The 137,810-nt window shown below is 41.4% G+C and overlaps 3 protein-coding genes across 3 annotated transcripts in view; all 3 read right to left on the bottom strand.

The window, feature by feature from the left end:
• Positions 1-16,535: 16,535 nt before the first annotated feature.
• Positions 16,536-50,196, bottom strand: LOC139154095 (vomeronasal type-2 receptor 26-like). Its single transcript, XM_070728525.1, has 8 exons — positions 50,033-50,196; positions 46,179-46,925; positions 41,532-41,675; positions 40,357-40,645; positions 38,134-38,982; positions 35,393-35,620; positions 20,138-20,264; positions 16,536-17,440 (listed from the first exon to the last, which is right to left on the bottom strand). Exons 1-8 carry the CDS (start codon positions 50,194-50,196, stop codon positions 16,536-16,538), a joined length of 3,453 nt encoding a protein of 1,150 aa, XP_070584626.1.
• Positions 50,197-59,895: 9,699 nt separating this feature from the next.
• LOC139154094 (vomeronasal type-2 receptor 26-like) lies at positions 59,896-64,934 on the bottom strand. Its single transcript, XM_070728523.1, has 4 exons — positions 64,893-64,934; positions 63,878-64,090; positions 63,165-63,303; positions 59,896-61,311 (listed from the first exon to the last, which is right to left on the bottom strand). The coding sequence occupies exons 1-4, from the start codon at positions 64,932-64,934 to the stop codon at positions 60,401-60,403; spliced, it is 1,305 nt and encodes a 434-aa protein (XP_070584624.1). The 3' UTR covers positions 59,896-60,400.
• A 68,754-nt stretch (positions 64,935-133,688) lies between these two features.
• The window catches only part of LOC139154093 (vomeronasal type-2 receptor 26-like), a 9,049-nt gene continuing 4,927 nt past the window's right edge, over positions 133,689-137,810 (bottom strand). The window contains exons 4-5 of the mRNA XM_070728522.1: positions 136,948-137,810; positions 133,689-133,936 (exon numbers count right to left, since the gene is read on the bottom strand). The exon at positions 136,948-137,810 is cut by the window's right edge and continues 34 nt beyond it. Coding sequence (XP_070584623.1) covers positions 133,689-133,936; positions 136,948-137,810 — 1,111 coding nt within the window. The remainder of the gene's footprint in view (positions 133,937-136,947) is intronic.

Raw genomic sequence — 137,810 nt, 5'->3', positions numbered from 1 at the left:
ACCTAAATCCTTCTCTTCTGAAGTTTTTGCTAACACAGAACTGCATTATTTTACATTTGGAAACATTAAACTGCAAGTTTCCATTGCTTTGACCATTTATCTAGTAAAGCTAAGTCATTTACCATATTACAGATGCCTCCAGGAATATCAACCCTATTGCACACTTTAGAGTCATTGGCAAATAGGCAAACCTTCCCTACCAAATCTTCCCCTATGTCACTCACAAACATATTAAAAATAATAGGATCCAAAACAGACCTTTGTGGCACACTGCTTGTAACTACTCTGCTCAGAATACTTACCATTAACAACAACCCTCTGATATCTATGCTTCAGCCAGCTGCAAATGCACTGAACTATCTTTATCTTTATCTTTATTTAGATTTGTATGCCGCCCCTCTCCGCAGACTCGGGGCGGCTCACAACAAAGTGGAAAAAACAGTTTATAACAAATCTAAATTTCTACTAAAAACATTTAAAAAACCCCATTTTCTAAACATTTTCTATCCAGGGATTAAGTCCACTCTTCAGTAATTTATCTATCAGTTCTTTTTGTGGAACTGTATCAAAAGCTTTGCAGAAGTCCAGATAGGAAATATCCACGGCACCACCTTCACCCAACACCTTTGTGACATAGTCAAAGAAATCAATGAGATTAGTCTGATATGATTTGCCCTCAGTAAAGCCATGCTGGTTTGGGTCCAATAAGTTACTGGTTTTTAGATGCTGATTTACCCTCTTTTTGAGTAGAGTCTCCATCATTTTAACTACAACTGATGTCAAGCTAACTGGTCTGTAGTTACCAGCTTCTTCCCTACTACCCTTCTTGTGGATAGGCACAACATTGGCCATTCTCCAATCATCAGGAATGTCTCCTGTTAAAAGAGATTGGTTAATATCTTAGACCATTGCTACACAACAGTAAAAAAAAATGCTTATTGTTCCTTATCAAGAGCAGCTGTGGGCCACTGTGATCATTGCATGATTCACCCTTTACCTGCTTACAATTAAACCAGTGAGGACCAGGACGGAAGAAGCAAAGTTAAAGCTACAGGCTTGCTTTGACTTCACAGACTGGAATATTTTTAAAGACACCTTTGCAGACCTAGATGAAGACCTATGTGTAACAACCAGGAATATCTCAGAGACCGTGTTCTGCCGCACGAATCCCAGTGACCGATTAGGTCCCACAGAGTGGGCCTTCTCCGGGTCCCGTCAACTAAACAATGTCATTTGGCGGGCCCCAGGGGAAGAGCCTTCTCTGTGGTGGCCCCGACTCTCTGGAACCAGCTCCCCCCAGAGATTAGAACTGTCCCTACCGTCCTTGCCTTTCGTAAACTCCTTAAAACTCACCTTTGTCATCAGGCATGGGGGAACTGAGATATCTCCCCCGGGCCTATTCAATTCAATTTATGTATGGTATGCTTGTATGTATGTTTGCTTAATAATGGGGTTTTTTAATATTTTAAATTGTAAATTATTAGATTTGTCATGAACTGTTTTATTGTGTTGTGAGCCGCCCCGAGTCTACGGAAAGGGGCGGCATACAAATCTAATAAATAATAATAATAATAATTTGCAAATATACAGTAATAATAAATCTTGGTTCAGAGCCAAACTTATGCAGTTACATCATTCCAAAGAGGAAACCTACAGAAATGGTGATAGAATGCTGTACAATGAGACCAGAAATATATGAACAAGGGAGATCACAGCAGCAAAAAGAAACTACTCTGAAAAGCTAAAGAATCAATTCTCAACAGATGAATCAGAAAACTTGTGGAAAACTCTCAAAAACATCACCGGTTACAGCAAATCACCTTCCCAAGCTCAAGGAAATCAGCAACTGGCTGATGACCTGAATGTGTTCTACTGCAGGTTTGAAAAGAAACCACAACCACCTATCTGCACAACCTCCATCCCAGACACACCAACAACAACCAAATCTTCCACAACTGAACCCATCCCATTGGGTTTACAACCCCAAGTGATCACAAAAAAGGAAGTGCAAGATCTATTTCAAAGACAGAAGCCTTTAAAAGCACCAGGCCCAGGCAAGATGACTTCTTCTTGCTTAAAAGTCTGTGCTGACCAATTGCCCCCCATCTTCACCCAAATCTTCAACAAATCACAAGAGTTGTGCTATGTTCCTTCCTGCTTCAAACGCTCTGCTATCACCTCAATGTCGAAGAACCCCTTCATCAAGGAACTGAATGACTACAGACCAGTTGCTCTAACATCTGTAGTTATGAAAACCTTTAAAAGGCTAGTGATGATCGACTTGAAAACCATCACAGATCCACTGTTAGACCCCCTGCAATTTGCATACTGAGCAAATATATCGCCAGATGATGCTGTTAATATAGCTCTATGCTGCACCCTACAAATCTTGAATGTCCAATGACATACGCCATGGTCCTCTTTGTAGACTTCAGTTCAGCATTCAGCACCATCATATCAGACATTCTCTTAACCAAAGTAAATCAGCTAGCAGTACCTAAAAATATTTGTAAGTAGATCACAAGTTTCCTAACAGACAGGAAGCTGCAGGTGAAGTTAGGAAAAATCACATCTGATACAGGTACAATTAGCATACCCCCCCCCAGGCTGTGTACTCTCACCACTTCTCTTCTCTCTATACACTAATGTCTGCATCTCAAATGATCCATCTGTTAAACTACTGAAGTTTGCAGATGATACAAGAGTGATTGAACTCATTTGAGACAATGATGAATCCGCATACAGATAGGAGGTTTAACAACTAACCTTGTGGTGTGACCGGAACAATCTAGAACTGAACACACTCAAAACTGTAGAAATGGTGGTAGACTTTAGGAGAAATCCTCCCATCCTTCCACCTCTCACAATACTAGACAACACAATATCAACAGTAGAGACCTTCAAATTTCTAGGTTCTATCATATTTTAAGACCTAAAATGGTCACCTAATATCAAAAACATCATCAAAAAAGCACAACAAAGAATGTTCTTTCTGTGCCAACTCAGGAAACTTAATCTGCCCAAGGAGCTGCTGATACAGTTCTACAGAGGAATCATTGAGACTGTCATCTGCACCTCTATAATTGTCTGGTTTGATTCTGCAACCCAATAAGACCGACACAGACTTCAGAGGATAATCAGAACTGCAGAAAAATCAATTTTTGCCAACCTGCCTTCCATTGAGGACTTGTATACTGCACGAGTCAAAAGGAGGGTGGTGAAAATATTTACTTACCCCTCATGTCCTGGACACAAACTGTTGCAACTCCTACCCTCAAAACGTTGCTACAGAGCACTGTACCCCAAGACAACTAGACACAAGAACAGTTTCTTCCCAAACACCATCACTTTACTAAACAAATAATTCCCTCAACAACTTTTTACTAAGTCTATACTTCTATTTCTACTAGTTTTTTTCTCATCATTCCTATCATCATTTTCCTCCCACTTAGGACTGTATGACTTTAACCTGTTGCTTGTATCCTAAGATTTTTATTAATATTGATTATTTCTTCATTGCTTATTTAACCCCTATGGCAATCATTAAGTGTTGTACCACATGATTCTTGACAAATGTATCTTTTTCTTTTATGTACCTTGAGAGCATATGCACCAAGACAAATTCCTTGTATGTACTTGGCCAATAAAGAATTATATTCTATTCTATAGGGTTCATACTATGTTATAGAACCACAGAGGGTTTGTAAGCTCTTTGTTTTACAAATAAGAGAAAATTCTTAGGCTTCTTCCCCATCTGGGTGTCAGACTCTGGTAAGCAATGCATATCATCTCTGGCATATTGAATCCTACTCCTATGCATTAGATACTAGTATTGTCCCATATTAGAAGACAACAAATTCTGATTCAGCTTTGATCAAGCATGTTGAACAAAGCCCATACTCACCAGGAAAATGCACAGCTCATCACAAGATTGAAATCCCATAGGCCAGCTTGGAAAGCAGCTCTTCACTTAACATTTACCCAGTTTTATCCCAAGAATGCCTGGAGATAAGAATGGTCCAAGATGCAATGGTCCATCTTCTGAACTGATCATTAGTAAATGTTATACCAAACCATATGGTTTGATGTGCCTCATTTTGTCTGGTTGAAACTCAACAGAATCAAATGTGATACTGGAGGAGGTGCCTCTGCTTTAATCAGTGGAGATGGAAAGATTCTCCTTGTTGTGACTGTGGCACTGTGGCAGATATGCAAACTATTAAACTTATTTATTTATTTATTTATTTGTTTGTTTGATTGATTGATTTATAGCCCGCCCTTCTTCTCACGTCTTACAAGAGTAAAAGTGGCTTATAAGAGTAAAAGTCAATCTTACAATAAAAGTAATTAATTAGGAATAATTAGAAAAGTTAAAAAGACAAGAACCCTGTATAACACAATCTATCATCCATCATTCACACTACTGCGCAGAGTGAGAGCTATTGCTCCCAGCCCCAGGCCTGCCAGCATAGATGGGTTTTCAATACCATTTAAAAGGCAGGGAGAGTGGGGGCAGTAGGAATCTCTGGGGGAGTTAGTTCCAGAGGATTGAGGCCACCACAGAGAAGGCCCGTCCCCGCGATCCTGTCAGTTGACATTGTTTGGCCGATGGGCCACTGATTGTATATATGTTTACTTCTTTTCTCATCATACATTAATGATTATTTTAACTGTTTTAATATTGGATTTTTATATGCTGTTTTTATTACTGTTGCTAGCTACCCTGAGTCTACGGAGAGGGGCGGCATACAAATCCAATAAATAAATAAATAAAAATAAATAAATAAATAAATAAATAAATAAATAAATAAAAATATAATATAATATAATATAATATAATATAATATAATATAATATAATATAATATAATATAATATAATATAATATAATATAATATAATATAATATAATATAATATAATATAATATAATATAATATAATATAATATAATATAATAATAATCTCAAATATGTCACAAATCTTTTTCTAGCTCCTGTATATTAATATTGATCAAATTTGCCTCTAAATACAAAAAATTCAGTTTCCAAGAAACATTGTTTTAGAATATATGTGGCTTAAATTCATTTTGGGAATGGATGCTACCCTCACCCCAAATCTCCCTTATTTCCTTATATAGTCTGCTTCAAAATCTGCTATGATAAGCTTTGCTTCAAAGAAATGCACTGATTAAGGGATAGATGAGGAATGGGAGAAATCAGGTTCAAGTCTATCATAACCAAAAGAGCTCAGTGTATAAAACTTTGGATCCATCATACACTCTCCCAGCCTAACCAGTCACAATCGGTAGTAGCAGAAAAAAATATAGGAGGAGAGAGCACTTCCCTGAGCATGAGAATTGAAGGTAGCAACTAAATCAAACAAAATATACCAAATACAATTCTGAAATCTTATATAATTTGTATTCATCACAATAGCTACTTTGTTGGGAAGAAATCCAAATATCCTGTAAAAAGGAAAAATATTTAATGCTTATCAATTGTTAATTGTTTGAAACTGACAATCATATCAAATTCTGAAATTTGATACACATTTCTTTACACCTTGACAATTATATTCTTCATCTACATCATAAAGAAATGTTTATGAAATTAAATATATCTTAATATCTTGCAATCCCTTCTATCTGAAAATACAAAGCAAAGTAAGGGCAACATATCATGACTGCATCTTACCTGTGGAATCCTATAAACACCTAAAATGTCTGCCATATCACTAGAAATTTGAGGATCAAGAGTCCCAATAACTGATTTAAGTTTGTTCAGGATGCCACACTTGTAGTTGGGAATAAATTGGTTCTGACTGGAGAAAAGTTCCATTGTGGCATGGTATGTGTACTCTCCACCATAACTTTCATATATTCTAAAGCCCAAAGTAACATTAGGTAAGAGCTGGAGGTCTTCATTGATCTTCTTCACAGCAAATATCATGGTCAAAATATGCTGATAATACTTGATTAGAATTCTGCAATGGAAATTAGATGCTGAATCAAATGAAATTATGCATCTAAAAAGAGCACCAAACTAAACTTTACAAGAATAATGATAACTGATAATTTGATTATCATTCACTTTTTGGTGAAATCAGAATTTGTTTTTCATGAGTGTGTTATATGATTATGGGCAAAGCATTTGCTCTGCATGTAAAATACACATTAAATTTAATTAGCACCATTAAACTGTGGAATTTGATCCCTTTATACTTTGGTAGAAAAGATTTTTATTGTAATTTAAAAGACTTCAAAGAAATAACATGAATTTTGATTATGGATTTCCTTTACATTTTCTTAAAGGTGTATCTAGGTTCTTTTCCAGAATTGACAAAATATTTTCTTAACTGCACCATCATGAAATTATATCTCTAATAAGATATAATATATCATGGCCATATTTATTTATTTATAGGTGTTTTATTTATTCATATAAAATATACTGCCTCTTTGACTTAATACTATTATTCCAATAGTTAAATACAATTTTCCCTTTTTTAATCATTTAATTTTAGAAGCTGATGTTATAATTTCCAGAAATATGTAATAATGAAGGACTGAATAATTTTTTTTAATTTTCTCCCTTTCTTTAAGCAACACAGCATCTTACTATTACTTTTCTTTAGAAATCATAATGAAAGCATAAATTGAAAGCATTTTTATTTTTTATTTTAAAATGTATATGTGCAATATTGGAATTAATTATAATTAATAGATTTGATGTATAAAAGAATTTTATTGATTAAATAATAGAAAACCTAATTATGATGGTGATGATGATGATGTCTGGATAGTGGATGTGGCAGTGCTTGGAGACAGCAGAATAAAAGAGAAAGAACTGGAGAAAATAACAAAGTACAAAGACTTACAAATAGAGATAGAGTAACTATGGCAAAGCAATGATAGTACCTATAGTAATAGGCACTGGGAGAAATCCCAAAACAGCTTGAACACTATAGGAATTGACAAATTTGCCATCAATCAATTGCAGAAGACAGCTTTATTTGGAACAGCTCCCATCTGGTGACAGTATCTGTAAATACTGTCAAACATCCAGATTTGCCCGTCCCAGATCCTGGTAAGGACTCAATAGGCAGACCAAAATTACACACCTGATCTGAATATCAGGCTGATTGTAGTAGAGGTAGTAGTAGTAGCAGCAGCAGCAGCAGCAGTAGTAATATTTTGATACCTAGGATACTGGCAGCAACCTGTATCAAACATTAGCACCACTCAGTGATATTTGTGATACTTTTTAAAATGCTCAGTTGATTAAGTTTCATGTTTAATGGATGATGATAATAATAATAATAATAATAATAATAATAATAATAATAATAAATGTCTTACAGTGGTTCACCGCCAGCAGAATTCTTGGGAACTTCTTTAAAGCATTCTACAACTCTACTTATAAACACTAATGAAGTAATGCCACCAATAATGAAGTCACCTGCTTGAAAATATTTATGAACAATCGGGATAGTGTCTTGGATTCTACACATTATTGGTTGAGCCTTGCAAGATATATGGGGCAATAACAGGATAGCAACCAATATCATCTTTACTAGCTTGTTATCATTTCTATGTAATGTTGACAAGTCTCCAATAATAGATAACCTTGAAATAAATCTCTCTATTCTTCACATAACTCCACTTGCATTTTGAGCTTCAGAATAAAAATAATTCTGCTACATCATTCCAGTAATGATTTTATCTGCCCCCAAACTCTAAATATATGTTTTTCTAAAATATGAAGGATTTAAACTGTCCATCATCCCTTATGGCTCATTCTTCCAAATAAACATAAATTGTCTACCAGGAGTTTGAGAACCAACAAGGTTAAAAATGATATTTTTTTATAATTATAGTGATGGGTGAAAAAAAGTGTGACTTTAAATTGCCATTACTCTATAGATTTAAGAATATGGTTCTCAATTTTGAACCCATTATTAGTATTCAGAATTTCACAGAGCTCTAGCTTCACATCATCCCATGGGAAAAGACAGCTCATTCAACTTTATGGAAGGTAACAGACCTGCCTCAGCTTAGAATCCTAGCTAAAATGATCCTTGGCTCCATTTGTTGCAAAAGGTATAGTTTTACCAGAGGTCAAGTGGATTGCAGTAAAGCAAATCCAGAACTAAAATCAATGCACCAAATCCTCAAACTCTTAGGCACTTTCTGTAGGGCAATTGCTGGCCTCCACATCATGCAATCACTTTCCAAAATGTTTTGGAAATGGTTTTTTGGGGTGTGTGCAAGAATGGCTTGCAGCTGAATTCTTCTCACAGCAGAGCAACTTGAAACAGACATACTTAATTCCATTATTTTCATTTCCTTCCCAAATGGTCCCTGGCCAGGGCTGAAATTCAGCAGGTTTTGACAGGTTCAGGAGAACCAGTAGTGGAAATCTTGAATAGTTTAGAGAACCAGCAAAATAACACCTCTGGCTGGCCCGAGAGTGGGGTGGGAATGGAAATTTTGCAATATCTTCCCCCGTGTGCTCAACAAGCCATGGCCACAGAAACAGTAGGGAAAATTTTTGAATTTCTTTTTTGAATTATGTTTTATTAAATGCACATAAAACACAAATACATACAAAGAAACAAGCCAGTAGGGGTACAGTTTCCCCATATTTACAATAATCTTGCATCGGCTAATATCCACAGTTATATTATCCTATATATATATGGGTAAGAGTACGGTAAGGTAAAGGTATGGCTAGCTGATGAGTGTAATAAGCTAAAAATACATCTATGCTAATCTCCCTTCCTTTTCATTATCAGCAAAAATAAATTACAATATAGATTATAGTTTGTCGGCTATTAAACTATATAATAATAGTTTAACTGCCTTGGACATGGCCCCCAGAAAGGTCAAGAGGCAAAAAGGTAGCTGCATTCTCCTTCCATATTTGGGTATATCAGGGTGATTAGATAGAAAACAAAACACACACACACACACATTTTACTTGGACTACAGTAAAACCTTTGACAAAGTAGATCATAATTTGCTACTAAATAAAGTAGAAAAATGTGGGATGGACAGCAACACCACTAGATGGATTCAAAACTGGCTAACCAACTGCACTCAACATGTAGTGCTCAATGGGACTATATCTACATGGAGGGATGTATGCAGTGGAGTCAGTAGTGGGCTGCTACCCGGATGTTGGGGGGGATGCAATGGGGTAGCAAAAATGGAGCTTCACCCTAGAGCACCCAATTTGCACTAAAAGATGCTGAAAGAAAATAATAATAATAATAATAATAATAATAATAATAATAATAATAATAATAATAATAATTTATTAGATTTGTATGCTGCCCCTCTCGGAGGACTCGGAGCAGCTCACAACAACAATAGCAATACAATACAAATCTAATGTTAAAAAACAAAGTTAAGAAACCCACTATCATTAAAAAAACAGGCAAGCTACATAATTGCACCACACTCAAGTCCTACTAGTCAGAAAGGGGGCATCAATCCTGCACGATCTGATTTCAATTTTCCTTTTTTTAGCCTGCCAGTTGCAACCTTTTTAAAAATTTTTGCATTGATTTAGTACTTTGAACATTCCTGAACACAATGATATTAAAATTGAACTGAAAAAAATTGATGCTTATTGGTTTATTATTATTTTTTATATCCCCTGCCCCGGCCATATGTAATCATTTTTAATTTACATTTTTTTAGCTTGCCAGTTGCAACTTTTTTGAAAACTGTTTGCATTGAATATACAGTTTGAACATTTATGAACATAATGATATGAAAATTGAACTGAAAAAATTGATGCTTATTGGTTTATTTTGATCAAAATCCCCCCCCCCCACATTTTTTGACCATTTCATGTCAATTTCTTTTTTCTGGCTACAAATCGCCAAGGAATCTTCCCCCAAAAGGTTTGATATACAAAATAGAACATTCCTGATCATAAGAAAAATATAAATGTACTGAAAAAAATGATGCTTATTTGTTTATTTTGATCAAAAAAGCCCCCCCCCCCCAGCCTGAGCAATTTTCTTCACTTTTTATATAGATTTGGCTAAAAATATTTGGAATATCCTTTTGAAAAGTGAGTACATGATACCTAGACACCTAATTTTATGAAAAAAATCCATTTTACTAAAAACAAGTATGTAATTTTGAAATTAACATCATAATTTGTATATAAATTGAAATAATTGAACACATTGGGGGGGACTTTTATGTGCAAAATAAACAAATAAGCATCAATGTTTTCAGTTCAATTTTCTTTTCATTATGTTCAGAAATGTTCAACCTGGTAATTCAATGCCAAAGTTATTGAAAATATTTGGAATTAGGGGCCTAGAAAAATTTATAAAGTAACATGCTTGAAAAACCAGAGGGTGGCGGCCTGTTTATGAGCAAAATAAATCAATAAGCATCAATTTGTTCAGTTCAATGTTCATATCATTATGTTCAGAAATATTCAAACTACCACTACCACACCGACCTAAATAAAATGGAATGCATTTTGCAGGCAGAACTAGATAGTTGAAAACAATTTCACAAAAAAGGGGTGTTGGGCTTTTATGAGCAAAATAAAAATATAAACATTAATTCTTTCATTTCAATTTTCATTTCATTGTGTGCAGAAATGTTCAAACCAGCTTCCAAGTGAAAACAGTTTTCAAAAAGACCAAATACAAGTACCTAAAATGAACAATTTTCGGTTCAGGTCAAATAGACCCGAGAACAGTACAAGTGTATAGTGTTATCGAACAGGGTACCAGGGTTACATCAGAATCCAAGTCAAGGTATTCCTCAATGTTCCAATTTATTTCCTGAGCCATCCTGGCACCTACACTGGGGAACCCAAATCTGAGCTTCCCACCCAGTTGAAACATTCCTTGTATTAGTATTGTGTGTATAACTAGTTGGGTTTTCCAATATATAACTTAAACCAGCAATGTATGGTTAAAGGAGTCACCATACTACTGCTTTAAGAGCTAGTGTTGCAATCAACTATAAAAGGGTGTCAGTAGCATCTCTCTTTCTTGAAGCCTAGAGCTTTGGGACTCTCCCTGATATATGTCTATGCTGGTTTGTCTGTATGACTATTCTACTGTAAGTACTACTATATGTAGTAAGAACTATGTGTTCTAATGTTAGTCTATACAGTATATGTATTGATTGAGGCTTGAATTGTATATGTATTGAGAATATTGATTGCTGTATTTGTGAATGACTAGGGCTGTTACTGACTATGATATTTGCCTAATGTAAATAATATCGATACATTTAATGTATGTGGTCTGATTATATGGAGTACTACTCATATCTCTAGACTATTAGCTGGATATCCCTCACCTCCATATTTTTCCATTGCGCAGAGGTAATACAGTTTTCTCCTCAACCTCCAACACCTTGCCCCCTCCCAAACAGGTCATTTTGCCCACTCAGGTTGTGCCAGCATGGCAACTTCTCCTATCGTTTCTACCCAGGGGGTAGACATATGATGACCTTGAACTTCTCAAAAGAATGCATTGTGGCTGCATCTGCTGCCTCATGAAATCACCCCTCCCAAGTTCCCATAAGTACCAGGTCTTCTACAGATAGTGTGGCAAACTGTTGATTTATCACAGGCTTGACGGGCAGCCTCCCCTAAAGAAAAAAGCATATCCTGCAGTGGAGAGAAAGAGATCACAAGGGGTTAACCAGTTCAATCACTCCTCCCTCCCTTAGGGGGACCCTTGGGCTTATCTATGTATTTGTTATGGGATTGTTTAACTAATCTGTCTGCTTTCACTTTCCAACTTTTTACCCATATGGATTCAGACAAAGGGTGCCCTTCCAATGAATGAGATATTGTAAATGGCCTCTAAATAATTGGGAGTCTAAGTTTTTTTTCTCGTCATAATGTGTCTCTCCCTCTATTGCAGGGAGAGGAGAGGTGGTGGCAGGGTTTGTGGCCTTAATTCAGATCTTGTTGTCAGTGCAAGCAGCATGGTGGCCAGGTTTATTATTTTAATATAGGGAAGAGCCCTAAGAATTTGACCCTATCTTTTGCTGGGCAATCTTAATTGGATATATTTTGTGGATAGGAAAACTTGGATAGTGTTGTGTATACTCCTGGTCAGTTGGAGGATGGCGAAGAGTTTGATGACTCTGATACAAATAGTGTTTATGAATTAGTGGCAGGTCCTGGGTTACAGGTGTCAGAACAGGTGGCAGGCCAGCCACAGGACGTTGCTATGAGTCCAGACTCCAGTGAAGAAGAGACAGATAATCGATGGTTAAATCCGCATTTCAGAAGGGTCCAAAGGCACAGGAAACAAATGTTAGGGAAGAGATATTAAGAGGATGAACAGGTTAATTACTGAAGTGATTTATTCATCACATCCGGGTGCCAGCGGGGAAGAAGGGCGGAGTTATCAATGTTGCAAATCCATCATGGACATGTGCTGGTATGGCTACAAAGTAAGTTATTTATTCTCTGCTATTTAACAGCTGTTCTTAGTGCTTTGAACTATGCTGCATAGACATAAATCTTAAGACAAGGGAGGAGGCCTGGAGGAATGCTATAATCATTAAGATAAGAGAGGAAAGAATTTGGCTGCCTGTAATGCATTTTGAATACGGAGGAGAAGAGAAATAAAGATGGAGTTTTTGTTTATGAAATCCTGCATTCAACAAGCATTATTTCCAATTTAACTAAAGTTCTAACCAGAATACAGAACGTTGGAGCGATCAGTGCTTGTCAGCTTGATTCTTGTAGGCTCAGCAGCATTGATCAATGCTCTCTTGGTGTTTTCCCATCCTTTCTTTATGGGTTCCATCAATTCAGCCAGGACTTGGAAGTCGGTGCTTCCATAGGTAGTTCCGTCATGGAAATAAACTCTTGGCCACTGGTGATTTGGAAAGGGGCCAACCCGGTGCTGCTGTGAACAGCGTTATTATATGCTACTTCTGCAAATGGCAGCAACTCCACCCAGTCATATTATTGGTAATCTACATTAACAATGGAAGTACTGCTCCACCATTGTATTAGTCCATTTTGATGCACCATTGGTACTTGGAAGGAAAGCTGAGCTAAACCCTTGCATGGATCCAATTGGGGATATGAATGTTTTTTTGTGGATCCAATCAAACATTCTTTTACCTGAGTCTTCACATCACGCAGTGCTGGATCAAATGTTGAAGCTCAGGACTCCAACCAGTACCCCAAGCCTGGGGTGGCTGGATGAAATTTTTAGCTTAGATTCAGATTAATTGTCAGGATTCCAGGTAACATTCAAATTTAAATCAGAGTCAAATTTAAATCAAGTCAAGGTATTCCTTAAAGTTCCAATTTATTTCAGAGCCGTCCTGGCACCTACATTGGGGAACCCGAACCTTAGCTCCCTACCCAGTTGAAAGTTCACATGCCTTGCCCCTCCTCCCCATCCACAAACTTGTCACTTTGCCCACTCAGGTTGTGCTAGCATGGCAACTCTTTCTTCCACTTCCACCCACTGGTGGACATATGATGACCTTGAGCCTCTTGAAGGAACTTCTTGGGAAGAACCCTCCCAAGTTCACATAACATCAGACCTTCTACAGATAGTGTGGCTAGCTGTTGGTTTATCACCAACTTCTGCATCGGCTTAATATCCAATTTAATCATTAGTATTCTGCCTTCTTTATCTTTATAGATTAAGTTTGATTTTATTGTTTATATTGGGAGGAGGAGCTTCTGCAGGTGGTCATAATGGAGAGATTTTGGCTGGTTAAGAAGACTACAGTGGAATATTGTACATTTCTAAGATTTTTGGCAGTTTTAGCCCAAAGGTTGCTGGTTTAATAATAACTCTTTTTCACAGATGTCCTAGATTGCAGTTACTTGATAGAAAGGTACAGACCCTCTTTGATTTTCATTTTGTCTGCAAATTTTTGTATGTGTCCCTAGTGTCATCTACTGTTTTACATACTATGGACCATATAGTCTGCACTAGTGTTACCCACTCAGCCAGACACACACATTGGAGCGACCATTGCAAAATTGCAGACTGTTGCAGCATAGCAATAAAGTCCTGGCCAATGGCAACATGAAATGCCATGAAGCCATGGGTGGAAGGCAGACTTTTCTACAGCATTCCCTTTCCCTCTTTAGATCGCCCTAAAGGGCTTTGTCTCTACGGAAATGGGGTGGTCAGTTTTACAGAGGATTGCCAAGGGGATGCATGAACTTCAGGGATGGAGAGCAGAGCAAGAGAAGGCACCATAGGCTACACTGCCCCAACCCAACTCAACTGCACTTCTTCTAGACCATTTGATCCATGGGTTAATGAGATAATTGGTCGTGCCTCCCCAATCAGCCTTTCTTGCCAGGCGCTGCTGTACTGGTGGCTCTGTCCTGCCCAACTCTGCCCACTGCCATTTCCTGTGAACTTCCCAGAAGACGTGTGAAGCGAGGGGCAGATGGGAGTGCATTGGCCTCTCTGGTGCTCAGCTTATCTTCCTGGTGAGGCTCAGAGCACAGTTGCTATCACTGCTGCCCATCTCATCTTCCTGGTTTCTGCTCCAGGACCTTCACAGGCTGGGAAGCATCAGGGCATGCACCTACAAAGCTCACCAGCCTCAGCATCCACTGCTCCAGGCTGGTAGGAGGCCTTGATGAGGCAGAAAGTGGAGAGCTGGTGGATGGGCATGCTAGGCAGTCTTCAAGCCTCTCCAGAAAGGCAAGGCTAGTGGCAGCCAGAGCACTTTCTTTCTTTTCCCATTTCAAAAGAAAGGAAGGAAGGAAGGAAGGAAGGAAGGAAGGAAGGAAGGAAGGAAGGAAGGAAGGAAGGAAGGAAGAAGGTATTGTGAGTGGTTCATGCATCCAGCTCAGCTGGTCACAGGTTTTGAATACCAGGAGATGGAGGAATACTGACATCACAGCCCAGTGTTCTTATCATCTGAGTCTGAGAGTGAGAGTGAAGGAAAATTGGACACAGGGAAACCACCAGAGACTATAGAACCCCCCCTCCCATTAAATATCTCTCTGGGACATTTGGCCACACCCTGGCAGGATATAAGACAAGTTGATGAGTAAATGGGGTGTGGAATGACAATGTTCAGCATGGATGCCATAGTCTCAGAACAGAGAGCCGTGTCTGTTCCTTTGGATTTTCTTTCCAGTGTTTGGCTACAGCCCTGAAACTTCCCTTGTGTGTGTGTGAGTAATTTGTCAAAGCTGAAGAAACAATTAATGGAAGATTTATGACTTTATTCTGGTTTGCATTGCAGACTTTGCTGATAACGACAGAAATGCAGCCAGCCTGACATTCCTTTGCGATCAACATTGTATCTCAGACTTGCTTGATAAATAGACTTGTTTATGCTTTCTTCTGAATCAGAATTTGATTCCTGGAAGGAAGGAAGGAAGGAAGGAAGGAAGGAAGGAAGGAAGGAAGGAAGGAAGACTTATGACCACAATTGAGCCCAAAATTTTGGTTGCTAAGCAAGAGTGTTGTTAATTGAGTTACACATTTTAAAACTTGGCCACACACATCTAGTCACCTGACCAAACCACACCCACCTGAAGGAGGTGGTGAGCACTGAGGATGGGTTTTTAGCACCAAGAGGGTGGTGGACTAAAAAAGGTTAGGAACCACTTTTCTACACAATGACATTTAAGCAATGTAGTGATCCACTCTGACAATAGAATGGGTAGATATCCTTGGAAAGAGACAGATATAAGGAAGAAATGACCTGGGTACAGGACAACCACCAAGCTTGACCTGTACCCAGAAAGAAACTGCGAGCCTGTGTAGCTCACATAGAACAGTGCAACATGAACCAACTATGTGAAATTCAAAATTGCTCATCCAGAATTTTTTAGTTTTTTTAAATATATTTTTATTGTTTTTCTCCACAATACATCCATACACACACCTTAATTCTTAACAAAAATACACATAAATATACATTTCTATTTGATATAACATACACCCATGTCTTAATTTGCACCTTTTATGCTTTAATAACCCACCTGTTTCCCCCTCCTTTCCCCTTCTTCCCTTCCTTCTCTACTTCCTTTTCTCCCTATTAACCTTCCCCTAAGTATATCTATTTGCAATCCATCCTTTAGTTAACAGACAGGTAACTTATGTCCCTAATCCCGTTAAATTGTCTCTCAAAAAATAAAATAAAATGCAGGACAGGCATTTTCATGTTTTCCCATTATAGACTATGGAAAATATAGAAATAATTTGTTAGCTCCTCCTCTCTCCTGCTCCCCCCTTTCTCCCCATGTGTGAGTGTGTGCAGTGTTCCCCAATTAAATCTTAATTATTTAACAGAATGAATTAAATACATTGATCCCTAAATTCCAATTTGCAAAATTAAAGAGAATCATAGCCTCATAATATGACATATTTTCAGCTAATACTAAATGAGGGATAATTTCACTGAGCTTTGCTCCTGCATCAGAAACTCACCCAAACATTTTTATCTCTTCAAAATCACAGGCAAATTTACTAGAGCTTTAAACAAACACTTCTAAAATAAGGAAATAATTATAGAGGAGTTTAGTTCATATATTACAAACTCCTTCTCTTAATGAGTTGCTCCCTGTTGTTTAGCTCTGGTCTAAAAATAATTATGAAACATTTGGGGAAATATATGCAGACAAGCAGCCCTGCACTGGAGGCCAAAATGGAGAAAACCTCCACAGCTACCATGTATTTGCCTTTGGTGCTCAGGTAGGATGGAACAAAAGAGACCCACACACTGCAGAAGATCAGCATGCTGAATGTGAGACATTTGGCCTCATTGAAACTGCTGGGGAGATTCCTGGAGAAAAAAGCTACTGTGAAACTGGCAACTGCCAGAAAGCCCATGTAGCCCAATACACAATAGAACATGGTAGCTGAGCCTTCATTGCACTGGAGTATGATTTCCTCAATTTCTGAATGGGTGTCAATATCAGGGAAAGGAGGAAATGTGAACAGCCACGCTATACAGATGGCTGCTTGAATCAGGGAGCCAGAAAGAACAATGGAACTGGCCAGTCCTCTTCCCACCCAGTTCCTCATCCTGGATCCTGGCTTGGTGGCCATGAAAGCCAGAACTACAGTGATGGTTTTTCCTAGCACAGAAGACACAGCCACTGAGAAGACAATGCCAAAGCTAACTTGTCGAAAAAGACATATTATATTTCCGGGTGCAACAAGGAACTGCTGTGAGCAAAGAAAGCAGAGGAGCAGGGAGATGAGTAGAACATAGGTAAGATTTCTATTGTTGGCTTTGACGATGGGAGTATGATGATATCTCAAAAATGTTGCTAGCACCACAATTGTGCAAAGACAAAAGAAATTTGCCAGAATCATTAGATTTATTCCCATTGGTTCCTCATAGGATAAGAATGAAATTATCTTGAGAAGACATGAATCTTGGTTCTTATTCGGATATTTACCTTCTGGGCATTTGGAACAGTCATTCATGTCTGAAATTTAAATTTAAATATGTAATGAAAGGCTCTGAAAAGCTAAAGAATCAATTCTCAACAAATGAATCAGCAAACTTGTGGAAAACTCTCAAAAACATCACCGGCTACAGCAAACTACCTTCCCAAGCTGAAGGAAATCAGCAACAGGCTGATGACCTGAATGTGTTCTACTGCAGGTTTGAAAAGAAACTACAGCCATCTATCTCCACAACTTCCATCCCAGACACACCACAATAGCCAAATCTTCTACAACTGAACCCATCCCATTGGGTTTACAACCACTGGTGATCACAGAAAAGGAACTGCAAGATGTATTTCACAGACAGAAGCCTGGAAAAGCACCAGGCCCAGACAAGATAACTCCTTCTGGCTTAAAAGTCTGTGCTGACCAATTGGCCCCCATCTTCACCCAAATCTTCAACAAATCACTAGGGATGTGCTATGTTCCTTCCTGCTTCAAACACTCTATTATCAACCCAGTGCCAAAGAAGCTCTCCATCAAGCAACTGAATGACTACATACCAGTTGCTCTAATATCTGAAGTTATGAAAACTTTGAAAGGCTAATGATGTCCCACTTGAAAACCATCAAGTATCCATTGTTAGAACCTCTGCAATTTGCATACCAAGCAAAGAGATCGACAGATGATGCTGTTAAATATGGCTCTGCACTACATCCTATAACATCTTGAATTTCCAAAGACCTATGTTAGGGTCCTTTTTGTAGACTTTAGTTCAGCATTCAATACAATCATACTGGACATTCTTTTAACTAAATCAGCTAGCGATGCCTGAACACACTTATCAGTGGATCACAAGCTTCCTAAGAGACAGGAAGCAACAGGTGAGCCTAGGCAAAATCACATCAGATACCTGTACAATTAGCACAGCCCTCCCCCCCAAGGCTATGTAGTCTCACCACTTCTCTTCTTTCTATACTCCAAAGACTACATCCCAAATGAACCATCTGTTAAACTACTGAAGTTTGCAGACGGTACAACAGTGATTGGTCTCATTCAAGAGAACGATGAAACCACATACAGATGGGAGGCTGACCAACTAGCCTCGTGGTGTCACCGAACTGTCTAGAACTGAACACACTCAAAACTGTAGAAATTGTGTTAGACTTTAGGAGAAATCCTCCCATCCTATCACCTCTCGCAATACTAGCCAACACAGTATCAACAGTAGAGACCTTCAAATTTCTAGGTTCTATCATATCTCAAGACCTAAAATGGTCACCTAACAACAAAAATGTCATCAAAAAAGCATTACAAAAAATGTTCATTCTGTGCCAACTCAGGAAGCTCAATCTGCCCAAGGAGCTGCTGATACAGTTCTACAGAGGAATCATTGAGTCTGTCATCTGCACCTCTATAACTGTCTGGTTTGATTCTGCAACCCAACAAGACCAACACAGACTTTCAGAGGATAATCAGAACTGCAGAAAAATCAATTTTTGCCAACCTGCCTTCCATTGAGGACTGGTATACTGCACGAGTCAAAAAGATTGCTGTGAAAATATTTACTGGCCCCTCGCATCCTGGACATAAACTTTTTCAACTCCTACCTTCAAAATGTCGCTACAGAACACTCACACCAAAACAACTAGACACAAGAACACTTTTTTCCCGAATGACTCTGTTAAACAAATAATTCCCTCAACACTGTCAAACTATTTACTAAGTCTGCACTACTATTACTACTAGTTTTTTCTCATCATTCCTATCACCCATTTCCTCCCACTTATGATTGTATGACCATAACTCATTGCTTGTATTCTTAAGACTTTTATTAATATTGATTGTTTCGTCATTGCTTACTTGACCACTATGGCAATCATTAAGTATTGTACCTCATGATTCTTGATAAATTATCCTTTTTTTTTTATGTACACTGAGAGCATATGCACCAAAGACAATATGCACCAAAGCCGCCCTGAGCCTGTGGAGAGCGGTGGCAAATAAATCCAATATATAAATAAGGAGAGTGGAAGGGGGGGCAACAGCCATTGCGATCTCCGGAAAGTTAGTATTAAAATCCCTATTGAATATATAGTTGATCTTATATAATGCTGATCAATTTGCTTATTTCCTTTGCCATAGGCCCACCCTTCCTTCCCTTCTGCAATTAGCTTTGTTGTTTCCATCTTAGTCATGCTAACAAATGGAATTGCTGTTGCTTCTTTCCCTAAGCTAAGTAATTTTAGTAGTTTTAAATAAATTTTAAATGTTGCGGAGAGCATGATGGCTCTTGCCCCTTTATTTATAAATATATCTGGAACTTGCATTTTTAGGACAATTCTTGATGTGTGTGTATGTATGTATATGTATGTGTATGTGTATATGTATATGTATACATATATGTATACGTATATGTATACATATATGTATATGTATGTGTATATATTGATTGACATAGATATGAAATAATACACAGTTATAGAAATGAGAAGTTTACACCAGTGTAAGAGAAATTAAAATATTATTTTAATAAATTATATTTGCTGCTTCGCTTTTTCTTTTGTTAAACCAGAGCCAATTTTTAATTTTTTGCTCAAAGTCGTCCAATTGGAAGAATTGTCCTAAAAATATGAGTCCTTCAATTTGCTAAGAGATGTGAAAATACAACTACAGCAATTACAACTCAGATTTCTGTGCAGTTATAACAAAACGTGATTCATGAAGCTTCTTACCTTTCTGGCTTGACATTTTCTCTTTGGGACATGGATGACAATCATAACAGCAAAATGGCTTTCCTTTCTGTTTTCTTTTGAAATACCCAGGGAGGCAGCTCTCAGTACAAATTGAAATAGGAATCCTCTAGCAATAAGTGAAATAAAAAGGAAAATGTTAACATTCATTCAGGTACTTGGAAAAATAGATAGAAAAATAATTGGATTTTAATGTTTGGCAAATAATGATGCTAATTCTACCTTCAGTTCTTTTCTTCTTCATCATCAATTTCATCATCATCATCATCATCATCACCACCACCACCACCACAAAATCAATCTTCATTTTTTGTTTTATTTTACTGATTACATTTTTTTCCCTAAACTGAGAAATAGTTTTGGCTTAAAGAATGTCCCATGCTGAATTATTTTCATGGTATTTTCATGTGATTTCTGACAGTCTTAAAATTGGTGAACAGTGCAGTCAGGCGGTAGGGAAAGCAAGTAGGATTCTTGGCTGCATAGCTAGAGGTATAACAAGCAGGAAGAGGGAGATTATGATCCCGCTATATAGAATGCTGGTGAGACCACATTTGGAATACTGTGTTCAGTTCTGGAGACCTCACCTACAAAAAGATATTGACAAAATTGAATGGGTCCAAAGACGGGCTACAAGAATGGTGGAAGGTCTTAAGCATAAAACGTATCAGGAAAGACTTAATGAAGTCAATCTGTATAGTCTGGACAACAGAAGGAAAAGGGGGGACATGATGGAAACATTTAAATATATTAAAGGGTTAAATAAGGTCCAGGAGGGAAGTGTTTTTAATAGGAAAGTGAACACAAGAACAAGGGGACACAATCTGAAGTTAGTTGGGGGAAAGATCAAAAGCAACATGAGAAAATATTATTTTACTGAAAGAGTAGTAGATCCTTGGAACAAACTTCCAGCAGATGTGGTAGATAAATCCACAGTAACTGAATTTAATCATGCCTGGGATAAACATATATCCATCCTAAGATAAAATACAGAAAATAATATAAGGGCAGACTAGATGGACCATGAGGTCTTTTTCTGCCATCACACTTCTATGTTTCTATGTACTCAGTTTAATCAAAGTCTTTTTTCTGGACATGTAATCTTTTACACTTTGGGCGATTAGATATTTTAAATACAGGAAGTTCTTGATTTTTGGCAATCAATTTCCAATCAAAGTTATGACCGACACCTCAAAATGTTGTTGTAATCCAATTCCAGAGTATTGCCAAGCAGCCCTTAATATCATATGACTGCATTCATGCATTCAGCAATTGGCCCACAATAACAGATCTTTACAAAATCCTGTAATCATGTCACCAAAATTTGCAATATTTTCACTGAAAACCAATATTTTCCATTTCCAATTCATGGCGGTGAGAGGGGAGAAGGGGCGCCCTTTCTCAAGGGGTGGAGCTAGCCTCCAGGTGTGTGGGTTAAGACCGCCTAGTGACATGTTAGGACTGAATCATAAGCTTTAAAAATAATTAGCCTCCATTGTTCCCCCTTTTTTGACGAAGGCAATGAAGATTCTGTGTGCTATTCTGCTATGTGTGTATTGTCATTGAATATCTCTATTTTCTCAACCACAGGCCTGTTTTCAGAGCAGGCCTTAGCGGCTAGCTCCACCCATTGAGAAAGGGTGTATCAGGGTATACCAATGCCCCTTCTCCAAGAAGGGTGGAGCTAGACTCCAAGTGTGTGGGACAAACCAAAGTTAGACCCTTTTATATGGGCGGGGTACCTGGGCCTATTTGGGACCTTTTGCTAGTATAATCTGCTGCAGTACCCCATGGCCAAAGCCTGGGTCCTCAGAAACATAAGCCTCTATCTTGTAATGTCTAATGAAAGGGACCAGAAACTCCCATGCTGCTCCCTTACGAATCTCCTCAATGGAGACCCTGGTATACCAGTCAGCCAATGTGGCAGCGCTACGGGTTGAGTGGGCAGTGATCCCTGGGGAGGGGTGGAAACCCTGCCATTTGATATGCCAAGGAAAGAGTCCTTCATAGACAACTGCCCACTATGGTCAAGGAGACCTTATGGCTGAGCACAGCCAGTTTAAGGGAAAGGAACAGTGCTTTCAATTTTCAGACCAGGTTCATCCTGTGTATGTAAGTTTACAAAGCCTTTCTTATGTCTAGTTTGTGTCATGTCAATTCCTACTCTGTCCTCGGATTCTCGTAGAATGTGGAAAGAGCCATATCTTGCTTACTATGAAAAATGGAGTCTACCTTTGGACTGAATGTGGGGTCCAGTTGACAGACTACCCTATCTAGGTAGAAGGTGCACTGGTCTCTCTTGATAGAAAGAGCAGCTAGTTCCAATATTCTGTGAGCCAAAGTGATAGCAACTAGGAATGCCATCATGATAGGAAGAGATTCCAATGGTTGTAATTGATCCGTGATGAGAGCATTGACAACCAGGGCCAGGTCCCAAGATGAAAACCTGTGCACTACCAGGGGCATAGTTCAGATACCCCCTAGAAGAATTGTTTGATTAGATCATGCCCTGCCATTGATTCCAGGGACTTCAGGATTATAGGTAGTGCCATCACCTGGAGCCATAATGAGTTGATGGATAGACCTAGTTATAGGTCCCATTTCAGGAACCTGAATATGTCTATTATGGAAAGTTCCAGAGAAGACTGAGCAACCCCCTGCAGAAGCTACTCCAGGTGGAGGAGTACATGCATTTGGTGCAAGGTCTTCTAACAGCTAGCATGATTTCACGATCTCAGAGTGAACTGCTCAAGCACCAAGCAGTTATTGCAACCAGCCTGGATCTGGGTGCTGGATGGACCCTTGTGATAGCAACCATTCTGTTGCTGGGATTTTCCAAGGTGGAACTATGGAGAGTCACGCTAGGTCCATGAACCTCCTGGGCTAGTCAGCCAGCACTAGGGTCTCTGCCTGCTCCTATATTACCTTCCCTACTAATCTGGGTATGACTGGAAGGGGAGGAATGTGTATAGTAGTCTCCTCAGGTAGGGGAAACAGAGGGCATCAATCCCCTCAGCACCCAGAATCTTGAACCTTGTCCAGAACCTGAGCAACTGAGCATTGTAGGGGGTGGTGAATAGATCTATTACTGGTCTCCCAAACCAAGAGATCAGATGTCTGAATGTCCTCAGGTGCAGAGACCCCTCTGCTTGGTCGATGTTGTGACAACTGAGCCAATCTTCTGTGACACGGTCTACCTCTGAAATGTGTTCTGCCATGATGGAAAGGATGTGGGCTTCTGCCCATAGACCCAGAGACATGGCTTTGTCTCTTAGTTGTTTGGACACAGTACACCCTTGCCTGTTTATGTTGGCCTTGGTGATAATGGAATAACTGTGTGTTGTCTGGTATATAGGTATATCACCAGTCACTCAAACTGAGATGTCAATTGTCTGAACACCCTCAGGTGCAGAGGCCACTCTGGCTGATAAATGTTATGGCAACTGAGGCAGTCCACCCTGATGTTGTCTACCCCTGAAATATGCTCTGCCATAATGGGTTATAGGTGTTTTTTCACCTATTTTCATGCCCCCCGTCCTCAACTGTCTGGACACTATGGGCCTTGGGTGTACATTGTGCATCAATATCAGTACGTGGTGGCCCCACCAGTGCTGTTCGAAGTATTCAAGAGCCAGGGTGACTGCCCGCAATTCTAGGAGGTTAATGCTGCACTCCACCACCTCTAAGGACCAGTTGCCCTGGGCCACCTCATTTCCCAGGTGAGCTCCCAAAACCCAGAGTACTTGCATTTATTGTGAGCATTTCTTCTTGAGGTTCTATGAATCAGGTCCCTTTGTTGATTGGCTGAGAGTTCTAGCACTCCAGTGACACTCAGACTTTCCTGCTCACTAGAAGGGGAGAAGAAACCACTGGAGATCCCCAGAGTGGAGATTCGCCCAGGGAACAATGTGAATAGCAGAAATCATTTTCCCTAGGAGAGAGGCTAGGGTTTGTAGTTGCAAGGTAGACAAGTCTTTCATGACTGCAACCGATTCTAATGGACTAACCCTCGGTTCCTCAGATAGGCAAGTTATGCCTTCCATGGAGTCTATGATGGCTCCTAGATGTGTCAGTCTCATGTAGGGGACTAGTTGGCTCTTGGCTCTATTAATCAGGAACCATGTCCTTCCAGGACCTCGCACATGGTCCTAACATCCTTCAATGCCTAGGTGAGGCAACCTGTATAGAAAAGGTCTCCCCTCACCCACAAGATGCGGTTACTGATGATGGGAATATCTAAACAGTATGTGGAGGTAAACCTCTGAGAGATTGATCAGATTGGGCAGATGTCCCTGGCTGATTCCTCCCCCAGACAGTGTACAGCATGTGCTTCTTAATTCCCCTTTTTTACCATATGCTTATTGGGGTGTTTCGAGTTGCCCCCCATCCACCAAGCAGCTTGGATGTTAGAAAGCAGGTGGAGAAGATCCCCTGACCCCGTCGGCCCTTGAGCACACTTGCGTGGGATTGCCAGGCTTGCAGCCATCTGGGGTCTGGTATGAGCAAGTCATGTTGGGGTGGAACCTTATTGACTGCTAATTATTTACTTACTAGGCTATGACGTTAGTGGCACGAGGTTGGTCACACTCCAGGAGTGTCTTAGCTGGGTGAAAGCACCCACTTTAACAGATGAAAGCCTAAGGCTAGCACCAGCATCGATAACAGCAAATAACCTTATATTGAAATAGCCACTGTCTTCCCCTACACTGATTTAATGGATGAGATTTCTGTGAAATCAAGTATGAGTTAGCCTTTTGAAATTGGCCTGGTTATCTCGTTCATTTGTTAGTGTTACACCCTATAATAATAATTATTATTATTAATAATAATTTATTGGATTTGTATGCCGCCCCTCTCCATAGACTCGGGGCGGCTAACAACAATGATAAAAACAGCATGTGACAATCCAATAATAAAACAACTAAAAACCCTTATTTATAAAAACCAAACATACACACAAACATACCATGCATAACTTGTAATGGCCTAGGGGGAAGGAATATCTCAACTCCCCCATGCCTGGCGGTATAAATGAGTCTTGAGTAGTTTACGAAAGACAGGGAGGGTGGGGGAAATTCTAATCTCCGGGGGGAGTTGGTTCCAGAGGGCCAGGGCTGCCACAGAGAAGGCTCTCCCCCTGGGGCCCGCCAAACGACATTGTTTAGTCGACGGGACCCTATCGGTCACTGGGATTCGTGCAGTAGCAGGCGGTTCCGGAGGTAATCTGGTCCAATGCCAAGTAGGGCTTTAAAGGTCATGACCAACACTTTGAATTGTGACCGGAAACTGATCAGCAGCCAATGCAAGCCACGGAGTGTTGAAGAAACATGGGTGAATCTTGAAAGCCCCATGATGGCTCTCGCGGCTGCGTTCTGCACAATCTGAAGTTTCCGAACACTTTTCAAAGGTAGCCCCATGTAGACAGCTTTGCAGTAATCGAACTTCGAGGTGATGAGGGCAAGAGTGACTGTGAGCAGTGACTCCCTCTCCAAATAGGGCTGCAACCGGTGCACCAGGCAAACCTGGGCAAATGCCCTCCTCACCACAGCCGAAAGATGATGTTCCAATGTCAGCTGTGGATCGAGGAGGACGCCCAAGTTGCGAACCCTCTCTGAGGGGGTTAACATTTCCCCCCCCAGGGTAATGGACGGACAGATAGAATTGTCCTTGGGAAGCAAGACCCACAGCCACTCCATCTTGTCTGGGTTGAGTTTGAGTTTGTTGACACCCATCCAGGCCCTGACAGCCTCCAGGCACTGGTACATCACTTCCACTGCTTCCTTGACTGGACGTGGGGTGGAGATGTATAGCTGGGTATCATCTGCGTATTGATGATACCTCACCCCATGCCCTTGGATGATCTCACCCAGCGGTTTCATGTAGATATTAAATAGCAGGGGGGAGAGGACCAACCCCTGAGGCACCCCACAAAGGAGAGAACTAGAGGTCGACTTTTGACCCCCCACTAACACCGACTGCGACCGACCGGAGAGGTATGAGGACAACCACTGAAGAACAGTGCCTCCCACTCCCAACCCCTCCAGCTGGTGCAGAAGGATACCATGGTTGATGGTATCGAAAGCCGCTGAGAGGTCAAGAAGCACCAGGACAGAGGACAAGCCCCTGTCCCAGGCCTGCCAGAGATTATCCATCAACGCGACCAAAGCAGTTTCCATGCTGTAGCCGGGCCTGAATCCAAATTGATGAGGGCCTAGATAATCAGCTTCTTCCAAGGACCGTTGGAGTTGGAGCGCCACCACCTTCTCAACAACCTTCCCCATAAAGGGGAGTTTGGAGACTGGACGATAGTTATTGACCACGGCTGGGTCCAGGGAAGGCTTCTTGAGGAGGGGGCACACAAGTGCATCCTTATAAGGTGCCAGGAAGGACCCCCTCCCCAAGGAGGCATTGACAATCTCCTGGGCCCAGCTCCATGTCACCTCTCGGCTGGCCAAAACCAACCAAGAGGGACATGGATCCAGTAGACAGGTGGCGGAACTCACAGCTCCAATGGCTTTGTCCACTGCATCAGGTGTCACCAAGTCAAACTCCTCCCTGACTGATGGAAAAAGACGTTTAGCCCCAGTTACCTCGACTGACTCATTGTCAGCCAATACTGCTATGCAATTGGAGTCAAGATCAGCCCGGATCCGAGCGACTTTATCAGTGAAAAACGAGTTAAATTCCTCGGCACTACCCTGCAAGGGCTCCCCAACTCCCCCCTGATTTAGAAGGGAGCGGGTCACCCTAAACAGGGTGGCCGGGCGGGATTCCACTGATGCAATCAAGGCGGCATGGTACACGCATCTTGCCGCCTTGAGTGCCACTTTGTAGATCTTAATAAAAGCTCTTACAAGTGTTCGGTCAGATTCAGACTTACTCTTCCTCCATTGCTTCTATACAATTCTATATGGGAGAAATCCACCTCTGGCTCATTTAAGGATTCGTTCATTCATTCATTCATTCATTCATTCATTCATTCATTCATTCATTCATTTGGGAGCATATTCCAAAAGGCGATCACGGGCAAGAAATAAGATGGGGCTAAATGCTCAAGTTAGTTCTGCTGACTTCGTGGCCCAGAGTGGCCTAGAATTGAGATGAAATTAGGAATCTATCTCACTTAGTGACCAATATCTGTTTAGTAATGATGATCCACATATCATGTAGCACAAAGAAGGCCCAGAATTGATACAAAATCAGAAACCTGCCTCACTTAGTGATGGTGGTCTGCTTAGTGACAGTGATCCCGGTAGTGGCAATAGCATCCTTAATGATGGTTAATCTTTCTCTGAAGGTGACAATATTTAGGAATGAGGATCTGAACAAGAAATAGAACTAAAATGGTTTGAAACCTCTGAGATGTCCCACTTAAGGACAGTGACTCATCTAGTGTATTACTGTTATTTTACTATTAGAAGGTGAGTAACTGTTTTTGAGAGAGTGAATTGATGAATGGACAGGCTGGGGGCAAAGGCCAGTGCTCCCCCCCCCCCCCCGAATGTGGAAAAAGAAACAGATGTGGGCCTGATGGTAACCTCCAGTTTGATGAGGTGAATGGTGTGAGTGGAATGAATGGGACACTAAGTATGCCGAGATATGAAGGGGGGGCAATCTCTGGGGTGATGGAGAGCCAGAGCATACCAGTTATGGTGGGGAGATGCAGGTACAGAGGAAGCTGGGGGATAGGCCATTCTCAGGGAACTAGAGCTCACTGTATTAAAGCAATTTCTTGTTCTGGTTCCTTAGAGTCAGCTAGCTCATCCTGTAGTACCAGTGATAAGTGAAGTCAGAACCCCGGGCTCAGGCTGCTTCTGCTCAATGCTAGGTCAATTATGACCAAAGCCTCCCTTCTCTGAGACTTATTCTTGGAGGAGAGGGAACACCTGGCATGTGTGCTTGAGACCTGGCTGGGCCCAAAGGAGGTGTTCCCCTCTCTGAGATATGTCCAGCTAGGTTTCAGGTGCTGCATCAGCAACAACCCCAGGGAAGGAGTGGAGGAATGGGAATTGTTGTTAGGTATACTCTCAGCCCACTCAGGATCCCTGCCCCTGAGATGTGTGGGTGTGAGTCCCTCCTTGTGAGATTGGACTTAAGGGTTCAGGTGGGCTTGTTGTTAATGTACCTGCCTCCTAGCTGCATTTCAACAGATCTGTATGTGCTTCTTGAGGCGGTAGCCAAGTCAGCAGTCAAGTTCCCCAAACTTATAGTCTTGAGGGACTTCAATGTATTATCACTCAGCGAATCCTCAGAGGTGGTGCAGGAGTTCATGGCTTCCATGATAGCCATGGACCTGACTCAGGTAGTAGAGGGTCTGACTCACAAGGGGGGGACATGTTCCACCTAGTGTTTCTCTCAGGCAGTGGAGCCATGATCTGATATTAGGGGGGAGGATAGTCACCTATGACTTATGACACCTATCACACACTGCAGGGAGGTGGAACCAATTAGGTGGTTCCAATCCAGGCACCTAATGGACCCAGCTGTGTTTCAAAGGAAGCTTGGAGTCATACCTGACTCACTTGTACACAATCCGGCAGAGTTCCTGGTAATAGCCTGGAATCAGGCCTTAGCAGGGGCTCTGGACCAAATTGTGCATTTGCGACCCCTCTGTGGCAATAGATATGGGAAGGGTCCTTGGTTTACCGAGGAGCTCCGCAAGATGAAATGCCAGAAGAGATGTCTGAATTATCCAGCAGATCATTGAAGGAGAGATGTCTGAAAATGCCAGGAGAGATGTCTGAATTATCCAGAGGATCATTGATGGAGAGGGGTATAACAGAATCTAAGGAGACTGGAGCTGAAATAATTTATATCCCAAATCCAAATCTATAATTTGAATTAACTGTGCTTCGCTATTAAGACTGAGAAACTCAAGGGAACTTATACAAATGACTAATAAACTATTACCGTCACGCTATCTGCAACTGCAAGATTGTTACAAGGTATCCTTTACGTTTTGAATTACTGGATTTTTCCCTTTGAAAATTGAACTTTTGGACTTACGGAAATTGAATTCTTGGACTTTTATATTTCCACAATTCCCTTTTGATACTTATTTTTGTGTTAAGTATCTCTATCTTTACTCATTTTTCTTCTTATATTGTATACTCTTATTGGATCTTTCTATCTTTTATTTTTCTTTCTATCTTTCTATTTCTCTATTTACTTCTCTCCTTTCTCTTTTTATTTCTTCTTCTTTTTTCCCTCTTATTAGAGCTACCTATAATCAACTGATAAGAACAAAGAGAAGAATAAGGATATTTAATAATATAGTGAAATATCTCCTCCCTCTTTCTCTTTATTATTATATTTAATCTTTAAGCTTGACTTAATATAATCTAAAGGTTTACTTCCATATTTTAATATATTACAAAAATTAAGATGTATATTTTATATTCATAGAAGTTGCTATATAGATAAGTAAATAAATGACTAAGTTGTTACCTATTATTTTTTTGTTATATATAAGAATATATATAAGGGAAATTTAACTCTGGTTAATTGATTTAAGTTAGATCTACTAGTGATCTCTGGATGGTAATTTGGAATAGGATCTTTAGCATACTAGAAAAAAAACAAAATATTAAAAGAAATGTCGAACACTGCAACTATACAAATAACAAAGGGAGGCAAAAAGCAAAATATTACTGGGGCTGCAGGCAGTGTTCTCTCTAAAAATTTTTTGGGGTGGGTGGAAAAGTATAGTGTCTGAGCGACAGTCCCTTTGGGACTGGGCGACACAGAAATAATAATAAAATTTCCCTCTCGGCTTCTGGGCAGGTTTGGAAAACTCTGAGTTGATGATGATTTTTAAGTGAGCGATTGCTCACTGCTCAGCTTAGAGGGAACTATGGCTGCAGGGCTGCTTTTCCAGCAGCTCAGCACCCAATTGATGAGATGTTAATGGGAAAAGCAAGTAGTTCAACCTTTATGCAGGGTATGAACACAACATTAAACATGGTTCAAGAAACAATGTTAAAATTGATGGAGGCCATTATGCAAAATCACACTGAGTTAAAAATGGATATACTGTATTATGATTGAATAATAACATGGAAACAATGCAAGGTATGGTGAAAAAAATGAGGAACAGATTAAAATAGTTGGTACAAAAGTAGGACAGAATGAAAAGAGGCTAGAAAGACTGGACCATAAAATGAATAAATCCCACAATAACTGGAACTTTCACTGATAAATCTGAAAATAGACAGGTCTTCATATTTCTTAAGATTTTAGAATATTGTAGAAAATAGGGATGAAGATGGCCAAGATAATAGCTGAAACACTTAAAAAGGACAAACAGGAAATGAAACAGGAAATAGATGAGGCATACCATATTCAAATCAACTATTCAAAGATAAAGCAGAGTAGAAGCCAGGCTGGCTGCTGGAAGGAAATGCTGCTTCCCAGTGAGAGCCCAGACCAAACATTTCATCTAAGCAATAAAGCCCTGATCATCCTTCCCCTTCAAGTTAAATTCCTCGGCACTTCCTGTAAGGGCTCTCTAACTTCCCCCTGATTTTGAAGGGAGCGGGTCACCCTAAACAGAGCAGCTGGGCAGGATTCCGCTGATGCAATCATGGTGGCATGGTACGCGCATCTTGCTGCCTTGAGTGCCACTTTGTAGGTCTTAATAAAAGCTCTTACAAGTGTTTGATCGGATTCGGACTTACTCTTTCTCCATCGCTTCTCTAGACGTCTCTTCTGGCGTTTCCACTCCTAGAGTTCCTCGTTGAACCATGCAGCTCTTTGGGATCTAGTGCCACAGAGAGGTCGCAGTGGCGCAATTCAGTCAAGAGCCTCTGCTGCAACCTTGTTCCAGGACTCAGCAAGAGACTCCGCCGAGCTGTGGACGAGTGAATCTGGTAGATCCCCAAGCACCCTCAGGACAATAAGTCCGGGGAACTCCACCGCCAACCTGGCCACCTCCTCGAGCAGCACAGGCAGGACTGTTGATATGCAGCTGGGAGGCAGATACGTGAGTAACAAGCTCACCTGAACCCCTAGGTCCAACTTCACAAGGAGGGACTCAGGAGCAATGAGTCTATGCAGGCGAAGATTCTCCTTGGCTACAATAGCCACTCCCCCCCTTCCCTGGGGTCGAGGCTGATGCCATCCCTGAAACCCAGCTGGGCATATTTCCGAGAGAGGAACTCTTCCCTCTGGGCCCAGCCAGGTTTCAGTCACACATGTCCAATGCCCACCTGCCTGCCTACTGCTCTCATTTAAAAGGGCCGCACTTGTAGGAGGGGGAAGATTTGACTTAAAGAGCTAGGCTTTGCAGAAAATGGGAGGCAGAAACTGGGAACAAATCCTGAAATAGTTTGGGGTTTTTTAAATAGGAAAATTCACCTTTAGTGTTTTTAATTAAGTGGTGTTATTCTCAAGTGTGGAAGTGGTGGTACTTTTTAAGAATGCCGTGGGACATGGGACAAATCGCTAAAAATCGGGACTGTCCCACATAACATGGGATGTCTGCTCACTTTACCCAGGTCTGGAGTGGCTTAGCCTGCCCTGTTCCTGACCCAAGGCTGCACACTTCTTTGCCAGCACACTTCCTGCACAATCATCCTGACCTGGTTATGATGATTTAACCCTGGTACCTCCTCGCATTTACTATACACTTGTTACCCTCCGGGTCCTTTTAGACTTGGAGTATAAAAAGGTTTGTTCTAGCTACTGGAATGGTCTTTTTGAATACTTTTTTCACTAGTATACTAATTTGAACATTTCTGAACACAATGAAATGAAAATTGAAGTGAGAAAAATAATGATTATTTGTTTATTTTGCTCATCAAACCCCACCCCCCATTTTTGTGAAATTTTGTTCATTTTCATCTAGATTAGGCTGCAAAATCTGCCCTTTTTACCATCTTTGGTATTGGGAAACTAATTTGAACATTTCTGAATATAATGAAATGAAAATTGAAATGAAAAAATTGATGCTCATTTGTTTATTTTGCTCAGAAAAGGGCCTCCCCCCCATGGCTGTGTGCACTTTTTTCAATTTATAGATAGAATAGCCTGCCAAATCAGAATTTTTTCACCATCTTTGGCATTGGCATACTAATTTGAACATTTCTGAACATAACGAAATAAAAAAAATATGTTTTGAACACTTGGAGTCCTCTGGGTCATATGTGACCCTGAGTAAAAAAAGGTTGTTTCTAGCTACTGGAATGGTTTTCTTGAATACTTTTTTCACTAGTATACTAATTTGAATATTTCTTATCGCAATGAAATAAAAATTGAAGTGAAAAAATTAATGCCTATTTGTTTATTTTGCTCATCAAACCCCACCACCACAGTTTTTGTGAAATTTTGTTAATTTTCATCGAGAGTAGGCTGCAAAATCTGACCTTTTTTTACCATCTTTGGTATTGGGAAACTACTTTGAACATTTCTGAACACAATGATATGAAAATTGAAGTGAAAAAATTAATTCTTATTTGTTTATTTTGCTCATAAAAGCTCGCCCCTCCATTTTTGTGCAATTTTGTTCATTTTTATCTCGATTAGCCTGACCCCTATGACAATCATTAAGTGTTGTATCACATGATTCTTGACAAATGTATATTTTATTTTATGTACGTTGAGAGCATATGCACCAAGACAAATTCCTTGTGTGTCCAATCACACTTGGCCAATAAAAATTCTATTCTATTCTATTCTAAAAAAAAAAAAATTAGAATTTTTTGACCATCTTTGGCATTGGCATACTAATTTGAACATTCTGACCATAATGAAATGAAAATTGAAATTAGAAAAAATGATGTTCGCAAAAATTATACACTTGTGCTTCTCCGGGTCCTTTTAGACCCAAAGTATAAAAAGGTTGGTTCTAGCTACTGGAATGTGTGGGTTTTTTAAATACTTTTTTCACTAGTACACTATTGTGAACATCCCTGATCACAAACAAATGAAAAATGAAATTGAAAAAAGGGATTTTGCTGGCTAATCTATCTATAAATTGAAATAATTGCACACAGCCAGAGGGGCAAAATAAACAAATAATCATTAATTTTTTCATTTCAATTTTCATATCATTATGTTCAGAAATGTTCAAATTAGTTTCCCAATACCAAAGATGGTCAAAAAAGTCAAATTTTGCAGCCTAATCTAGATGAAAATGAACAAAATTTCACAAAAATGGGGGGCAGGGTTCTATCTAATCTATTTTTCAAACTTGGGTCTTCTTCGGGCCTGCAGAGTAGCCAGGTACCTGCTGGCATTCAGGTGTTGAAAGAGGAATGCTGAGGAGGGGGTGAGCAGAAAGGGCTCTGCCCCTGTCTGCACAAGCCCACGCCTCCCTGAGGGCATCCACTGGCAGAGGCCAGTTCAAGCAGGGATCACCCAGTTTCCTCTCCCTCCTCACTCCCACAAGAACCAATTATTAAATTATTTGAATTATATTATTGATATACTAAGGTGATACACTATCCTCACCACTGTCCTGCATAGACTTGAGCCCCTCAGTCTGATGCCACAAGGACTGGATAGAGATACCTAGCTACCATCAGCTGCATCCTCTACCTGGATGATATCAAGTTGAGTCATCATAATTAGGAGGTTGTGAGTTTGATCCTAAGTAGAGACAGATGTATGTTCTCCCACTTGGGCAAGGGGTTGGACTAGATGACCTGCAAGGTCCTTCCAACTCTGTTAATCTATTAAATGTCTGACAACAAAATAATAAAATGAAATGAAACAAAACAAAACAGTGGATTGTTTCCAGAAGTTTTAATGCTCCAACACTGGAAGTTTTTAGGAAGATGTTGGATAACCATTTGTCTGAATTGGTGTAGGGTTTCCTGCTTAAGCAGGGTGTTGGAGTAGCAGACCTCAAAGGTGCCTTCCAACTCTGTTATCCTATCCTATCCTATCCCGAAATGAAATAAAATGAAAATTAACATAACATGACATGACATGACATGACATGACATGACATGACAACATAAGATAAAGATTGGGGAACACTGTATTAGAGTAATGTATGTAGAAGTACTTTAACTACATCTCTATATCTCCAATGACTTTAAAATTTACTGCAACATATCTATGGAAACTTAGTAAAATTTTGTGTAATGGACTAGATAATACTTCTTTTCAGAAATTCTTTTTCTTCTTTTTTAATAATAATTTTTATTGAACATTTTCTTTAAAAGATTTTTATAATCTGTTTGTTTACAATATTTCTATATCGATTTGCATCAATTTTAAATCATTTGTTCCTCTTTTTCAATTTACATTTTATTATACATGTAATTCCATCATTATATATGTTTCTATTATACTACATAATATTACATCACTCCTTATATATGATTCCATTTCTCCAAATTCATTGCTCATTTCTAACTTCTTTACCTTCTTTGAAATTGACCTTTCTTAACCTTTCTTTACATCTGTCATCTAGCCATTTATACCATTTGTTCCATATCTTATAATATTGTGATTCTTCTTTATCATTTATTTCTTTTGTAAGTCTGTCCATTTCTGCACACTCTAGAATTTTCTAGAAGATGAGCTCCCATCACTCATTTCTAGCTTCTATCCTGCCCAATCAGCAGTTCAAAAGCATTATTGTGAGTAGTTAAATGGGTACTACTCCAGTGGAAAAGACTAACTGCATAAGGGCACCAGCACTGGATGTGCCCATGTAGGAGGTGAGATCAGTGGAAAAGACCTGGAATATGTCATCAACCTGATCTCACTAGCCAGATGGTACACTATGCAGGCACAAAATTGAATGAATTAACAATTAGGTGATCAGGACTTCTCTATAAGTGTAGATTTTCCTAACAAACATATGCCATATGAAATGAAATAAACAGGGAAGCCAGCAAGAAGTTTAAATGTTGCAGTCATGCAATGTCCAGTTTAATGACATGAATGATTTACTCATGTCAACTGATGCTGTGAGTTGGTGCCATTTCACTCCAGAGATGGGCTCCTCCCGATTCAGACTGGTTCTATTGGACTGGTAGTAATGTGGTGGCCAGGTTCACTGCAACTGGCAGTGACCCAAGCATGCCATACCCCCAAGCTGATTCTCTCAGTGGCACCATAAGCATCATCATAACTACTGCGGATGTGCAGAAGAATTCAGAACCCAATCCCTGTTTCACTCACTACTTGTGTCTTTTTGCAGTAAAGTTGTTATTTCTAATTATGGTTGGTAAGGGTGGACGAAATACATCATCCCAAACAAAATCACCTATATCCAGAACTTACTTGGTTGAAAATTGTGGGCCAAGTGATAGTTTCATCATGAATGGTGAGCATTTGTCCTTCAGCAGCCCAGGGATCCAATTTCCCCACTTTCACTTGAAGGACAGACTGATTGGGGAATGTGACCCAGTTCTCAATATCCAGTCCAGTAACCAGTTGCCCTTTCTCATCAAAAGAAATTTGAACCCCAATGCTGTTGTTAAATTTCATTCTTTTCAAAAAGAAGTGAAGCTAAATTTAGAAATAATTGAAAATATTTGTAAAAAGAATAGAGGAGAGAGAGTAAGAGGAAGAGCACAGTTAAGATATAGAATTATGTGAAACTCCAGTTTACACATAAGAGGAGTACTAATTTAATTTATTAAATTTATAAGCTGCTCAATGGACATTGGACAGCATACATAGATAAAAACAATATAAAATATAGTTAAAACCCCTGAGATAAAACATTAATTTCTTCTCGGACGGAGCTAGTTGGTAATGCTCAGCAGCCCCAGGCCTGCCAGCAGAGCCATGGTTAGTTCCAGAGACCTGGAGTCACTACAGAGAAAGCCCTCCTGCATGGTCTCATCAATTGTCATTGTTTAGCCTATGGGACCCAGAGAAGGCCAACCCTGCAAGCTCTAATCCGTCACAGGAAAGTATGAAGGAGAAGACAGTTCTGTAAGTAGTTTGGTCCTATGCCACAAAGGACTTTGTAGATGATAACCAATACTTTAAACTGCATCTTGAGACCGACTGGAAGCCAGTGCAGCTTGTGGAGTGTTGGTGTAATGTGGGTGTACCTAGGCACACCCACAACAGCTTGCATGACTGCATTCTGGACCAATTGTAATCTCTGAATGCTTTTAAAGGGTAACCTCATGTAGAGTGTGTTGCAATAGTCGAGTCGTGAGATGATAAGGGCATGAGAGACTGTAAGAAGCTGACCAAAGAGATATTTAACCTGGAAATAAGGAACTTTCTGCCAGTGAGAATGATCAACCAGTGGAACAACTTTCCCTGGAGGTTGTGATCACTCCAACCTTAGGGACTTTCAAGGGGAGATTGGACTGCCATTTGTCCGAAGTGGTGTAAGGTCTCCTGCTTGGGCAGGGGGTTGGACAAGATAATTTAATTTATTAGTTTATTAGTTTATCAGTTTATCAGCTTATCAGTTGATTAGTTTATTAGTTTATTAGTTTATTAGTTTATTATTTGACTTCTATGATGCCTAACCCTGAAGGACTCAGGATGCAGATCCTTGTAGATGACCTACAAGATCCCTACCAACTTAAATAAACAAACAAACAAATAAACAAACAAACAAATAAATAAATAAATAAAAAGTTTTATCATACCAAAGACCACTCTAAAACCTCAGCACTGCAAACTTTGGATGTTCCTTTTTATTATGCCAAGCGGAAAGGCTAGTGACTTACTAGTGAGTAGTAGTGAGGATGGCAAATCTGAAGCACTTGAGCCTACAATAACATCCATTCATCACAGATAATTCCTTCCTCTTCTGTTTCTAATCTTTCTCTTTTTTAACCAGTCCCTTGCTCAACTTCAATTCATCCCTTCTTTCTTTCTTCTGCTCATTCTTATTCATTCTTCATAATTCTGCTTTCCCACTAACTGATGTTCTAATGCAAATACCAGTCCTAAAAATTACTCTAAGTAGGTTCTGCACCAACTCAGGACCTCAAACTGCCCAAGGAGCTGCTGATATGGTTCCACAGAGGAATCATTGAGCCTGTCATCTGCACCTCTATAACTGTCTCTTTTGGTTCTGAAACCCAACAATACCAACACAGACTTCAAAGGATAATCAGGACTTCAGAAAAATCATAAAGTGTTTCAATTCCTACCCTCAAAATGTCACTACAGAGCACTGCACACCAAGACAACTAGACATAAGAATAGTTTTTTCCCGAATGCCATCACTCTGCTAAACAAATAATTCCCTCAACACTGTCAAATTATTTACTAAGTCTGCGCTACTATTAATACTAGTTTTTTCTCATCATTCCTATTACCCATTTCCTCCCACTTATGACTGTGACTGTAACTTGTTCATTATATCCTCAAGTTTTGTATTAATATTGTTTCCTGATTGCTTATTTGACCCCTATGACAATCATTAAGTGTCATTTTATTTATTTTATTTTATTTATTTTGTCAAACAATTATACGGTGATAATTTGTACAAATTAAACATTAAATAAGTAATGATAAAAAGTAACACAAGAAGACAATAGGACAGGGACGGTAGGCACAGTGGTGCGCTTATGCACGCCAAGTGTTGTACCTCATGATTCTTGAAAAATGTATATTTTCTTTTATGTTCACTGAGAGCATATGCACCAAAGATAAATTCCTTGTGTATCCAATCACACTTGGCCAATAAAGAATTATATTCTATTCTATTCTATTCTATTCTATTGTAAGCTTAATTTTACCCTCCTTCTCTTTCATAGAAGAGCTGCATTCATGACTTTGGGGCTAATAAAGTTTTTGGCAGAATTATTTTTACTGCATTGTGGAAGAATACTCAGGAAAGAATTTAGAGGGAAGGAATCTTGAAAACTAATCTAGAAGAAACTACAGTGAGATTAGCAATCCCCCAGGAATTTTTTTAAAAAATGGGATAAAGAAAGAACATAAACTTCCTAACTTTCAATTCACAAAACATTGTCATTTCTGATCTGCAATTGACATTTCATTCAACTGATTGAATGCATACTTAATTACTTCAAAATTACCTGCCATGGCTGTACATCCTGAAGATCAGATTTCCTGCCACTCAACCTTCTTGTATGTAGTTGCTGACCCGTTTGTATGGCATGTAAAGCATATGCCACAGCATACACTGCATTATATATGCTGTAACTATGACTGGTCATCATCATTTCAAAAAAAGCCCAAGGAAGACTCTCCAGTTTCTCTTGCCCGGTGCAAATACCCTCAGGATCATCATTCTTGGATGGGTCTGGAAATACACAGCCAAATGCATGTTCCCATACATCTTTAATGAAACCATCTTGAGGAAAGAATGAGAAATAGTTTCTTGTCTCAAGAAAATGCAGAAATTCTTCAACTTTGTTTGTGTAAGCTACAAAGGAGAGTGCACCATGGAGGACCTGGATGTCCCAACTCTTATGATAAAAGAATGATGCAAGACCCATTTGGGAAGCCACAATCCACACCTTACCTTTTGGCTTTATAGAAACTATTTCCATTTCAGGTAGATATAACAATGTTCTCAATTCTAAAACATATTTATCTTTGATTATCACAACATTAGCTTTGCTGTTAATGAAATGATGAAATATCTCCACAAACCATTTCATGCCGTCATCCACATTACTAAGATAAATTGTTCTCAGCTTCTCTAAGAAAGCAATACATATACCATGAAGAGAAAACCATGAAAAAATCAGTTGTTCAAATTTTTCTCCACCACCTTTCACAAGAATTCCAACCCAGGTCCACTTGAAGTGAACAAGTAGCTGAAGAATCCCTCTAAAATAAAAGTCTTCACCTGGAACCATGTGGTAGTAGAAAGGGATATCAGTTTTACCATTCATATTTGGAAGAGGGCTATATAGGATCTATAGAAATTTTTTAAAAACCCAAAATCAATATGCATCTACAAATAAAGAGTTCTAAAATGTCTTCATAATGTCAAAACAGAAAAAATGGTTATGGGTATGCAATATTTATAGCAGTAGTTTGGGATAAATAATCGTTGAATTCTGTTTTATTTGCACAGCTGAATATCCTCTTTGCATATTATTATTTCATCAAAAATGGAAATAATTTTCTATATGAAGATAGTTCATGCTATTTTATAGTACCATAGATGACTTTTAAAATGTTTTTTTCTGCAGACAAGGGAAATTTCAAAGATTCTTTTTTATTTTAATATAAATTGCAATTTATTTTCTTGAGTCTCCCCAAAGCTGTTGAAATTTTTTAAAGATTCAGTATATTTATTTATTTACTTATTTACTTATTTACTTATTTACTTATTTGCTTACTTACTTACGGTACTTACTTACTTACTTACTTACTTACTTACTTACTTACTTACTTACTTATTTTTTATGCTGCCCTTCTCCTTAGACTCAGGGCAGCTTACAACATGTTGGCAATAGCACTTTTTAACAGAGCCAGCATATTGCTCCCACAATCCTGATCCTCATTTCCGCCCCCCTCGGAAGGATGAAAGACTGAGTCAACCTTGAGCTGGTGGTGAGATTTGAACCACTGACCTGCAGATCTAGCAGTCAGCTTTAGTGGCCTGCAGTATTGCAGTATTGATCCAGTAATAATAATAATAACAAAATAAAACAAAGGATTTATGTCACCAAGGAATATTGCTTCCCAGCATATATGTGCCCCATATCCATTTTTTTGCAATGGAATCCACCCTCACCCACAAATTCCCTTATATTCTGTTCCAGATTTTTCCATGATGAGCTCTGCTTCAAAGAAATGCACTGATTAAAGGGTAGATGAGGAATGGGAGGAACCAAGTTCAAGTCTATCCTAGCTAAAAGAGCTCAGTGTGTAAATTTGGGCCCATCATACTCTTTTACAGCCTAGCCACTATGTGTTACTCTATGAATATGTGGATTGAAGGCAGAATTTAAAGCTAATAACAAAATAAAACAAATAAGTAAAACCAACAAACCTGATATAATTTTTTTGTTCATCCCAATACCAAATTCTATGGGAGGAAATCCAGAGGTCCTGCAGAGCATGAAATGCTTAATGCTTACTAATTGTTATTTTTTTCAAAATGACCTACCACGTCAAATTCTGAAATTGGTATCACTTTGCTTTATCCTTTGATAAATACATATTCTTAAATATACTTCACAGAAAAATGAATATGAAAATAAATATATCTTAACAACTTACAATTCACTCTATGTGAAAATACAAAGCAAAGTATAGACAACGTCATCAATGCCTCTTACCTGTGGAACTTTAAAAGTGCCTAAAATATCTTCCATATCAAAGGAAACTCCAGGATCAAGAGTCCCAACAACTGATACAAGTTTGTTCAGAATGCCGCACTTGTAGTTGGGAATGAATTGGTTCTGACTGGAGAAAAGTTCCATTGTGGCATGATATGTGTATTCTCCACCATAAGTCTCATAGATTCTGAAGCCCAAGCTGATGTTAGGTAAGAGATGGAAGTCTTCATTGATCTTCTTAACAGCAAATATCATGGTCAAAATATTCTGATAATATTTGATTAGGACTCTGGAATGGGAATTAGATGCTGAATCAAATGAAATTATACATCTAAAAAGGGCTGTCAAACTAAGCCCTGTTACAATTATATTAACTGATAAATTGGTTATCATTCAGTTAAATTATTATTAGCTTTTCATGAGTCTGTAGATAGATATTTATAGATAGTATTAGCAGATAGTAATAGATATTAAAATAACATTTCTCTTTTACTAGAGAAGATACCATGAATTTTTATGTTGGTTTCCTTTTTATTTTATTAGAAGAATACCTAGATTTTCCAGAATTTATAAAATATATTCTTAACATCATCTTGTTATTGGATAGCAAATAGATTGTAACTTTTTAAATTATATCTATAGTAAGTTGCTTAAAAAGCACTTCAAATGATCTATAATGTGCTAAAAGTTGGCTTACTGTAAAAATAATAGCAGCAAAATGTATTTGGTGCAATACCTTTATTAGTTTAAATAATTCACAATTTCTAAAAAAAAAAAAGTTACCAAAGCAGAATAAAATGTTACTAATTATTTTCTCACGAAGATACACATTTCTTTTCTGCATCATACATCATCATATGCAATATTTATTTGTATTCTATTTATTGATGTAAAATATGCTGCATCTCTGACTTAATACTATTATTCCAAAGTTAAATACAATTTTACTTGCTTTGAGATTTAGTTGGAGAAGTTGATGCTATAATCCGCAGAAACATGTAGAATCTATTAATCACGAAGGACTGAATAATTATTTCTATTTCTACTATTTTCTTTAAGGAACACAGACTTTCACTATTGCTTTTCCTTAGAAATTGGAATTAACTACAAAAAGATTTATAAAAGAAGTCTGTATAGATTGATACAATATTAGAAAGAACATAATAGTATCTTACAGGGTTTCACCAACAGCAGTTTTCTTGGGAGCTTCTTTAAAGCTTTCTACAGCTATGTTTATGAAGATGAATGAAGTAATGCCACCAATAATGAGGTCACCTGCTTCAAAATATTTATGATCAATTGAGGTAGTATCTTGGATTCTACACATTATTGGTTGAGCGTCATAAATTGTATATGGCAATAATAGGAGAATCAAAAAATTCATGGCCCAGTTTACCAGTTTTCTATCACTTCCATGTAATGCTTGTAAGTCTCCAAAAATATGCAAACTTGAAGTAAATGTATTTGTTCCTCACATAACTCCCATTTGGTTCTGAACCTTTGAATAAAAATCATTCTGACACATCATTTCAATAATCCCATATTCTCCAAACTCTAAAAACATATAAAGATTTAAACTGCCCATCATCTCTTCCAGCCCATTCTTCCAAATAAACATAAATTATTGACTAGGGCTTTGAGAAGAAATAAAGTTAATAATAATAATTTTAATACTGGTAATTATAAAAGAAGGGGAAGAAAAGTGTTATCTCTATATTTCCATTTCTCTGTGGAATTATAGATATGCTTCTCAATTCTAAACGTATCATCACCAATTTTATCCATACAACAGGACTGAATTGTGACAACAGTCCTCAAATATTGAAGAATATGTTTGTGAAATGAAATGTGAGGCACAGAAAATACCAATGAATATGGGCTTGATTCAAAAACAGGCCAAATTTATGACAGTCATTCTCATTTTAGGAATAATTTTATGTCTTTTTTAAAAAAAATAAATTTTATTATTAAAATTGAAACATGTACATCGTATAATACAACATATAGTACAATACAAAACATAAAACATAAAATACGAAAAAACAAAGCAAACAAACAAAATTCAAACAGGTAGTAAGGATAAAAGTATCGGCGAATATACAGGGGAGTTGTATTCAAAACAAAAACTAGATTCAGTTATATTTGCTCATTACCATTATTCGAATAGTTTATCTAGAATGTTAAATGCAAAGGTTGAAATAAACAAATTGCAGAGAAATTAACAGATAATAATAAAGTTCATATCCAAATATATATAAAATCTCTTGTTATTATATTAGATAAAAAGTTGCTTTTTACCAGATTTGTAACAGTTCAAGGTTATGTCTGACATTTCAATCTTGTAGCCTGTTGTTCTCGCTTTTTCTTCCTAACCAATTATAGAAAGGGTCCCAACAATTATTAAACGTAGCCAATGATTCGTTTCTAACTAGTATAGTCAGTTTCGACATTTCTGCGCAGTATATTATTTTTTTAATTATTACTTCATTTGGGGGTAGCTCATCATTTTTCCACCACTGCGCATAAGTTAGTCTTGCTGCTGTTGTTAAGTGAATAATTAAGTGTACTTGGGGTTTCGATAGATTTTGTCTGATTATGCCCAATAAGAAACATTCAGGGGTTTTGTCTAGTGATAGGTTTAGTATTTCATCAATCCAAATTCCAATTTTGTTCCAATATAATTTGGCTTTTGTACATTGCCACCATAGGTGGAAATAGGTGCCCAATTCTTGTTGACATTTCCAACAATTTGGTGAGAGTTTATTATTTAATTTGGTTAGCTTAATTGGGGTAATATGCCATCGGTAAAACATTTTGACTAGATTTTCTTTATAGGATGTGGCAATAGTAAATTTATAGTTCCTACTCCAGAGTATTTGCCATTACTCCTCTTTAATCTCATTTTTAAGGTCCAAATTCCATTTTTTGACATTAATTTTTGTGCTAAAGTTGTCCAGTTCATTGTAGTTTAAGTAACAGTAAAAATTTTTGATTAGCTGATCTTGGGGGCCTGTACATAGCTTATCTAGCAGGGCATTTTTGCTTATCCCGGTTTTATTTTTATCTTTGTTAAATTTAGTTTGAATCTGTAGGTATTCCCACCATTCCACTTTTTGATCAAGATTTTCTAGTTCTAGCCTTGTTCTAATAGCCCCATTTGGATTTAGAATATCTTTATATCTTATTATATTGTTTCTTTTGTGTAAATTAGGATGAACATAGGCTTCTAAAGGGGCATACCAGGTAGGAATTCCTTTATAAAGTTTAGGTTTAATTTTTTTCCAAGTGTAAATAAGCGATTTCCTAATCATGTGATTGGAGAAGTATTTATGGGTTGTCAGCTTTTCATCCCAGAGATAGTAATGCCACCCTAAGTGGAGGTCATGGCCTTCTAAGTTAAGAAGTCTAGTGTTTGTTAGGCTCATCCAGTCTCTCGTCCATGATAGAGATGCAGCAATATAGTAATCCTTCCAAATTGGGAGAGCCAGTCCTCCTTCTTCTTTCTTTCCTTGTAAATATTTTAATCGAATTCGGGGACGTTTATTTTGCCAGATGAATTTGTTAGTTATTTTGGTCAAATTATTGAAAAATTCCTGTTTTAATTGTATAGGGATTGTTTGAAATAGAAACAAAATTTTGGGCAGAGTATTTAACTTTATGGCTGCAATCCTCCCAAGTAAGGAAAGTTGTAAATTTCTCCATTTTAACAAGTCAGCTTGTATTTTGTCTATTAAGATATCATAATTGTTTGATTTTAAGCTGGACGCTCTATTTGTCAAATTAATGCCGAGGTATTTAATTTTTGTAACTATTTGAATATCCAGTTTAGCTGTTAAGATATCTTTCTGTGATTGTCGCATATTTTTGGTTAGAATTTGCGTTTTAGTTTTATTTATTTTGAGGCCTGCCACTGTACCGTAATCTTCCAGAACTTCTAGTAATTTGGGACGTGAATCTAAAGGGTCTTCTAAGATAAATACCAGGTCGTCCGTGAAGGCTTGAAGCTTATAGGTTTCTTTCTTACATTTTAATCCCCTTATATCTTCCTTATCTCTAATAATTCTAGTTAATACTTCAAGGGTTAAGATAAACAATAAAGGGGACAGTGGACACCCTTGTCTTGTACCTTTATAAAGAGAGATTTTTGTCGATGTATCTCCATTAAGGATAATATAAGCTGATTGGACAGAGTAAATAGCTTTTATTAGCTATTAGAAGAACTTGAACGATTAAAGATAAATAAGGCAATGGGTCCAGATGGCATCCACCCCAGAGTTCTTAAAGAACTCAGATCTGTCATTGCTACCCCCCTGACTGATTTGTTTAACCAATCCTTGTTAACAGGAGAAGTTCCTGAGGATTGGAGAATGGCCAGTGTTGTGCCTATTCACAAGAAGGGCAGTAGAGAAGAAGCTGGTAACTACAGGCCAGTTAGCTTGACATCAGTTGTAGTTAAAATGATGGAGACTCTACTCAAAAAGAGGATAAATCAGCACCTAAAAAACAATAACTTATTAGACCCAAATCAGCATGGCTTTACTGAAGGCAAATCATGTCAGACTAATCTCATTGATTTCTTTGACTATGTCACAAAGGTGTTGGATGAAGGTGGTGCCGTGGATATTGCCTACCTGGACTTCAGCAAAGCCTTTGATACGGTTCCACATAAAGAGCTGATAGATAAATTAGTGAAGATTGGACTTAATCCCTGGATAGTTCAATGGATTTGCAGCTGGCTGAAGCGTAGACATCAGAGAGTTATTGTTAATGGCGAGTATTCCGAGCAGAGTCAGGATACAAGCGGTGTGCCACAAGGATCTGTTCTGGGTCCTATTCTTTTTAATATATTTGTGAGTGACATAGGGGAAGGTTTGGTAGGGAAGGTTTGCCTATTTGCCGATGACTCTAAAGTGTGCAATAGGGTTGATATTCCTGGAGGCGTCTGTAATATGGTAAATAATTTAGCTTTACTAGATAAATGGTCTAAGCAATGGAAACTGCAGTTTAATGTTTCCAAATGTAAAATAATGCACTTGGGGAAAAGGAATCCTCAATCTGAGTATTGTATTGGCAGTTCAGTGTTGGCAAATACTTCAAAAGAAAAGGATTTAGGGGTAGTGATTTCTGACAGTCTCAAAATGGGTGAACAGTGCAGTCAGGCGGTAGGGAAAGCAAGTAGGATGCTTGGATGCATAGCTAGAGGTATAACAAGCAGGAAGAGGGAGATTATGATCCCACTATATATAATGCTGGTGAGACCACATTTGGAATACTGTGTTCAGTTCTGGAGACCTCACCTACAAAAAGATATTGACAAAATTGAACGGGTCCAAAGACGGGCTACAAGAATGGTGGAAGGTCTTAAGCATAAAATGTATCAGGAAAGACTTAATGAACTCAATCTGTATAGTCTGGAGGACAGAAGGAAAAGGGGGGACATGATCGAAACATTTAAATATATTAAAGGGTTAAATAAGGTCCAGGAGGGAAGTGTTTTTAATAGGAAAGTGAACACAAGAACAAGGGGACACAATCTGAAGTTAGTTGGGGGAAAGATCAAAAGCAACATGAGAAAATATTATTTTACTGAAAGAGTAGTAGATCCTTGGAACAAACTTCCAGCAGATGTGGTAGATAAATCCACAGTAACTGAATTTAAACATGCCTGGGATAAACATATATCCATCCTAAGATAAAATACAGAAAATAGTATAAGGGCAGACTAGATGGATCATGAGGTCTTTTTCTGCCGTCAGACTTCTATGTTTCTATGTTTCTATGTTTCTATTGCTTTTATAAATTTTGGGCCAAATTCCATATACTCGAGCTGTTTGATCATGAATTTCCAAGACACATTGTCGAAAGCCTTCTGGGCATCAAGAAATATTAACGCCACTTGTTTTTCATTATGGGTTTCATAATACTCCAGCGTGTCTAACACAATTCTAATATTGTTCTTTAGCTGTCTCCCGGGAAGAAAGCCATTTTGATCCGAATGTATAAAATAATTTAGAAATCCTTTGATTCTACTTGCTAAGATGGAGGTAAAGATTTTATAATCGGCGTTTAAGAGAGAAATCGGGCAGTAATTAGTTATATCTGTATGATCTGTATCTTTTTTTGGAATTAACGCTAAGTTTGCTTCTGTCCATGAAGTTGGGATTTTACCTCTGTCTATAGCCTCATTTAACGTTTCTAACATGGCCTTTTCCATTTCTTTGGGAAGATCTTTATAAAGTTCTATGGGGAGCCCATCCGGACCCGGGGCTTTATTGTTTTTTTGACTTTTTATTGCTTCTTTTAGTTCTGTAGGGGTGATCGGTTTATTAATTGTATCCACCATTTCTTGTGGTACTTTGGGTAGCTTGGCCTGCTCTAGAATTTCTTGAGTTTTTAGATCAAGAGTATTGTTTTGTGTGGTATCGGTATACTCATAAAGTTTACTATAAAAATCGCCAGCAATCTTTTTTTTTCTTTCCAGATCATGACATAGTTCCCCGTTTTTGTTTTTAAGACAGTTTATAAGTTTCTTTTCTTTTTGTTTTCTGAGTTTATTGGCTAACCATTTGCTAGGTTTATTGGCATTTTCAAAATTATATTGGTTAGTTCTTTTTATTTGTTGTGCCAAATTTTGTTGGTCTATTAAATTTAGTTGATGCTTTATTTGTAGCATGTTTTGTTTAATTTCTTTTTTGGGGGGGAATTTCTGTAATTCTTCTTCTAAGGCCCTATAGTCTTCTTCTAATTTAGCCGATTTCTGTTTTTTTAGTTTAAATTCTTTGGCCATATATGAAATGGCTATCCCTCTGATAATGGCTTTGGCTGTGTCCCAAACATTTTGAAGACTATTGTGGTCCTTAAGATTTTCTTGAAAGAAAAAGTTCATTTCAGTTTTGAATTTTTGCTTAAAATCTTCCTGGTTTAGAATAGATTTTTGAAGAGACCATCTACAACACTGTTTAGTTCCTTTCCAAGTTACTTTGAGCGCACTGTGGTCTGAGATGTAATTAGGATCTATCTCTATCGAATGAATTTTAGTATTGATTTCTGTTGTTGCCCAGACCATGTCCAATCTTGACCAAGATTGGTGCCTATCAGAGTAGAAGGTAAATTTTTTAAGGTTGGGGTTTCTGTCTCTCCAGCTATCTTTCAATTTTAGTTCTTTAATTAATTCGAAAAAAGCTTTCGGTAGTATTCTTTTCTTTTGTTTGTTCATTTTATCATTCTTATAATCCAATTCATTATTAATTTTATGTCTTGATGGTTACTTACTATTACTAATAGAGTAATAGGAGTAACTGATGTTATTTCATTTCAAAGCCAAACTTCACAAAGGTATCAAGATATATCACTCTCTCCCCAACCACTGTTGCTACATGCTCTTTAACTAATAGATGACACACCACCACCCACATTTGTACATCAATCTTGAATTGAAAAATGCTGCGTAATCCAAGATTATGGATGAAAAGTCCTCAGATGTCCACAGTCATGAATCAGAGCCTCATCGGCCTTGTGTCAGAGTTTATTCCTCCCCAGTCTGACCAACTGAACCTCCAAGCACTAGAGGACCTCAACTTCCTAATTTGGAACAGGACCTTAACCTGTCAAAAAGAGAAGAGAAGAGAAGGTTCCACGAAGAAACAAGGCAAGACAAAGGCAAGACATCAAACCATAAGTGATTGATCCCTACTGCCCATTGAACACCACAAAGCCTCAATCTATTCAGTGCACCCCAGGACCTCCAGCACCCTAGCACCATCAAACTTCTTGCCATTAGCCCGAACCCCCTGCAGAACCCAGCTTACCCTGCCACCAGCCGAGCTATCAACCAAGGCTTGGAGCCATCTGAAGCTTGTAAGCCAAGATAGAGACCAGGGAGCAAGGTGAATGAGTTCCACGCTTCGAAGACTCGATTGTTAAAGTCATATTTTTTACAGTCAAGTTTGGGGGGTTAGTATTAAGTTTGAATCTGTTGCGTGCTCTTCTGTTGTTGCGGTAGAAGCTGAAGTAGTCATTGACCGGTAGGACATTGCAGCATATGACCTGGTGAGCAATACTTAAATTGTGTTTTAGGCGCCGTAGTTCTAAGCTTTCTAGACCCAGGATTGTTAGTCTATTTTTGTAGGGTATTCTGTTTCGAGTGGAGGAGTGAAGGGCTCTTCTGGTGAAATATCTTTGGACATTTTCAAGGGTGTTGATGTCCGAGATGTGGTATGGGTTCCAGACAAATGAGCTGTATTCAAGGATGGGTCTGGCAAAGGTTTTCTAGGCTCTTGTGAGTAGTGTGAGATTGCTGGAGCAGAAGCTACATAGGATCAGGTTAACAACTTTAGAAGCCTTCTTGGCGATATTATTGCAGTGGGCTTTAGCATTTAGGTAATTTGATATTAGTATTCCAAGGTCTTTTATTGAGTGTGGGTTGGCTGTGAGAATTTGTTTATTCAGTTCATATATGAGGTTTGGATTCTTTTTGCCGATGTGGAGGGTAGAGCATTTGTTGGTTGATATTTGAAGTTACCAGGTGCTAGACCAATCTGAGACAAAATCAAGGTCTTTTTGGAGAGTAAGTGTGTTGTCAGTGGTGTTGAAAAGTTTTACGTCATCTGCAAAAAGAACACAGTTGCTTGTGATATGGTCGCAGAGGTCATTGATGTACAGAATGAAGAGAGTAGAACCTAGTACGCTGCCCTGGGGAACGCCGCTTTTGACAGGGGCAGGGGTGGAAATGGCGCTTCCAATTTTGACAACTTGTTGCCTGTTTGACAGGAATGCAGTAATCCAGTTGTGGAGGAGTCCTGAGATGCCATAGGATTTAAGTCAGGGGGCTCTGGGGAACCTCCCGCGTCAGCTGGGAGCCGGGTATAAAAGCCGGGTCGTGGAGCAGACTTGGGCTTCTTCCACTGACGTCAGGGGCTCTGGGGAACCTCCTGCGTCAGCTGTATGTCAGGTGCGATGCCGGGTGTGATGCTGGTCACAGAGAGGGTTTGGGCATCCTGCACCGTTGTCTGGGGTTTTACAGAGTTCCCCTGTCAGCTGGGCGTCAAGATTACTGCTGGGGGTTCAAAGAGGACTTCGGCCTGAGCAGGGTCTAAAGGACGGCTCTGGGTGTCCTCCGCTGTGGTCAGGACCCTGGAGGAAGCCACTGCATCAGTCCCTGTGTCAGTCAGGCGCCGAGAAGCCCCTACGTCACTCGGGCACCGGGCGCGCTGCTGGAGGCTCCACTGAGCCCAAGATGGTGGACTCGGCTCTCCGTCCCAGGAGGGCAAGGTTGGTGTCGGGAGCATCTGCTAGTGGGAGTGAGGGGTGGAGGTCCTGAGCTTGGCAGGTTAGTAGGAGGGTGGGTGGATTTAAAAAAGGAGGTATCTCTTCGGATTTAATGAAATTCAGAGTGTACTCACAGAGGTTCCTTATCGCATGGTTTTTTGGATTGGGGGTTACCGGTAGTGGGTTGTCTTTAATTTTCACGTGGAGTTTGGAGCTCAATTGTTTCTTGTACGGGGTGTTGACTTTGTCTCTGTTTGTCTGAGCTGCTGGTGGTTTGGGTGTTGGGATTTTGGTTTTTTCCCTGCTTTGCTCGCTGGCTTCAGCTACCTTGTGGTCCTCGGATTGTCCTTATGATCCGGTTGAGGATTAATTTCTGTTGATCCAGGTCCCTGGGTCTTGGTATTATTACTTGTTAGTAATCTTGGCCCTTTTATCTTTCTTGCACGATCTAGCTAGGCGTCTGTCTTCGTCGCCATCTTGGTAATTTACCAAGATAATTGTTTTCAGTTCAGAGATTTTTAGTTCTTGGAAAATTATTGGTTCTGCATAGGGTTGCATTGCACAGACAGACATGATGCGTAATAGGGAGAATTCTTTGACTTGTATTTTCTGTTTGATGAAAAGGTAATTTATGCCCAGAAAAGTCTCTGAATAAATGTGAGTTATGCACCCATTATGTTCCTTCCTTTCTTTCTGATAGTCACTCACATCCTAACCAACTCTTGTTTGGATTACTATAATTCATTCTACATGGGGCTGACCCAGAAGAGTATCTGCTTTGTTTGGTTCGAAATTCTGTGACCCATCATATTTTTGGAATATCCTGAGGACATACTTCTTCAGCTATCCTAAAGATTCTTAATTCATGTGAAACTAAACAAGTTGTTGGTGTGATTGTGCCATTGTAAGGGTGTGTATAGCAGAGTGGTTTTTACATTGAGGAATAGTAGTGTTCAAATTCAAAACAACAAATACAATTTTAAAAAGCTAATAACACTGGTGCCATAAAAGCCACATAACCCACACAATTAAACATAAACTTCAGAAGTTTATAAAGCTCCACCTTCATACCTCCCAAGGCCTCTGGAAAAGTTCAATCATTTAGCTATGTAGAAGGCCCTGGTGTGATGATGATGTTTGTCCATCATGTTCAAAGAGGATCTTATCCTGCCACCAGATCCTCAGACTTCTACGGAGGCAGGTCCTGTGGAAGTGGTTCAATTGCCTAGCATGTCTTCTGTATACAGCCCAGGTCTCACTGGCATACAACAGGGTAGTTAGCACTACTGTTCAGTACACTTTCAGCTTTGTAGCAAGACTTATTCCATATCGGTTCCACAGATTGGTCATTAATCTGCCAAATGTAGAACTTGCTTTGCCAATTCTGCAGTTGACCTTAATATCAATTGTCGCTGCACAGGAGAGAAGATGTGTAAATTGGTCCACTGATTGTAGCTTTTGATGGAGGTGTGATGGTGGGCTCTTGATATTTGGCTTTTGGAGCTGACTGGTGCATCACTTTGGTCTTCTTTATGTTGATAAGGAGACTAAAGTTGTTGCATGCTGCTGCAAAATTATCCACACTGGCTTGAATTTCCTGCTCTGATCCAGCATCCAGGGCACAGTCATCAGCAAAGAGGAGGTCACCTAGCATAGCCTCCTTTATCTTAGTGATGGCCTGGAGTCAATGGCAGCCTAGGACACACTATCTACCAAAAGAAAACCCATACCAACCGTTATCTAAATGCACACTCACACCACCACCCCGCACAAATCACCTCAGTGGCCAAAACTCTCATCACCAGAACCAAACGCTTAGCTGACCATGAGCACTTAAAAACTGAATTGAACAAACTCAAAGATGTATTAATTTCTAATGGATTTGAAGGGAAAACAATCACAAACCTAATAAAAAAAGAGACACTCCCCAAAAAACAAGATCAAGAACAGGACAATGGTACCACCATCCTCCCTTACATCAAGGGCACCACAGACAAAATTAGTAAAATTCTGCACAAACATAACATCAAAACTTCATTTTGCACTAACCAAAAAATATCTAATATCCTAAGGAGCCCCAAAGATAAAATCCAATTGGAATACCAAGGAATCTATGAAATCCCTTGCAAAACATGTGCAGCCACATACATTGGACAAACCAACCGAAGAGTGAGCCAATGCATTGCAGAACATGTGAATGCAGTTAAAAAAGAAGAAAAGACTTCCTCCCTTCTCCAGCACATTAAAAAAACAGGGCACGAAATTGACTTTGGAAAAACTAAATTACTTCACAAAACAGAAAATTTATATAGAAGAATTGCTCTGGAAGCCATAGAAATGAGAGGAGCCCCCTTTGCATAAATAAAAGAGATGACACGTCCTGCCTACCAGAAATTTGGAAACCAGCCTTAAACAAAAAAAACACTTCATAAAAATCACCATGTCAATCCTTCTAATAATTATGATTTTGGAATTTTGAAATTTGGAAACCAGCCTTAAACAAAAAAACACTTCATAAAAATCACCATGTCAATCCTTCTAATAATTATGATTACACCAACCAATCAGACCACTAAAACATAATCACCCAATCTATTTGCTACATTCAAACCAAATCTCCACCCCCACACTATATACTAGGAGGAAATGACAGTTGCAAACATTCCATTTTACAACAGCACGAAGCTTGGAACTTCAGCCTGATGATGGTGAATGTGATTTCACCGAAACGTCGCATAGACATGCAAAATATTACACAGGGCAAAACCCGAACTCAGAACAATCTACATATATATTGGCAGAGTAAATTCCAACAATCATAACATTGTGAGTCTTCTTTACCTTTAATTTTTAGGGTCAGTTTAGACATTTCTGCACATTGAGTTATTTTTTCTAATACCAATTCATTTTGGGGGATTTCTACTTTTCTCCACGTTTGAGCAAAAGCTAGTCTTGCTGCAGTAGTGATATAAATAATCAGATAAATATGGTGTTGGTTAAGTTGTTGGTGTATAATCCCTAATAGGAAACGTTCTGGACTTTTTTCTATGGTTATCTCTACAATTTCATCGATCCACGACCCAATTTTTTTCCAATAGATCTGCGCTTTCCCGCACTGCCACCATGCATGATAGTACGATCCGTACTCTTTTTGACATTCCAGCGAAGAGGTGATAATTTTTTATTGATTTTAGCTAATTTAGCTGGCGTAATATGTCATCTATAAAACATTTTTATTAAATTTTCTTTGTATGTTGTTGTTATAGTTAATCTGTAATTCCTACTCCATAGCAATTGGTATTCTTCCTTTTTTTATCTCAGATTTAAAATTTAAATTCCAGTTATTCATGTTTGTTTTTATTTCCAAAAGATCAGTTTTGTTGTTTTGAAAACAGCAATATAATTTTTTGATTAATTTGCCTTGTGTCCCTAATAGAACTTTGTCAAGGGGTTTGTCTATCTCAATACCAGTTGAATTTTTATCCTTAGCTATTCTAGACTGAATTTGCAAGTATTCCCACCATTCCGTCTTGTCTGGATTGAGTTTGAGTTTGTTGACACCCATCAAGGCCCCAACAGCCTCCAGGCACCGGCACATCACTTCCACTGCTTCGTTGACTGGATATGGGGTGGAGGTGTATAGCTGGGTATCATCGGCATATTGATGATACCTCACCCCATGCACTTGGATGATCTCACCCAGCGGTTTCATGTAGATATTAAATAGCAGGGGGGAGAGGACCGACCCCTGAGGCACCCCACAAGGGAGAGACCTAGAGGTCGACTTCTGATCCCCCACTAACACCGAATACGACCGACCGGAGAGGTAGGAGGAGAACCACTGAAGGACAGTGCCTCCCACTCCCAACCCCTCCAGCCGGCGCAGAAGGATACCATGGTCGATGGTATCAAAAGCCACTGAGAGGTCAAGAAGCACCAGGACAGAGGACAAGCCCCTGTCCTGGGCCCGCCAGAGGTCATCCATCAATGCGACCAAAGCAGTTTCCGTAATGTAGCCGGCCTGAATCCAGACTGTTGAGGACCTAGATAATCAGCTTCTTCCAAGGACCGCTGAAGTTGGCATGCCACCACCTTCTCAACAACCTTCCCCATAAAGGGAAGGTTGGAGACTTGACAGTAGTTATTAAACACGGCTGGGTCCAGGGAAGGCTTCTTGAGGAGGGGACACACAAGTGCCTCCTAATAAAGGGCTGGAAAGGACCCCCTCCCCAAGGAGGCGTTGACAATCTCCTGGGCCCAGCTTTGTGTCACCCCTTGGCTGACCAAACCAACCAAGAGGGACACAGATCCAGTAGACAGATGGCGGAACCCACAGCTCCAATGGCCTTGTCCACTTCATCAGGTGTCACCAAGTCAAACTCCTCCCAGACTGATGGACAAAGACATTTAGCCCCAGTCACCTCGACTGACTCATTGTCAGCCAATACTGCTATGCAATTGGAGTCGAGATCAGCCCGGATCCGAGTGACTTTATCAGCGAAAAATGAGTTAAATTCCTCGGCACTACCCTGTAAGGGCTCCCCAACTCCCCCCTGATTTAGAAGGGATCGGGTCACTCTAAACTGGCGGGATTCCGCTGATGCAATCAAGGCAGCATGGTACGCGCATCTTGCCGCCTTGAGCGCCACTTTGTAGGTCTTAATAAAATCTCTTACAAGTGTTTGGTCGGATTCTGACTTACTCTTCCTCCATTGCTTCTCTAGACCAGTGTTTCCCAATCTTTTTTGAGCCGCGGCACATTATTCATATTTTCAAAATCCTGGGGAACACTGAACGGGGGGCCGGAGAGGGTGCGGGGGGGCTAAAGAAAAGTTTGGACAAAAAAAAATCTCTTCCTCAATTTCACTCTATTTCTCCCTCTCTCTTTCTCTCTCTTCCTTCCTTCCCTTCTTTCTCTCTCTCCATCCCTCTTTCTTTCTTCCTCTCTTTTTTGCTCTCTTTCTCTCTCCCTCCTTCCCTCCCTCTATGTCTTTCTCTCTCCCTTTCTCTCTCTGCCTCTCTTGCTATCTCTTTCATTCGCTCTCTTCCGCTCTCTTTCTGTCTCTCTTGCTATTTCTCTTTCTCTCTCTCTCTCTCTCTCTGTCTCTCTTGCTATCTCTTTGTCTCTCTCTCTCTCTTGCTATCTTTTTCTCTCTCTCTTGCTATCTCTTTCTTTCTTTTTTTCTCTCTCTCTTCCTATGTCTCTCTTTCTCTCTCTCTCTGTCTCCCTCCCTCTTTCCTTTCTATCTCTCCCTCCCTCTTTCCTTTCTATCTCTCCCTCCCTCTTTCCTCCCTCCCTCTTTCCTTTCTATCTCTTTTCTTTCTATCTCTCCCTCCCTCTTTCCTTTCTATTTTTCTCTCCGTCCCTCAGCGGGGGCAAAGAAGAAGGAAGGTAGGCTGCAGAGGGCACCGAGGACAAGAGCGCTCGCTCGCTCCCTCGCCCTCTGACTTTCCTCCCTCACTGCTGAAGGGACGAGCGCGGGCATGCTGCAAGAAGGTTTTTTTTGCTTTTTTTTCCTTCCCCCGCCTCATGGGAGAGAGTGAGAGAGAGAAAGAGCAGCGCCCTGTCGATTCTGAGCGCAGCCAGGGAAAGCGGCCTCGAGCCGAGTGCGAACTGTGGGATGCGGCAAAGGACTCCTTGTCAACCAAAAAAGGGTGGGGGTGGCAAAGGCAAAGCCTGGGAAGCGGGGAAGGGAAGAGCAGGAGACCCCCAGACAGAACGGCTGAGGGGAAGGAAAGATGGAAGGAGGGAGGGATTGAGAAGCGAAGCCAGGGAGGGCTGAGAGAAAAGGGGAGCGGCGCGCGCGAGAGAGGGGCGGGGCGTGCATTCCCGAAACGGATGGAGAAAGCCCTCTCTCGCAGCGAAAGCGCTCCTAGCCAGGGGGCTGCGAGAGAGGGTTGGGAACGCTTTCGTCCCGAGGAGCTGAAGCTGCAGCTGCAGCTGCAGCCGCAGCCGCCGCGAGAGAAGTCGCGCCCCAAGGCAGGGGGCGGCGGCGGAGGAGAGGGGGCAGATTGGGCGGGGAGCTTGGCGGCACACCTGCCTGTGTCTCGCGGCACACTAGTGTGCCACGGCACACCGGTTGGGAAACGCTGCTCTAGACGTCTCTTCTGGTGTTTCAACTCCCGGAGCTCCTCGTTGAACCATGGAGCTCTATGGGGTTTAGTGCCACAGAGAGGTCACAAAGGCACAATTTGGTCGAGAGCCTCTGCTTCAGCCTTGTTCCAGGCCTCAGCAAGAGACTCTGCCGAGCTGTGGATGAGTGAATCTGGTAAAACCCCAAGTACCCTCTGTAAACCCTCAGGGTCCATCAGGCGTCCATCATATCTAACCTTGACCAAGATTTTTGACTGTTTGAACAATAAGTAAATTTTTTAGTTTGGAGATTCCTTTCTCTCCAGGTGCCTTTTAGTTTTAATATCCTTCCCTCTGTGTCTTTATATTTAAGACTTGCCTTAATATTCATATTTATATAAAAAATTACTCCTCTTTTTTTTCATCTGCAAGTGAAGCAAATAGGTTGCCTAGCTTTTCTTTATTTAGAAGGTGTTTAAATTTTTCTTTGATGTGAAACTCTTGAAGCGCAATGATATCTAAATTGTTTTTAGTTAATTTATTAAGAAATTTGTTTCTTTTTGGGGGGACATTTAATCCGTTAACATTTACCGAATATATTTCCATTCCGTAGATGGTATCTACGGGGAGGTTTACTTGTATTTAGGCCTAGTTGCTCTAGTACTTCTTGGTTCTTTAGGCTCTGCTTCTCTTATCTTGTCCCCTATCTCTTATTGTCACTTCCGTTGATCATCTATTATATCTATCTGTCTTGTTTCGTCCCTAGTATTGTCTGGACTTTTTTTTCCTGGAGGGGGTTCTTTATTAAAGTTTTGCTCGAAGAAATCTTCTGTTTTTGCTATGGTATCTATTTTTATTCTTTTCTCTTGCCATGTTACCTAGACACCCTCTGGAACTAACCATCTAAAATTGATATTGTGTCTGGTAAGTTTAGAGGTCAAGAAGGAGTATGGCTTGCGCAGATCTCTTATTTTTTTAGGTACCTGTTTCAAAATTACCTTTATGTTTCATGGGATCTTCCCTAGCTCTATGGAGTAGTTCTTCTCGTACAGATTTTTTGATAAGTTTGACATGGACCTCCTTGGGCAAATTGTGGCATCTCGCATAATTAGTGTTAATGCACTATACCTCGTCGAGCTCGTTTAGCATAACCTCTTTCTCTGTACCTAATGCTTTAGAAAGGATATCAGCCATAGTGTTGGGCAAGTCCTCGTTTCTTTCTTCTTTAAGATTTTGAAAGTGGAGAAAGTGGCTTGCTTTTCCAGCTTCTAACTAGATCACTGACAGTTCCAGCTCTTTATTTGCCTGCATTAGACTCTTGTTCATTTCTTCTAGATTTCTGTGATTCTGAACTATTCTGTCCTCTAACTCTTGAATTTTTTGCTCGTGTTTTAATATTTGTTGTTGGAAAATTTTGTGTTTTTTCCATGTTTTGAATTCTTTCTTTTAGCTCGCTTGTATCGCTTTTAACTTCTCCTAGTTCTTTTTTAATGTCGTCATGATTTTTGGACATCATTTCTTGCACTTGTAACATCATGATCTGTAGGTCTTTAAAAGAGTTTGATCTTTTTCTGGGGAGCATATCATCGAGAGATCTCTGAGTGGAGGGGCTTGGAATGGCGGAGGCAGACTGATTGACTGGTCTTCTCCCCAATCCAAGTCTGGTAAGGTTGGAGAGATTCGTTGTTTTTATGATGTCCCACCAAGACTCTCACTTAGTAACAGCTTTTTTAGTTCCTTCCACTCTTAATTGTGTTAAGCTTAGTTCAAACCAAATAGATTTTAATATTTTTATCTTTTCCCTCTTTGTCCAGAACCTCCCTGAAGGGGAGAGGAAGAAGGGGACCTGGTCTGGTGCCTGTTTTGGGGTTTTAGCACACTTCACAGGCATTGTCCAAGAGCCTCCACCAGTAGCGGAGTGGAAGCAGCTTGCTGCCTTTAGCCTTGGTGACTACGAACAGGAAAATTGAAGCGATTAATGGATGTCACCCAGAATGGAAAAGGAAAGTAAACTTTGTGCTGGAGGAAGAGAAACAGAATTGTTGGTTGAGACTTGCATTTTGGCTGGAGGAGAGATTTTGTTAAAGAACTGTGTTGTGATAAAAGAACTTTCTGACTAATTGGTGTAAGCAGCTAAATTGAAACCAGAACTTTCTAACTTGCAAATTTAAGGAGAATAAGGAAGTGATTCTAAAACCCATTTGGATAAAAATTGGATGCTTTGAGGCTTTGAAATTGGATTTAAAGAAAAAAAAAGAACTTTAAGAGTTTAAATAATTAAATTGAATTTTTTTTTAGTTTTAAATGATTTTTATGTGTTGTTTGAGAACAAACTGGTGGAGCCACCTTCTGGTCAATACTTTATTGTTATGAGAACTTTCATTTACTAAGAGAATTTGTTATCTCAGCACTGGCCTTGGAAAAGAGAAACTAACTGGATTATTGATATTTTGTCTGCAAAGGAGGGCTTCCAAAACATGGGGGCGTCCTCCTCGATCCACAGCTTACATTAGGGGGTCGGTCCTCTCCCCCCTGCTATTCAATATCGACATGAAACTGCTGGGTGAGATCATCCAGAGGCATGGGGTAATGTATCATCAGTACACAGATGATATCAAGTTGTACATCTCCCCCCCATGTCTAGTCAATGAAGCAGTGGAAGTGATGTGCTGGTGGCTGGAGGCTGTTGGGGTCTGGATGGGTGTCAACAGACTCAAACTCAACCCGGATAAGATGGAGTGGCTGTGGGTTTTGCCTCCCAAGGACAACTCCATCTGTCCATCCATAACCCTGGGGGGGGGGAATTATTGACCCCCCTCAGAGAGGGTCCGCAACATGGGCATCCTCCTCGATCCACAGCTCAAATTACAGAACCATCTTTCAGCTGTGGCGAGGGGGACGTTTGCCCAGGTTCGCATGGTGCACCAGTTGCGGCCCTATCGGACCAGGACTCATTGCTCACAGTCACTCATGCCCTCATCACCTCGAGATTCAACTACTGTAATGCTCTTTACATGGGGCTACCTTTGAAAAGTGTTCGAAAACTTCAGATCGTGCAGAATGCCCATGTTATGCCCATGTTACACCAACACTCCACAGTCTGCATTGGTTGCCGATCAATTTCCAATCACAATTCAAAGTGTTGGTTATGACCTATAAAGCCCTTCATGGCATCGGACCAGAATATCTCTGGGGCCGCCTTCTGCCGCACGAATCCCAGCAACCAATTAGGTCCCACAGAATTGGCCTTCTCCGGGTCTGGTCGACTAAACAATGTCATTTGGTGGGCCCCAGGGGAAGAGCCTTCTTTGTGGCGGCCCCGACTCTCTGGAACCAGCTTCCCCCAGAGATTAGAACTGCCTCCACCCTCCTTGCCTTTCGTAAACTCCTTAAAACCCACCTTTGCCATCAGTCATGGGGGAACTGAGATATCTCCCCCTGGCCTTTACAATTTATGTATGGTATGTTTGTGTGTATGTCTGTTTTAATAACGGGTTTTTTAAAATGTTTTTAAACTATTAGATTTGTTATGAATTTTTTTGTTCTTGTTGTGAGCCACCCCAAGTCTATGGAGAGGGGCGGCATACAAATCTAATTACTAAATACATACATACATACATACATACATACATACATACATACATACATACATACATAAAGTGGAATAGGAGAGACTTAGATAAATGAATAGGTCCAATGAAAGGGACTATGGAAATTTGGAAAAAATGGCAGGGGAAAATAGGATTATATAAATGAAAACTGTCATTGCTATATGTAATAAATAAAGATACCAAAACAAATCTAAATAGGGTTATGGAAGAGTTGAAGGGAAGAGGGATAATTAATATAGAACAGTTATATGAGAAGGACACATCTGGCCTCCTGGTGCCCCATGTGTCCGACCATCAGCTCCTCAATAGCTCTCTTTCTGGTGGCTGGTTTGGGGCTCGTCAGTCAGCAGATCTTCCTGCACCAGCTGGTCTTCTTCACCAGCACCCTAGGACTGCCCGGTCTCATTGGACCTGGGTATATCTTTAGACAGGATCCCTTCAATATCCTTCTCCAACCCATCACAGCCAATACAGAAGGCAGAAATTGCAGAGTGGAAAATTAAAGGATCTGAAAACTGCTATTTTATTTCTCTGCTTGAAAGAAAAAAAACACAGTGGAAATTTCATTTCAAATTTTAATTTTGTTAATTTATTTTTTAAAATTTTGGTGCGAAGTACAGAAACAAAAAATAATAATCCCAAACTGAAATCCCAAAGAAAGAAAGAATTTTATAAGAGGGATGAAGATTTCCTTTCCAAGCTGAGAACCGATCAAACATGGCATTTGACATCATTCTGGCATTCTCACGGAGAGAATCAGGCAACCAGGCTGGTACTTGGTCCCAACAGCTTCGTCCTGACCTCTTTTCCTGCTCATTCTCTCCCACAAACACTTTGAGCTGCTAAGAAGTGCCCACAATATTATCTATAAGCGTTCACATTCAGTAGCTGTTGCTGAACAGCTGAATTCCTCTGAATTTTTCAAAGATTTCTTTAGCCAGATTTATTGAGCTGCAAGAATTCCCATTGTTCAACAGTTTCTCATTTTGAAACATATAGACATGGTTCTATTTGACTCCTGCATACTATCTAAATGGAAATGAAATAAAAGTAACATTTACATTTTTTTCCAATATCACAATAGTGTAATATATCATGTTTTTACATTTGTTCTGGCTGTGAGATGCTCCTTTGTGTTCAGGTCTGGCCTCAGAAGGATAATGTAGCACTTGGGGATGAAGATGCAGCCCAGCAGACCAGCACTGGAGGCCAGGATGGAGAAGACCTGCACAGCCACCATGTATTTCCCTTTGGTGCTCAGGTAGGTGGGCACAAAAGTCACCCAGACACTGCAGAAGACCAGCATGCTGAAGGTGATCAGCTTGGCTTCGTTGAAGGCCCCAGGCAGATTCCTGGCCAGGAAAGCCACCGTGAAGCAGATGGCAGCCAGGAAGCCCATGTAGCTGAGGGTGACGTAGAACATGACAACAGCCCCTTCGTTGCATTGCAGGATGATCTCTCCATGCTGGGAGTGGAGATCAGATTCAGGGAAGGGGGGAGAAACTGCCAACCAGATGGAGCAGATGACAATTTGGACAGCAGAAGAAGAAAGGATGATGGAGTTGGCCAAACTCTTCCCCAACCATCTCTTCATTTGGTTTCCTGGCTTTGTGGCCAGAAAAGCCAGCACCACTGTGATGGTTTTGGCCAAGAGAGAAGAAACGGCAACTGAGAAGATGATGCTGAAAACTGTCTGTCGGAGAAGGCAGCTGGCTTTCCTTGGTTGACCAATGAAGAGAGAAGAAGACAAGAAGCAAAGCAGGAGGGAGACCAGGAGAATGTAGGAGAGGTCCCGGTTGTTGGCTTTGACAATGGGGGTTTCTCGATATTTAATGAAGATGATTAAAACAAAGTCTGTGATTAAGAACAACAGTAGGGCAAAAGAGACCAGAATGATGCCCAGTAAGTCTTCATAAGACAGGAAGGTTAAAACTTTGGGGATACATTGGACTCTGCGCTCATTAGGATATTTATCATCTGGACACTTGATGCAATTTTTAGTATCTAAAAAATAATAAAAGGCAATATTTCTTTAATATTTTGTTTTTCTTAATTATAAGAAATAATGTTTTTGGACAACACCTAATTCCAGGAACATTTTCCACAACGTATTATTATTATTTATTAGATTTGTATGCCACCCCTCTCCGTAGACTCGGGGTGGCTCACAACAGTAATAACACAATACGTAACAAATCTAATAATTAAAAGTCACTAAAAACCCTTTATTAAAAAGAAAACATACACACAAACATACCATGCATAAACTGTATGTGCCTGGGAGAGATATCTTAGTTCCCCCATGCCTAGCGGCAGAGGTTGGTTTTAAGAAGTTCACGAAAGACAAGTAGGGTGGGGACAATTCTAATCTCCAGGGGGAGCTGGTTCCAGAGGGTCGGGGCCACCACAAATAAAGCTCTTCCCCGGGTCCTGCCAGACAACATTGTTTCGTGGACGGGACCCAGAGAAGGCCAACTCTGTGGGACCTAATTGGTCGCTGGGATTCATGCGGCAGAAGGCAGTCTCGGAGATATTCTGGTCTGATGCCATGAAGGGCTTTATAGATCATAACCAACACTTTGAATTGTGACCGGAAACTGATCGGCAACCATTGCAGTCTGCGGAATGTTGGTGTGACATGGGCATACCTAGGGAAGCCCATGATTGCTCTCGCAGCTGCATTTTGCACGATCTGAAGTTTCCGAACACTCTTCAAAGGTAGCCCCATGTAGAGAGCATTACAGTAGTCAAACTTCAAGGTGATGAGGGCATCAGCGACTGTGAGCAGTGACTCCTGGTCCAAATAGGGCAGCAACTGGTGCACCAGGCAAACCTGGACAAATGCCCCCCTCGCCACAGCTTAAAGATGGTTTTCTAATGTTAGCTGTGGATCGAGGAGGACGCCCAAATTGTGAACTCTCTCTGAGGAGGTCAATACTTCCCCCCCCCGGGTGATGGACGGACAGATGGGATTTTCCTTGGGAGGCAAAACCCAAAGCCACTCTGTCTTATCAGGGTTGAGTTTGAGTCTGTGGACACCCATCCAGACCCCAACAGCCTCCAGGCACCAGGACATCACTTCCACTCCTTCGTATATCTAAACAATTCAATTAAAGAGGTAAAAAGGATATTTTTAAAAATAGCTAGGTATATCAAGGTGAGGGGAGTCCTAGGATGTTAATTATTTTCCATGTAATGTGTAGAATCTTCATAGGAACCTACATTATTAGAGGTTAATAATGAATCATAACATTTTTAAAGTTAAATATCCTGGATCCTGTAACATCTGGAAGCAATATGCAATTAAGGAAAAACTTCCTAACAGTGAGAACAATTAACCAGTGGAACAGCTGGCCTCCAGAGGTTTTGTGTCCTTCAATATTGGAGGTTTTAAAAGAAGATATTGGACAGTCACTTGTCTGAAATGATATAGATCCATGATGGCAAACTACGGTACGGGTGTCAGAGGTGGCACGCAGAGCCCTCACTCTGGGAATCTGTGCCGTTGCCAGCTGATCTTTTGATTTCCAGTGCAGGCAGTGGAGCACTGAGAAACAGCCTGAAAACAGCCTGGGAAATGGTCCAGAAAACAGCCAAAAGAAAGACAGTTTTCATGCTGTTTTTCGGAGCAAAAATGTCTTGAAAAACAGCCAGAAACAGCCAGAAAATGGACCAAAAATGGCCAAAACAGACATGTTCACACTGGCCAGCTAGTCTTTACTTCCTTTTAGATAAGAAATTGTGCAGGTTAAAAAAAACAGGTTTGCTTCAATCTGCCTTTTAACTTGCACTTTCATGAAAATGTTCTGGATGGATCCAGTTCCACCAACCCTCCCATTTTCCTCATGGTCACCCACCTTCCTGAGTGGAGAAGGTCCCCTCTGGACAAGGAACGCAGTCGTAGCAGCAACCTGGCTCTCCTTCTCGAGCCCTCTTGACAAATCCAGGATGACAACTTTCCACACATTGGGACTCAGGCAGGGACTGAGCAGAAAAAAGAGAATGTGTTAGGAAATACGTTAGGACTCCCCATCTATAGAAAATGTAGGTAAAAATGGCAGGAGATAATTAGCCTCTGGTCTTCACTGAAGTAAACATGACATCTCTGACTTCTTCTAAACAGATGCAGGAGGTATAACAACTGTCAGATTCTTCATTTAATTCCTCCCTTTTGCTTTTGGAATTTAACATTACAATAAAGTACTTTTCTATTTAATAAAGTCTGATGGAATGCAATTGCAGAAAAAAAGATAAGTATGAGGATATATTCATATTAAATCTGAGAATAAAGTTTACTGTAAAAGGTTTAGGAAACTTTTATTTCATTCAGTTTTTTTAATGTAGAGTAAAACTGTGATGAAGAAAGAAACCTCTGACCAGTAAGATCTTGAAAGATTTCCATGAAACATGGCAAAGTTGCTCCACTTAGGACCTGTCTGTTGATGAACCTCCATTAGATGACACCAACTAGCATGGAAGGCCAACCACCCTGCAGACTCTAGGCTTTCCCCACTTGAAATGGGACCTCAGGCTTTGGGAAACAGAGAAAAGACAGCAAAATTTATCCCACCTTATTGAGCAACTTTATCCGTGAAAGAGCAACTTGGTTGATATAAAGTCTCTGTCTTATAAAATACGCCAGAGTCTCTTCCTTGACATTCCCCTTGGGGAGAACCAAGTAGCTGTCAAAGCTCACATCTGCTTTTATCTCTCCATTTTTGTCCAAGTATAGTTTCAATTGTGAAATATTCCAAAATTCATTCTTCTCCAGAAAGGGATGAAACTAGAATGGGAACATCCAGGTATTTGAAATATAGAAAACATTGTTTCTTATCCCATATTGAATCTTTCTTCTATAATTGTCTAATCTCCAAATATGGTTAAATAAAACTGCCATTATGTTCAAAAGTGAATGAAAAAGTTTGTCACTCATATACTGATAAAATATAGAGAAAATATAATTGACACAATTGGTCAATTATAGAGAAGATTCTAGGGCAGATGAGAAATAGAATGAACAGAGAAGGAAAAAATATTCATAAACTCTTTAGAAACCACAGGTAGATTCCCAGAAAGCATGGGGGTTTATCAAGAAGAAAGGTGTCAGGCTAATCTTCTCCCTGGTCATCCTGATGGAAAACAGCTCCAGATGTGCTAATTCTACTTGATGGTAATGTGACATTAACCCAATGTTGCAAATCTGAAAAAGCAAATCTCCCACCAACTCTTTTCTCAGCCTGAAAAGTTAGCCAGGATCCTTTCTGAGATTCTTTCTCTCCCATTATGCAGCTGCAGGATTCTCCCCTCTGATCCGATCCTTCCCTAGGCAGCCTCTCTTCTCCTCATCCCTAAAGTCATTCTCAGCTATGATTAGACTTCCTAAATACCATATTTTTGGAGTATAAGATGAACTTCCTCTCCCCCCAAAAAGAGGGTGGAAATATCGGTGCATCTTATAAACTGAATACAGCCATTTTTGGCCTCCCAAAGCCCCACCCCATGTGAAAACAGGTGTGGAGAGAGTTTTGGAGGTCTACAGAGTGCTCCTGGGGGCTAGTAGGGCAATAACTTTTTTTCTTACTTACCTCTTCGAAATCTTGGTGCGTCTTATAGTCTGAAAAATACATTAGATTATGGGAACTCTGGTGATAGATCTGGATTTCAGTGAAGGACTCACAAACAATTGTGTGATGTGATTAGAAACCTCAGGGGTGGATGGTGTGATAACTAAGTGGACAAAAATTGCCTTCAAAATAATACTGCAATAATTTTTAATCTTTCTTAATTTTTCTTAATGGATGGATGGAAGGATGGATGGGTGGATGGGTGGATGGATGGATGGATGGATGGCTGGGTGGATGGGTGGGTGGGTGGGTGAATGGATGGATGGGTGGGTGGGTGGATGGGTGGGTGGGTGGATAGATGGATGGACAGCCGAATGGACTGGAGCTTAATTTGCTGTTGGCATCCCTGAAGAAGGAGTCTGGTTTGAAGGCAGGATGCTTGGAGATGTCTAGAGAAGCTATGGATCCTAAAGACTCAAGGTGGAGAGAACTGATGACCAATGAAATGAATCTTTTCAAGAAGATTGAGGGAGATGGAAGGGATGGACTTCTCATATTTAACTGGAAAACAAATATTAAGAGTCATCATGTTTCAATTTTATACTCACACTGTGGGTGTGGCTTATGCAGGATGCCCTGCATTTTCTTTCAACTTTCAGTGCAAATTGGGTGCTCTGGCGAGGAGCTCCATTTTCACTACCCCACTGCATCCCCCCCCCCCATATGAGCAGCAGCCCACCCCTGGTCCTATGACTTTCGGGAATGGTATGCAGTTGTTGGAAAAGATCCTAATTAAAATCTGAAGGGCATGTATTACTATTAAGACTTGAACAAAGACCATTGGATGGATCAGAGATAATGATTGTAGCCTGTGGCAGATAAGAAACTCCTGTAAATTCAATGTACAATGTAAAATCCCCTAAAAACAGTTCCAATCAATTTAAAACAGTTTTTAAAAACCATGCACATCTCTATTATCTCTAGGATCTTGGAGTCCTAGTGGACAACCATTTAAACATGAGCCAGCAATTCCCACAAAAGTGAGGGAGTCAAGCTATTCTCTGTTGTGGTTGGCTGTGCCCCAGCTCCTGCCCCAGGGAATGTGGAGGTGGATGCAGGGGAAACTTCAACATGTCATAGGCCTGTTTTATTGCCGACAGAGGCAGGTAGTTCAGTTTCCTCGGACGAAGAAGAAGGTGGGTGGGACTTAGAAGAGGGGGGCTTGGCACACAGCCCAAGCAGTCAATCTCCATTATCTTTGGTTGATTCAGATGCGGAAGTCTTGGACCCATGCAGGCGCAGAGTTATGCGTAGAAGAAAGCCATTGAGAACATATTACAGGAGATAAGAGAGGCCACCTGTGTTTGGGTGGGGCTCCAGTAATTAGGGCTGCTGCTATAAATAGCAGCATGTGGGTTTGGCCATTGTGTTTCAGGACTGCCTTGCTGACTCCAGACTTTGTTGATTTTTCACAACTTTGAAACCAAAGCAGAGCAAAGTGTGTGTGTGTTTCACTTCCTGGAAGAAGGGCTGTGACGTTTCTTCACAGCTGCTAGCTAAGTACTTAAGGACTGATAAGGACTGATAAGGGACTTGTACCAGATTGTTTTGGGACGAGTGCTCTTTGCAATACAAAAGGAGTGCTTAGTTTATTTTGAATTTTGTGATAAAGAACATTGTTTTGAATTTTCAAACGTGTGTGCGTCTGAAATTTGTACCCTTGAATCTTCGGGAGGCTCCTACCAGAGAGCCCGGCAGAACATTCTCCAAAGCACCTGAGGGTAGGACAAGGAGCAATGAGTGGAAACTAAGCTTAGAACTAAGGAGTATATTCCTGACAGTTGGAACAATTGATCAGTGGAACAACTTGCCACCAGAAGGTGCGATGCTCCAATCCTGGAAATTTTAAAGATGTTGCATAAGCATTTGTCTGAAGTAGTGAAGGGTTTCCTGCCTAAGAAGGGGGTTGGACTAGAAGACCTCTAACATCCCTAGTCTATGTTTCTAATACAGTAATACCTCGACATATGAATTTAATTGGTGTGGGAAGGAGGCTCGTAAGTTGAAAAGCTCGTATGATGAAACATTGTTTCCCATAGGAATCAATGGAAAAGCGATTAATGCGTGCAAGCCCAAAAATCAGAAACCGGCCGCCACCACCGAAGGAGGCTTGAGTCTCCCGATCCTCCCCGCCCCTTTGCCATGCATGTCATCCTGCATGCAGGATGCCACGCAGTCAGGAAGGTCATCCTGCTCCCCCCCAGCCAGAAACACAAAGGCGGTCTGCCAGGCGGACCCCCGCTCCGCGCCTCCTTTCTGTTTGTTTTGTCTCTGGGTTTGCGGAGGGAGGGAGGGAGGGAAGCAGAGCGGGGTGGCAGGCGAGGCGACTGCCTCTCCATTTGCCAAGCACCACGGGGAAGGAGGGAGAGAGAAGCAGACGGGCAGCAGCCACGGCAGAGGCCAAGTCTCGCTTCGGGCTGTGCCCCCTCCGAGCGCTCACTGCCTGTCCCTGTCAGTGGCCCAGCCACCTTCACCTGCCTGGACAACCGCCAGAGGGGCTCCTCTGGAGGGGCTCCTCTGGAGGGGTGCACGGTAAGGGCTTGAGCCGCCACCTTCTCCTTTCCCCATGGGAGTGCCGCACCTCTTGTCTGCCCAGCCTGAGAGGCACGAAACCGGTGCTCATGCCGGGCGGGCTGATTGCCGAGTGGGGGCGGGGCGCAGAAGGAGGCGGAGGCGGCGGTGCACCAGCCCCCTCAGGCCGCTCCGCCTGGGATGGGGCTCCTGTGGAGCCCCTGTGCATCCCTCCGGAGGAGCCCCATTCCGGACGGAGCGGCCTGAGGGGGCCGGTGCGCTGCCACCTCTGCCTCCTTCCGCACCCTGCCCCCGCTCGGTGAGCGCTCGGAGGGGGCACAGCCCGGAGCGAGACTTGGCCTCGGCTCGTATCCCGAATTTGAGCTCGTAAGTAGAACAGAAATATCTCTCCCCTCCTAGCTCGTATCTCAAAATGCTCAAAATGTATATAGAGCAGCTCGTATCTAGAGGTACTACTGTACAGAGATCCTCAAACTATGGCCCATGGGCTGGATATGGCCCACCAATGCACGGTATCTGGCACATAGAGTGGTGGAATGAAGCTCCGCCCCTTGCCCTACCTCTCACCATTTGCCTTATCTTCCCACGAACATCTACTCCAGTGGTTGAGCTGCCCTTCTGATGACACAGCTGCTGACGATGGGTGAGTGGGGGAGGGGCTGCTTTAAAAATAGCCCTTTAAAAGTGGGTGGGTGGGTGGGGGACATGTCTCCATGTCTCCTAGCTTTTTCCAAATCAGCTGAAGTTGGCTAACACTCATTCAACTGCAACCACAGTGTAAGACCTGAAGGAGAATTCACCCACTGCTTTGGTTCTTGCCATATATAAAGTACATCCACCCAATTGGTTGCTGGACAATTTTTGTAGCTTTCCTGTGTGTGGATACATATGCACAAGTGTGGCAAGAAGCAAATCAGTTGGAATTCTCCTTCCGGCTTAAAATCCCAAATAACTAAAAGAAGGAGGCTGGTCTCCCCTCCCTCCCCTGGCCCCCTCCCCTGTTGGCAGGCACTCACAGCTCTGCAAAGCCAGAAGCCTTTGGCTGGAACCGAAGGGGAACAACCCACGTGGGCCCATAGAGAGGAGAAGGGGAGGCGCTTGATTGACAGCTTCTCTCAGCCTCTCACGACTTCTGTGCTCTGTGATCAGGAGTTATTTTGAAGGAAATTCTGTTTCTTTCATTCTTTTTTAATGGCCTTTTTTAAAGAACCTGAAGCTGCTGTTGTAATGAAGTTAGGCAAGTGGCAAGGACGTTTGTGCTCTTTTTCCCTTTGGGGGGGGGTCTTATTAAATAAATAGATTCCTCGGGGTGAGCAGGTACAGTTCAGGAAGGAGAAAGAAAAAAAATTGGACTGTTACATTGGCCACGCCCACCCAGTCACATGACCACATGCCTGGTCCCGCCCCCCAGCCATCTGAAGGACTGTGAATCGCCCATCTATGTTTGACGACCCCCGTTATAGTATTCAACTGGGGGACAATATACAGTATATGTATGTGGGTTTGTCTGTTTTTAAATATACAACTTTAAAAATATGTTTCATCTACTTTTGTTTTGTCTTTGTAATGTTCAATTTTTAGAAGCTTGTTTTTTTACCTTTTTAAATAAGAGAAAATTTCATGATTGGAATATCAAGTTTGCAGAAAAAATATGCATGATTTTCACAGAGAGAAGGGTGCAGGAGTAAAAAGCAGTAGAAAAATCATCTAGGGTTTTTTTTTTTTTAGCATATAGGACTTGACTAACAATAGAGTCTCATATACGAACATTAATGGTGGACTGGAAGAAAGATGAGGGACACCAAACTTGATATGTATGTTTGTGAAAATGACCTCAAAATCGTAGTTAACTGGAAACAGAATATGAATCAGCAGGGAGATGTTCTTGGAAAGGAGGCAAAGGCAGCCATAAGAATCCCAGGAAGTGAACGTTCTGGCTTGAGGAGACATCAACTCAAGGACCAGGTCTGCTTGCAGGCATCAAGCTTGGGGGAGAATTTGCAAAAAATCGACATCAAGTTCATAGAAGGACAAATGCAGTATTTCCGAGTCTGCGGAGAGGGGCGGCATACAAATCTAATAAATTATTATTATTATTATTATTATTATTATTATTATTATTATTATTATTATTACTATAAGACGCTCCAGATTATCAGATGCACCTACCTTTTTTGGGGAGGAAAACAAGGGGAAAAAATCTGCCTCCCAGAAATTTGCCTCCTTGCAGCAAGCAGCTCGTTTCAGCTTCAGCACAGCCTGATTAGCACAAGCAGAGAATTGTTGGTTGGATTGGCCTCATCAGCTGTTTCAGGCTGCAAGGAGTGCCATAGGCTATTGCCACCTCTGCACGCTCCATTTTCTGGGTGGTGGGGATCAGAAGGGGTGGAAAATGGGGCACACGGAGGCAGCAATGTGAATCTCTAAGCCTGAAACAGCTGATGGTCATGTGGATGCTGGTGTTAATCAGGCTGTGCTGAAACTGAAACAGGCTGTTTACCTTTTGCTGCAAGGAGGCAAATTGCTGGGAGGCAGAGGCCAAAGGTTGGGGGCCGGTGGGTGGGTGGGTCTACATTGGGTGTGTAAGATGGACCCAAATTTTCACCCTCTTTTTGGGGTGGAGCAATATTGGGTTGCTACCAGTATGGAAAAGGGTGGCGCCTTGGTAGCATATGTTGAGCTGCGCATGTGTGTCCCAGCGAGATTTTGCTTGTGTGCGTGTAGAATGGGAATCCGCCCCAGGTGGGGGAGAGTGCACCTTATACTTCGAAAAATACAGTAAGGCAAGGAAGAGATCAAAGGAGCCGCTCGTAGCTTTGAGGAAAGACAAGAAGGAGGAGAGCTGAAGATTGGGAGGAGTCTGGGAGCCCCTTTTCCAATGGACACCATCTCTCGATTGAGGAGGGAAGGATGCAGCCCTCTTCCGATCACTGACACATGTCACACACCAGCCTAAGATCTGCTCACTGTTACTCCAGGGCGTCACACATGGAAAAATGAACTCAGTTACAGGAGAGGAGACGTTAGATGAATGAGAGAGAGAAATATCACAAAAGGATGAGCTCTTTTAGAGTTGAGCCAGGAAAGCAGAGAAGTTCAGTCTCCCCTTCGTGGATTCTCTGAAGGCAAAGACGGAGCCGCCATCAGTCAGAGAAGCTTTAACTGGGATGGCTGCAGAGAGGAGGGGTTGGGCTAGATGGTCTCAGGGGTCTCCTCCAAATTCATAAAGGTCAAATTCCACAATGCTAATTACAAACTTATACAGCATTTTCAAATTAACAGTGTTTAATATCGAAATGCCCTGGTATCTAGTCTTTGGAACAGGGGCGGGTTCCTACTGGTCCAGTTCAGTCCAGGCACAACGGTAGCCTCGTACTGGCCTCGTACTTGTCCCCAGGGGCTGCCATTTCCCCCCAAATTCTTTTGAATGTCGTTTGGATTTTGGGATTTCTTTATTTTTTTCTTCTTCTGTGCATGCATAGACACCAGGTTTTCAGCACTGCACATGTGTCACCACTTTGTTTTTGGTGGCTTTAAAAAAAAATTAAATGATTTTCCTTCTGTTTTTCAGCCCACTCATGATGGTCACTGGCCTGGTACCGGTCCCTGGGGGCTGGCATTTTTTTCCCAAATTTTTTTTGAATATTTTTTTATTTTGGGGGGGATTTCTTTAATTTTTTTTTATGAGCATGTGCAGAAGGAGGGAAGGAAAGAAAGAGGGGGAGAGAAAGAGAAAGAAAGAAAGAAAGAAAGAAAGAAAAAAAGAAAGAAAGGGGAGGGAGGGAGGAAGGAAGGAAGGGAGGGAGGGAAAAAAGAAAGAGGGGGAAAGAAAGGAAGGAAGGAACGGAGGGAGAAGAAGGGGGGGAGGGAGGGAAGGAAGGAAGGAGAAGTTGAGTGGGTGGGTGGAAGGAATGGAGAGAAAGAAAGAGAGGGGGGAGAGAAAGAGAAGGAAAGAAAGAAAGAGGGAGGAAGCAAGGAAGGAAAGAGTGAGGAGGAATATTGAGTGGGAGGGAGGGAGGAAAAGAAAGAAAAAAGAGAGGAGAGCGAGAGGGAGGAAGAACTGAGGAGGTTTTTTTCTTTTTATGAGCATTTATGAGAAGGAGGGAAAGAAAGAAAGAAAGAGGGGGAGAGAAAAGAAAGAAAGGGGGAGGGGGGAGGGAGTGGACAGCGGAAGGAGTGAGGAGGAAGTTTGGGGGTGGCAGTGAGGGAGGGAAAAAAGAAAGAGGGGGAGGAAGAGAAAGGAAGAAAGGAACAGAGGGTGAGAAAGAGAGGGGGAAGGAGGCAGGGAGGGAAGAAAGGAGGAAGGGAGGAGAAGTTTAGTGGGTGGGTGGAAGGAATGGAGAGAAAGAAAGAGAGGGGGAGAGAAAGAGAAATAAAAGAAAGAAAGAAAGAAAGAAAGAGAGAAAGAGAGAAAGAGAAAGAAAGAAGGAAAGAAAGAAAGAAAGAAAAGGGGAGGGAGAGTGAGGGAGTGGAGGGCAGAAGCAGTGAGGAGGAAGTTTGGGTGGGTGGCAGTGAGGGAGGGAAAAAAGAAAGAGGGGGGAGAGAAAGAGAAAGGAAGGAAGGAACAAAGAGAGAGAAAGAGAGAGGGAATGAGGGAGGGGGAAGGAGGCAGGGAGGGAGGGAAGGAGGAAGGAAGGAAGGAGAAGTTGAGTGGGTGGGTGGAAGGAATGGAGAGAAAGAAAGAGAGGGGGAGAGAAAGAGAAGGAAAGAAAGAAAGAAAGGAAAGAAGGGAGGGAGGGAGGAAGCAAGGAAGGAAAAAGTGAGAAGGAATATTGAGTGGGAGGGAGGGAGGAAAAGGGAAAAAAGAGAGGAGAGCGAGTGGGAGAAAGAACTGAGGAGGTTTTTTTCTTTTTATGAGCATGTGCAGAAGGAGGGAAAGAAAGAAAGAAAGAAAGAGGGGGAGAGAAAAGAAAGAAAGAAAGAAAGAAAGAAAGAAAAAAAGAAAGAAAGAAAAGGGAGGGAGTGGACGGCGGAAGGAGTTAGGAGGAAGTTTGGGGTGGCAGTGAGGGAGGGGGAAAAGAAAGAGGGGGAGGAAGAGAAAGGAAGAAAGGAACAGAGGGTGAGAAAGAGAGGTGGAGGGAGGGAGAGAGGGGGAAGGAGGCAGGGAGGGAAGAAAGGAGGAAGGAAGGAGAAGTTTAGTGGGTGGGTGGAAGGAATGGAGAGAAAGAAAGAGAGGGGGAGAGAAAGAGAAATAAAAGAAAGAAAGAAAGAAAGAGAAAGAGAAAGAAAGAAGGAAAGAAAGAAAGAAAGAAAAGGGGAGGGAGAGTGAGGGAGTGGAGGGGGGAAGCAGTGAGGAGGAAGTTTGGGTGGGTGGCAGTGAGGGAGGGAAAAAAGAAAGAGGGGGGAAAGAAAGAGAAAGGAAGGAAGGAACAAAGAGAGAGAAAGAGAGGGGGAGGGAGGGGGAAGGAAGGAAGGAGAAGTTTAGTGGGTGGATGGGTGGAAGGAATGGAGAGAAAGAAAGAGAGAGGGGGAGAGAAAGAGAAAAAAGAAAGAAAGGAGGGAGGGAGGGAGAAAGAAGGAAAGAATGAAAGAAAGAAAGAAAGAAAGAAAGAAAGAAAGGGGAAAGAAAGAAAGAAAGAAAGAAAGAGAGAGAAGTGAGGGAGGGAGGTTTGGATGAAGGAAGGAAGGAAGGAAGGAAGGAGGGAAGAAGTTGGATGGGAGGGAAGGAAAGTAATAGAGGGAAAGAGCAAGAGGAAGAAAGGAGGGAGGAATGAATGAATGAAGAAAGGAAGGGAGGGAGGGAGGAAGAGGAAAGTTGGGTGGGTAGTCTGGAGTGAAGGAAAGAAAGAAAGAAAGAAAGAAAGAAAGAGGAGAGATAAGAAGGAAGGAAGGACTGAGGAGGAAGTTTGGGTGGGTGGGTGGGAAAGAAGGTGTGAAAGGAAGAAAGGGGAGAGAAAAGAAAGAAAGAACGAGAAAGAAAGAAAGAAAGAAAGAACGAACGAAAGAAAGGGCTAGGGAGAGTGAGGGAGTGGAGGGCGGAAGGAGTGAGGAGGAAGTTTGGGTGGGTGGCAGTGGGGGAAAGAAAAAAGAAAGAGGGGGGAGAGAAAGAGAAAGGAAGGAAGGAACAAAGAGAGAGAAAGAGAGAGGGGATGAGGGAGGGAGAAGGAGGCAGGGAGGGAGGGAAGGAGGAAGGAAGGAAGGAAGGAAGGAAGGAGAAGTTGAGTGGGTGGGTGGAAGGAATGGAGAGAAAGAAAGAGAGGGGGAGAGAAAGAAAAGGAAAGAAAGAAAGAAAGAAAGAAAGAGGGAGGGAGAGAGGAAGCAAGGAAGGAAAGAGTGAGAAGGAACATTGAGTGAGAGGGAGGGAGGAAAAAAAAGAAAAAAGAGAGGAGAGCAAGTGGGAGGAAGAACTGAGGAGGTTTTTTCTTTTTATGAGCATGTGCAGAAGGAGGGAAAGAAAGAAAGAGGGGGAGAGAAAAGAAAGAAAAGAAAGAAAAGAAAGAAAGAAAGAAAGAATGAAAGAAAGAAAGAAAGAAAGAAAGAAAGAAAGAAAGGGGGAGGGGAGGGAGGGAGTGAACGGCGGAAGGAGTGAGGAGGAAGTTACGGTGGGTGGCAGTGAGGGAGGGAAAAAAGAAAGAGGGTGATAGGAAGAGAAAGGAAGAAAGGAACAGAGGGTGAGAAAGAGAGGTGGAGGGAGGGAGGGGGAAGGAAGAAAGGAAGGAAGGAGAAGTTGAGTGGGTGGATGGAAGGAATGGAGAGAAAGAAACAGAGGGGGAGAGAAAGAGAAAAAAGAAAGAAAGGAGTGAGGGAGAAAGAAGGAATGAATGAATGAATGAAAGAAAGGGAATGAAAGAAAGAAAGAGAGAGAAGTGAGGGAGGGTTGGACAAATGAAGGAAGGAAGGGAGAAAGGAGGGAAGAAGTTGGATGGGAGGGAGGGAAGGTAAGAGAGGGAAAGAGAATGGGAAAGAAAGGAGGGAGGGAGGAAGGAAGGAAGGAAGAGGAAAGTTGGGTGGGTAGTCAAGACTGAAGGAAAGAAAGAAAGAAAGAAAGAAAGAAAGAGAGGAAGGAAGGAAGGAAGGAAGGAGGGGAGGGCTGAGGAGGAAGTTTGTGTGGGGTGGGCGGGTGGGAAAGAAGGAGGGAAAGAAAGGTGAGAGAAAAGAAAGAAAGAGAAAGAAAGAGACAGTTACAGGAGAGGAGACGAGAAAAGAGAAAGGAAGGAAGGAACAAAGAGAGAGAAAGAGAGGGGGAGGGAGGGGGAAGGAAGGAGAAGTTTAGTGGGTGGATGGGTGGAAGGAATGGAGAGAAAGAAAGAGAGAGGGGGGAGAGAAAGAGAAAAAAGAAAGAAAGGAGGGAGGGAGAAAGAAGGAAAGAATGAAAGAAAGAAAGAAAGGGGGAAAGAAAGAAAGAAAGAGAGAGAAGTGAGGGAGGGAGGTTTGGATGAAGGAAGGAAGGAAGGAAGGAGGGAAGAGGTTGGATGGGAGGGAAGGAAAGTAATAGAGGGAAAGAGCAAGAGGAAGAAAGGAGGGAGGAATGAATGAATGAAGAAAGGAAGGGAGGGAGGGAGGGAGGAAGAGGAAAGTTGGGTGGGTAGTCTAGAGTGAAGGAAAGAAAGAAGAAGAAAGAAAGAAGAAAGAAAGAAAGAAAGAGGAGAGATAAGAAGGAAGGAAGGGACTGAGGAGGAAGTTTGGGTGGGTGGGTGGGTGGGAAAGAAGGTGTGAAAGAGAAGAAAGGGGAGAGAAAGAAAGAAAGAACGAGAAAGAAAGAAAGAAAAGAAAGAAAGAAAGAACGAACGAAAGAAAGGGCTAGGGAGAGTGAGGGAGTGGAGGGCGGAAGGAGTGAGGAGGAAGTTTGGGTGGGTGGCAGTGGGGGAAAGAAAAAAGAAAGAGGGGGGAGAGAAAGAGAAAGGAAGGAAGGAACAAAGAGAGAGAAAAGAGAGAGGGGATGAGGGAGGGGGAAGGAGGCAGGGAGGGAGGGAAGGAGGAAGGAAGGAAGGAAGGAGAAGTTGAGTGGATGGGTGGAAGGAATGGAGAGAAAGAAAGAGAGGGGGAGAGAAAGAAAAGGAAAGAAAGAAAGAAAGAAAGAGGGAGGGAGAGAGGAAGCAAGGAAGGAAAGAGTGAGAAGGAATATTGAGTGAGAGGGAGGGAGGAAAAAAAAGAAAAAAGAGAGGAGAGCAAGTGGGAGGAAGAACTGAGGAGGTTTTTTTCTTTTTGAGCATGTGCAGAAGGAGGGAAAGAAAGAAAGAGGGGGAGAGAAAAGAAAGAAAAGAAAGAAAGAAAGAATGAATGAAAGAAAGAAAGAAAGAAAGGGGGAGGGAGGGAAGTGAACGGCGGAAGGAGTGAGGAGGAAGTTACGGTGGGTGGCAGTGAGGGAGGGAAAAAAAGAAAGAGGGTGATAGGAAGAGAAAGGAAGAAAGGAACAGAGGGTGAGAAAGAGAGGTGGAGGGAGGGAGGGGGAAGGAAGAAAGGAAGGAAGGAGAAGTTGAGTGGGTGGATGGAAGGAATGGAGAGAAAGAAACAGAGGGGGAGAGAAAGAGAAAAAAGAAAGAAAGGAGGGAGGGAGAAAGAAGGAATGAATGAATGAAAGAAAGGGAATGAAAGAAAGAAAGAGAGAGAAGTGAGGGAGGGCTGGACAAATGAAGGAAGGAAGGGAGAAAGGAGGGAAGAAGTTGGATGGGAGGGAGGGAAGGTAAGAGAGGGAAAGAGAATGGGAAAGAAAGGAGGGAGGGAGGGAGGAAGGAAGAGGAAAGTTGGGTGGGTAGTCAAGACTGAAGGAAAGAAAGAAAGAAAGAAAGAAAGGGAGGAAGGAAGGAAGGAAGGAGGGGAGGACTGAGGAGGAAGTTTGTGTGGGTGGGTGGGTGGGAAAGAAGGAGGGAAAGAAAGGTGAGAGAAAAGAAAGAAAGAAAGAGAAAGAAAGAAAGAAAGAAAGAAAGAAAGGGGGAGGGAGAGTGAGGGTTTGGAGGGCGGAAGGAGTGAGGAGGAAGTTTGGGTGGGAGGCAGTGACGGAGGGAAAAAAGAAAGGGGGGAGAGAAAGAGAAAGGAAGGAAGGAGCAAAGAGAGAGAAGGAGAGAGGGAATGAGGGAGAGGGAAGGAGGCAGTGAGGGAGGGAAGGGGGAAGGAAGGAAGGAGAAGTTGAGTGGGTGGGTGGAAGGAATGGAGAGAAAGAGAGAGGGGAAGAGAAAGAAAGAAAGAAAGAAACAAAAAAGAAAGAAAGAAAGAGAGAAAGAGAAAGAAAGAAGGAAGGAAGGAAAGAAAGAAAGAAAGGGGAGGGAGGAGGAGGGAAGTAGTGGAGGGAGGGAGGACTGTGGAGGAAGTTTGGGTGTGTGGCAGTGAGGGAGGGAAAGAAAGAAAGGGGGAGAGAAAGAGAAAAAAGAAAGAAAGAGAGGGAGGGAGGGAGAAAGAAAGAATGACTGAAAGAAAGAAAATGAATGAATGAATGAATGAAAGAGAGAAGTGAGCGAGGGTTGGATGAATGAAGGAAGGAAGGGAGAAAGGAGGGAAGAAGTTGGATGGGATAGAGTGAAAGTAAGAGAGAAAGAGAAAGAAAGGAGGGAGAAATGAATGAATGAATAAATGAATGAATGGAGGGAGGGAGGGAGGAAAGAAGGAAGGAAGGAAGGAAGGAAGGAAGGAAGGAAGAGGAAAGTTTGGTGGGTAGTCGGGAGTGAGGGAAAGAAAGAAAAAAAGAAGAGAGAGGAAGGAAGGAAGAAGGAAGGAAGGAAGGAAGGAGGAAGGTGGATGGGTGGGAGGGAGGGAGGAAAAGTGAGAAAGAAGGAAAGAGAAAGAGAAAGGAAGGAAGGAAGGAGGCAAGGAGGGAAGCAAGAGGGAGGGAGGGGGAAGGATGGATGGAGGAAGTTGGATGGGTGGGAGGGAGGGAAAGAAAGAGAAAGGGAGAGAAAGGAAGGAGGGAGGAAGGAAAAAAGGAGAAAGAAAGAAAAAGAGAAAGAGAAAAATCCTATTATTTTTAATTGTTCCATGACATGACCACCAAGCTGAATCACATGATCATGAAGCCACCACCCCCACCTGGTCACATGGCTAGTAAGCCCCTCCCACCCAATCAGATGACCATCAAACCACAGCTACAAAATAAGCCACACCCACAGACTGGTAGTAAAATACTTGGAAAACACACACACACACACACACAAACACACACAAGCACACAGAGCTTTGGAACCATTATTCCCTGATTAAATTGGGCAGATCTGTTGAGGTGGTTCCCCTCCTTCTCCTCGGGATTCCTCCTCCAAAGGATCTGAGATTCATGGATCCCTATCGGGACCCCCTACCTGCCACGGCTGCAGCCTTGGAGACCCCAACCTCTTTTCTCCCTCCTTCCTTCTCCTCCTCGATCTGGAGGAATAGGCGGCATTCAAGACATGGGCCAGAGTCTTTGTGAGGCTGTAATAGTCATAGAAATTTGGGATCCCTTGTCTGTTCCTTTTCCACTGGGTCTCCAGTGGGGCTTTCTGGGTGCATCTCCTGCGGCCTTTGACAGAAAAGACATTCTTTGAAAGAGAACAGAGAAAATAAAGATCTTGAAAGTTTCCTTCCACAAAGAAATGGGGTTCAAAGGCTTCATCTCTTGGCCTTCTTTTGGGCAGATAAGCAAAGTTCACAATACTGTGGATGTATTTGAGAAGTCTGCGCTTGTCTATTGTATCTGCTGCAAAAGTTGTGAAGATCCAGACTTTCTCTTCAATGAGTCCCGGCAAGCGCAGAAATGTTAAATGGAAAGGAAGAATTCTGTCCCAAAGGGAATCAGCTTCTATGAAGTGAACATAGACATTGACTTGTCTCCACTTAGAGAGGGCATCCCTGAGATAGGCTGTATATCCTGTTGTTGAGAATTGTTGTGATAGAACCACACAAATTCCATTCCTGACAAGCACAGGAGGGAAAGTCCTCATGAAATTCTCTCCCTTCTCTGTGTCTGAAGCAAAGAGGCCAATCAGGGTCCATCTGAAATGGAGGAGCAGTTGGACAATGGCTGGGTAGTTGATCCCTTCTTTCTGAAACATCTGGTGGGAAAAGGGGAATTTGCTTTTATCTCTCAGAGCCTCTGAAGCAATTCCACGTTTGAGCTGAAAAAGCAATGAAAATGCAGTGTCATATTTGGGGTCAGATCAAATCCAAAATATAAGATTTTAATAAATCCAACCTGATCGTCATGAATGTATTAGTACAATTTGTAGTTAGACATTGTTTGAAATATTAAAGACAGAATATTAGCAAGATTGTATTATAAAATGGAAAAGAATAAATTTTAAAAATTATAAACATTGTGAATAATATTACTGTACCACCTTTACAATTTACAACAATTAGATTATCACATTGAAATGCCAACTGAAGTATTATATTCCAATAAAGGCCCTGTTATAATTTTTGAGGATTGGTGCATCTTTTTCTGTTTCTGTATCCTAGATTTTTTCTGGAGGACTTTTTTTAGCTTCTTCTCCAGTTATACAAGAAACAGGGAGACCTCAGTTTCTAATACGATTTGTCAGTTATATAATCCAAGATTTCTCTTTAATTGAACCTTTGTCTGTTTTTGTAGTCTGTCAGTTTTCGTAGATTAAAATTTATGCCGATATCCATATTTTCTGAATTTAGACAAAGCAGAAATTGTGTAAATTCCCAATACAACTGTGAGGGCAGCAACTGGAGTCCTTTTACTCACCCCAAGATACACCTCAGGGGCTGTGATTGGGTTGGTTCTGCTAGATATTTCTCTCTGAAGCCCCAAACATCAGATGGATGTAAGAACATGGGGGAAACCTTGGCCTCTTATGCTTTGAGAGTTGGGGTTGAGGGACCTGGAGAATTAAGAGGTTTCCATTTAAGCACCACTCTCACTCAGGCCCTTTCTCTCACTGAGCTCCTTTGATGATGAGGGTCCCAGATTCAGTCTCAGAGAAAACAACCCCAGGTAAGGAAAGGTGCTACACGCTCCATTGGCTGACCAACTGTGGCTACCATGTGCTTTCCCAAAGACCGTAATTTTTGAACTTGATTGATTAATTATCAGATAATTAGTATGACAAAAGAATCCAAGTCTTGTTCACAGAGTATACAATCCAATGTGTAAGTATGACAATATCATTTTGTTCGTGTAAATTAGTGAGTTCCAATAGGTATTTAGCATGCTCAACATGTGTACCTACAACAGAACCTAAAATAAAATAAAAGCATTGGAAGGGACCTTGGAGGTCTTCTAGTCTAAACTTCTCCTGAATCAGGGGACCGTATACTCTTCCAGACAAGTAGCTGTGTGGTCTCTTTTAAACATCTCCAGTGTTGGAGCACGCACAACTTCTGGGGACATGTTATTCCACTGATTAATTGCTCTAAGTGTCAGGAAAGTTCTCCTTAGTTCTAGGTTGTTTCTCTCTGTGATTAGTTTCAATCCAATGTTTCTTGTCTTGTTTTCCAGTTTTTGGAAAATAGGTCAACCCATCCCCCCTATTCTTTGAGGCAGCCCCTGAAATATTGCACACTGTTATTAGGTCACTGTGAGAAAAGGAAAAGTAATGACACAGGAGCCAGGTGAACAGGAACAGACACTTACTATCTCCTTAATCAAGGAGAGGCCAACTCAGGTAGAGAATCACCCCTGAAGAAGGCAATTGACATCTTCACATTTCTATTTTGATACCAAATCGACAATTCATACGTGACTCCCAGTATTCTGAACACTCCCATAAGTCATGACGTGAGCAATGACATATGTTCTTAATGTGTTTTTTCCCCTTACTTAGGGACTAGCCCCATTTTCATATCCTGTTTTTCACACAATGAGCTAAAAATACAATATGTGTTCATAATACTGCTTCACACGCATGGTGATATAATGGAACAGAGGGAAGGTCATTTGAGAATAAAAGACAACTTGATATCACAATATGACTTCACTTTGATTCCCTTCTTTGCACAAAAGAAACCATCTTTACACTTTCCTCTCAGTCACTCAAAGTCCTTTTCATTCAACTAGACATATTCAATTCCTACAACCGTTCTTCATATCTTTTAGTCTCCAGACCCTTAATCATCTTAGTCTCTACATTTTTAAAATAATATTGTGATCACAATCGGATGCAGTATTCCAAGTGTGGTCTTCCCAAGGCATTATAAAGCGATACTAATACTTCACATGATTTTATCCATCTGTTGATGCAAATGTTTTTGGCTTTTTTGGCTGGTGCCAAACATTGTTGGTCCATTTTTAAGTGATTGTCCACTAAGACTCCAAGTTCCCTCTCACAGTTACTACAGTTGAGGCAGATTTCACCTAATCTGTAAGTGTACATTTTGTTTTTCCAGCCTAAGTGTAAAACCTTACATTTCTCTACATTGAATATAATTTTGTTGGGGTTCAAATCAATCTAGATCCATCTGGATCTTCACCTTATCTTCTGGGGTGCTGGCTATTCCTGCCACTTTAGTGCTGTCTTCCGATTTGATGATTTCCCCATTTCTCCCCTCATCCAAATCATTCATGAATTTGTTGAAGAGTCCTGGGCCTAAAATGGAACCTGGGGGTCCCCCACTGCTGGTTTCCCTCCAGGCAGATGTAGGTCCATTGAGGACCACCGGCTGACTCCATCTGGGCATCAGGCTGCCTATCTCACATAGTTTTAACTTACTGAGAAATAGGTTGTGGTTTACCTTGTCAAAAGCTTTCTGAAATCCAAGTGCTGTATACTATGTGCACTGCCTTTCACTGGTCCACTAATTTAGTAAATGAAATAAAATTTATTTATGATCTTTTTTTATTCTGCATTAGTCCTAGTAAGTCATTCATATCTATACTGAATAACAAGGGTTCAAATATGTATCTTTCCTTTCCCTGCTCGGTAAGCAGAGGTCCTTCTTCTCGTGGCCCCATTGAGCCCAAACCTCCCTCTCCAACAAGGGCTTCAATCAGGGCCAACAGGCTGAGCTCCATTTTAAAAAAAATATTTATTGAGTTTTACAAAAATAGAAAAGGATATAGTAAGACAGGGTAATTCAACAATACTTAGGTTGTATCTCATAGCATTTGTAGTCAATACAATAAACATCAGGTATTGTTTAAGGAATTTTCAATAGTACGGAAAGGAAAGTAGAGAAGAATTGAGAAAACAGAAAGGGGAAAAAAATAGACAGAGAAAGGAAAAAAGGATTTTGGGGGGAAATAGAATCAAGGAAGGGAGTGGAGAGAGTAGAGAAAGAAGGGACCAGCAACTTGGCTGATATTACGGCTCAATACGACGTATATTTAGTGAAGTAGTTGGTGTATAGGGTCGCATCTTATTGCCCTGAGCTGCCTTCCTTCTATAAATACTGGTGACTGGGTGTGGTTTGATGGCTCAGCAATTGCCTGGTGTGTAGAAACTTCCTGGTAAGTCAGTGGGGTAACACCTGGGGTTGTTGATTTAACTGAGGTATGCTGATTAGTTAATGATTGTGGATTAGCGGTGATATCCTGTTTAGTTGGAGCTTGCAGGCTACTTGGTTGTTTTGCAATGTGGGTTCTGAGTCTGGTTTCAGTTTCTATGGCTGGGATACGTTTCTATGGCTGGGATGTAGAAAAACATCCCCAAAATATGAACAAGCGGGATGATACCTCCCGCCTACCAGACATCTGGAAACCAGCCCTCATTAACAAATGTATCCCAGCCATAGAAACTCAGTTAAATCAATGACCTTAGGTGTTACCCCACTGACTCAGCAGGAAGTTTCTACACACCAGACAATTGCTGAGCCATCAAACCACACCCAGCCACCAGTATTTATAGAAGGAAGGCAGCTCAGGTCTCGCTGCGTTCGCCCTAGAACAAGGCAGAAGCACCAGCCTGAAGATGACGAGGGGGACCTCGTCGAAACGTCGCCAGAAATTTCCAAATCCTACACAGGAAGAAACCCGAATATTCCAAGACCGTCATATATATATATATATATATATATATATATATATATATATATATATATATATATTGTTGGCTATTTTTTATCACGTGACACAGAACAGGACAATGGCATCGCCCTCCTCCCTTACATCAAAGGCACCACAGATAAAATCAGTAAAATTCTCCGCAAACACAATATCAAGACAGCCTTTGGTACAGATAAAAAAATAGCCAACATCCTAAGAAACCCGAAAGACAATATCCAGCTAGAAAACCAGGGAGTTTATCAAATACCATGTAAAATCTGCCCAGCCACATATATTGGACAAACTAATAGGAGAGTAAATGCATGTGTTGCAGAACATAAGAATGCATTAAGGAAAAAAGAAAAAACCTCCTCCCCTTTCCAACACTTCAAAACTACAGGACATGAAATTGATTTTGACAGTACTAAATTAATTTCCAAAACAGAACACTACAGCAAAAGAATAATCATGGAAACCATCAAGATAGAAAAACATCCCCAAAATATGAACAAGCGGGATGATACCTCCCGCCTACCAGACATCTGGAAACCAGCCCTCAAATGTAACCCAGCCATAAAAACTGAAACCAGACTCAGAACCCCATTGCAAAACAATCAAGTAGCCTGCAAGCTCCAACTACTCAGGATATCACGCCTAATCAACAACCATTAACTAATCAGCATACCTCAGCTACATCAACGACCCCAGGTGTTACCCCATTGACTCACCAGGAAGTTTCTACACAGCAGGCAATTGCTGAGCCATCAAACCACACCCAGCCACCAGTATTTATAGAAGGAAGGCAGCTCAGGTCTCCCTGTGTTCGCCCTAGAACAAGGACAGAAACACCAGCCTGAAGATGACGAGTGGGACCTCGTCAAAACGTCACCAGAAATTTCCAAATCCTACATGGGAAGAAACCCGAATATACCAAGACCATCATACCTGCACCCTTGAAAATCTACGAAAACAAATATCTTACCTCTACAGGGAGGATACCTTCTTGCTGACCAGGACCTATGAGAAACTCAAGGTCCAAAGAGCTACCATCCTATTTGACTTCAAATTTCTAGGCAACTGCCGAGACAGAAACTTGATCCCCAAATGCTGCCAACTAAAATTCCATTCTAAAACCCCATCCACTGAACGGATCCTGAAAAGAACTGAATTAGCCCTAATCAGAAATGAACTCCACAGGAAAAGATTCCTACTAGATCAAGCCAACAAAGACCTACTCTTCATCTCAAACTTAGCAACAGAATCCACCCAATACTCTGGGACAAATCCAAACAACTAGCCCTCTGGAGAGCAGAAACAGAACTCCCTCAATACAGACATACACACCAGGAAACTCCACAGTTTGGAAAAACACCAGAAGCCCAAATCCTTTCCACAGCAACTAATGAAGAATACAGTACATAATATATCAGACAGGTCCCTCACCACAGCAGAAACCAATGTCCTCTCCAAAGGATTCAACTTTGCAGTCGCCCCCAAACGCATCCCCACTGAAAACATCATATGCGGAGTTGAAGCCACCCTAACCAAAATCAACCAAGATGAAGCCAACAAAATCAGACTCGAAGTCACCAATGTCCTCTGCTCCAGCATTCCACCCAGAAGCAACTTACATAAAGATGAACAAAAAGCACTCACCAACTTGAGGAAAGACAATAACACAATCATCCTCCCAGCAGACAAAGGCAATGCCACTGTGGTGATGAACACATCTGACTACCAAGACAAGCTATCCAACCTACTCCAAGACCCCACTTACAAACCTCTAAGCACAGATCCTACCACCTACCTGGAAAAAACCACCAAATCCAAAATAAAAGCTTCTCCCATCACTGAAGAAATCCAGCAAAGAATCATCCCCAGAGAAAAATCATCCAGATGCCCCAAGCTCTATGGCCTCCCCAAGATACACAAAGAAGGAACACCACTCAGACCCATAGTCAGCTCCATAGGCTCACCCCTACAGAATCTTGCCAAATTTCTTGCCAAACAACTCCAGCAGTTGAGCCACCAGACCTTGATATAGTTGTCGGCTGACTGAAGGCTTTGCGCATGCGTCAAGAGTAGACGCTCCCACGGAATGCTCTCCAGATGTGATTAGAGAAAACAAATCTTAACCCTTAACAGCCCTCTCAAGCTAAGTGAAAAGCGGACTGAGAGGTAGAGAATTTAAAAGAAACTTGGAAAACCTGCTTGGATCAGCTAAAAAGAGGAGTTACAGACCAGAACTTCACTGTTAAAAAAGTGAGTAAAACGACAAATGGAAATGGCGACTATTCCAGATCTAGGGGGGAAAATGGATATACTCCTTCAGGCATTTGCAAATGTAGGACAACAACTTAAAGACATGCAATTAGCCATGAAAGAAGTGACAAACGGCATGAATAAACTGAAAGTTCAATCCAAAGATCAGGAGATAAGGATCTTGAGTCTTGAGGCAGATAGAAACAAACAAGAGCAGCGCATAAACAATTTAGAAGACCGGCAGAGGAGATCAAACTTACGTTTGAGGGGTTTTAAGCAGGATTTTGGTGAAAATAAGAAATTAACCCAATTGATTTACCAATGGCTCTTGGAAAGCAAAATTATAGTGGATTTGGATGAAATTGAAAGAGTCCATTGGGTTTACGGTCCTCGGAATTCAGCCAATCAAAAATATATTGTGGTAAGATTTGCTTTGGAGCGGAGGGCTGCGGATGTTTTTACACAGCTCAAACAGACTCCAAATCTCCATTATAAAGGCTCTCCTGTCCGTGTTTTGAAAGATCTGTCTGCTCAGACGCTGGGAAGAGTTTGATCTGGTGACACCTGATGAAGTGGACAAGGCCATTGGAGCTGTGAGTTCTGCCACCTGTTTACTGGATCCGTGTCCCTCCTGGCTGGTTTCGGCCAGCAGGGAGGTGACATGGAGCTGGGTCCAGGAGATTGTCAACGCTTCTTTGGGGAGGGGGTCCTTCCCGGATCCATACAAGGAGGCACTTGTGCGCCCCCTCTTCAAGAAGCCTTCCCTGGACCCAGCCATTCTCAACAACTATCGACCAGTCTCCAACCTTCCCTTTATGGGGAAGGTTGCTGAGAAGGTGGTGGCGCTCCAGCTCCAGCGGTCCTTGGAAGAAGCCGATTATCTAGGTCCTCAACAGTCAGGATTCAGGCCCGACTACAGCACGGAAACTGCTTTGGTCGTGCTGATGGATGATCTCTGGTGGGCCCGGGACAGGGGTTTATCCTCTGTCCTGGTGCTTCTTGACCTCTCAGCGGCTTTCGATACCATCGACCAAGATATCCTTCTGTGCCGGCTGGAGGGGTTGGGAGTGGGAGGCACTGTTCTTCAGTGGTTCTCCTCCTACCTCTCTGGTCGGTTGCAGTCGGTGTTAGTGGGGGGTCAGAGGTCGACCTCTAGGTTACTCCCTTGTGGGGTGCCTCAGGGGTCGATCCTCTCCCCCCTACTATTTAATATCTACATGAAACCGCTGGGTGAGATCATCCAAGGGCATGGGGTGAGGTATCATCAATATGCAGATGATACCCAGCTTTACATCCCCAACCCTTGTCCCGTCAGTGAAGCAGTGGAAGTGATGTGCCAGTGCTTGGAGGCTGTTGGGGTCTGGATGGGTGTCAACAGACTCAAACTCAACCCGGATAAGACAGAGTGGCTGTGGGTTTTGCCTCCCAAGGACAATTCCATATGTCCTTCCATTACCCTGGGGGGAATCATTAACCCCCTCAGAGAGGGTTCGCAACTTGGGCATCCTCCTTGATCCACAGCTCACATTAGAGAAACATCTTTCAGCTGTGGCGAGGGGGGCGTTTGCCCAGATTCGCCTGGTGCACCAGTTGCGGCCCTATTTGGACCGGGAGTCACTGCTCACAGTCACTCATGCCCTCATCACCTCGACGCTCGACTACTGTAATGCTCTCTACATGGGGCTACCTTTGAAAAGTGTTCGGAAACTTCAGATCGTGCAGAATGCAGCTGCGAGAGCTATCATGGGCTTTCCTAAATATGCCCATGTCACACCAACACTCCGCAGTCTGCATTGGTTGCCGATCAGTTTCCGGTCACAATTCAAAGTGTTGGTTATGACCTATAAAGCCCTTCATGGCACCGGACCAGAATATCTCCGGGACTGCCTTCTGCCACACGAATCCCAGCGACTGGTTCGGTCCCACAGAGTTAGCCTTCTCCGGGTCCCATCAACTAAACAATGTCGTTTGGCGGGACCCAGGGGAAGAGCCTTCTCTGTGGCGGCCCGGACCCTTTGGAACCAACTCCCCCCCGGATATCAGAGTTGCCCCCACCCTCCTAGCCTTTCGTAAGCTCCTTAAAACCCACCTCTGTCATCAGGCATGGGGGAATTGACATTTCCCCCTCCTCCTAGGCTTATAAAATTTATGTATGGTATGCTAGTATGTATGGTTGGTTTCTAAATTGGGGTTTTATAAATTAATTAAATATTAGATTTGTTACATTGTATCATTATTGCTGTGAGCCGCACCGAGTCTGCGGAGAGGGGCGGCATACAAATCTGATAAATAAATAAATAAATAAATAAATAAATAATAAAAGAAATCAGATGAGACCAGTCACGAATATGCTCTTTCAAAATAATATTCATTTTACATGGAAATTTCCAGCCACAATCCTGATCTTCAAAGATGCCAAGACTTATTTTGTAAATTCTCTGGAAGACGGAATGCAAATGCTTCGACAGCTGGGAATCAATCCGGATATAAATCAGCAGGCAATGTCAACAAAGGAAGCAACTGGAGCCGAAGGGGGAGAAGCAATAGGAGAAGCGATTCCTACCAGCCAAGAGAAGGAGGAAAGAATCGTTGCATTAGAAAAGGAACTAGCTTTACTCCGAGAGAAGAGAAAGAAGGAGGAGGGACGTGTCACACGCCAAAAGAAGAAATAAGCATTTTATTGTGTAACTGGTGTTGTTGTTTCCAGCTGATTAGCTTTTTTGGTATTCCTTTTCCCTTCAATACTTAATAAGGGGGAAGGAAGGAATAGAGGGGGGGTGTTGAGGGTTACTATTTGCTTCTTAAATGGGCAATTTTTTAGAGTGTACTTGAGGGATAGCAAAGCCATGGGTGCCTCAGATTTCTTTCATTGATTCCCCCCTGGGGGAATGTTGAGGGAGGGGCACTTGGGTGGGAGTTTAAGATTACAAATGAAAAATCTTCCAATATGCTTTGCTTTACAGTGGAGAGAAACATATCTGAAAGGAATGGGTGAAAAGGTTTTGATGTCATTAAATGTGAATGGATTGTCACCACAGATTAAACGTTATAGAATTATGAAACTGGCTAGGGATAAAAAAGTAGACTTCCTATTTTTATCAGAAACACATAAACGGAGAAAAAGAGAAGATATATTAACTAACTGCAAGGACTGGGGTGGGATATATGAGTCTAGGGACAATAATAATAAAAGCAAAGGAGTGGCAATATTAATAAATAAAAGAGTTCCCTTTGAATTGACTCAGACTAAAAGGGACAAGGAGGGAAGGATGTTATTTATTAAAGGAAAAATGAATAATAAGGTAATAACATTAGCAGTAATTTATGCCCCAAATGCAAATACAAAGCAATTCATATTAAATACAAAGCGTAAATTGAATAATTTTGCAGAAGGTACAGTGATTTTGGCAGGTGGTTTCAATATTGAATTGATAGCAGGAAAACAGGGAAAAAATAATCTGCCTTTAAATAAATTAGGTATGATGGATCTTCATGCCGAAGCGACAAATAGAGCTACATTTTATTCAGCTAGGCACAATAAGTTCAGCTGCATTGACAGTATATTAATGAATAAAACTGGGAATACACATCTTAAAAGAGCTAAAACTGAAAGCATTTGGTTATCAGACCACGCCCCATTATTAGCAGTGATTGTATTTGATTCAAACAATAAACAAAAAATATGGAGATATAATCCTCTTGTGTCAGGAAGAGAAGAAGATAAATTGAAACTCCAAAAAGAATTGACTGAATATTTTTAAAATAAATGATACAGGAAATATGAAGCAATCAATAATTTGGGATGCACATAAGGCCTTTATGAGAGGGAATTGTATTAGTACTGAAATTTATATTTAAAAAATGTGAGGTAGAAAGGAAAAAGTTAATGAAAGATATCGAGTTAACTCAAGAAAGATTGAAAATTACAAGAAACAGGGAGTGGAATAATCTATTAAAAATTAAAAAAAGCAACTGAGACTTATGGATCAACAAATATGGAATAATACGAGATTGATTGTAAAGCAGAAAATTATGGGATGGGGGAATAAATCAATGAAACAAATGGCAAATTACTTTAAAAAAAGAAAAGAAAAATCTTGTATTGTTGCATTAAGGGACAAAAACGGTGTAATAAAACGTAGTAACGATGAATTGCAAAATATAATGAAAGAGTTTTATGAAAAGTTATATAAAAAAGATCAGATCATTCTGCAAAAGATAGAGATTAAGGAGAAACTAACTGATGAAGTCAAACAAATATTAAACGGGACAATAACAAATGATGAAATTATTAGAGTTATTAATGGGTTGAAACCTGCCAAAACTCCAGGCCCAGACGGACTTACGGGGGAATACTATAAGACTTTTGTGACACAATTATTACCTCATTTGGGGAAACTATTTAATAACATACTTCAAACCTTCAATATTCCACAGTCATGGAAGACATCCGAGATCATCACTATTCCAAAACCAGATCGTGATTTGTTAGACCCGGGATCCTATCGCCCCATCAGTTTACTAAACCAGGATTATAAAATATTTATGAAAATTATAGCAAATAGGATAGAGAGTATCTTACCAAAAATAATTGGTGAAGACCAATATGGATTTGTTAAAGGAAGGAAGATTCACGAACCAATTAGAAATGTTGTTAATGTGTTACACCATGCTACCACTACCAAAAAGAAATTATGCGTCTTGAAGTTAGATGTGTATAAAGCATTTGATAAAGTTAATCATAATTACCTGTTTCAACTTTGTAAGGAACTAAATATGGGAGAAGAGTTCTGTCAAATTATAAAAGAAATCTATAAGGATAATACGGCCTATATTAGGGTAAATGGAAATAGAACAAAGAAATTTAATATCCAAAATGGAACTAAGCAGGGGTGCCCACTTTCCCCCATCTTGTTTGCAATGGCAATTGAGGTTCTAGCAAATAAAATTAGAAATGATAAGGACTGGAAAGGTTACCGAATTGGGAAACTTGAATTGAAATTAAATCTTTTTGCAGATGTTGCCATAATATTGTCTGAAACCCCCATTGAAATGATGCAAAAATTAATGGTGGTACTTCAGGAATTTAAAGACCAATCAGGTCTCTCAATTAATATTGAGAAATCAGAAATATTTTGTTTGAATACAGGTCCCAAAGAGCAAATATAATAAAGAGAATAGAACAATTATATGAGACAGATGGAAGAGTTAATAGAACTCGCCTTGAATGGTGGTTGGGCCAACAAAAATGGTTGCAGATTAATGCAATATGCAAATATTTGAATAAAACTAAGATTAAAGAAGCATTTTTGAGAGAAGAAAACTGCCTGGAGAAAATACTGAAAGAAAAGATTAATGATTCAAAAGGACATGCTAGTAAGATTTATAGTATGTTATTACAAGTGGAAGAGGAAGTGATTAAAGTCCTAACAAGATACTGGCAAAATGAATTACAGATTAATGAAAACGAGATGGAAGAAGTAGTAGAAAATATATATAAGATAAAGAACACAAGAATTAGAGAGATGAGAAGAAAAATTTTACATAAATGGTACTTTACGCCAGTAAAACTAGCACACTTCCAGAGGAAAGGAAAAGGAAACTGCTGGCATGGTTGCCAAATAAAAGGAGTTTTTATGCATATGCTCTGGGAATGTGTTGAAGTTCAAAAATTTTGGAAGGAAGTACAGAATGAAATTAACAATATGCTAAACATTAATTGGATAATCACGAAAGAATCAGCAACACTAGTTAAACATGGGGAATTACAAGAATTTAACGAAATCAAAACAGCAGCTTTGGAAAGCACTCAAGCAGTAGTGGTATTAGGGTGGAAGGATAGCAATAAATGGACAATCCAGAATTGGTACTGGTACATGGTGGACCACATCCACTTCGAAATTATGGAATTAAGATTAAATAACTTTGATGAATTGGAGAAGCCGATGGCACGATGGAATAAGGTGAAAGATTATATCTTAAGTAGAATATATGACGACAATGTGAAAAATAAACTCCAATCACTTTTTGTATGTAAAGAAATGTAAACCGGAGCCAAGGAAGAAATTGAAATTTACTGTAAATAATTTAACCCCCTAAATGGTGCAGGGGTTTATTGGTGTTGGGCACTTTTTCTGTAAGATCTTTTGTTTGTTTGTTGTGATAAAAATTTAATTAAAAAAATAATTTTAAAAAAAAGATATAATTGTCGGCTATGAATAAATTAACTGCCTTGAAATGGTCCTGGGTTGGGCCTAGAGGCAAAAAGGAGCTGTGACGTTCCTTCAATATACCAGGGTGATCCGACATAAAAAAACATATGGCCCCTCCCTGGTACAGAGCTGGAGGGATCAAGGTCTGGTGGCTCAACTGCTAACTCTTTGCCTTACAAGGCAGAGGCTGCCAGATCGAATCCCAGTAAGGAAGGGTGTGGCTAGCTGATGAGATGAGATGAGATGAGATGAGATGAGATTAGATTAGATTAGATTAGATTAGATTAGATTAGATTACATTAGATTAGATTAGATTTATTGGATTTATATGCCGCCCCTCTCCGAAAACTCGGGGCGGCTCACAAAAAGATAAAAACAATAATAACAAATCCAATACCCACCAATCCAATTACAATTTTAAGCTAAAAATTCATTAAAACAACCCCAGAATATTAAAACACGCATACAATCAATCTAACACCAAAACAACGTGGGCAAGGGAGAGATGTTTCAGTTCCCCCATGCCTGACGGCAGAGGTGGGTTTTAAGGAGTTTGCAAAAGGCAAGGAGGGTGGGGGCAATCCTAATCTCAGGGGGGAGTTGGTTCCAGAGGGTCGGAGCCGCCACAGAGAAGGCTCTTCCCCTGGGTCCCGCCAGACGACATTGTTTAGTCGATGGGACCCGGAGAAGGCCAACTCTGTGGGACCGAACCGGTCGCTGGGATTCGTGCGGCAGAAGGTGGTCCCGGAGATATTCTGGTCCGGTGCCATGAAGGGCTTTATAGATCATAACCAACACTTTGAATTGTGACCGGAAACTGATCGGCAACCAATGCAGACTGCGGAGTGTTGGAGTGATATGGGCATACTTAGAGAAGCCCATAATTTCTCTCGCAGCTGCATTCTGCACGATCTGAAGTTTCCGAACACTTTTCAAAGGTAGCCCCATGTAGAGAGATGAGGCCAGAACAAGGCCGAAATGGTTCCATCCTAGTCTCCCTTAATTTTAAAATTTCAGCTAAAAACATTTGATACATACAGAATATAGTTGTCGGCTATGAATAAATTAACTGCCTTGATGTGGTCCTGGGTTGGGCCTAGAGGCAAAAAGGAGCTGTGACGTTCATTCAATATACCAGGGTGATCCGACATAAACACACACACACACACATATATATATAAATATGTTTTCATAGATTTTCACGAAAAACCTGAACTCAGAACAATCTACATACATACATACATACATACATACATACATACATACATACATATATATGTAGATTTTCACGGGTACAGGTATGACGGTCTTGGTATATTCAGGTTTCTTCCCGTGTAGGATTTTGAAATTTCTGGCGACGTTTCGACGAGGTCTCACTCGTCATCTTCAGGCTGGTGTTTCTGTCCTTGTTCTAAGGCGAACGCTACATTTGCTACATTCAAACCAAATCTCCACCCCCAACACTATATGTAAGGAACAAATGGCAGTTGCAAACATTCCATATTTACAGCAGCACGAAGCTTAAAACTTCAGCCTGATGATGGTGAATGTGATTATATATATATATATATATATATATATATATATATATATATATATATATATATATATATATATATATATATATATATATGACGGTCTTGGTATATTCGGGTTTCTTCCCGTGTAGGATTTGGAAATTTCTGGCTACACGGGAAGAAACCCGAATATACCAAGACCGTCATACCTGTACCCGTGAAAATCTACGAAAACAAATATATATATATATATATATATATATATATATATATATATATATATATATATATATATATATATATCTCACATGTTTTTTGCTGAAATGTTAAAATTAAGGGAGACTAGGATGGCACCATTTCGGCCTTGTATATATATAATTTTTTTTTGGGGGGGGTAGATAATTTTGATCTTGCAATGTTGCACATATGATATTTATGGGGTATATGGATAGCAATGTATTAGTTGAGATTTATCAATCATTAGTTTGTTGGATTGTGTTCTTTTTGTACAGTTTGCAGATATTTTCTTCTCCTTAACCAATTGTACCATTTGCCCCAGGCTTGGTAGAAATCTGTATCTTCCCGGTTTTGTATTTCCATAGTCAGTTTGGACAATTCTGCATAATCCATAACTTTAATTAAAAGATTTAACATAGTTGGTGTTTTTTCTTGTTTCCAGTACTGTGAACTCTTGCAGCGGTTAGAATGTGAATCATAATAGAGCAGTCGTCTCTGTTAATATTTTGCCTAGATATTCCCAAGATAAATAGTTCTGGTTTTAAAGGAATAGTTAGAGGGGTAATTTGTTCTATGATTATTTTAATTTTTTTCCAGTAAGTTTTGGCAGTTTCACATGTCCACCAGGCGTGATGGTATGTTCCGGTTTTTTGTTTACATTTCTGGAATTTTGGGGACATATCTGGGTAGATTTTAGCAAGTCTAGCTGGGGGGAGGTGCCATCTGTAAAACATTTTATATTGATTCTCTTTCTGGGTGACGGCCATTGCATATTTATAATTTATAGTCCAAATTTTTTCCCATTCATTCATATGAATAGTATATCCAAAATTTTGAGCCCAAGCAATCATTAAGGTTTTAACGGATTCTTCGATAGTGTCTTGCTGCAATAAATTATTATATATGTTGGATATTCTTTTCTTGTGCGTGCCAAATAAAATCTTGTCTAGTATATTGTTTTGTTGGAATCCAAATTTGTTTTTATGCTTATTATAGATGGTTTGTATTTGAATATATTGGTACCAATTGAACTTAAATCCCAGTTCTAAAAGATTTTGTTTAGAAATTAAGTCGTTATTAGTATCTAGTAAGTGTTCATAGGTTATTATACTTCTGTTTCTATTATCTTGTTAAGAGGAAGGATGCTGGGATAAGTAATGACTTCGATTGTGGATACCCATTTTGGGATGGATAGATAATAGTTCTTCCTTATGTGTTGCCAAACATTAATTAAGGCTTTATGGATATAATGTTGTTTAAAATATAAGGGTATTTTGTGTGGATCTGTTGTTAAGATGGCATGCCATCCCGTCAAAAGGTCGTGGCCCTCTAATACTAATAATCTTCTATTTTTGAGTGTTATTCATTCTCTAGTTAAATTAAGAATTGAGGCTTTATAATATAACTACATATTTGGAAGTCCAAATCCCCCTCTTGTGCAGTGGCCATGAAGGCATTAAATTTTTATCCTCGCCTTTTTCTTGAGCCAGATGAAATTGCGAATTTTTTTGTGCAGACATTCAAAAAAGGATTTATTTAGTTTTATTGGGGCAGTTTGGAATAAGTACAGAAAACGTGGAAGTATGTTTGATTTCATCATGGCAATTCTCCCCATTAGAGAAAGAGGTAGATTTGTCCATCTGTTAAGATCTTTATCTATATCTTTGGTAAGTTTATCATAATTATTCTTTTTAATTGTGCTACAATTTGCCGTAATCCATAATCCTAAATATTCAATTATTTTTGTGGTTTTAAGTTTAGATATTTGCTCAAGTTTGTTTATTTGATTGAATATCATATTTTGGGTTATTATCTTGGTTTTGTCTTTGTTTATCTTTAAGCCGCCCACGGTACCAAATTTCTCCATTTCTTTTATCAGATTTACAGTTGATTTTAATGGATCTTGTAATATAAAAACCATGTCGTCTGCAAATGCTTGGACTTTGTATTGTTCCTGTTTAATTTTAAGACCTCGAATTTCACTATTTGCTCTTATGTTGTTTAGTAAAGTTTCTAAGGCCAATATAAAAATTAGTGGGGCTAGGGGACACACTTTTACAAATGTTTATCTTATCAGTCATGTCATTATTAACTAGAATTTTGGCTGTTTGTGTAGTGTTAATAGATCTGATGAGTTTTACAAAATGATCACCAAAATCCATAGTGTCCAGTTGTGAGATGAAAAATTGCCAGTAAAGACTATCAAACGCTTTGTGGAGATCAACAAATATGAAGGCTGCGGGTTTGTCAATATTTTTATTGTAATATTCCAGAGAGTCTAGAATGATTCTAGTATTCATTCCGATATTCCTTGCTGGAAGAAAGCCATTTTGATCTGGATGTATTATGGTATCTAATATTCTTTTGAGTCTATTTGCTATAACTGATGTGAATATTTTGTAATCTGAATTTAAAAGAGATATTGGACGATAGTTCTGTATATGGGACCTATCCTTATCGTCTTTGGGGACGAGAGTTATATATGCCTCATTCCATGAAGGAGGGAGTTTGGCTTCATTGAGGGCTTGGTTGAATAGTCTGAGAAGGATGGGGTGCAAAATTTCTGATGATAGTTTGTAAAACTCAGCAGGAATGCCGTCAGGACCTGGTGTTTTATTGTTTTTTTGGCTCAATATTGCATTATGTATTTCTAGAGGTGTTGTTTTCCTATTTAAGAGATCTTGTTGTTCCTTATTTATTTTAGTTACATCTGCATTCTGGAATAGTTCTAACAGTAGGTGATCATTTAATTCTTCATTTTTGTACAAATTGGAAAAGAAAAGCGCAATTATTCATTTTTTATTGTTATGTTTGGATTTTAGTGTCTCCGATTCATCATACAGTGCTTTGATATTTTTGTCTTTCTTTTGTTGAGAGAGTTGATAAGATTGCCATCTGCCAGGTTTGTTGGCTGTTTCATAATGTTTTTGTTTAGAGGTCCTTATTTTTCGTAAAAGTTCATCTTGTGTCTTTCGGTTTATTTCATGTTTTGTCAAGTTAATTTCACCTAAAAAATTTTAGTTTTTTGGATTAGATTGTAGGGTTTCTTCTAATTTTTAAAGTTTTGAGTTTAGTGTATGCAAATGAGAGTGGGCCTGTTTTTTCCTTTTAACTGTGTATGCAATATAAATACCTCTTGTATAGGCTTTCATTGTATCCCATAGGTTTTGAGTAGATGTAATCCCGTCTTGATTAATTTTAAGGAAAGATTGTATTTCATTTTTAAGTAGGTTTTGAAATTCTTTTTCATTAAGAACTGATTGATTCATGGACCATCTACGGGAATGAAAGTTAGATGGATTCCTCCATTTCAACAATATAGGCTTATGGTCTGCCCAAGTATTCGGCAGTATTTGTATCTGAGATATTTCATTAATAAAATCAGAGGTAGCCCATAGCATATCAATGCGTGACCATGATCTGTGCGGAGCAGAAAAAAAAGTATATTTGTAACTATCTTGGTTATGATAGCGCCAAGCATCTTGTAAGGTGAATTCAGTAGTTAAATATTCAAAGGATAGTGGTAATTTTAGCTCTACTTAAAACCTTCTGGTTCTTCTGCAAGGAATGCATTTTTCTCAAGTTTAACTACGAGGATCACGGCATAAATTTTAGCCACAATATCTGCTAGTCCATTTGGTCTATAATTGCTAGAGTCCTTTTTATTCCATGTTGTAGTTACATAAAATGCAACTATTGCCAACTTCAATCCGAGTGGATAGGGCAGGTCTTGTCTTCTAAAGTGAAGATGCCAATAGGGGCCCCAAAATCTAGAGATAATTTTGGATCAATTAACTAGTTGGCAGAATGTCTTCTCCAGGGTAGGTATTGCTTGCATCTCAGGCCTTTTATGATTAATCTCAACTATTGCCAACTTCAATCCGAGTGGATAGGGCAGGTCTTGTCTTGTAAAATGAAGATGCCAATAGGGGCCCCAAGAACTAGAGATATTTTGGATCAATTGACTGTTGGTAGAATGTATTCTCCAGGGTAGGTATTGCTTGCATCTCAGGCCTTTTATGATTAATCTCAACATGAACATAATGGGGTAGAACACTGACATTTTTGCTAATATGGAGGAAATCAGGTCCTGAATTCCATGCAGAAAAGATGATTGCATCTATTGCTCATCTACCATCACCCACCACTTACTTTTACCAGATGGAGAAAAGCACAAACAAACCTGTGGGACTTTGTAGGTGCCTCCTATTGTTGACATCTGGATGGAGATTTCCCTTCTAGCTGCATCAAGAAGAGCCAGAAGTTTGTCCTTCCTTCCACAGCCGTAGTTGGGGACATTGGCTTCTCCAGTGGAGAGAAGGTCCAGCAAGGCATCTGAAGTGTGGAAAGTGCTCCAATAGTTGTCATGGATATTGTAGCCAAGTGTGAGGTTGTGCATGAACTGGGAATTCTTGTTGATCAGTTGAATGTTGAAAATGAATATTGAGGCAGAAAAAAAAACATAAATATCCCTATTGTAAAAAATATGTTATTATAATCAACAGCAACAACAAACACTTCTTTTAATATATGCTACTCAAAATAAATAAATAAAGGGAACACTCAAAGAACCCATCCTAGATCTGAATGAATGAAATATCCCCATTGAACACTTTGTTCTGTACAAAGTTGAATGTGCTGACAACAGCATGTGAAAAGCAACACAATCAGTGTTGCTTCGTAAGTGGACAATTTGATTTCACAGAAGTTTGATTGACTTGGAGTTATATTCTGTTGTTTAAGTGTTCCCTTTATTTATTTTTTGACCAGTGTACAATCTTTCAGATTCCTACTGAACCAAAAGCAATGATCAGTTACACAAATATGGAAATCGACTGAGGTACGGCAACTACAACTGATTCCCTAATTACGTCAAATAAAATTCATGATTCAAATGATAAATTAAGGATTGAACAGAGAGAGGAAAATAATCTGCAGCCCTTTCAGCTTTTTCTCAGACCCCTTTTTGAGCCTCTTTCACAAAATCAGACAAAAACGAGAAGCCGTGGAAATCAAAATCGTTCAGGAAATTAGACATATTCACAATATAGGAATAAATGAGGAAAAAACATGAAATAAGGAGTGTGTTAGAACAGAGGGAGTGAAACTCCATCACCCTGAATGACTTACAGATCATGGAAAACAAACTGAAGAGAAGGAGCCACATTGAAAAGCAACTTTGTAGGCAATGTTTCAACTCCACTGTTGACTATAGCAATGAGATGGTCTCCTGGGCTGTAAAAGCTCAGTGGTTGTTTTCCATCCTGGTGCTCCAAACTCGTCAGGCATTTCCTTCTCAGCTTCCCAGAGACTGGATGGAACAAAAGCAGCACCACAACCAGAAGCAGGAGGTCCATCATCCATGGGTGACTCAATCAATCTCCTTCCTGTTCCTACAGAAGAATTCAGAGGATTTTCAAAAGGTGGGATAAGATCCAGTTGCTTTCCTGATTGAAACGCAGCTTCACCTGGAAAGGAGAGAGACGTACATGCAAGAAACTCTGCCTGTCTCCAAACTCCGTATTTCTCTGCCCAAAGTCTCCCCTGGAGGATTCAGCCCAAGAGCAGAGCTGAAACGTTGATTATCATTCTCCCTCTCAGGAAAGATCCCTGGATGATTCAACTTTGGGGGATTCTCTGGAGAGGAATGAAAGGGAAATAATCCCCTTATGGCACCTAATGGCAGGGGCAGAGATGGAATTAAATGGATCATCTAGAATTGAGAGATTTGGGAGCTCCATGCTGGAAACTGACCACGGAGGGAATACACGGCAAGTGTGTCTGAAGAAAAAAATAAATCTGACATTTGTGTGCACAGAGATAAAATCCCAGGGGCCAGTTAATGCCAGAGCATCTCACAGGTCTGAAATAGCTGCCTGCTGAGTTAAAGCCAACATGGATTTAACTTTATTTTGAAAACCTTATTTTGAAACAAAATGGCTGATGCAACGTTAGTGGAAAACTAGTTGCCAGAACTTTGCAGAGTTAAAAAAAACTTTCTCTCTGTCACACACACACACACACACACACACACAAACACAAACACAAACACAAAAAGACAAACAAGGGGAAAAAACCCATAGAGAAGTTAGAAAAAAGCTGGCTAGCTTAGCAACCTGAAAATGAGTGGACTTCAACTCCCAGAATTCCAGTCAACACTAAGGGAACTTCTTCCCCTGGGCCTTTCCATGCTTTAGCTGTCCCTCTCGCTGCCTGTAGGGGGCAGTCTGGGCTCTGGCCTTTAAATCCTAACTGGCCTCGTCATTTTGCCATTTTCCCTCTGCCAGTTGGATGAAGTTCTTTCTTCTGCCGCAGCTGATCAGCCGCTGCATTCTCTTCCTGTCCAAAAGGCCCCTAGCTATTGGCCCCAGCCCTTTCGTCACAAAAGTCCACATTCAGCCACAGCCTCTTGGCCACATGGGACACTTCGCCTCCATCCAATCAGAACGGTCCTCACAAAATGCTACTTTGGGAAGGAAAGAATGGGACAAACACACCATACACACACACACACACCAGTTCTAGTCTGACCCCCTTCTCATGCAGGAGACTGTTACAGAATCATAGAGGTGGAAAGGATCTCAGAGGCCATACAATCTGACCCCCTTCTCATGCAGGAGACTGTTACAGAATCATAGAGATTGAGGGGATCTCAGAGGCCATATAGTCTGACCCCCTTCTCATGCAGGAGACTGTTACAGAATGATAGAGGTCCTTGGAAGAAGCCGATTATCTAGGCCCTCAGCAGTCAGGATTTAGGCCCAGCTACAGAACGGAAACTCGTGCTGATGGAGGGGTTTGTCCTCTGTCCTGGTGCTTCTTGACCTCTCAGCCGATTTTGATACCATCGACCACGGTATCCTTCTTCCCCGGCTGGAGGGGTTGGGATTGGGAAGCAGTTGTACAGTGGTTCTCCTCGTACCTCTCCGGACGGTAGCAGTCAGTGTTAGTGGGGGGACAGAAGTCAACCTCTAGGTTTCTACCTTGCGGGGTTCCTCAGGGGTTGGTCCTCTCAACCCTGTTATTTAATATCTACACGAAACCGCTGGGTGAGATCATCAAAGGGCACAGGGTCAGGTGTCATTGGTATGCAAATGACACCCAGTTGTACATCTCTATCCCGGGTCCATTCGGTGAAACACTGGAAGTGATGTGCCGGTGCATGGAGGCTGTTAGGATCTGGATGGGTGTCAACAGGCTCAAACTCAACCCTCACAAGATGGAGTGGCTGTGGGTTTTGCCTCCGAAGGACAATCCCATCTGTCTGTCCATTACCCTGGGGGGGGAGAATCCTTAACCTCCTCAGAGAGGGTTTGCAATTTGGCCATCTTCCTTGATGGACAGCTAACATTAGAACACCATCTTTCAGCTGTGGCAAGGAGGGCACATGTTTGCACAGGTTCGCCTGGTGCACCAGTTGTATCCCTATTTGGACAGGGAGTCATTGCTCACAGTCGCTCATGCCCTCACCACCTCGAGGTTCGACTACTGCAACGCTCTCTACATGGGGCTACCTGTTCTGGCCCCTTGGCCTCAACCCGGGGCTCTGGTGATGAATGTAATCCAGACTCTGATTCAACTGTGGACCTTGCCTCCAAAAGACAATTCCATCTGTCCATCCATTACACATGGGGCTACCTTTGAAAAATGTTCGGAAACTTCAGATTGTGCAGAATGCAGCTGCGAGAGCAATCATGGGCTTTCCCAAATATGCACATGTTACACCAACACTCCACAGTCTGCATTGGTTGCCGATCAGTTTCTGGTCACAATTCAAAGTGTTGGTTATGACCTTTAAAGCCCTTCATGGCACCGGACCAGATTCTCTCAGGGACCGCCTTCTGCTGCACGAATCCCAGCGACCGATTAGGTCCCACAGAGTGGGTCTTCTCCGGGTCCCATCAACTAAACAATGTCATTTGGCGGGACCCAGGGGAAGAGCTTTCTCTGTGGCGGCCCCGGCCCTCTGGAACCAACTCCCCCCCAGAGATTAGAATTGCCCCCACCCTCCTTGCCTTTCGTAAGCTACTTAAAACCCACCTCTGCCATCAGGCATGGGGGAATTGAGATCCTCTTTCCCCCTAGGCCTTTACAATTCTATGCATGGTATGTATGTATGTATGTATGTATGTATGTATGTATGTATGTATGTATGTATGTCTGGTTTTTATATTAATCGGTTTTTAATTGTTTTTAGTATTAGTATTTTAGTATTTAGTATTTAGTATTGTACACTGTTTTATTGTTGCTGTTAGCCACTCCGAGTATCCGGAGAGGGGCGGCATACAAATCCAATAAATAAATGAATGAATGAATGAATGAATGAATAAATAAAAATAAATAAATAAATAAATAAATAAATAATTGACCACCTCAGAGAGGGTCCGCAACTTGGACGTCCTCCTCAATCCACATTAGAGCACCATCTTTCAGCTGTGGCAAGGGGGGTGTTTGCCCAGTTCTGCCTGGTGCACCAGTTGCAGCCCTATCTGGATCGGGACTCACGACTCACAGTCACTCATGCCCTTGTCTCCTCGAGGTTCAACTACTGCAACACTCTCTACATGGGGCTTCCTTTGAAAAATGTTTGTAAACTTCAGATCGTGCAGAACGCGGCTGCGAGAGCTATCATGGGGCTTCCAAGATCTGCCCACATTTTGCCGATCAGTTTCTGGTCACAATTCAAAGTGCTGGTAATGACCTATAAAGCCCTACATGGCATCGGACCAGAGTACCTCCGGGTCGGCCTTTTGCCGCATGAATCCCAGTGGCCAATTAGGTCCCACAGAGTTGGCCTTCTCTGGGTCCCGTCGACTAAACAATGCCGTTTGGCGGGACCCAGGGGAAGAGCCTTCTCTGTGGCGGCCCCAGGCCTCTGGAATCAACTCCCCAAAGAGATTCAAATTGCCCCTTCTCTTCCCGCTTTCCGTAAGATGTTGAAGACCTATTTATGTCGCCAGGCATGGGGGGAATAACTATCTTGTCCCCCCAGCACCACCTTTTTTCTGACTGTAATATATGAGATTGGTATGATTGTGTAGTAATGATTGTTTTTTTAATATTTATGGGTTTTAAATTGCTTTTAACTTATATTGGATTTGTACTTTGTATATTGTATTGCTGTTGTTGTGAGCCGCCCTGAGTCTTCGGAGAGGGGCGGCATACAAATCTAATAAAACTTAAACTTAAACTATAAAGAGTGTTTGGAAACTCCAGATCATGCAGAATGCGGCCACGAGAGCTATCATGGGGCTCTTTAGTCAACACTCCGTGGCCTGCATTGACTTCCGATTAGTTTCTGGTCACAATTTAAAGTGGCGGGAATGACCTATAAAGCTCTACATGGCATCGGTCCTGAATACCTTTGGAACCGTCTTCTGCCGCACGAATCCCAGCGGCCGATTAGGTCCCACACAGTTTGCCTTCTCCAGGTCCCGTCGACTAAACAGTGTTGTCTGGTGGGCATCAGGGGAAGAGCCTTCTCTGTGGTGTCCCCGGCCCTCTGGAATCAACTCCCTGTGGAGATCAGAACTGCCCCCACCCTCCTTGACTTTCATAAGTTACTGAAGACCCACCTATGTTGTCAGGTATGGGGAAATTGAGCCCATGGGTTTATATTATTTATATATGGTATGTGTTGTATGGTTTTAATAATGGGTTTTTAGATGTTTTTTAAATGTATTTGATTTGTTTACATTGTTGTTATTGTTGTGAGCTGCTCCGAGTCTCCGGAGAGGGAGGGGCATACAAATGTAATAAATTAAATGAAATTAATTAAAATTATTCAAGTGTTAAATGCTTTGCACAGGCCTTTGGGGATCGCAATAATCCACATCAGAGTTCACCAATGAGGACACAAAGAAGGTGTTAGCTAATGCAGAGGCCCCATTAATAAGATTAGAGGAACCAGAAGAAAAACCTTTAATTTTGGTACCTCAAGTGGAAGAACCTGAACAGCCTGACCAATTTTCACTGAAAAAGAAAAGGAGAAACTTACACAGTTAGGGGGTCAAGAAGAGGAAAATGGGAAATGGTATTTCTGACAGTCTCAAAATGGGTGAGCAGTGTGGTCGGGCGGTAGGAAAAGCTAGTAGGATGCTTGGCTGCATAGCTAGAGGTATAACAAGCTGGAAAAGGGAGATTGTGATCCCCCTATATAGAGCGCTGGTGAGACCACATTTGGAATATACTGTGTCCAGTTCTGGAGATCTCACCTACAAAAAGATATTGACAAAATTGAATGGCTACAAGAATGGTGGAAGGTCTTAAGCATCAAACGTATCAGGAAAGACTTCATGAACTCAATCTGTATAGTCTGGAGGACAGAAGGAAAAGGGGGGACATGATCGAAACATTTAATGTCAAAGGGTTAAATAAGGTTCAGGAGGGAAGTATTCTTAATAGGAAATTGAACACAAGAACAAGGGGACACAATCTGAAGTTAGTTGGGGGAAAGATCAAAAGCAACGTGATAAAATATTATTTGACTGAAAGAGTAGTAGATCCTTGGAACAAACTTCCAGCAGACGTGGTTGGTAACTAAATTTAAACATGCCTGGGATAAACATATATCCATCCTAAGATAAAATACAAAAAAATGGTATAAGGGCAGACTAGATGGATCATGAGGTCTCTTTCTGCCGTCAGTCTTCTATGTTTCTATGTATTTGCCAGATATTGAATCAATCATAATAATGGAAAGATTGCATGAGGGAAGTCCTTGGGGAACTCAGGGCCTAATTGACGCTGTGTTGAGAATTTTTGCAAGGATCAAAAATGTATAAGTGTTTGAAAACGTGCAAAATTGATTTCACAGAAATGCCCAGGTGGGGAGGCTCAGAGATTTGTTAAGAACTGTAATTAGGTTTTTGTTAAAACAGGTCATTCTCAGATATGGATTGGTGCAGAGAATTGATTCAGATGGAGAAAATGATTTAAATTGAAACAAGGATTTAGGAGGACATTGGGGAATTTACTGGGACTTTCATAGCCCTTGATATCTTGCTAGTTCTGGGAAAAATTGAAACTATGGACAACAAAATAAAACATTGATTAACGAAGATATACATGGAGACGGGAATAAAATGGATTAAAAAATAACTGATAGCTTTGTTGGGAATTAGAACTCAGCCCAAGGCACACAGGGTTGAATCATTATCATTATGAATGGATGGTTGTTATGCCTGTTTAAGGAGGGGAAATTGAAGAAGGTACTTGGCCTACCAAAGACGAGGGATTGATTAAGTATTTGAAGCCAATGTCTAAATCTTTTGAGTTTTACAGATCCACTAGCTTGTCATTGCGAATACCTTTATTGAGGTTTTAAGGCAGGGGTCCCCAAACTTTTTACACAAGGGGCCAATTCACTGTCCCTCAGACTGTTGGTGGGCAGGACTGTAAAAAAACCCTATGAACAAATCCCTATGCACACTGCACATACCTTATTTAAAGTAAAAAACAAAATGGGAACAAATACATTATTTAAAATAAAGAAGTAATTAAGTAATTAAGTAATTTATACTTCTTCATTAACAAGTATATTTAAACTTAAATCAACCAACTCCCTCCATTTCTTCTTCCTTCCCTCCCTCCTTCCTCTCCACTTCTCTCTTCCCTCTCTCTTTTTTCCTTCTCTCCCATTTGTTTCATTTTCCTCTCCCTCGTTCTTTCCATCATTTTATCATTTTTCTTCTTCTTTTTCTCTCAATCTGACTCTCTTTCCATCTTTCTCTCTACCTCTCTATCTCTCTCTTTCTCTCTCTCTCTTTCTCTCTCTCTGTTCCTCTCTCTCTCTTTCTCTCTCTCTTCTCTTTCTCTTTTTCTCTCTTCTTTCACTCACCCTCTTTGTATCTCTCCTTCTTTGTATCTCTCCCTCACTCTCTATCTCTCCCTCTTCCTTTCTCTCCCTTTTCCTTTCTCTCCCCCTCTCTTTCTCTCTCTCTCTCTCTTTCTCTCTCTCCTTCTCTCTTTCTCTCCCTCTCTATCTCTCTTTCTTTCTTTCTCTCTTTCTTGCTTTCTTTCTCTCTCACTTTCTCTCTCGCTTCTTTCTCTCTCCCCTCCTTTTTCTCTCTCTCTCTTTCTCTCTTGTACACCACGCCGGCAACAGAGAGAAAAAGAGAGAGGGAGAGTGGAGGGCGGCTTGCCGGTCCATGCCCCCCTGGATGAGCAGCCCTCATGGCCCCAGCAGCGGACTTCGCCATCGCCTCCGGCCCTGTCTGGCTCAGCACCTAAGAGGCAGCAGCCACGTCCACCCCTTCGCCCTCCATGGCATCCAGCGCCTGGCCACACGCCACCTCCACCTCCCAGTAGCGCGCCCAACCTCTACCTGCAGGAATGGGTGGTGGGGCGCCACGAAGGGCTGCACTTGAAGGCAACCATGGCACTGTTGTTGTCGTTATTAGGGTGCAAAGCCATGCAGCCCCGGATCACTCACTTCACCGGCCAACAAAGCCGGCTGCCCAGGAAAGCAGCGCACTTTTAAAATGCACGCTTTTCAAATATGCTGCTCTTCCGGACAGCCGGCTTTGTTGGCCGGAGAAGCGAGCAATCTGGGACTGCATGGCTTTGTGCTGTGACAACGACAACAACGACGCCATGCCGGCCTTCAAGCACGGCCCTTTGTGGTGCCCCATGCACTACCGGGAGGCGGCGGTGGCGTGGGTCCAGGTGTTTGGCACCATGGAGGGCGAATGGGTGGACGTGGCTGCTGCCTCTTACCTGGAGAGCCGGAAGGAGGCGGAGGTGACGGCGAAGTCCGCTGCAAGGGCCATGCGGGGCCGCTCATCCAGGGGGGCATTGACCGGCAAGCCGCCCTCCACTCTCTCTTTCTCTCTTTGTTGCCAGCGCACGCCAGCACAGCTTAGAGATAACAGTGCCCGGGGACAGCAGCGGAGCTCGGAGGCTGCAGCAACACAGCGCCGAGAAGGACTGGCTGTTGGTCCCTTTGAAGTCACCACTGCCGCCTCCGTTCAGGTGAATTCAGGGGGGTTCCTGAATCTCCCGTCCACTCACTGTGGAGGAGGAGGTGGGGAGGAGGCAGTGGAAGGCAAGGGGCGGGGAGGAAAGGAGGCCTGCAATTGGCCCCTTTCTTTCTCGCCTTTAGGGGGAGGAACTGTTGCTGCTCTGCCATAGGGCATCAACAGTTTCTCTCTCCAAAGGTGGCAAAGAAAGGGGCCAATTGCAGGTCTGTTTTTTCCCCGCCCCTTGCCTTCCACTGCCTCCTCGCTCAACAGCAGACCGCGGTGAGTGGACAGGAGATTCGGGAGCTTATTATATCTATTGATAAAATGTCATGCGCTGCCGCAGGCCAGATAAATGGCCTCAGCGGGCCCTCTTGGAGGTCCCTAGTCCCCTTATTGTCATAGGACTTTATTAGGCCTTTTACCACCTTGGGCCCTCGGCCTCTCTTCTTTTTTAGGCCGGGGTTGGTCCTGATCTACCTGCTCTTGTGTGGGAGGCCTCAGGTCTTCTGGGCTTTGTTCACTTGGGGTTAATACCTGGTGGGGCTCGAGGCCTGTGCAGCCTACAGCCCTCATGGAGGTCCCTAGCCCCCTTATTGTCATAGGCCTTTATTAGGCCTTTTACCACCTTGGGCCTTTGGCCTCTCTTCTTTCTTGGGCCGGGGTTGGGCCCGATCCACCCACCCTTGGGTGGGAGGCCTCAGGCCTTCCGGGCCTTGTTCACTTAGCCCTAATGTAGCGGCCCTCTCTCCTGAAGAGGCTTGGGGGCTGGTTGCGTTAGGGGTTAATACCCGGTGGGGCTCTAGGCCTGTGTGGCCTACAGCTGTCTTGCTCCCCTTGATCAGGGATCCTTGGTATTGGGTTTACAGCTATTGCTTAGTTTACCAACTTTATGGGTTTGAATCTAGTAAGATAGCTGTAAAGGCAAAGCGGAACTGGGCTTCAGTAATCTCCATTCCAGTTTTGGCTTTGCCCTGGTCCCCTTTCTGGCCTTGGCACTCTATCCTTGAGATCTTGGTTTTTGACGGGTGGGGACCCAAGGTGCTGGCTTTGGTTGGGCCTCAACTACTGATGCCTAGCTATTGAGAGGCCAGCTCACTAGCTCTTCAACCGGCCTATTCATTGGGAATTCTAGACTAGGCCTGAAGGTCTATATTAATGGTCCAACTCTTGCCATGGCTCCTAAAAGGAAAACCTCAACCCCTGCTTCCCCTGGACCTCATCCCAGAAGAGCTGTAGCTCCTTCAGTTAGGGCCAGGGAGGCTGGGGAAATGACCCCTATGCCACGTGGGAGGGTCTCGTGTGGGCCTAGAGGGTCGAGGTGTGCCGGACCATCTATTCCCGCCCATTGTCTCTCTGCTATTCTAGACCGTTTGGACCAGATGGACGAACGCTGGGAGTCTGCGTTTGGATTGAACTCCAGACCAGCACATAGAATAGAATAGAATAGAATAGAATAGAATAGAATAGAACAGGCCAAGTGTGATTGGACACACAAGGAATTTGTCTTGGTGCATATGCTGTCAACGTACATAAAAGAAAAAGATACATTTGCCAAGAATCATGTGGTACAACACTTAATGATTGTCACATCTCTATTCAGCAGGTTGAATAAGTCAATGTAATCACCCCTCCAAATCTTTTCCCTAATAGTGGGGTGAAGATGGTAACCATCAACACATCATGGACCATCAGCCGTGCTGGATGCCCCTCCCATGCCTGCTGATCCACAGCCAGGACCCACCAATGTGGGCATCGCGGACTCTTCACCGGTCACCAGTATGGTTGCCTCCGGTTCCGGGCTTCAGCAGGACAGCAGGAGTGAGTTTTCGATGGCCAACACCAACATACCAGGGCAAGAGGGTTTAAGCACACTGAATGCCTCTCCAACAGTGGGGGGTCAGGGGACACAATCTCAGGGAGCAAGTGCGGCTGCTGTTTGTACCCAAGTTTGGGGAGCTACTGCTTCCCTAGTTACGGCTTCTCCTGGGCAGTCCCAAGGGGGTACGCTCCCTATCCCTCTAGTGAGTGCGGGGTGTGTGTGTTTCCACACTTACACAAGGGTCCACCTCCATCCCTATTTCTCAGGATAGCACCACCACCGTACCCTTCCCGACTGGGGTTCCCAGGGCAGTGCCTCAGATGACAGCGGCCGGTATATTGGGAGTCTCGCAAGGGCCGATTAACCCCCTGGCTGTTGTTAGAACAGCAGGGGTAGCTCAAGCCCCCGCAGCCGGGGTGGTTGACCCTTTGGCTGCCATCCAGTTAGTTGATATCCCCTGGGGGCTGCCATCCACCCCTCTAGATTACCATCTTCACCCCACTATTAGAGAAAAGATTTGGAGGGATGATTACATTGACTTATTCACCCTGTGGAATTGAGAGGTCCCAAAGAAGGAACGGGAGGAGGAGGAAGCCAGGATGGACCAAGCCAAGAAAGTTAAGGTGGACCACTGCTTCAGATCCAGGCTATACACCTTTTTAACATATGCGACAATAGTCATTCAAAAGGAGCCAGCCCGTGCGGCGTCCCTATTCAAGTATATAGACCTGGTGGCCATGGCCCATTTTGAGTTGGGTGGTAATGCATGGCTCCAATATGATGAGTCCTTCTGGATGAAGGCAGCCTTTGAGAGGGCCTCCCTTGGGACATCATCGTGCCTGACCTGTAGTTTCACGCCACTCAGCGTTCCCAGTCAAGTAGCGGGGAGCGGACCAACAGTAGTCACTTCATGAATAACCCTCAGCCTTCCTCTTCCTGCCCAAGTGCGGGTCAGGGTGTTTGATCCACCCAGGTCTGTTATGAGTTTACTGCCAAGGGGTCCTGCTCCCGCTCCTCCTGTAAATATCGCCACATCTGTGGCAAATGTGGGGGCATGCATGCTACCCATGCATGCTCCAGACCTGGTGGGAACAAGGGCAATAGAGATAACTCCAAGCAGTCCAAACAAGCTACGCCTCAGACAGAGGGGCCCCAGTCCGGTTAAATGAGACCAGCTGGCCATTTTAATCGAAGAGTATCGTCCATGCAGTCGCACGGCCGTGATCCTCCAGGGTTTTCAGGAAGGATTTCAGATACCCTATTTGGGTCCCAGGAAAGCCTTTCTTTCTCAGAACCTTAAATCAATTGTGGACAAGGAAGACATAGTTAAAGCAAAAATTAAGAAGGAGGTGGAGGAGGACAGGGTCCTAGGCCCCTTCTCCTCCCCACCTTTTCCCAACCTGAGGGTCTCCCCGCTGGGGGTGGTTCCCAAGAAGGCTAGTGGCGAGTTCTGGTTGATCCATCACTTGTCCTTCCCTTGGGGTGAGTCGGTCAACGACTTCATCCCTGAGGATGCCTGCTCCATGCTGTATGTGTCTTTAGACGTGGCCGTGACCATGGTGTGGGTGTGTGGGGTTGGGGCCCTGATGGGCAAGAGCGACATCGAATCGGCTTTTAGGCTCTTGCCCATCCACCCAGATGACTTCGAGTTCCTGGGTTTCCAATTCGATGGAGGTTTCTATGTAGACCGGACGCTACCCATGGGGTGTTCCGTGTCTTGTACTCTCTTCAAGAGTTTTAGTACCTTCCTCCAGTGTGTGCTCAGGGGTCGAACGGGATTGAAGTCTGTCATTCATTATGTTCTGCCGGGCTGTATGGTATGAGCCTCCTGAAAATTCAAGGGTAAAAGTTTCAGATACACACAGACACTTGAAAGTTCAAAAACAATGTTCTTTATCACAAAATTCAAAAGAAACAAAGCACCCTTTTTGTATTGCAAAGAGCACTCATCCCAAAACAACCTTGTAGGCTGTACAATCCCCTTAATCAGTCCTTAAGTACTTAGCTAGCAGCTGTGAAGAAACGTCACAGCCCTCCTTCTTCCACGAAGTGAAACACACACACACTTTGCTCTGTTTTGGTTTCAAAGTCGTGAAAAATCAACAAAGTCCTGAAACAGCAAGGCCCGGTCCTGAAGAACTACGATCAGATAATCTCCACACTGCTCAGCTCCCACGCTGTCAATTTAACAGCTGCTATCATTATGTGAGCCCCACAGGTGGATTCTCTACTGCCTGTAATATTTCCTCAATTGGTCTCTCCTATGCATAACTCTGCACCTGCATGGGTCTAACACTTCCTCATCCGAATCAACCGAAGATAATGGAGATTGGCTTCCTGGGCTGTGTGCCAAACCCCCCTCTTCCAAGTCACTCCCACCTTCTTCTTCGTCCGAGGAAACTGCACTACCTGACTCTGTCGGCAGTAAAACAGGCCTATGACATGTTGATGTTTCCCCTGCATCCACCTCCACATTCCTTGGGGCAGGAGCTGGGCCAGAGCCAACCACAACACATTACTTGGATGATTTCCTGGTGGCGGGCTCCGATAGCATATCCCAATGTTCCACATTGATGGCTGCTTTTGAGGCATTATGCTCAGATTTAGGGGTACCTTTGCCCCTCGAGAAGACCAAAGGGCCTGCCTCTAAGATTACCTTCCTAGGTATTGAATTGGACACCATCACACAGTCGTGCAGACTGCCCGGCGATAAATGAGAGGGAATGCGATTCAAGGTCAATGAAGCATTGTTGGTTAAGTGTCCTTGCGTCAATTACAGGAAGTGGCCGGGCTTCTTAACTTTGCTTGCCGGGTGGTCGCACCGGGCAGGGCCTTTTTGCACAGGATTTACACCGTGATGCAGGGCCTGCATTTGCCCCATCACCGTGTGTATTTGAACACTGGCGCCAGGGACGATTTGCAGACCTGGTAGACTTTCCTAAGCCATTTAAATGGTGTTTCTTTTTGGCGACAGGAGTGTCTTTTAGAAGTGGACTGGCAGCTGCGATCAGATGCTGCTGGCTCATTCATTCATTCATTCATCCATCCATCCATCCATACATACATACATACATACATTCATACATTCATACATTCATACATTCATACATTCATACATTCATACATTCATACATTCATACATTCATACATTCATACATTCATACATTCATACATTCATACATTCATACATTCATACATTCATACATTCATTCATTCATCCATCCATCCATCCATCCATTCATTCTACGACCACTTGGTTGAATTAAAGAACTAGTTTTCTCCATATTAACAAAATTGTCAATGTTTTCCCCCATTATGTTCATGTTGAGATTAATCATAAAAGGCCTGAAATGCAAGCAATACCTTTCATGGAGAAGACTTTCTACCAACTATTTAACTGATCAAAAAAATATCCCTGGTTGTTGGGGCCTCTATTGACATCTTCATTTTCACAGAGAAATAAAGTCTGCCGTGTCCACTCAGATTGAAGTTGGCAATAGCAGCATTTTATGTATCTGAAATGTGGAATAAAAAGGACTCTAGCAATGATAGACCAAATGGACTAGCAGATATTGTGGCTAAAGTTGATCCCGTGATCCACTTAGTTAAACTTGAGAAAAATGCATTCCTTGCAGAAGAACCAGAAGGTTTTAAGTAGAGTTAAAAGCTGAAATAATAAAGCCCACTGACTACTGCCCCCTACTGGTGATCCATGGTGGAACAAATGACACAGGGAAGGGCTTGAATGCAATAATGAAAGACTATGACCACTTGGGCAACACAGTCAAAAAGAGAGGTGCATAGGTGGTTTTTCCTTCCATTCTACCCACAAGAGGATGACACCTGGAGAGAGAACACAAAACCCCACAAATAAATCATTGGCTAAAGGATTGGTGTTTCTTCAAATAAAGATCTTCAAAAGTCCTTGTGAGAATGGCCTAAAAAAAACAACAACAGATGGGTCTTTGCCAGCTTTAGTTGTCCTACTCACTGCCTGAGGAAGCCAGTTAGGATTTAAAGGCAATAGCCCAGACTGCCCCCTACAGGCAGCGAGAGGAACAGCTAGAGCATGGAAAGGCCCAGGGGAGGAAGGTCCCTGAGTGCTGACAGTGGAATTCTGGGGGTTGAAGTCCACTCATTTTCAGGCTGCTAAGCTAGCCAGTTTTCTTCTAAATTCTTTATGAGTTTGTCTGTGTGTGAGAGAGAGAGAGACAGAGAAAGAGAGACATAGAGAAAAGTTTATTTTAACTCTTCAAAGTTAAAAGTTTTTTTTAAGTCTGCAAAGTTCTGGCAATGAGATTTTCACTAAAATTGCATCAGCCCTTTTGGGTGGGGCCTTTGAGCTTCAACTTTCAAAATAAAGTTAAATACATGTTGGCTTTAACTCAGCAGGCAGCTATTTCAGACCTGTAAGATGCTCTGGCATTAACTGGCTCCTGGGATTTTGTCTCCATGCCCACAAATGTCAGATTTATTTGTTTCTTCAGCCAGTTGCCGTGTATTCCCTCCGGGCTCAGTTCCAAGCATGGAGCTCCCAAATCTCTCAATTCTAGATGACCCATTTAATTCCATCTCTGCCCCTGCCATTAGGTGCCATAGTGGGATTATGTCCCTTTCATTCCTCTCCAGAGAATCCCCCAAAGTTGAATCATCCAGGGATCTTTCCTGAGAGGGAGAATGATGATCAACGTTTCAGATCTGCTCTTGGGCTGGATCCTCCAGGGGAGACTTTGGGCAGAGAAATAGGGAGTTTGGAGACAGGCAGAGTCTCTTGCATGTACGTCTCTCTCCTTTCCAGGTGAAGCTGTGTTTCAATCAGGAAAGCAACTGGATCATATCCCATCTTTTGAAAATCCTCTGAATTCTTCTGTAGGAACAGGAAGGAGATTGGTTGGGTCACCCCATGGATGATGGACCTCCTGCTTCTGGTTGTGGTGCTGCTTTTGTCCCATCCAGTCTCTGGGAAGCTGAGAAGGAAATGCCCACTGAGTTTGGAGCACCAGGATGGAAAACAACCACCGAGCCTTTACAGCCCAGGAGACCATCTCATTGGTATAGTCTTAGTGTTAATTGATTTGTTAATTGATTTGTTAATTGATTTGTTTTACATTGTATTGTTATTGTTGTGAGCCACCCCGAGTCTGCGGAGAGGGGCGGCATACAAATCTGATTAAACTAAACTAAACTAAACTAATAGTCAACAGTGGACCTAAAACATTGCATGTAAAGTTGCCTTTCAACGTGGCTCCTTCTCTTCCTGATCAGTAAGTCATTCAGGGTGATGGAGTTGCACTCCTTCCATTCTAACACTCTCCTTATTTTATGTTTTTTCCTCATTTATTCCTATATTGTGAATATGTCTAATTTCCGGAATGATATTGATTTCTGATTTTCTGAAAAAGACTCAAAAAGGGGTCTGAGAAAAAGCTGAAAGGGCTGCAGATTATTTTCCTCTCTCTGTTCGATCCTTGATTTATTCCTTGAGTAATGAATTTTATTTAAAGTAATTGCAGAATCAGTTGTAATTGCCATACCTCACATTTCCATATTTGTGTAACTGATCATTGCTTTTGGTTCAGTAGGCATGTGGAAGAATATACACTGCTCCAAAAAATAAAGGGAACACTTAAACAACAGAATATAATTGCAAGTCAATCAAAGTTCTGTGAAATCAAACTGTCCACTTAGGAAGCAACACGGATTGTGTTGCTTTTCACATGCTGTTGTCCGCACGTTCAACTTGGTACAGGACAAAGTGTTCAATGAGGATATTTCATTCATTCAGATCTAGGATGGGTTCTTTGAGTGTTCCCTTTATTTTTTTGAGTAGTATATATTAAAAGAAGTATTTGTTGTTGCTGTTGATTATAATGACATGAGAGATCTACGCATGCGTTGCCGGAGCTAAACGCACCGAGGGAGTGCTCTCCCATATGAAGAAGTAAAAGTGAAAGTTGACCCTCAACAACCCTCTCTAGCTTGCTGGAAGCGGATTGAGAGGAGAGCGAACTGAACAAGCTGTTGAAAAACTTTATCAGAAAGAGTTAAAAGTTGAAGCAAGTAACTTTTTTTTAACGTGTTTGTGTGAAGAAGTGAGAACAAAGGGAAGATGGCGTCTACTGAGGACTTGGAGGGGAAAATGGATTCGCTGCTAAAAGGTTTTGCTGATATGGGCAAACTCCTCCAAGAAATGAAAAAGGATTTATCTGCACTGGGAACTGGAATGGCAGAATTGAAACAACAAACCAAAACACAAGATCAAAGGATTGGGAAGTTAGAGGTGGGAAAATCTCGCCAAGAACTTCGCATCATAAATCTTGAGGACAGACAGCGTCGAGCTAATCTTCGCTTGAGAGGCTTCCCCAAAGATTTCGGGGGGGGGGGGCAGACAACTCATTCAAGAAATCCTTCAGTGGTTCATTGAGAACAAAGTTACATGTGAGTTGCAAGAATTTGAAAGAGCGCATTGGGCTTTTGGTCCCCGTAAGGGAGACTCAAAGGACATTGTTATTAGATTTGCTTCAGAAAGAAGAGCTGCAGAAATTTTTAAAGAGTTGAAGCAGATTTTAAATTTACGTTACAAAGCTTTTCCAATACGCGTTTTAAAAGATTTGTCTGCTGAGACCCTTAAGATGAGAAACCAGATGAGAGAAGTGTCTTCTCAGCTGTATGAAAATGGAATCAAATTTTCCTGGCTCTATCTGGCCACCATAATTGTGTTCAAAGATACCAAGTTTTTCCAGGCGAGATCATTAGAAGAAGGAAGAAAGCTACTTTTCCAATTGGGATTAAATCCAGAGGGAGCAACTCAGAGCCAGGCATCGGTGGACCGGCCAGACCCAGCAGAACAAGAGCTCTCTCTTCAACCATTTCGCGAGGCAGAGCAAAGTAAAGAAGAGAAAATTGCTGTACTTCAAAGAGAGTTGGCTTCGCTTCAAAAGAAGAAGAAAGATGAGCCAAGAATCACTCGTCAGAAGAAAAAATAATAATAAACTGAACTGAGTTGACTTGCTAACATGGTATTAAGTTTTTCAACAAATTAATCTTTTTTTTGGATCTTTTTTGGTTGTTCACGCTAGTTAACAAGGGGAGAGGAGGGAAGGAGGGGGGAATCTTTTATTATGCTGTAAAATGGGGGAGAAGGGAGGGCTTTCTGAGGGAACGTAGATCCAAGAGTGCCTCTCAGTAACGGAAGGTTTTTTTCATTGCCTTCCCCTGGGGGGGGAGGTCAGGTTAGAAGCACCAGGGTGGGGATTCATTGCAACAAAAAACAATTTTCCGGTAGGCTCTGTTTTGTTGGAAGGGGAAATGCATTTAGACTATGTAAATGGGTGATTTAGGCCTTTTATCTCTCAATGTAAATGGTCTTTCATCACAGAAAAAGCGATGTAGAATCATGAAGCTGGCTAAGGACAGTAAGGTAGATGTTTTATTCCTCTCAGAAACTCATAAGGGAAGAGAAAAAACAGATAGATTACTTATAAATACTGAGTGGGAAAAAGTTTATGAGTTGAGAGGAACGAATCAAGCAAAAGGAGTAGCTATATTGGTTCACAGAAGAGTGCATTTTCAGTTAAGCAATATTAAGAGGGACAATGACGGCAGAATGTTATTTATTAAGGGGAAAATAAGAAACAAGCTAGTAACTTTAGCGGTCATTTATGCCCCAAATGTAAATGCAAAACAATTCATAATAAATGTAAAACGGAAATTAGATAATTTTGCGGAAGGTATAGTGATTTTAGCAGGCGACTTTAATTTGGAATTAACAACAGGGAAGGGGGAAAAGAAAAAGTTACATTTAAACAAAATTAATATGATGGACCTTCATCAAAACGTAGCCAATAGAGATACTTTCTACTCTGCAAGACATAATAAATTTAGCTGTATAGACTACATGTTAATTAATAAAACAGATAAGGTAAAATTTAAGAAAGCAGAAGTGAAAGCTATCTGGCTATCAGATCATGCTCCTTTGTTAGCTGTGTTAGAGTTAGAGGTTTGTAGTAAACAAAGAATTTGGAGGTACAACCCCATCGTCTCAGCAAATGAGGAGAGTAGAATTAAATTACAAAGGGAACTTAATGGATTCTTTTGTACTAATGCAACAGGCGAGATTAAAGAAACAATAGTTTGGGATACTCATAAAGCAGTGATGAGGGGTAACTGCATTAGTACGGAAGCTTTCCTTAGGAAATCCTGGGATGCTAAGAGAAATAATTTATTAAAAGAGATAGATTTAATCCAAGAAACCTTAAAAATTACAAGAAATAGAGAATGGAATTTATTACTATCATTCAAGAAAAAGAAATTACAATTATTGGATGAGGAAAGTTGGAATAAAATGAAGATGATTATGAAACATAGAATTAGAAGTTGGAATAATAAATCAGTGAAGCAAATGGTACATTATTTGAAAAAAAGAAAAGAGAAATCTTATATTCCTGCTTTAAAAGATAAGGATGGTGTAATAAAACGTAGTAATGTAGAAATGGAAAAAATAATGAGAGATTTTTATGGGGAATTATATAAAAAAGAGCATGTTGTTTCACAAACCTCAGAGATTAAAAAAGAATTAAAGGAAGAGGATAGCCAAATGTTAAATGCAAAAATTACAAGTGAGGAGATATCTAGAGTTATTAAGGGATTGAAACTTGCTAAAGCCCCAGGTCCAGATGGTTTTACTGCTGAATACTATAAAGTGTATATGAATGAATTATTACCATATATGGTGAAATTGTTTAATAATGTAATGGAGACTTTTGAAACTCCACAGACATGGAAAATGTCAGAAATTATAACGGTCCCAAAACCAGATCGTGATTTAATGGATCCTAGTTCCTATCGCCCCATTAGCCTGCTAAATCAGGACTACAAGATATTTATGAAAATATTGGCAAATAGGGTGGAGAATATATTACCAAAAATAATTGGAGAAGATCAATACGGATTTGTGAAAGGAAGGAAAATTTATGAACCAATAAGAAACGTGATCAATGTCTTACACCATGCTACCAGTACCAAAAGAAAATTAAGCATTTTAAAATTAGATGTTTATAAGGCTTTTGACAAAGTTAACCATGATTACCTATTTCAATTATGTAAAGACTTAAATATGGGAAACAAATTCTGTAAAGTTATAGAAACAATATATAAGGATAACGTGGCTCAAATTAGAGTAAATGGCAATAGAACAGAAATGGTTAAAATTCAGAATGGAACTAAACAGGGTTGCCCACTATCCCCAATGCTATTTGCATTAGCAATTGAGACATTAGCAAACAAAATTAGAAATGATAAGGAATGGAGAGGCTACCAAATAGGGGAACTTGAATTGAAATTAAACTTATTTGCAGATGATGCTATAGTGATGTCTGAAACCCCAATTGAAATGATGAAAAGAATAATGATACTACTTCAGGAATTTAAAGATCAATCTGGTCTTAAGGTTAATATAGAAAAATCAGAGATAATATGTTTAAATACTGGCCCTAAAGAGCAAATTGAGATCCAAAAAATTTCAGAATTGAAATTAGGTTGTAAAAAAATGAAATATTTGGGAATTTGGTTATTTAAAAATCCAATAAAAATAACAACGGCCAATTATAACTTAATGTGGAAAAAAATACAGAAGCAGATTAAAAATTGGAAGGGCAAAAAATTAGGAAGAATGGCTAAGATTAGGGCCCTTAAGATGATGATAATACCAAAGATGATGTATTTGTTTCAGGTTCTACCGGGTAGTTTTCCTGAGGCAAAATTAATAGAATGGGATAGTAGACTAAATTTTTGGATTGAAGGAGACAAAAAACCCAGAATAAGGAAGCATTGGCAGGTTGCGCAAGAGAAAGAGGGAGGGTGGGGCAGCCCATGCTTAGTACTATATAGAAATGCATTTCAAATGGAAAGGTTAATCGAGCTACAGTTATGGGGGGGAAAGAAATGGGTAGAATTAGAAAAAGAAATTAATAATATAAATAACAAAGAACTATTATTTAAAAATTGGAGTAGAATTGAAATCAGTACCTTAAGTGATCCTTTTAAAGCATGTTTAGAAACATGGCTTAAATGGCAGAGGACAAGCGGAATAAAAGTATCCAAGTTATCAACGTTACACGGATTAAATATAGGGGACGATGCTAATCTAAGAAGAATTATTAAAATACTAAATAGTAAAGGGGTGATGAGAATTGAACAATTATATGAGAAAGATGGAAGAGTTAGTAGAACCAGACTGGAATGGTGGATCGGTAAACAGAATTGGTTGCAGATCAATGCAATATGTACATATTTAAATAAAAGTGAGAATAAAGAAATCTTACGAGAAGAAAATAGTTTAGAAAAAATAATAAATGAAAAGATAAATGAAAGTAAAGCACAAGCCAGCAAAATATATAGGATGTTATTGCAAAGGGAAGAAGAAGTAGCTAAAAGTTTAACAAGATGTTGGCAGGATGATTTACAAATAGATGAGAGAGAAATGAAAGAAATAATAGAAAATATATATAAGATTAAAAATACGAGAGTTAAAGAGATGAGAAGAAAAATCTTACATAAGTGGTATTATACACCTGTACAAATTGCACACTTCCAGGGGAAAGAGAAGAGCAAATGTTGGCATGGGTGTCAGAAAAAAGGAATATTTATGCATATGATCTGGGAGTGTGCAGAAATACAGAAATTCTGGAAGGTAGTCCAGAATGAAATTAATAAAATGTTAAACATTAATTGGATTATTATAAAAGAAACAGCAATTTTAATTAAATATAGGGAATTAGGAGAATTTAAGGAAATTAAAACTGCAGCATTGGAAAGTGCTCAAGCGGTGATAGTTTTAGGATGGAAAGATTCTACAAAATGGACAGTACAAAATTGGTATTGGTATATAGTGGATCACATATATTTTGAAATTATGGAAATAAGATTAAATAATTTTGATGAGAATAAATTAGAGAAGCTGATGGTGCGATGGAACAAGGTAAAAGATTATATGTTAAGTAAAATCTGTGATGTAAATACGAAAAAGAAACTACAATCACTCTTTTAGTAAAATTTGCTCAAGATAGAGCCAAGGATTAATAGATAGATAAACAAGTGAAGCCTCTTTGAATCCTCCTGTAGGGGTGGTGGGGGTGACGGGGTGTGTGTGTTGTTTGGTGATGGGCACAAGCACTGTGCCCTGTTATATGTTTGTGTTTTGTAAACCTATAAAAATCAATAAAAATTATATTTTAAAAAAAAGATTATAATGACATATTTTTTACAATAGGGATAAGTATGGTTTTTTATCTCGGTGTATATTCATTTTCCACATTCAACTGATCAACAAGAATTCCCAGTTCATGCACAACCTCACACTTGGCTACAATATCCATAACAATTATTGGAGCACTTTCCACACTTCAGATGCCTTGCTGGACATTCTCTCCACTGGAGAAGCCAATGTCCCCAACTACGGCTGTGGAAGGAAGGACAAACTTCTGGCTCTTCTTGATTTAGCTAACAAGGAAATCTCCATCCAGATGTCAACAATAGGAGGCACCTACAAAGTCCCACAGGTTTGTTTGTGCTTTTCTCCATCTGGAAAAAGTAAGTGGTGGGTGATGGTAGATGAGCAATAGATGCAATCATGTTTTCTGCATGGGATTCAGGAACTGATTTCCTCCATATTAGCAAAAATGTCAATGTTCTACCCCATTATGTTCATGTTGAGATTAATCATAAAAGGCCTGAGATGCAACCAATACCTACCCTGGAGAATACATTCTACCAACAGTCAATTGATCCAAAATATCTCTAGTTGTTGGGGCCCCTATTGGCATCTTCATTTTACAAGACAAGACCTACCCTATCCACTCAGATTGAAGTTGGCAATAGTTGCATTTTATGTAACTAGAATATGGAATAAAAAGGACTCCAGCAATTATAGACCAAATGGAGTAGCAGATATTGTGTCTAAAATTTATGCCATGATCCTCTTAGTTAAACTTGAGAAAAATGCATTCCTTGCAGAAGAACCAGAAGGTTTTAAATAGAGTTAAAAGCTATGTAGATTTTAGAAGAATCAATGCATAAGTTAATGATCATCTATTGGTTCAAATTGGTCGTGAAATATCTAATCTATATCAGTGATGAAAAACAAGGTTTGCAGGCTTTCTAGATGTTAGTGCAACATTTGACTCAATGAACAGAGAAATAGGATGGAGAAAATGGATTGCCCTCCAAATGGAGCTCAGCCTGTTGGCCCTGATCCAAGCCCTTGTTGGAGAGGGAGGTTTGGGCTCAAAGGGGCCACGAGAAGAAGGACCTATGCTTACCAAGCAGGGGAAGGAAAGATATATATTTGAACCTGTTGTGATTCAGCCTGAGGCTGCTCAGGGACCAGCTGTGTCTCTGCTGGCTCCATGCCCGGAGGAGGATGACAGCGCAGAGGAGGGGGCTGAACAGTCGGACGGGGAAGAGGAGAGTCAGGAATGGGATGAAGGAGAACAGCATGAGAGCCCCGGGGGGGGGGGGGCCCTCTCCCCAGCCAGTAGCTTGGAGTCATTAGGTGATGACGCACAAGCTGTCATTGACATGAGACAGAGATGTTCAGAGCAACGAAAGGAGCAGTTAAAGAAATATTTTCACCATTGAATTAGAAACAGCTGGGTTTGGGTGTGGTCCTCATCAGCAGGGTTTAAAAGGCAGGCAAGGCCTTGAAGCCATGTGGAGTGTTATCAATTGGAGTTGCGGTGACCTCTTTTGATTCTCAGCATCTCTGATCTTGGCTTGTGGCCTCGCAGTCTGGAAGACTCGTGGGAGGCGTCTGTTTGATATCTACAGCTTCGTCTTGACAGCAAGAATCTGGTATTTCTTCATGGACTATTCCCTTCGTGTATATATTTGAAGTTCCAGCGTTTTTCCTGTTTGTAAGGACATTTTCTGTTACCTGTGTTTTCCTTGAATTATATAAACTGCCTTTGCCTTTTACCAGTGTGTCTGGCTTCTCTTTTTGGGTTGGTATTGGCTTCTGGAGTGACCCAGACAGAACTGAACCCTTGTAATTCAGTATAGATATGAAGGAATTACTAGGACTAATACAGGATTAAAAAACAGATCATAAATAAATGTTATTTCATTTACTAAATTAGTGGACCAGTGAAAGGCAGTGCACATAGTATACAGCATTTGGATTTCAGAAAGCCTTTGACAAGGTAAACCACAACCTATTTCTCGGTAAGCTAAAACTATGTGAGATAGGCAGTATGATGCCCAGATGGAATCAGCCAGTGGTCCTCAATGGAACTACATCTGCATGGAGGGAAACCAGCAGTGGGGAACCCCCAGGTTCCATTTTAGGCCCAGGACTCTTCAACAAATTCATGAATGATTTGGATGAGGGGAGAAATGGGGAAATCATCAAATCTGAAGACAACACTAAAGTGGCAGGAATAGCCAGCACCCCAGAAGATAAGGTGAAGATCCAGAAGCATCTAGATAGACTTGAACCCCAACAAGATGAAATTCAATGTAGAGAAAGTTAAGGTTTTACACTTAGGCTAGAGAAATCAAATGTTCACTTATAGGTTAGGTGAAATCTGCCTCAATTGCAGTAACTGTGAGAGGGATCTTGGAGTCTTAGTGGACAATCGCTTACAAATGGACCAACAATGGTTGGCACGAGCCAAGAAAGCCAAAAACATTTGCATCAACAGATGGATAATATCATGTGAAGTATTAGTGCCGCTTTATAATGCTTTGGCAAGACTACATTTGGAATACTGCATCTGATTTTGATCACAACATTATTTTTTAAATGTAGAGGCTAAGATGATTAAGGGTCTGGAGACTAAAACATATGAAGAATGGTTGCAGGAATTCAATATGTCTAGTTGAAAGAAAAGGACTGGGGTGACTGAGAGGAAAATGTAAAGATGGTTTCTTTTGTGTAAAGAAGGGAACCAGAGTGCAGCCATATTGTGATATCAAGTTGTCTTTTACACTCAAATGACCTTTCCTCTTTACCATTATATCACCATGCGTGTGAAGCAGTATTATGAACACTGTTAGTAGAGGGTACATGGTTGTTCGGGATTGCCATTGTAAACTGCATATTGTATACTTGTACCAAACTTGTACTTAAAGAGTTAATATGCACTCAAAGAGTTAACTTGTACTTGAAGAGTTAATATTCAAGGCTTTTTTGTCACTTCCTCATTGAAGCTATAAAAGCTCATTATTTTGTTTAGTCACTTCCTTTACTTTTGCTTGAGAGATGGGGGAGTTGTGTTTAAGCTTCGTGCTTGTATAAGCTTTGTGCTTTTATCTATATTGTATTTTAGCTTCGTGCTTATTATCTATATTGTCTTTTGCTTTGTGCTAATCTTGTAATTGCTCAGTCCGTATTATTCTGTATTCGCTTCATGCTTATTCTGGATTGTTTATATTTTGTTTATTTGTAAATAATACTTATTTAACTAAGTCTGTGTCTTGGCTTTATCACACATCCACACTCTGTTAAAATTCTCTGCACGGTGTTGTCGAAGGTTTCATAGCCTAGCTAACCGAGACAAGCCAACATTGGTTATGGGCCCAGTGGCGGAGAATGGTGGTTTGTTAATGTGTGGTTTATTTTAGCCAGCATTGTATCACAGTTAGTTGTTGCTGTAAGTATTGTTGGAGAAGTAACAAGAAGAGAAAAAAATGGCAACGTTTCAGTCCTCTATTAATTTCTTCATTGCTAAGATAGATGGAAGCAACTACAGCATATGGGCTGAAAGATGCACTATGTTATTGCAATGTGAGGAACTGGGGGATATTGTTGCTGAACCCCCCAATTTGGATGGCTTGGATTCTGAGGTTGAGCAGGATGCCAAGAAGGCAAAGGACTTTAACCGGGACAATTTAAGAGCTCGCAGTATGATCAGACTTACGTTTGCAGACCAGCAGTTAGCTCACATTCATGGTGAGAGCTCAGCTGCCAAGTGTTGGGACATTTTGCGACAGAGATATGTGCAGGACAGTGTCGGAGCACATCTACAATTGTCCAAAGATGAACTTATTGTGCCTGAGGTTCCAGGGCGTTTGTTAGAAGAAGAGAATCTTCGGACAGACCGTTTGCAATTCAAAGAAGAAAAGCCTCAGAAAAAGGTTTTTGTGGCTAAAAACATTTCTGTTAGAACTTGCTATATATGTACACAAAAAGGTCAAATCCCAAGGTTTTGTCAACAGAAGAAGAAACCTGGTGTGGTCTCAGTGACTACCAGAAAGGTACAAACCAGGAAAGTTAAAGATGGTTTGTGGGCTGTTGACAGTGGAGTGACACATTGTTTAGTCAATGATAAGAAATGTTTTGAGAAGCTAAATGCCAGTAGGGAAAGCGTTTGTTTAGTTAACGGCTGGAAAATTAATGCTTCTGGGGAAGGGAATGCACACTGTTCATTTCTTAAAGGAACAGTATTCTCTTTATATATTCCTCAAGCAAGATATAATCTGCTGTCTGTAAATGTCCTAACAAAATTGGGTTACACTGTTTTATTTACAGATGATCATTGCATTATTGAAAAAGAGGGGTGTAAAATTGTTGCTGAGTTTTAAGATGGTTTATATGTAATTAATGTGGAGAAACAAGCAAAAACAAATGCCATGCTTAGCAATGCAAAACCTCATGATAATTGTATTCATCTTATGCATAGAAAAATGGGGCATTTGAATTTTCAATTGGTGAAAAAGACAATTGGGCTTGTTGATGGTATCAAACTTAAACCATGTTCTGAATATGTAGATTGTAATATTTGTCTTGAAGAGAAAAGCAAGGTTACCCCTGTAAACCATTATGGTGGATTTAAAACTAAAGCTATCTTGGAGCTAGTGTTTGTTGATGTAATAGGTCCAATGAGAGTAACCAGCTATGATGGTTCACAGTTTATTTTACGCATTGTGGATCATTATTCTAGGTTTGGTTTTGTGTATGCAATGAAGACAAAGGCAGATACATATAGGTTGTTTAATGACTGGCTGAAATTTGTGGAAAGAAAAATGAACAAGAAGGTTATTAGTGTGGTCTCTGATAATGGAACAGAATTCACAAACAAGAGATTTGTTGGTTTGTTGAAGGATTGTGGAATAGAACACAGGCTGACTGCACCTTATAGGCCACAGCATAATGCATTTATTGAGAGGAGAGGCCAGACCTTACAGGCCATGATGAGAACCATGATTAGGGATTCTGGTTTGCCAGGACAGGTGTGGTCTGAGGCACTATTATGTGCAAATGTGGTCTTGAACAATGTAGTTCACTCAACTACTGGAGAGATACCATTTACTAGGTGGTATGGTAAGAAGCCTGACTTGAGCTATCTTCGTGTATTTGGGGCACCAGCATGGGTGCATATTCCATCTCAGATCAGAAAGAAAGGGCAACATAGAGCAAGGTTGTTGTATTTTGTTGGTTATCATAATAACCACAGATCTTTTAAGTTCTGGGATAAGAATACTGGTGTTTGCAGGTACAGTGCAAGTGCCAAGTTCCTAGAGCAGACCGGATGGAATAGGGTTGTAAGAAAAATTCCCCAGACCAAGAGAATAAAAGCCAAAAGCTTTTATTAACAACATGATATAAAACATAAACACATATATCATACATAACATAAATAAACAAAAATTCCCATATGAGCATAAAGTATCATACAGGGACCTAGAGAAGTCATGGGAAGAATACCCGTGAACCTCAGAAGGTAAAGTACCTAACTACAAGAATCATCTTATATAGAATTTTTATGTCTCGTTCACACCCACTTCTTCCTGTCCACTTATTTGTCCATATATGGGGTTGTCTTGCATCCAATTTCATCATAGTTCCTCGGAACTCTCTAGATTAATCCATCAAGTTGTTTATGAATGTTTCTTGGCCTATAAAATAGGATTTCTTCATCTCTGATACAGGATGTAAACATGTTTTTGTTCTTTTGCATTTTTCTGGCAAGGTCCGCTGTCCAAAAGATCGGAAGTTTAGTACTCTAATAAGAGTGTTTTGTATCTATATAGGCCACTAGATGCCTAGATTCTATAGATAATTCTCACAAGGGTAGAACATTGTGAAGAGACAAGGAAGGAAGTTATCGTTCAGTCTCCTTTGTTTGTAGAGAAGGAGGATAGCTGCAATGTTAAAGATGAGTCTGATGGATCAGGTAGTGAGGAGTTAGTATCTGAGGAAACTCCTGGTATATGTGAAAGTGATCCGGTGGATGTTAAGCGTGAAGTGAAAGAAGAACCAGTGCCAAGTATTAGCGATGTTGTTGTTCCAAGGAGAGGTTCTAGGGTTAGGAAAGAGCCGGATAGGTACAAGGCTTTATTTATTTATTTGTTTATTTATTATTTATTATTTGGATTTGTATGCCGCCCCTCTCTGTCAAATTGGATCCGTCAAATTATGGAGAACTTAAAATGTTTCCAGAGAAAGAGAAGAGGCATTGGCATGCTGCTATGGATAAAGAGTTAGCTGCCATGAAGGAGTTGGATGTTTATGAAGAAGTACAGTTACCTCCTGGAGAGCATATGGTGGGATCTCGTTGGGTCTATAAAGTTAAGACTGAGTCCAGTGGTGCTCTGAAGTATAAGCTAGATTAGTAGTGCAGGGTTTTTCCCAGATGGAGGGTGACTATGATGAAGCATTTGCTCCACGTTTGAGAGCAGCAACTCTGAGGACAGCGTTAGTGTGGGCTGCGAAGCACAAATATTGTGTGTACCACATTGATGTGGAAATGGCATATCTGCACGCGCTGTTGCAGCATAAAATTTTTATGAGAATTCCGCCTGGTGTCAAGCATGACAAGGGGCGATGTTGGAAGCTTAAGAAAAGCTTGTATGGACTGAAACAATCTGGTTTTGAATGGAACACCATGATTGTGAAAGCATTAGAAGGTATGGGATTTTGTGCCAGTAAGGCTGATTCCTGTATGTTCCTGAGAAATAGAAAAGATTCCAAGGAAATGTTGTTATTGTTTACAGATGACATTGCGATCATAGCTAGGTCTATTGAAGCTGTACATAAAATTGAGAGGGATCTGGAAAAGAGGTTTAGGATCAGAAATTAGCCATTATTTAGGTATTGACATTGAGAAAACCAAGACTGGTTTTAAGTTGTCACAAGCTAGGAAAATTAACAGTCTACTGAAAAAGTATAACATAGAGAGCTGTAAAGTTGCAGGGACTCCAATAGAAAGTAGCTTTGTGCAACGGATATACAGAAGGGAAGGCTGTTGATAGAGAACTATATCATTCGTTGGTTGGTAGCTTGTCTTATTTGGGACTTTGGTCACAGCCTGATATTGCTTTTAGCGTTAATCAGTTGGCGCAGTATAGAAAGGAGCCAACGGAATATCGCTGGAAGGCTGTTAAGAAGATTCTACGGTATTTGAAAGGAACTATGCATCATAGTTTGTTTTTTGGATCCAGATGATAGTTTGAAACTGGTGGCTTATGCGGATGCTAGTTTTGCCTCGGACTGTTTGACCAGGAAGTCAACTACAGGTTTAGTGATATTATTTGGAGGTGCCTTAGTAGGGTGGAAATCCATTAGACAGCAGCACATCAGTCTGTCTACGATGGAAGCCGAGTTTGCCAGTTTGTCACAATTGTGTATGGAACTAATAGTGTATCGGCAATTGCTGATAGATCTCTGTGTGGAATGTAATAAACAAATTGTTGTGTATGAGGACAACCAGTCAGCGTTGGCCATAGCAAAGGGTAGAGCTGTAAAAACACGCTCAAAGCACACAGACTTACGGTATTGTAATGTAAGAGAGTGTGTTAAAGATGGCCTGATTCACTTAGAATACTGTGAAAGTTCTGCTGACAATTTCACCAAGGTGCAGGGGACTAAACCGCATATTGATAATTGTACTAGGTATAACCTGAAACCTTAAATGGGACTGTGTTTAAATGTCAACCCCTAAGGGAGAGATTGTTAGTACAGGGTACATGGTTGTTAGGGACTGCCACTGTAAACTGCATATTGTACACTTGTACTATTGACTATTGACAGATTGGTTGAAATTAGAGCTACTTTTATTACCCATATCTCTATTAATTAGGATGAATTTTAGAATTTTAGCTTTTAGCTTTATATTACTTATAGTAATTATATTAATTTTAATTAATTTTTAATTAATTTATTGTGGGTTTTAATGATGGATGACTGGGAAAGGTGGAATGGTGGGAGTGGTGTGAATGATACATATGAGATGAATGAATGGAGGGGAGGGTTTAGGTCAGATGACTGGGGCGGGAGGACTGATTTGTATGAATCAAATGAGTGGGGTGGATGGGATAATATGCATTTGAATAATGAGAGTAGTATGAATGTAGATTTTACCCTACCTAGTGATAGAGAGACAGGAAGGATGGGGATATCTATCTCTGGGGTGACAGAGGGCCAGAATAATCCGGTCTTGCTGGGGAGAGGTAGATATGGTAGGAGTCCTGGGGCTAGCCGTTCTGGAGGAAGAAGGGATCGCTGCCTAAAAGCGATCCCCTGTTCCAGTTCTGTGAGCTCAACCCGGGGTACTGGTGACAAGTGTAATCTGGGCCCTGGGCTCAGGCTGCTGCTACTCAATGCCATATCGGTTGTAAACAAAGCTCTCCTCATCCGGGATTTGATCCTGGATGAGGAAGCCGATCTGGCATGTGTGACCAAAACCTGGCTGGGCCCAGAGGGAGGAGTTCCTCTCACGGAAATATGCCCAGCTGGGTTTCGGGTATGGCATCAGCCGCGACCCCAGGGAAGGTGGGGAGGAGTGGCTTTTGTAGCCAAGGAGAACCTTTGCCTGAGTGGACTCGTTGCCCCTGAGATTGCGGGTTGTGAGCCCCTTCTTGTGAAGTTGGCCTTAGGGGTTCAGGTGGGCTTGTTACTCACGTACCTGCCTCCCAACTGCATGTCAACAGTCCTGCCTGTGCTGCTCGAGGAGGTGGCCGGGCTGGCAGTGGAGTTCCCCAGACTTATTGTCCTGGGGGACTTCAATCTACCGTCACTTGGTGGTTCCTCTGGACTGGCACAGGAGTTCATGGCCACCATGACAAACATGGACCTGACCCAAATAGTTCAGGGTACGACTCACAAGGGGGGACCCACACCTGACATGGTATTCCTCTCGGGGCAATTGAGTAATGGTCTGAGACTAAGGGGCTTAGAAACATTGCCTTTGTCATGGTCAGATCATTTTCTACTGCGGCTTGATTTCCTGGCTCCAATCCTCCCGCTCAGGGAGGTGGAACCAATTAGGTTGTTCCGCCCCAGACGCCTGATGGATCCAGAGGGTTTTCAGAGGGTGCTTGGGGTTCTACCAGATTCACTTGTCCAAAGCTCAGCAGAGTCTCTGGCTGAGGCCTGGAACAAGGCTGCAGCGGAAGCTCTTGACCGACCTCTCGGTGGCACTAGACCCCATAGAGCTCTATGGTTCAACGAGGAACTCCGGGAGTTGAAACGCCAGAAGAGACGTCTAAAGAAGCGATGGAGGAAGACTAAGTCCAAATCTGATCAAACACTTGTAAGAGCTTTTATTAAGATTAAGTTTGACTTGGTGACACCTGATGAAGTGGACAAGGCCAGTGGAGCTGTGAGTTCTGCCACCTGTTTACTGGATCCGTGTCCCTCTTGGTTGGTTTCGGCCGGCCGAGAGGTGACACGGAGCTGGGTCCAGGAGATTGTCAATACCTCCTTGTGGAGGGGGTCCTTTTGGCTCCTTATAAGGAGGCACTTGTGCGCCCCCTCCTCAAGAAGCCGTCACCGCACCCAGCCGTGCTTAATAACTATCGTCCAGTATCCAACCTTCCCTTTATGGGGAAGGTTGTTGAGAAGGTGGTGGCGCTCCAACCCGAGCAGTCCTTGGAAGAAGCCGATTATGTAGGCCCTCAGCAGTCTGGTTTCAGGCCTGGCTACAGCACGGAAATTGCTTTGGTCGCGTTGATGGATGATCTCTGGTGGGCCCGGGACAGGGGCTTGTCCTCTGTCCTTGTGCTTCTTGACCTGTCAGCGGCTTTCGATACCATCAACCATGGTATCCTTCTGCACCGGCTGGAGGGGTTGGGAGTGGGAGGCACTGTTCTTCAGTGGTTCTCCTCCTACCTCTCTGGTCGGTTGCAGTCGGTGTTAGTGGGGGGGTCAGAGGTCGACCCCGAGGTTTCTCCCTTGTGGAGTGCCTCAGGGGTCGGTCCTCTCCCCCCTGCTATTTAATATCTACATGAAACTGCTGGGTGAGATCATCCAAGGGCATGGGGTGAGGTATCATCAATATGCGGATGATACCCAGTTGTACATCTCTACCCTATTTCCAGTCAATGAAGCAGTGGAAGTAATGTGCCGGTGCCTGGAGGCTGTTGGGGTCTGGATGGGTGTCAACAAACTCAAACTCAATCCAGACAAGACGGAGTGGCTGTGGGTTTTGCCTCCCAAGGACAATTCCATCTGTCCATCCATTACCCTGGGGGGGGGGATTATTGACCCCCTCAGAGAGGGGTCGCAACTTGGGCGTCCTCCTCGATCCACAGCTAACATTGGAACACCATCTTTACGCTGTGGCGAGGAGGGCGTTTGCCCCGATTCGCCTGGTGCACCAGTTGCGGCCCTATTTGGACAGGGAGTCATTGCTCACAGTCGCTCATGCCCTCATCACCTCGAGGTTCGACTACTGCAACACTTTCTACATGGGGCTACCTTTGAAAAGTGTTCAGAAACTCCAGATTCTGCAGAATGCGGCCGCGAGAGCTATCATGGGGCTTCCTAGATTCGTCCACGTTTCTACAACACTCCGTGGCCTGCACTGTCTGCTGATCGGTTTCTGGTAACAATTCAAAGTGTTGGTAATGACCTTAAAGCCCTTCATGACATTGGACCAGAATACCTCCTTCTACCGCATGAATCCCAGCGGCCAATAAGGTCCCACAGAGTTGGCGTTCTCCGGGTCCCGTCGTCCAAACAATGTCGTTTGGCGGGCCCCAGGGGAAGAGCCTTCTCTGTGGCGGCCCCGCCCCTCTGGAATCAACTCCCCCCGGAGATTAGAACAGCCCCCACCCTCCTTGTATTTCGCAAGTTACTCAAGACCCACCTATATCGCCAGGCATGGGGGAACTAAGACATCTCCCCCAGGCTTTCTTATATTTTATGTTTGGTATGTATGTGTTGTATGGTTTTTAAATTGTTGGGTTTTTTTTTAATGTAGTTTTATTATTAGATTTGTTCCATTGTTATACTGTTTTTATTGTTGTTGTGAGCCACCCCGAGTCTTCGGAGAGGGGTGGCATACAAATCTAATAAATTGAATTGAATTGAATTGAAACTTGTACTTAAAGAGTTAATATGCACTCAAAGAGTTAACTTGTACTTGAAGAGTTAATATTCAAGGCTGTTTTGTCACTTCCTCATTGAAGCTATAAAAGCTCATTATTTTGCTCGGTCACTTCCTTTACTTTTGCCTGAGAGATGGGGGAGTTGTGTTTAAGCTCCGTGCTTGTATAAGCTTCATGCTTATTATCTATATTGTATTTTAGCTTCGTGCTTATATTGTGTTTTGCTTTGTGCTAATCTTGTGATTGCTCAGTGCTTATTGTTCTGTATTCGCTACGTGCTTCTACTGGATTGTTTATATTTTGTTTATATGTAAATAATATTTATTTAACTAAGTCTGTGTCTTGGCTTTATGACACATCCACGCTCAGTTAAAATTCTCTGCTTGGTATTGTCGAAGGTTTCATAGCCTAGCTATACCGAGACAAGCCAAAAAACACATATTGTATTTTTAGCTCATTTTGTGAAAAACAGGATATGAAACTGGGGCTAGTCCCTAAGGAAGAGGAAAAACCACATAAAGAACATATGTCATTGCTCCTCCTGTGTCAGCTGTATGTCGGGTGCGATGCTGGGTGTGATGCTGGTCACGGAGAGGGTTTCGGCATCCTGCGCCATTGTCTGGGGTTTTACGGAGCTCCCCTGTCAGCTGGGCGTCGGGATTGCTGCTGGGGGTTTGAAGAGGACTTTGGCCTGAGCAGGGTCTAAAGGAGGGCTCTGGGTGTCCGCCGCTGCAGTCAGGACCCTGGGGAAAGCCCCTGCATCAGTCCCTGTGACAGTCATGTGCCGAGAAGTCCCTACGTCACTCGGGCACCAGGCACGCTCCTGGAGGCTCCACTGAGCCCAAGATGGCGGACTCGGCTCTCGGTCCCAGGAGGGCAAGGTTGGTGTTGGGAGTGTCTGCTAGTGGGAGTAGGGGGTGGAAGTCCTGAGCTTGGTGGGTTAGTAGGAGGGTGGGTGGATTTAAAAAAGAAGGTATCTCTTCGGATTTAATGAAATTCAGAGTGTACTCACGGAGGTTCCTTATCGTATGGTTTTTTGGAGTGGGGGTTACCGGTAGCGGGTTGTCTTTAATTTTCACATGGAGTTTGGAGCTCAGTTGTTTCTTGCCTTGTACGGGGTGTTGACTTTGTCTCTGTTTGTCTGAGCTGCTGGCGGTGTGGGTGTTGGGATTTTGGTCTTTTCCCGGCTTTGCTCACTGGCTTCAGCTACCTCATAGTCCTCGGATTGTCCTTATGATCCGGTTGAGGATTAATTTCCGTTGACCCAAGTCCCTGGGTCTTGGTATTATTACTTGTTAGTAATTTTGGCCCTTTTATCTTTCTTTTGCTTTGTTTCTCCTAACTGTGGATCAGGGTTTTTTTGCTAAATTTACTGTATTTTCCTATTCTGGTGTCGCACGATCTAGCTAGGCATCCGTCCTTGTCGCCATCTTGGTAATTTACCAAGATAATTGTTTTCAGTTCAGAGATTTTTAGTTCTTGGAAAATTATTGGTTCTGTATAGGGTTGCATTACATATACAGACATGATGAGTAATAGGGAGAATTCTTTGACTTGTATTTTCTGTTTGAGGAAAAGGTAATTTATGCCCAGAAAAGTCTCTGAATAAATGTGAGTTATGCACCCATTATGTTCCTTCCTTTCTTTCTGATAGTCACTGACATCCTAACCAACTCTTGTTTGGATTACTATAATTCATTCTACATGGGGCTGACCCAGAAGGGTATCTGCTTTGTTTGGTTCAAAATTCTGTGACCCGTCATATTTTTGGAATATCCTGAGGACATATTTCTTCAGCTATCCTAAAGATTCTTGATTCATGTGAAACTATACAAGTGGTTGGTGTGATTGTGCCATTGTAAGGGTGTGTATAGCAGAGTGGTTTTTACATTGAGGAATAGTAGTGTTCAAATTCAAAACAATAAATACAATTTTAAAAAGCTAATAACACTGGTGCTATAAAAGCAACATAACCCACACAATTAAACATAAACTTCAGAAGTTTACAAAGCTTCACCTTCATACCTCCCAAGGCTTCTGGAAAAGTTCAATCATTTAGCTATGTAGAAGGCCCTGGTGTGATGATGATGTTTGTCCATCATGTTCGAAGAGGACCTTGACATCTAATGGGTTGTGGGCTATATACAATGTGTCCGCAGGTAGCTCGTAAAGCCTATATGTGCACAAACTATTCTGCCACAGGTTGCAGCATTTGCAGCTCTCGCTTTGCGGAATGCTTGCTTCTCTTCTGCTACGAATGTACTTCTGGCCTCAGATGTCTGGCAGTCTTGGTGAATCAGCATGCACCATGCTGGTCAATCTTGAGCCAAGATTTCCCAAGCAGCGGTGTCGATATTGAGGAACCTGAAGGAAGCTTTCAATGTGTCTTTGTTTCACTTCCTATGTCCCCCATGCAATCAGTTTTCTTTAGACAGCTTACCATAGAGGAGCTGTTTAGGAATGTGATGGCCAGACATCCTAGCAGCATTATTGTTATTAATTAGATATGTATACCGCCCTTCTCTGAGAACTCAGGGCAGCTCACAGAATAAATACAGAAACAAAGTGTGCAAACAAATCTAATACATTAGAAAACTATAGCTCAAACCCCTACTACTGTTCAGTACACTTTCAGCTTTGTAGCAAGACTTATTCCATATCGGTTCCACAGGTTGATCATTAATCTGCCAAATGTAGAACTTGCTTTGCTAATTATGCAGTTGACCTTAATATCAATTGTCACTGCACAGGAGAGAAGGTGTGTAAATTGGTCCACTGCTTGTAGCCTTTGATGGAGGCGTGATGGTGGGCTCTTGATATTTGGCTTTTGGAACAGGCTGATGCATCACTTTGGTCTTCTTTATGTTGATAAGGAGACTAAAGTTGTTGCATGCTGCTGCAAAATTATTCACACTGGCTTGAATTTCCTGCTCTGATCCAGCATCCAGGGCACAGTCATCAGCAAAGAGGAGGTCACCTAGCATAGCCCCCTTTATCTTGGTGATGGCCTGGAGTCTTCGCAGGTTGAACATTTTCCCATCGATCCTGTATTTCAGGCTAACTTTCAAGGAACTGTTCTGGAAGGCATCTGATAGAATGGCTGAGAACATTATTGCCTCTTATTTGTAAGCTGCCCTGAGTTTACAGAGAAGTGCATTACAGAAATCCAAACAAATAAATATCAATAAATAAATTATGCTGAACAAGGTTGGTGCCAACACATACCCTTACTTGATGCCGTTTGTATCAGAAGAGGCCTCTAAAGCGTCTCCACTGTCCAGCATATGGGCCATCATACCATCATGAAATTGACGTATGATCAGGATGAATTTATCAGGGCATCCAAATTTTGACATGGTGCACCACAGGCCTTCCCAACTGGCCAGGTCAAAAGCCTTATTGAGATCCACAAAGGTGGTGTACAATTCACGATTCTGCTCTTGGCCTTCTCTTGAAGCTGTCAGGTTGTGAACATCATCTCCACAGTGCCACACCTTTTGCAGAAACTGCACTGTGCTTCAGGTAATAGATCCTGTTCCAGGTAGTCAGCCAGGCAATTCAGCAACACTCACGCAAGGATCTTGCCTGCAATGGAAAGCAGTGATATTCCTCTATGATTATCACAGACTTGTTGATTCCCATTTCTTTTGTAGAGGTGTATGATAGATCATTCAGTTCCTGAGGAATGGTTCCTTGATTCCAGAAAGACTGGAACAGCTGAGTGAGTTTGTCAAAAAGAACTGCACCACTATCCTTATAGATCTCTGCTGGTATCGCATCAGATCCTGGGGCCTTGCCACTGGACAGCTGGTTAATGGCCTGTAGGGTTTCAGTCTTTGATGGTGGGGAGTCCAAGCATGGTTGATATCTATCAGGGGCATTCATCGCCTCTTTGTTGATGGAAGATGGGTGGTTCAATACAGATTGGAAGTGCTCGGCCCAACACTGTAGAATCAGGGTCTTCTCAGTGATTAGAGTTGCACCAGCTGTGTCCAATAGAGGGGAGCTCCCTGAGGGCTGAGGTCCATACATTGAATTATTTAACATCATTTCTATCAGCAAAAGTCTGAATTTCATCTGCTTTGGTACTCAACCAGAAGTCCTGCATCTTGCGAAGCTTGCTCTGTACAACCTTGTGAGTGTTGAAGGCATTTTTCTTAGCTGTTGATGACAGGTCATTCTGATAAGTATGGTGAAGGTGGTACTTTTCAGCAAGTAGGGCCTTGATATCTTCAACATTTTCGTCAAACCAGTCCTGCTGTTTTTTGTGCGAGGGTCTAGAACCTTTAATGCAGAAGAAGGCACAATGTCTCAAAAGTGTTCCCAGTCCTTCTCAGCATTTCCCTCTAATTGCAGCTCTGGGAGTATGTTGTCAAGATCTTCTGCTAGTGAAGATGCTGTGTTGGGGTTCCTGAGTTTACTGACATTGATCCATTTCATTGCAGCTTTGTTTCCCTGTGGACGTCTCTTTGGCTTGATGTGAAAGCTTAATTTGGAGATGATGAATCTATGTTAATCCAACAGTCAGCGCTTGGCATGGCCTTGGTCACCTTTACACCCTATCTGTCTTTCTTCCGCACAATGACATAATCAATAAGATGCAGTGCTTGGAACGTGGGGGCATCCAGGATGTCTTTTTGTGAGTGGGCCGGTGAAAGATGGTATTGGTGATGATCAGATCATGAGCCACACGTCTTCAGTAATAATAGGCCATTGCTGTTACATTTGCCAATTCAATTTTTTTTCTAATGACGCCATCCCAGGCAGAGCGATCTGATCTATTCTTGGGTTAAAATTGCCAAGTAGAATCAGCTTGTCAATGTGCTTCATGGATGAAAGTAGAGCATCGAGATCTTCATAAAATTTGTCCTTTATTTTATATGGGTTCATCACTGTGAGTGCCTAGGCACTGATCAGTGTGGCTTGCATTCCTCTCAGCAGTGGGAGATGCAGTGTTATGAGTCAGCCATTCACTCACTTGGGAAGACTGGTAGGTTTGTATGCAAGATGATTTTTAACTGCAAAGCCAACTCCAGATTCATGGCATTCATTATTGCTGCATCCACACTAAGAATGTATAACCATCTCCTGTTTGTTTACCCTAAGGGTTTGTCTTTAAGTGTATGTATGTTCCAATGGTGAATGGTGTCATCTTACATTTTCTTTGACATTTTGTTACTCGGCTGCATGGAATGGGATCCCCTCCAACCATGGCAAGATGGACAGGGTTCTATAAATCAACAATGTATTTAGAGCACTAGCCCCTTCCTCTTACTATGGAGATAAACAGTGTGATCCTAGAAAGGGATGCTCAGTCACTCAGGTAGATGCCGAATTCAGATGTTGTTTATCAGCAGGAAGACGACCATTTGACCTGAGTCGCCTGTATGCAGGTCCATGGCCACAGTTCCCAGTGTATCCACACCTACTGCTTCATTGCTCACCCATCACCACAATAATTTTCATCAGAATTGGGGGTATGTCAAGACTTGAGTTGGATTGGATTATAGTGAGGGAGAAGTGCGCATAGTCAGACTCACTGTCAGGCCAAAGCTATCATTTGGAGTTAGAGACTTTGGCCTGTGACAGTAGAATATTATCATTGGTACTGGGAGGGGTGGTTGCATGAGAGGGAAAGTTACCAGCCACAACAAATTCCTTTCTTAGAGTCCAAGATCATCCTTTGTTCTGCACCAATGGATATACAAAGGATGGTGGAATTCCAGAAACCAGAGTGGCCCATGTGATGAACTTGTGGGTGTGGGGATGAGGGGTGAAACTTAACCTGGTGGGTGGTACTGGAAAGGAAGTTAGTACAGGTATGCCTACAGTGTATCTAACACGGCTCTATTAATAAATCAAATCTTGGGTGAGAGGAATGGACTGGAACGTGATTTATTTCTCAGATGCTAATTGAAGCACTGACATTATACTGGTAAAAACCTTAAAATTTTTCCTATCGGGGACCTGAACTCCCATCCTCGGCTCCTGGCAATGAGTGGAGAGAAAACTCAGGAGAAATGGAGGAAAAGGTGTTAACCAAAAATCCTGCTCTGGAAGGACTTGGAATTTTCAACCTCCCTCTCCTGGAGGGACCAACCAGACTGGAAAGTATGGGGGACACTAGGCAAAAGCACCTGGCTTTTGAGATTACTACCTCTCATGATCTGTCACTCCTTGGAGCAGTAGGAGACCTGGAGTATCTGGCCAGAGAAAATGAGGCCCAAATGGGGGCACCTTGGGCAGCCAACTCTGAATGAAGACCCCTGAGAAGCCAAGCTGTCAGCCAATCTGAAGTTGGAAATTCCCATCCAGTGTCTCACAGCCAGTCTTTAGCAAATCTCCCTGATCATTTTGGACATCTAACTGTAAATAGAATGCTTCCCAAGCCAGGTTCTAGGACCCCCAAGTGGGTGTTGAAAACCCCTACATTCCCTACACTGGTTTGGCCAGGGGAACCCAGGGAAGGGGAGACACCCCATAACTCCATTTGGCAGCAAGTGAAATCCCTAAACATTCTGTGGCTGAATTGAAGACCACCTGGGTGACCCTTCCCTCTTAGCCCAGGTTGGCCCCAAGACCAGATTGGGAAAGTCTCCAGCATGGGAGAGAAGAACCCAGGGTGACACCTGATACAAAGACACCAAGGATAGGTTTATTTGATTAATAGGTTGATTTCTCCATTTTAATAAATGTAGGCTAATTTTAACAGGCTTTGTTTCTATATTGAAAATTCACCAAATCATCTCTAATTAAAGTTAACATTGGAATTAGAAGGCTTGCTGCATTTGTTCAGTACAATGGCAGTTCATTTCAAGTGAAATTGATGTGTTATCCATCATTCTCAGTATAAGGAATGAATGCTTCAATATGTTTTTAGTATCATAGTTCTTGATAATGAACCTGATAGGGCTAGTATTATTTAAAGAAGATTCTACCACCCTTTCTTTTTGTAAAAAACAAAACAAAAAAAACCTTACATCTTTTAAAAAAAAAACACAGAGCCAAGCATTTTTGTACTTTTTTGTTTGAGGTTATAGAAAATATGGTTACAATTTGTTAGGGCCCCCCCACAGCATCAAACAAATCAACTAATCCTCAAATTCCAATCTGCAAAATTAAAGAGAATCGTGGCTTTATAATATCTCAGATTTTCAGTTAAACATATATGAGGAATAATTTTACTGAGCTTTGCTCCTGTATCAGAAACTCACCCAAAACCACTGACAAATTTACTAGAGCTTTAAACAAATAGAACAATAATTATAGGGCAAATTAGTTCATATATTACAAACTCCTTCTCTTAATGAGTTGCTCCCTGTTGTTTAGCTCTGGTCTAAAAAGGATTATGTAACATTTGGGGAAATATATGCAGACAAGCAATCCTGCACTGGAGGCCAAAATGGAGAAAACTTCCACAGCCACCATGTATTTGCCTTTGGTGCTCAGGTAGGATGGAACAAAGGAGAGCCATACACTGCAGAAGATCAGCATACTGAATGTGAGACATTTGGCCTCGTTGAAACTACTGGGGAGATTCCTTGAGAAAAAAGCTACAGTGAAACTGGCAGCTGCCAGAAAGCCCATGTAGCCCAAGACACAGTAGAACATGGTAGCTGAGCCTTCATTGCACTGGAGTATGATTTCCTCAAGTTCTGAATGGGTGTCAATATCAGGGAAAGGAGGAAATGTGAACACCCACACTATACAGATGGCTGTTTCAATCAGGGAACCAGAAAGAATAATGTAAGTGGCCAGTCCTCTTCCCACCCAGTTCCTCATCCTTGATCCAGGCTTGGTGGCCATGAAAGCCAAAACTACAGTGATGGTTTTTGCCAGCACAGAAGACACAGCCACCGAGAAGATGATGCCAAAGCTAATTTGTCTAAGGAGACATATTATATTGCCTGGTACAACAAGGAACTGAATTGGGCAAAGAAAGCAGAGGAGCAAGGAGATTAATAGAACATAGGTAACATTTCGGTTATTGGCCTTGACAATGGGAGTATGGTTATATTTCAGAAATGTTGCCAGTACCAAAATCGTGCAAAGAAAAAATAAAATTGCTAGAATCAATAGACCTATTCCCATTGGTTCCTCATAGGATAAGAATGATATTCTTTTTGGAAGACATGAATCCTGGACCTTGTTTGGATAT

This window comes from Erythrolamprus reginae, chromosome Z, assembly GCF_031021105.1.
Source record: "Erythrolamprus reginae isolate rEryReg1 chromosome Z, rEryReg1.hap1, whole genome shotgun sequence".
NCBI classification, from domain to species: Eukaryota; Metazoa; Chordata; class Lepidosauria; order Squamata; family Dipsadidae; genus Erythrolamprus; species Erythrolamprus reginae.
The sequence above is the reverse complement of the archived record's forward strand: the minus strand, read 5'-3'. Positions and strand labels throughout refer to the sequence as shown.

Excerpts from the sequence above, each read along its gene's own strand:
- LOC139154095 (XM_070728525.1), bottom strand. The coding sequence starts at position 50,196 with ATGTCTGTCTGTGCAATGCAACCCTATGCAGAACCAATAATTTTCCAA. Across the intron at positions 46,926-50,032 it reads AGGGCCAAGATTACTAACAA|CAAATGGTTAGCCAATAAAC; the intron begins GTAATAATACCA and ends CAATAAACCTAG. Across the intron at positions 17,441-20,137 it reads GAAAATGTCAAGCCAGAAAG|ACATGAATGACTGTTCCAAA; the intron begins GTAAGAAGCTTC and ends TTTAAATTTCAG.
- LOC139154094 (XM_070728523.1), bottom strand. The coding sequence starts at position 64,934 with ATGTATTTTTCAGACTATAAGACGCACCAAGATTTCGAAGAG. Across the intron at positions 64,091-64,892 it reads CGCACCAAGATTTCGAAGAG|TTTCATCCCTTTCTGGAGAA; the intron begins GTAAGTAAGAAA and ends TTCCCATTCTAG. Across the intron at positions 61,312-63,164 it reads GACCTTCTCCACTCAGGAAG|ATACTAAAAATTGCATCAAG; the intron begins GTGGGTGACCAT and ends ATTATTTTTTAG.